Here is a 144,179-nt window from a genome sequence, read left to right as displayed (position 1 = left end):
AGTAAGGAAAGGATCCAGTTTCAGCTTTCTACTTATGGCTAGCCAATTTTCCCAGCACCATTTATTAAATAGGGAATCCTGTCCCCATTTCTTGTTTTTGTCAGGTTTGTCAAAGATCAGATGGCTGTAGATGTGTGGTATTATTTCTGAGGACTCTGTTCTGTTCCATTGGTCTATATCTCTGTTTTAGTACCAGTACCATGCTGTTTTGGTTACTGTAGCCTTGTAGTATAGTTTGAAGTCAGGTCGCGTGATGCCTCCAGCTTTGTCCTTTTGACTTAGGATTGTCTTGGCAATGCGGGCTCTTTTTTTGTTCCATATGAACTTTAAAGCAGTTTTTTCCAATTCTGTGAAGAAACTCATTGGTAGCTTGATGGGGATGGCATTGAATCTATAAATTACCTTGGGCAGTATGGCCATTTTCACGATATTGATTCTTCCTATCCATGAGCATGGTATGTTCTTCCATTTGTTTGTGTCCTCTTTTATTTCATTGAGCAGTGGTTTGTAGTTCTCCTTGAAGAGGTCCTTGACATCCCTTGTAAGTTGGATTCCTAGGTATTTTATTCTCTTTGAAGCAATTGTGAATGGAAGTTCATTCATGATTTGGCTCTCTGTTTGTCTGTTACTGGTGTATAAGAATGCTTGTGATTTTTGCACATTAATTTTGTATCCTGAGACTTTGCTGAAGTTGCTTATCAGCTTAAGGAGATTCTGGGCTGAGACAATGGGGTTTTCTAAATATACAATCATGTCATCTGCAAACAGGGACAATTTGACTTCTTCTTTTCCTAACTGAATACCCTTGATTTCTTTCTCTTGCCTGATTGCCCTAGCCAGAACTTCCAACACTATGTTGAATAGGAGTGGTGAGAGAGGGCATCCCTGTCTTGTGCCAGTTTTCAAAGGGAATTTTTTCAGTTTTTGCCCATTCAGTATGCTATTAGCTGAGGGTTTGTCATAAATAGCTGTTATTATTTTGAGGTACGTTCCATCAATACCGAATATATTGAGCGTTTTTAGCATGAAGGGCTGTTGAATTTTGTCAAAAGCCTTTTCTGCATCTATTGAGATAATCATGTGGTTCTTGTCTTTGGTTCTGTTTATATGCTGGATTACATTTATTGATTTGTGAATGTTGAACCAGCCTTGCATCCCAGGGATGAAGCCCACTTGATCATGGTGGATAAGCTTTTTGATGTGCTGCTGAATCCGGGTTGCCAGTATTTTATTGAGGATTTTTGCATCGATGTTCATCAGTGATATTGGTCTAAAATTCTCTTTTTTTGTTGTGTCTCTGCCAGGCTTTGGTATCAGGATGATGTTGGCCTCATAAAATGAGTTAGGGAGGATTCTCTCTTTTTTTATTGATTGGAATAGTTTCAGAAGGAATGATACCAGCTCCTCCTTGTACCTCTGGTAGAATTCAGCTGTGAATCCATCTGGTCCTGGACTTTTTTTGGTGGGTAGGCTATTGATTGTTGCCTCAATTTCAGAGCCTGCTATTGTTCTATTCAGGGATTCAACTTCTTCCTGGTTTAGTCTTGGGAGAGTGTAAGTGTCCAGGAAATTATCCATTTTTTCTAGATTTTCTAGTTTATTTGCGTAGACGTGTTTATAGTATTCTCTGATGGTAGTTTGTATTTCTATGGGGTCGGTGGTGATATCCCCTTTATCATTTTTTATTGCGTCTATTTGATTCCTCTTTCTTTTCTTCTTTATTAGTCTTGCTAGTAGTCTGTCAATTTTGTTGATCTTTTCAAAAAACCAACTCCTGGATTCCTTGATTTTTTGGAGGGTTTTTTGTGTCTCTATCTCCTTCAGTTCTGCTCTGATCTTAGTCATTTCTTGCCTTCTGCTAGCTTTTGAAAGTGTTTGCTCTTGCCTGTCTAGTTCTTTTAATTGTGATGTTAGAGTGTCAATTTTAGATCTTTCCTGCTTTCTCTTGTGGGCATTTAGTGCTATAAATTTCCCTCTACACACTGCTTTAAATGTGTCCCAGAGATTCTGGTATGTTGTATCTTTGTTCTCATTGATTTCAAAGAACATCTTTATTTCTGCTTTCATTTCGTTATGTACCCAGTAGTCATTCAGGAGCAGGTTGTTCAGTTTCCATGTAGTTGAGCGGTTTTGATTGAGTTTCTTAGTCCTGAGTTCTAGTTTGATTGCACTGTGATCTGAGAGACAGTTTGTTATAATTTCTGTTCTTTGACATTTGCTGAGGAGTGCTTTACTTCCAATTATGTGGTCAATTTTGGAATAAGTGCGATGTGGTGCTGAGAAGAATGTATATTCTGTTGATTTGGGGTGGAGAGTTCTATAGATGTCTATTAGGTCCGCTTGGTGCAGAGATGAGTTCAATTCCTGGATATCCTTGTTAACTTTCTGTCTTGTTGATCTGTCTAATGTTGACAGTGGAGTGTTGAAGTCTCCCATTATTATTGTATGGGAGTCTAAGTCTCTTTGTAAGTCTCTAAGGACTTGCTTTATGAATCTGGGTGCTCCTGTATTGGGTGCATATATATTTAGGAGAGTTAGCTCTTCCTGTTGAATTGATCCCTTTACCATTATGTAATGGCCTTCTTTGTCTCTTTTGATCTTTGATGGTTTAAAGTCTGTTTTATCAGAGACTAGTATTGCAACCCCTGCTTTTTTTTGTTCTCCATTTGCTTGGTAGATCTTCCTCCATCCCTTTATTTTGAGCCTATGTATGTCTTTCCATGTGAGATGGGTCTCCTGAATACAGCAGACTGATGGGTCTTGACTCTTTATCCAGTTTGGCAGTCTGTGTCTTTTAATTGGAGCATTTAGTCCATTAACATTTAAGGTTAATATTGTTATGTGTGAACTTGATCCTGCCATTATGATATTAACTGGTTATTTTGCTCGTTAGTTGATGCAGTTTCTTCCTAGCCTCGATGGTCTTTACATTTTGGCATGTTTTTGCAATGGCTGGTACCGGTTGTTCCTTTCCATGTTTAGGGCTTCCTTCAGGGTCTCTTGTAAGGCAGGCCTGGTGGTGACAAAATCTCTAAGCATTTGCTTATCTGTAAAGGATTTTATTTCTCCTTCACTTATGAAACTTAGTTTGGCTGGATATGAAATTCTGGGTTTAAAATACTTTTCTTTAAGAACGTTGAATATTGGGCCCCACTCTCTTCTGGCTTGTAGAGTTTCTGCCGAGAGATCTGCTGTTAGTCTGATGGGCTTCCCTTTGTCGGTAACCTGACCTTTCTCTCTGGCTGCCCTTAAGGTTTTTTCCTTCATTTCAACTTTGGTGAATCTGGCAATTATGTGTCTTGGAGTTGCTCTTCTGGAGGAGTATCTTTGTGGCGTTCTCTGTATTTCCTGAATTTGAATGTTGGCCTGCCCTACTAGGTTGGGGAAGTTCTCCTGGATGATATCCTGAAAAGTGTTTTCCAAGTTGGTTCCATTTTCCCCCTCACTTTCAGGCACCCCAATCAGACGTAGATTTGGTCTTTTTACATAATCCCATACTTCTTGCAGGCTTTGTTCATTTCTTTTTCTTCTTTTTTCTTTTGGTTTCTCTTCTCACTTCATTTCATTCATTTGATCCTCAATCGCTGATACTCTTTCTTCCAGTTGATCGAGTCAGTTACTGAAGCTTGTGCATTTGTCACGTATTTCTCGTGTCATGGTTTTCATCTCTGTCATATCGTTTATTACCTTCTCTGCATTAATTAGTCTAGCTGTCAATTCTTCCACTTTTTTTTCAAGATTTTTAGTTTCTTTGCACTGGGTACATAATTCCTCCTTTAGCTCTGAGAAGTTTGATGGACTGAAGCCTTCTTCTCTCATCTCGTCAAAGTCATTCTCTGACCAGCTTTCATCTGTTGCTGGCGATGGGCTGCGCTCCTTTGCAGGGGGAGATGCACTCTTATTTTTTGAATTTCCAGCTTTTCTACCCTGCTTTTCACCCATCTTTGTGGTTTTATCTGTCTCTGGTCTTTGATGATGGTGACGTACTGATGGGGTTTTGGTATAGGTGTCCTTCCTGTTTGATAGTTTTCCTTCTGACCGTCAGGACCCTCAGCTATAGGTCTGTTGGAGATTGCTTGAGGTCCACTCCAGACCCTGTTTGCCTGGGTATCAGCAGCAGAGGTTGCAGAAGATAGAATATTGCTGAACAGCGAGTGTACCTTTCTGATTCTTACTTTGGAAGCTTCCTCTCAGGGGTTTACTCCACCCTGTGAGGTGTGGGGTGTCAGACTGCCCCTAGTGGGGGATGTCTCCCAGTCAGGCTACTCAGGGGTCAGGGACCCACTTGAGCAGGCAGTCTGTCCGTTCTCAGATCTCAACATCCATGTTGGGAGATCCACTGCTCTCTTCTAAGCTGTCAGACAGAGTCGTTCGCGTCTGCACAGGCCTCTGCTGCTTCCCCTGTTGTTTTTTAGCTGTGCCCTGTCCCCAGAGGTCGAGTCTACAGGGACAGGCAGGTTTCCTTGAGTTGCTGTGAGTTCCACCCAGTTCGAGCTTCCCGGTGGCTTTGTTTACCTACTTAAGCCTCAGCAATGGCGGGCGCCCCTCCCCCAGCCTCGCTGCTGCCTTGCGGTTAGATCACTGCAGACTGCTGTGTTAGCAATGAAGGAAGCTCCGTGGGTGTGGGACCCTCCCGGCCAGGTGTGGGATATATTCTCCTGGTGTGCCAGTTTGCTTAAAGTGCAGTATTGGGGTGGGAGTTACCCGATTTTCCAGGTGTTGTGTGTCTCAGTTCCCCTGGCTAGGAAAAGGGATTCCCTTCCCCCTTGCGCTTCCTAGGTGAGGCGATGCCTCGCCCTGCTTCAGCTCTCACTGGTCTGGCTGCAGCAGCTGACCAGTTCCGATTGTCCGGCACTCCCCAGTGAGATGACCCCAGTACCTCAGTTGAAAATGCAGAAATCACCGGTCTTCTGTGTCGCTCACGCTGGGAGTCGGAGACTGGAGCTGTTCCTATTCCGCCATCTTGCTCCGCCCCCAATTTTCTTGTTTTAACTTCCCTACAAACTGATTGTGACCTGAAAGATAAGTGATCTTTGTGTCATGGATGTCTACAGACGTGTGATCAGAGTTTGTTATCAGTTAGTGTTGTCACTCTGAACTGTTTCTCAATTTTGAAGAAAGTCAAAGAAACAGCGTTTTAATCAGTTCATCCAAAATAAATAAATGTGAAATATCTGTAAGGAAAATTTGGTAGTGAAAATAGCTCACACACTCTCCATAACTATATTGAAAGGTGGTATGTATATTGACTAAACTAGCTGGGTTGCTTGGGTTCAAATTTAAACTCAGCCATTTACTGAGTGACATTGAGGCGGCTTCTTCAACTCCCCATGCTTTAATCTCCTCATCTGTAGATTTAAGGACACTGACTTCATACATTTGTTGTATTTAATACATATAAGTACATGGAAGAGTTTCCAGAACAAATAGGCACACAATAAATGTTATTTCTTATTGTTTATCAATGCAATCGTTAGCATCACTATAGTTACATTTGAACTCATTTTGGAGTGAACTCTGGAGTCCAGTGTTCTAGATTGAAAACCATTGCTCTAAACTCATAAACTTACAGAACTGAATTTTAATTTAGAAAAATAATTTAAATCAATAAAACAGGATTTATAAAATAGTATTCTCATTGTTTATTAAAGTTATAAAGTATTAGGCATTTAATATATGTGGTTAATTAAAAATTGTTTGCCCCATTTTATTTTGACTTTCTACACTGAGTTGACAGAGAAAAGTTAGGGTATGATCCTTATTTGCTTACAAATACACAGAAGATGACTTTTCCATCCAAGGTTGACCACAGACTGAAAGTTGAATTGTTCTTTTGATATTGATATTATTTTATCCAGAAGTCATTTTTATTCTTAATTTCTAGCAGTGTTGTTTTGCTTCTCTTTCCTCTTATTCCTCCTCTCATTCTTCTTATACTGATAGATATAAGTTAAATTTTTCTGTGCTATAGGCTGGGGATGCTACATTTGGACTGTGTATCTAAGTGCATGGAAGAGTAGAGATGTTTCTGAATTATTTATAGTCATCTATACTATATAAAATACTCTGAGTAAATAGGATTATGTATAAAGGGCACATAATCTATTATATTTTATAATATATTAAAATTATTCTAAATTATAGACTGCACCATGTGATATACATCCACAAAACATAATTCTAGTAACAAACACATTTAGTTTGTTGTTTCACTTGTGAGTGTTGGTTTTACCTGGGAAATTCTGCTTTAAAAGTAAAATAGGTCTTACCTAGTGAAGCGTCTTATCTAAATGTTGTTTGAAACCCTTTGTGTTCTGTAATAACATGACATAAAGCAATATGAATTTAAACAGTTGTTTGGCTTTTCTGAATTTAGTTCTGAACCATGTAGACATGTATTATCAAGCTTCAAAAGTTTACTTGACATCATATAATAGCATATCATTGGCATGAAATGTTTTATATATAAACTGCATCATTTTACATTTTATTTAAATGTGTAGGTTTGCCAAGGGCCACACTGTCACTTCCTTTTACTAAAATAGATTACCTTAAAAATTACTATCACAATACCATGCTTCAAGGTCCTATAGAAAGCTCTGGATTTAAAAAAGTTATATTCTGATACTTTCTTTCAGTGATAAAAGGAAAAGAAAAATCAGTCTCTCTTAAGCAAGGCACGTATATGGAATATCATAGGAATTCAAATTTTTAATTGAAAAATTATGATTATAGGAAATATTATTACAACAATTTTTAATTAATTCTTTTTTTATTATACTTTAAGTTCTGGAGTATATGTGCAGGATGTGCAGGTTTGTTACATAGGTATACACATGCCATGGTGGTTTGCTGCACCCATCAACCTGTCATCTACATTAGGTGTTTCTCCTAATGCTATCCCTCCCCTAGGCCCGTACCCCCGACAGGCCCCAGTGTGTGATGTTCCCCTTCCTGTGTCCATGTGTCCTCATTGTTCAGCTCCCACTTATGAGTGAGAACATGTGGTGTCTGGTTTTCTCTTCCTGTGTTAGTTGGCTGAGAATGATGGTTTCCAGTGTCATCCATGTCCCTGCAAAGGATATGAACTCATCCTTTTTTATGGCTACATAGTATTCCTTGGTGTACATGTGCCACATTTTCTTTATCTAGTCTATCATTGATGGGCATTGCCTAGTGGAGTTTCTAAAATTCATCTTTAAGGACTTTGTACTTTTTCTTCTTCACACATTTATAGAATTTTTTTTTAGTTTTTTGACATTGTTGATTAAAAAAACAAAATAAACATAAAAAAAGAATTACTAAGTAGTTATCAGTTGAGAAATGTTTAATTTTAATAGCAAAAATATTTTTATTCTTAAGTTTATGGCATGCAATTTTGTTCATAATAGTAGATTTATTTGGAAAACTCAGAATGTTTCCTTCTTTATTCTGTTACAGTGTTTTTTTCATTTACTTATAATTTGTTTCAGTTAAGGTCAAAGAAAATAGAAATCATATCATAAGGTAAATAGCAAATTGGTATAGATTATATAGGATGTCTCTGTATTGAAATTTATTTATGTGAACTTTAGAATTTTAGATTTATTGGGTTTTGATCATTGAATGTGACTTTTTTGTTTATAAAATGGTTGATCATTTATGCCGTAGTTAGAAATATATTTGTACATGTGACTTTTCCTGTATTTGAATCATATCAGAAAATCTTACATAGAAACTCCTTTATAAGAGTTCAACAAATCAGATTCTCAAAATTGATTGTTATTGTAATTGAATATTTCACTTAATTTTTCTGTACATATCTTGACAAGATGGTGCAGAGATGTAATAATTCATATTTGTTTTTTAAACTATACTTGAAAATACATAACAGGAATTTGTCAATTTCATCATCATATTATTTACAAATAACATATTCATAATTATTTGAAATTTGTCTAAAATAGCTAAATACTCATTTAGTTTAAGTCTCAAGGAGAAAAGAGCAATGAAAGTGAGACTCAAATATATTTTAAAGATGATGTGGTGATAGTGCCATAATAAACACCTGAAATAAAAGTACTCGTTTATATTTTGTATATCAGCTTATGTATTTTAATATTCCTGTTATCCTTACTCTTCCCCTCACCATTCAAACATCAGTAAGGGTCTTTGATGTCCACTGTCTCAAGTATACAATATTCAAAAGCACTCCTACTTTTAATTGTAGGAATAAAGGGTGCTTAAAGGAGAAAAGTGTTTAGTGAATTTTGTAATCTTATTTACGAGCATCAACAGCCCAAATGTGAGTGACTCAGAGCATAGGGTTTATGCCAGTGAGAGGGAATTGGTGATGAGTCTCAATAACACAAAGCATTGGATTGTGAAACAGACTCGAACGAGTAAGAAGTCTCACTCAATAACAAGTGTTGCTATCATGTTGAGAAGATGTAATCATGAGGTGTAGGTAAAACATGGAGAGATCCAGGGCCTTCAATGCAGTTACCCAGTTTACTTCTTGTCAGTCAGAATGTGCTCTGGCTCGGCTTAGCATGTGAGGCCTCTGTGTGACATTTGTGGCTGCATAAATGACACAGGAGATAACGTTTTTCTATGGCACACTGTCATAGCAAATTATTTCAGATGGTTGTATAGCTTATGTGACATCTTCTAGAGAGCTATTTGCTATAAATTCGTAGATTCCTGGTTCACTTAGTATAAACAATCCTAGACAAACTATGTATATTCTGCTAAAAACTTTTCATAGATAAGAACTCTCTAGGTAGATAATAGGGAGTTTCCCCATCTGCCTTGTCCTGCCACAAGGAAGTTTATGTATTGCAAACTTTGTGCTTAATTATTTTCTTTCTGGGAGACATTCCTGAAGATACATTCAGCTACAGGGCAGGAAAGAGACTGGAGGAAAGGTGCCTTCAGTTAATGGCTATTGGGTGTTTGGAAATAAATCCCAGGTTTGCCATATCTTTCAGCTTGGTCCAGGGAGAATGCATGACTCTGGAGATACCACAAGTTTGTAGGTATCTCAGTGCTGAATATACCATGGAATAATTTCCCCAGGGCACAGCCAGCAAGGTAACAAGAGTCTCTTGGAATATCAGAATCATGAATGATCAGTGGTTGCATGAAGGACTTAGTGGACCAGCTTGAGGGTAGTATCAGAACTTTGCACACCCAAGCTTGTTGAGGAAGAGATTTTAAAAGTTAGTGTATCTACAATAAAAATGGGAAAACAGGTGTGAAGACCAGTGATCTAGAAGAAGTCTCAATTCATAGGAAGAAGAGGTATATTGAATGTGGACTTGTCAGCTGAATGTCATGGCAGATTGGAGATATCAATAGCAGATGCAATAGAGGTAAAGGATGATACCTAGACGAGGAAAGATCAGGGAGCCTTGATGATGGCCAGTGATGGCAGCAGACATTACATGGACAAAACATCCTTGACCCAGTGTCAGGAAAACATGTGAGGCCACTTAGAATTTATATTATTTCAGGGATAGGAGAAGAAGGAGAGAGAGAGAGAGAAAACTCGGTTTGACTCATTTTTATCTTGGAAGAGGCTATATTACCTTGAGTTGGTAAGATAAATTCTTTCAGTTAAAAACGAATGTTGTAAACCAAATTGCATTCGGTTTTAGAAGTAAAAATTACATGCTTTGAAAGGCTGAATTCGTGACTGTGACATTCAAACATGCTGTTCCCTCTTTGCATACTTTTCATCCTTTGCTGAAGAACAAGTAAATAATAGAGGGAAACTGAGTAAGAAAACACTTCTGTTCTTATCAGTTGTGTTACCTTGATTATGTTGCTTAATCTCACTGACTTGTAGTTTTCTTATAAAGAATAACTATTCATACAGTTGCTGTCAAGAATAAATGTGATACTGGTAAAAATACCTAGCGTGTGGCCTGACACATGTAGATTTCCAATAAATGCTTGGAAAAGCATAATCTGAAGCAATTTAATGGAATAATATTACTTCTTACCATTTCATATGGTATTTAGCTTTTGCTTCCATACTAAGGCAAACGTTCTCTGACCCACTGAGATTTTCAAGTCACCATTTTTGTTCTTCGGTTTCTGGAGTCAAAACATCCCACCATTCAAACACAAATGATTTTGCAAACCTCAGTGGATGTCTTTTGAAAAGGAAGACACTGGTTGACTTTTGATTGCTGCTTTAAAAAATGCCCTGAGGAATGTCCTAAGTTTTCAACTGTTATTAGAAGTACAAGTTTCAGTTTTGAATTAGGGAGAAAACATACCAAGTACCCCAAAGTCTCTTTGTATTAGGGTAGTCCTAGATGTAAGCAATGGACCCTTGCAGATGCTGATCTGAAATAAGCCTTGCTATTCTAGAAGTAATCCTCTATAGCAGTCATCTTTATTTTTAAAACTCTGATATTTAATTATTTGAATTTATTATGAGACTTTTATAGACTCATTATAATTTACATGAAAGGAAAAGGTGAATGCATTTGTGATTTTTCATTTATTATTCATGTATTTATTCATTTTATTTTATAATATCAGTGGTTGCACTGATTTACAGGGATGTGTGCATTTTCAAGAGGCTCTGCTCACCTCAAATGTAATAAATCATACCTGCAAGCTATTTGGAAGCACTTCTTCTCTCATGTGATCTAGAATGTACAGGTAGAAAAGATGCAGCATTTCCTCAGGATATTTTTTAAAGCAGCAATCAAAAGTCAACCAGTGTCTTCCTTTACAAAAGATGTCCACTGAGGTTTGCAAATTCGTTTATGTTTGAATGGTGGAATGATAGGCATGAAACTAATTAGAGACCAAAGGCTACACTGCCGTTCTGTCTTCTTCTGGGTACAGCACACTCTAGGAGTTTTCTGACACAGAAGGTTGAGGGGGAACATATGGCTGAGAATCTCATTCTTCAAGTCAATCCAAAACAAAGCCCATAGTTTTTTGAATTTTAACAAAAAGCCTGAAGAAACAAGAGGAAGTTAAAAATATTCTAAACAGTACTTTTAGAACTCATCATGGCAGCAACCTTTAATAAAGTAATAAATGTTTTGATTGGGTTAATATTTTTAAATAATGAATTTGGACTTTAAATTTCACAATAGCATGTAAATTATTTGGAATTTATAATTGCAATAAAATCAAATGTGGTTGGTAAAATAATGATATGAAGAAGCAATCTGTCATTGTCTTCCCAAGACCCATGTTTTCTTTTAGGTAAAATGAAGACCTGATATTAAAAGATCTCTAATTTCCATTGCTGCTCACACATTTTCTGAAACTACTTCATCATTTTCTTTTGTTGTTGATTTTACTTCTGACTTTCTCAGCACTTAACATAGATGTTTGATAGCTTTATCTTTTATAACCATGCTTTTGAGACTACAGTCTTGTGACAATGTGGATTAAAATGAGACTCGTTTGGAGAAAAGTACTGTAAGAAAATGGACATTATATAAATAGTAAATTAAAAACCAAGTGTCATCACTTAGAACCTGGAACTCCAGGTGTTCAGTGAGAAACATGGTATCTCCTGTACGACATTAGGAACTTATTAGGAAATCAGTGACAAATTTTGCTCTTTTTTACATTTTTATGACGTTATTGAAGTCAGCAGAAACTTAATATGAGTAATAGGGTCAGAATATGACCTTTGCAATAGGTGTCATTGTTATCTGTAGCCCTGTTCTTATATCACTCTCAGAGAGTGTTTTGTCAAATTCAATTTCAAATCAGAAGCCAGTTGCTTTTGCACCTGTGGGCTGAAACAAGCAGAAACAGAGAGATTGCTGTGCAGGATGCATTTTCTGGCCTGGAGCCACTAATTACAGAGGCTGTGTTGGAGGAAGCTGAAATGCTTAGATGAAAAAATCTGAATGCTTAGATGAAAACTCCTCTTAAAAGGATTGCAAGGAACATTTTCATTTAAGAAAACAGTCGAATTTTAAATTAAAAACAAATTGGAGATGGCTGTGTAGTAGTTTAAAGCCAACTTAGGTGTTGTGTTGTATATTATTGACTCTGGAATCAGTCATGTTATGAAAGAGTAATACTTAAACTTGATTCTGTTTCTCTTTTCTTTAGAAATCTAGACATGAGAGAGATAATCTTCATTATGTTGACAACTGACATAAACTGGAATTAGAAATGAGAATACAGTTAAAATTTTTGTAGAAAGAATAGAAGAGACCTATATCCACAATGACCTGGAATATATTAACATTTTCCATCCATAGTAGATAGAGCCTCTCTTAAATTTCTTTTTAATTTGGATTAGTGTGGCCAGTTCACAAGAAATTTTCAAGTCTATCTAACATAATCAAAATAGATAAATAAACAAAACTGGATTTCATCTATCTGATAAATTTAAAGAAATTCAAGATGAAACTTATGGTTTTATGAGATAAAATGTGTTATTTATATAAAAAATGCTTAATGACATTTTAAGTTTGATTATTAATGTAATTCAACATAAGAAAGGATTTAGTCTCAATTCCACAGTTAATAAACTGCAAACATTTATAAACAGAAGAAAAAAACGCTAAATATTTAACAAAATGACAAATTAGAAAAAAAAAAAAGATTATGGGGGCCGGGCGCGGTGGCTCAAGCCTGTAATCCCAGCACTTTGGGAGGCCGAGACGGGCGGATCATGAGGTCAGGAGATCGAGACCATCCTGGCTAACACGGTGAAACCCCGTCTCTACTAAAAACTACAAAAAACTAGCCGGGCGACGTGGCGGCGCCTGTAGTCCCAGCTACTCGGGAGGCTGAGGCAGGAGAATGGCGTAAACCCAGGAGGCGGAGCTTGCAGTGAGCTGAGATCCGGCCACAGCACTCCAGCCTGGGTGACAGAGCGAGACTCCGTCTCAAAAAAAAAAAAAAGATTATGGGATTGTTTTTACCCTTCCAATAGCAAATAATGCTAGTTTAGGTTATACAAATGAAAAATTCACTTTATATAGTCTATTTGAATTTTTTAAAAGTATCTTTGGGATTCTACAAAGAACTGGAGTCCAAGATATTATATAACACAGATAGTTATTTTCTCAAGAAAATGACTTAGAAGACAAAGGGCAAGGACATAGTTATTTTGTACTAAGGAGGCATGCCGTCATTTTCATCAGTTTAAAAAGGTGTCAGGTTAGTTTTATGTTCGGTAAATGGTAAAACACTATAGATTTTTTAAGTTGTTAAATATTTAATAGCTATTGACGTTAGCTCCAGAAAACACCTTTGATTCAGAGATGGTATTCTAAGATACTGGTATACAGTGATGCAGTAGCCAAAAGAGCTAGTGCAATTTTTGAAAACAAACCAACAATGTTCTCAGAATTGTTTTTAAGACTATACAATGGATAGAGACAGGTATAAAATTTCAGGCTCAAAATGCTAAAAAATAGAAAAACTGGATAGAAATAAAATCTAGATACATAAATTCCTTAATGTTATGAATGAAGAACTTTTTTTTACAAAAAATTATCAAATGCTAGAGAAATGTACACATTTAAAATGTTATCAATAAAAAATGAACTTTTACTTGATATAGTCAACAATTTCATAAATCTAAAGGTTAATAATCATAGAGAATACAGTTTAATAAACAGAGTTAATGATTTTTGCCTTTAATCAAAGAGCCACATAGAACTTATTACAGAAGCTTTGACTAGTTGTCAAGGAGAACATCATATCCTTCCACAGGGTGGCTCTTAAGGCCCCAGAATGCAAATAAATATAAAATTCACTAGGGGCCTACATATAATAGTTTTTGTTTGGATCATCTGAAGAAGTTACTTCAATAAATAAAAATAAGTTCAATAGAATATGTTTTTATAATACATGTAGGGAGAAATAATTGAAATAAATATTAGACAAAAATGATTAGCTTTGTTAAGTATTAAAAACTACACTAAAATATTAGTGTTTATAATAAGCTAGTTTCAAAAGTAAAATATTTTTGTTAAAATTATTCATTCTATTTATGCATTTTAATATTTCTATATACAATTGGACAAATTTATATACCTTTATTATAGATGGATATTATTATCTATAAATATATGCTTTAGTTTTCAGAAAACTTCAAACGTTACCTAATCCATTCATATATGAACATGAACACCTGACTTTTGATTAGAAAGTTGTTATGGTTTGTCTGTGACCCCTTAAGAACCAAGGAGTGATGTAGAGTCATGCATTAGCTCTCTGTCTTTCCCTCATTTTAGAAAATGAATTATTTAGTAGCAACTTTGTGTATGTCATTAATATTAAATCTCTGTCAAAATTGTCCTGCAGAAACTCTAACGGGTCTGGGAAAATAGCTTTGGCATTAACAACGTTGCTAGTTTTTTACATTAAAAGTGTTGATTTTTTCTGACATACTACTTTGTATATTTATGTGGAGAGGGTGTGTGTTTGTGTGTGTTTGTGTGCATGTGTGTGTTTGGAGGGCAGAATAAAAATTAACTAAAAAGTGGGTAGACGTATATTATTCCATTAGAGATATGACATTATATTTTTGTGCATGCAAGTGTGAAAACTTTTGGAGTGCCAGAGGATGAATGGGTATGATTTGTTAAAGTTGGATATATTGATAGATGATATATTTTTCTATTACATAAATTGAAATGGAGAAATGCTAACCTATGAAGTACTAAAGGCAGTAATATAGTTGTTTAAAATGACATAGGAATGGAATAAAACATATGATGACTTGGGATGATATTTTTCTATTTTAATTTACAAAATTAGTTTAAAATAATTATTTAATATATATTAGATGTTGAATATGATTACGGCTGAAAGACAACTACTTTGATTATGGATGTCCTGTGTCCACACACAATAAAAAGTCTTGCATCCGTAGCTGCTAGTAAAAATTTTATTTTCTTCCAGATTTGTTGTTTTCATTCTTTAGCTCATAAAAAGAAAGTCTAAAAATTACTATTCTGAGTTTCTACTTGAGAATTTTTTGTCATTATGAGAAAAACCTTTTGATCTTAGTATTCTTACAGTTATGATCACACAATGTTTTCTTCTGCATTCTACTTAGTCAACCATAATAGTAGCATACTTAATCTTATTCAAAAAAACTGTAAAAATATTAAATTATTTGCAAGCATTACAGCTTTATTTAATTAAAATCTCATTTTACTCTTAGAATATTATAAGGAAATGTGAGGTGAAGGCAGTTTATAGAAATTCAGCATACTAAATGTTATCAGGGAGCAGGATCTAGTTCTTGATCTCATATCGTAACAAACTCACATTGACTGGGTTTCCATACTTTACTAATTACTATTCTCATGAAACAGTTTTTGTTCGGAACAAGATGTTAACCTGTATATTAGTTATGGCATTACACCCATTTGTGTGTCTCATTGCTGCATCATCTTTCACTTAGTCAAAATTTAGTGTATCTAATTTCTTCAAATGGTCATTGTGAAGTAAATAGAAGCCCTCAGTGTGAGGATATTTGGAGTGTGTAGATACTATGGAGGCTTTCTATCTGAAAAGAAACTCTGTTCTGATAGTCTTATACAAACAAACCAAAGCTCATTTAATTTGTAAAATAATAGACAACTGATAAAATTTATAATAGTAGTGGACGTTACAGTAATAGTTATCAAAATATCTTATATTTTTATTAATAGTTTAATATAAATATGTATATGTATGTCTTTACAGATATGAAGACTTTCATGATAATTAACTCAATGTTTATTGATGACCCAGGTGCTCAGAAGGGGAGAGGAACCCAGGAACTGGTGAGCTGGACTGAACACTGCCATGAAGTTAATTTCCGCTCTGAACTCTGATAGTCCTGGTCTAATTTCGTTTTCTCACTCACATTTTTATTTACCCAACATTAAAGGGGGAAATTTTCTCCCTTATTTTTCTGAGAGAATATGTAGCCTAAGAATCAGACTCTATAGCAAATGGGTCAAAAACCCAGAGGTCCATCTGAAGAGAAAACAAACAAACCAACCAACAACAAACAAGCAAACAAACCAAACCAACAAGCAAAAAAAAAAACTTGTGCGGTTGAAGTAACGGAATGAGGGATTCTGAAGGATAGGAAGCTGTAGAGTAGTTTATTATTTCTTAGGAAGAACTGTTAGGTTATGACAGAGTCCAGGGAGAGTGTGGTCATGGAAAAGGGTAAATAAGTAGAAAGGAAGTGAAGTTGACTGAAAACAAGTAACCAAGATGATGAGAGATGTTGAAGAGCTGTAGACATGAATACTGTAGACACCTAAGATGATGCCATGACGGAAAGAAGAAAGGACATAAGGAACAAGGATTTGAGTCTTAAGAGCCTCAAATGCCATGCTCAAGCAAGAATTATATTCAATGTCTCTCTTTCTTGTAGATGAACACAGACTGCATTAGATACCAACCCTGACTATTTAAGTTTGTAATTCAAGTGAAATAAATCAATTCTTCCTCTTAAAAAAAAAGAATTGGACTCTATAATATTGAAAATAATATTTACATAAAAGGAAGAGAGCAAAATAATTTAAATTATTTATTGAGGTAAAAATGAAGTAACATATTAAAGTTTCAACATAAAATGTTAATTATTTTCTTAAAAGCCTCAGTTACATTTCATGAAAAAGACATTGTAAAAAAAGAGAGTCTACATCAGGATTTTCCAAGTTAAAAAAAGCAACCATAAGACAAAAGCACTTTAGAGGCTTCAGTATGGAGAGAGGGATAATTTCTATAACGTCAACATGCAATTTAGATTGTAATTGCTTTGGCCGGGCGCGGTGGCTCAAGCCTGTAATCCCAGCACTTTGGGAGGCCGAGGCGGGCGGATCACGAGGTCAGGAGATCGAGACCATCCTGGCTAACACGGTGAAACCCCGTCTCTACTAAAAAATAGAAAAAACTAGCCGGGCGAGGTGGCGGGCGCCTGTAGTCCCAGCTACTCGGGAGGCTGAGGCAGGAGAATGGCGTGAACCGGGAGGCGGAGCTTGCAGTGAGCTGAGATCTGGCCAGTGCACTCCAGCTTGGGTGACAGAGCGAGACTCCGTCTCAAAAAAAAAAAAAAAAAAGATTGTAATTGCTTTGCACTTCAAACAATGTGAACAAGTCTGATAAGGAGAGGGAAATATATCCTACAGTTTTTTTCTTGATGTGATAACAATGTGTAAATATTTTTACTTTGCTTCATTTTTTTTCTGTTTAGACAAAATAAAAACCCCAAATTAATATGGTTTAAAGTGGTATGGGAACATAGTATTTTAGTTCAAATAAGAAATTCTGAGTTAATAATCTGATCCATTTTCTTACTCTCAGGTGACAAGTTAAAATAAAACCCCAAAGCCTATTCTATTTTTAGATACTTTAAGACTATTTTGAAATTAATGTAGTTTGAGGGTTACTTTTTACTCATGGTTATGAAAAAAAGCTAGCAAGTTCACCCTTGTCAGGTAAAATCAGGCAAGAGAGCCTGGTGAAATCCTGTTTTTATAATTATCTTACATTAAGTAATTATGGTTTGGGACGTAATTCTTTTCAATATTCATACCTCTTTAGAACTTGTAATGCTCAGTGCTTGCTTTGAAGTTAAGAAAGCTCTGGGTACAGTTAAGATGCCTAAAAAGTACTATGAAAGTGTTAAATCAGAACAAAATTGGTGATAAAAGGGAAAATAATAATAGAAAATATTCATTTTGTTTTGAAAGGTGCCCAGACAGTCATGTCAGGACAGCTAATATGCAATTGGTTTTGTATTCATGCTGTTCAACTACATGTGGGATCATGAAAAATTCCCAGTGGCTCTGTTACATTTCTCTCCTGTTATTGTTCTTATTTTAGAACTTTGATTTCACTTTAAAAAATGCATGAAATGCCCACCTCAGAGCAAACTATTTCACCTCATATGTCTTCTATTGAAATAGCTGCAATTTACAGGATCTGTAGATAAAGAGGTCAATTTGTTTTATATAATGTGCTGTTATTCAGGAAATACACTTGATTTTTAGATTCAGAACTTGAGGTTTCAAATATTTGCTGTTCACCTAATAGTGTGCCCTGGATATATAACTGTCACCTGTTCCTGGAGTCACTGCTGCCTTCTGGGTCCCTTGCTCATCATCTCTTGTATTCTCTTTTGCCCGTCTTCTCCCCGGAATGTGATCCTGTCACTCTTGCGTGTCACTCTTAACTACTAAGTGAATTGGAGGGAGTGCCTTCCTTGTTAACGTGGAGATTCACACACCCCATAGAGAGATGCTAAATATAGATTAGCACCTACATTACGCTTTCTTCTTGATATAGCAGAAGAATTAAAAGTTCACAAGAGAAAAGTTTCAAGAGAGAAACAAAATATGAATACTAGGCACTTGTCTGAAATGTTTTGTGTCTGGAATATTTGATATTTGCAATTTTGTTCTCTCTTCTCAGGGATCTCCCGTCACTGAGATGAAGATTCTATATGAATGTTTTGCTTGAATTAGCTAATACAATTATTTATTTACTAATTATTATTTTATGAAAATTTCAAAGTGATGTAAGTAATTAGCACAACAAATGTGAAGTATGCCGGTAGAGTGCACAACATTCTAACCATCTTAGCTGAAATTCTAGATCTTTCTATGTAGCTGAAATTCTAGACCTTTCTGTGTCTTAAGTTTGTTTGTTTAATGTTAATGTATTGGTAACTACTAAAAAGCCTAACTAGTAATTGTTAAATAGTTAGTGACTGGATTTGTTCATATACATTGATCACATTCTCTGAATGTTAAAAATTCCTACAGCTAAAGGAAAATCCAAGTAGCTATTCCACTATTATCCTATGGAAGGTGGGATGGACCCCTGATACCAAATTTGGTCTAGATGTTGAGGCTAATGACACTACACACACACACTACGAAGGTATGTAGAGCTGTGCTACTTTCCTAAGGAGGATTTCTGGTGAAGGCAGCACAGGCTCCCAAGCTGGTCTGACAGAAGGGAGAGGCCAGGGGTTTTGATTTTTATAGTGCTTTGTGGGTAGGCGAGGTGAAGTTTCCCAGGTTAAGTGGAGCCTTACATATTTGGAACTTTCTACTGGCACTAAAGGAGGGAACTCATCTGGCTTTCTTATGGTCTGCCCAGATATGGAGCAAGAGAGAACATGTAAGAGATGGGACCTAAAGCTGTCTGCAGTCAAACACCAAAAATGGAGTCAAACTCTAAAATGACCTTTCTAAAACCAGTCTCTTGATAATGTCTCTTATCTCTGCCTGCACTGACATCTTTAATTCTCTACCCTCTTAGTCTGCTTTATTTATTGATTTTCATGGTGCGGGTCACAACTGACCAATATACAAGTGAGCCTCGGTTCATTATTTGCCTCTTCCAGCTGAAACTGTAGTCTCCCCAAAGCAAAGGTTATGTCTGTTAGTTTACTGTTGTATCCTCAGCACCCAGATAGTACAGGAAGAAAAATAGGCACATGATAATTTTTTAAAAAATATCTCTCAGGTTTACTAGACTATAAGCCCCATGAAGGCAAGACTGTGCCAGTTTCAGCCATGGTTGATTCCAATGACTCAGAGAGATGCCTCACACCTCAGTAAATATTGGTGGAAAGAATTCATTCTTTCAGTTACTTTATTTTTTAGATTTGAATATTATTTTATTTATTTTTTTGTTAATTATACTTTTAGTTCTAGGGTACATGTGCACAACATACAGGTTTGTTACATATGTATACATGTGCCATGTTGGTGTGATGCACCCATTAACTCATCATTTACATTAGGTATAACTCCTAATGCTATCCCTCCCCCCTCCCAACACCCCACAACAGGCCCCAGTGTGTGATGTTCCCCTTTCTGTGTCCAAGTGTTCTCATTGTTCAATTCCCACCTATGAGTGAGAACATGCGGTGTTTGGTTTTCTGTTCTTGCAATAGTTTGCTGACAATGGTGGTTTCTAGCTGCATCCATGTCCCTACAAAGGACATGAACTCATCCTTTTTTATGGCTGCATAGTATTCTATGGTGTATATGTGCCACATTTTCTTAATCCAGTCTGTCATCGATGGACATTTGATTTGGTTCCAAGTCTTTGCTATTGTGAATAGTGCCTCAATCAACATACGTGTGCATGTGTCTTTATAGCAGCATGATTTATAATCCTTTGGGTATATTCCCAGTAATGGGATGGCTGGGTCAAATGATATTTCTAGTTCTAGATCCTTGAGGAATCACCACACTGTCTTCCACAATGGTTGAACTAGTTTACAGTCCCACCAACAGTGTAAAAGTATTCGTATTTCTCCACATCCTCTCCAGCACCTGTTGTTTCCTGACTTTTTAATGATTGCCATTCTAACTGGTGTGAGATGGTATCTCATTGTGGTTTTGATTTGCATTTCTCTGATGGCGAGTGATGATGAGCATTTTTTCATGTGTCTGTTGGCTGCATAAATGTCTTCTTTTGAGAAGTGTCTGTTCATATCCTTTGCCCACTTTTTGATGGGTTTGTTTGTTTTTGTCTTGTAAATTTGTTTGAGTTCTGTATAGGTTCTGGATATTAGCCCTTTGTCAGATGAGTAGATTGCAAACATTTTCTCCCATTTTGTAGGTTGTCTCTTCACTCTGATGGTAGTTCCTTTTGCTGTGCAGAAGTTCTTTAGTTTCATTAGATCCCATTTGTCAATTTTGGCTTTTGTTGCCATTGCTTTTGGTGTTTTAGACATGAAGTCTTTGCCCATGCCTATGTCCTGAATGGTGTTGTCTAAGTTTTCTTCTAGGGTTTTTATGGTATTAGGTCTAACATTTAAGTCTCTAATCCATCTTGAATTAATTTTTGTATAATGTGTAAGGAAGGGATCCAGTTTCAGCTTTCTACTTATGGCTAGCCAGTTTTCCCAGCACCATTTATTAAATAGGGAATCCTTTCCCCATTTCTTGTTTTTGTCAGGTTTGTCAAAGATCAGATGGTTGTAGATGTGTGGTATAAAACCACATGATTATCTCAATAGATGCAGAAAAGGCCTTTGACAAAATTCAACAGCCCTTCATGATAAAAACTCTCAATAAATTCGGTATTCGTGGAACATATCTCAAAAAAATAAGAGCTATTTATGACAAACCCACAGCCAATATCATACTGAATTGGCAAAAACTGGAAGCATTCCCCTTGAAAACTGGCACAAGACAGGGATGCGCTCTCTCACCACTCCTATTCAACATAGTGTTGCAAGTTCTGGTCAGGACAATCAGGCAAGAGAAAGAAATAAAGGGTATTCAATTAGGAAAAGAGGAAGTCAAATTGTCCCTGTTTGCAGATGACATGATTGTATATTTAGAAAACCCCATCGTCTCAGCCCCAAGTCTCCTTAAGCTGATAAGCAACCTCAGCAAAGTCTCAGGATACAAAATCAACGTGCAAAAGTCACTAGCACTCTTATACACCAATAACAGACAAACAGAGAGCCAAATCATGAGTGAACTCCCATTCACAATTGCTTCAAAGAGAATAAAATACCTAGGAATCCAACTTTCAAGGGATGTCAAGGACCTCTTCAAGGAGAATTACAAACCACTGCTCAATGAAAGAAAATAGGACACAAACAAACTGAAGAACCTTCCATGCTAATGGATAGGAAGAATCAATATCGTGAAAATGGCCATACTGCCCAAGGTAATTTATAGATTAAATGCCATCCCCATTAAGCTATCAATGACTTTCTTCACAGAATTGGAAAAAAAAACTGCTTTAAAGTTCATATGGAACCAAAAAAGAGCCCGCATTGCCAAGGCAGTCCTAAGCCAAAAGAACAAAGCTGGAGGCATCACACTACTTGACTTCAAACTATACTACAAGGCTACAGTAACCAAAACAGCATGTTACTGGTATCAAAACAGAAATATAGACCAATGGAACAGAATAGAGCCCTCAGAAATAATACCACATATCTTTCAGTTACTTTAATATAGCACTTTAGCATGGCTCTCCTGTATCTTTTCCTTTCAATGGAGACTAAGCTATCTTTAGGGAATTTTTGTATCATTTAAGTTCCAAAATACAGCAAGGACATGTTAACTCAATCTTGTTAATTTTTAATTAAATCCTGTTGATTTGTTTAAAAGTTTGTGCAGAGCAGCAGCTTTATCAGAAAAGTAAAAATTGGGAACTCACTTCCAATGACAAAATGATGCTAAAATTATAAACAGTTTAGGGGTATGTACACAGGACTATTCTTTTGTTCACAGGAAGCAACATGAAATGTCTTAATTCCTGAAAAACTAGGTGAATTTTCAATTTAAAATCAATTATATAAAACTACAGGACAGCACAATTGAAGTCAGGGAAAATCTAATAAATAATCTTCTGATACAATATGTGTTTTTATAAATAAACCCAAATCCCCCCAACATAAATGAATAAATGTATAGGTGGACATAGATAGAGAAATAGAGAGATAAAAACAAATAAATTAGATGTTGCCATGCTTCTTAGTCTAAGCCACATGAAAATACAAAAGTTATTGCCTTAGGACTAAACAATACTTTTTTGATTCATTAAATGTTCTGAGACTTCAGCTGGGTAATTTTAGTTCTTCCAGAACGTTCAGTTCACTCTGATTTTAGTAACTGTTATCACAAAAGTGTCTGATATTCTGCAACTGTGCAATTATTTGGCTCCAAGATTGACTGCAATGCTGTCCCAGCCTCAAAAAAGTGGCTTAGACAATACTTCCTGGTGTCCAAACCTTAGGTTTGCTTTCATCTGCCTGCTTTTTACTAGCAAAGAAGGTGGAGCGCTAGAGCTTTTTCGGAGTAGTCTGTTGCTCAGCAACTAGGCTTGTCCTCTTAGGAAACAGGTCAGGAAAAAGGAAGAGAGATGAGGGGTTGATTAAATGTTTGTCTGCCGTCTCTGATAAAGCAGATATCCTCTGAATGGAAATTGTTACAGACAGATATCTCCAACTCACAGGGAAACATATTGATCTCATTAGGCAAGGGGCTAATATCTATTTGCTAGAAATATTGTTTCACCATCACCTGGTGGGAAGTTTTAGTAGCTGTCAATATTATAGAATGGTAAGATAAATAGCATTATATTTGGTAAGGTCCAGAATTTTAGTATAGTATGACTATCATCTCAAGGTCAAAGAAAAATCATTCCAGAATGACAAGAAAGAATGTTTTATTTTATATAGTAGACACTATTTAGTCATTCAGGGACACTTTAAATGTCATAACAAAATCTAGGTTCTTTTTAATGACAAAAACTTATTGAAACATCTTTCTTATGTTTGTTACTTAAAAATACTGATTGATAGTATTTCTCAGGAAATATTCTAAATACAAAACTGCATTGCAGTATCATGAAAACCTCTAATTACAATTTTTGAGATAGGAAAATGCTTCTTTTAAATAAAATTTTCTTTTATATTGTTGGGAATCCAAAACCAATATCCCAAAGTATGGTGCTGTGGCCCGATGAGGACTTTGAGCTGAAGGACATTGGAAGGGTCTCAGAAGCGAAGTCTCTGATCCTTTCTTGCCTTTCTTTCTCCTGCTCTCCTTCCTTTCCCAAGGAAGGCCATAGAAACTGGAAAAATTACTCTCCTGCCCCCACCTTTCTGTGTAGGAGCTGGCCATAAAGAAATGATCTGACCTACCTTGTTTGCTGGTAGATTATAAGACCATCATTCCAGAAGGGTCTTGCCTTATACCTGGGAAGAAGAAATGCCACACAAAGAGGCCAAGAAGAATCTGAACAGAAGGCCTTGCTGCGTTTTCTGCCTCAGACTGTTACCTTTAGTTCATACCTTTTTGTCCAATCATATTTGCACATGGCTGTCCATTCTTCATCAAACCTAAGAGTAAAAATAGACAGTTTACCTTAAGTCTTTGGGTCTTCATTTCAGAAGTCTTCTGTGTCAGGAAAACATTTTGAATAAATACATTTGTTTTTCTTTTCTGTTGTTGATCCATCTTTTCTTACAGGAGTGTCAGCTGTGACCCCTATGATGGCTAAGGAAAGGTATCACACCTCTTTGCCCCTACAACACAACATATTCCATGATGTGAGCTTGTGTTAACTATATAGCATTTGGCAGATTTATAACCCTAAGGAATTAAAAGAACAACATACGTGAAAATAGAGACTGTGGAAAAAGGAAACTATGATTCTTTAAAAGCCCTCTCTTGATACTTCTCTTAAATCAAATTTTCTTTATGTGTACACACGCACACACACACACACACACACACATCTCAGCTGGCATAATTATACACACTAAAAATCAACATTTCTTTCTTATATTACTTGACTGGCACACTATTTAAAAGAGCCAATATGTTACTTCAGTTATTTTTCAGTTAAGTTCTTTTTAGTGCTGTTAGGAAAGTAGAGCTTATCAGTTTTCAGCTCAGGGTCAGAAATGAATATGAAGTTTTAGTCAAGCAAGATGAATAAGCTCTTGAGATATGCCATATAATGTTGTAATATAGTCAAGAATAATGTATTCTACACTTAAACATTGAGGAAGGTAGATCTTCTGTTGAGTTACGATAATAAAATAACAAAATAAAATAGAATGTAGGGGATAGTTAACGGAAGGTAGAGTTTCCTCACAGAGAATAGCAAAGGGTCTACCCAGGACACTTTGGGTATTTGTAAATATGTCTTGATAGTTCTGCCAGAATCTAAAACTAGGTCTATGCATCTCTTTGTTTACAATTCATTTATTCATTCATTTACTATTCAGCTTTTAAAAGGCTAACAAGAAATATGAATAAATTAATTTAGCAATGACTTACTGCTTTTAATCTTGTTTTCTCAGTACACAATCTATTGGCTTTGAGAATTGAAGACAGCTAAGCAATTTCAAAACAATAGAAAAATATGGAGTGAGATTCAGCCCTTTCATATTCATGATGAACTCAATATATTACAAACCCAAAAATCAACCTCTATTTTACTTTGTCTTCCATAAAATGGGGTTTTAACATCACCTTACATCTTTAATGAAGTATTGGAGTGCTATATGAGATCTTATTTTTGAAAATATTTTAGATCTTAGTTATAGCTAGTTATGTTATAATTAAGAATAATATTGTTCCTTGACCAAAAGTTAATAATTTTATTCTCTAGGTATCATTATATAATATACTCACATTTATATTTACATATATATTTTATGTATTTTGTAGTTTAGCTTAAGTAGTTATGATTTTTAATAATGGAAACATTTTTATCACAAACACATATTATGTGTGTTTGTTTGCATCTATTTGTCTGTCTATCTATCTATCTATCTGCCATGACCCTGTAGATTTATCTCAATTGGTTATAATTGTTATACTTCTGGTTAATATCTCTATCTCAATATTTATATCTAGAACTGGAACGGTTCCAGTCACATCATTTTTACTCCTACTTTTCAGGTCTCATGCTTGCAGTAAAACCCCTGAGAATCAGAGAGCAGAGGCATTCTATCTACTTCCAAGACCATTATATGAAGCCCTATATTATTGCTTAACTTTTAGCACTAAAATATAGAGAGGCCACATTCTATGTGAGGGTAGCATTCCTCATAATTTGCAAAATTAGGCTGATTTTCCATAGATATTTATATTTTAACATGATCTGGTTGAATTTAGCTGGGGAACAAAAATGACAAAAATATGTTTATATTATTTAGGCACAATGGACTTTTAAAAAAAAAAAAAACAAGACAAAGTCAGCTAACTTTTGCAGCAATTTTGAACCTAAGGAATCTCTTGCTTTATAAGTTTTGTTCACAACTGTAATAGACTAGCAGCGTATCAAACAATTTGCATTTAAACGTGATAATAAGGAAAAAGAGATTCTTTAAAATATAAAGCTCAGATCAAGAATAAATTGTACATGCAAATGTGCTGATTTATATGCAGAGGATGCATTCTAACAGTGGGGCAACTAAAGAAATTAAGGCTAACGCTTTTCCTGAGTGCCCAGTGATGTTGAATTACAATTGAATACCTATAGAAATGAGTGTGACATCCAAATGGTTACCAAATGAATATATTATGCTCTGTGATGTTTCACTGAATTCTAAATGAGTTCAGAATGATGACATACCAAGAGATGCTGAAGTACTTCAGACACACTCAGTCAAATGTGTGTGTGGTTAAATGAAACTCCATGGAATATTCCTTACATAAAATTAGTTTTTCCTATTCAGAGGTAAAGTAGAGCAATTTATTTTTTCCTTATAGTCTCATCACAAGTAGAAGTTTAATAAACTCCCTTTTGTTTTTAGAGAAACCTGCAATTTGAAAGTTACTTTGCAATGCTTTGGAACCATAATGCACTACACTTGTGATCTTGCCTTTAGTGTGCCCTATAGCATTAAGTATGGTACCTTCTCTGTTTAATATGAAAATAAGTATAAGTGAACTAATGGCAGGACACTATGCTACCAACAGGCCGTCTAGAGAACTGGGGAATTGGGGCATTTTTATTAGTTATATTATTATTATTATATTATTTTACCATGTTTATATAGGAAATACTAAATGCTGTTAATTATATTACAATAAAATACTTATATTCTAAGTTACTGCTCCTTTTTGAAAACACTGAATTTATGTTGAAAGAATTAATTTCAAGGAGTGAATTTAGAGTGGTCCCTCTGCAGATGATTTCTCTGAGGTGAGAGCTGTCCTCTAAGAATAGTTTGGAGGAGCAGCTGCCTAGACCAGAGGTTCCCAGAGAGTTATAACTCCCCCTGTTCAATTACTGAAGCAGAAGACGGGGCTGAGTCAGAGAAGAAAGCAGAGAGGAGCCTGGAATGGAATCTGTTTCTTGGGGCTCCTGGAGAGAAAGATAAGGACAAATTTAGCAGGCAGAAAAGGGCTCTTACGTTCCTCTCATGTCTTTCACCAAGGAATAAAATCCAATAATTCATACAATATTATAAATTCTGATTCTGCCAATTACTTGCTATGAAGTCTTAGTGAGATCGTATCACCTCTCTAAACTCTAGCTTTTCAAGCTGTAAAATGGGGTGAAGCTTAGATTGTTGGGCAATTGAAGATATAACAAAAATATTTGTAAAGCCAGTGGTATGAGTATTATTGAACCAATTAATGGTTGTTGTTACTCTTATTCAATTGGGTCTCCCAAAGATCCAGTACTCTAGGACTTGGCTGTCCAGACTTCCTCCATAGTACAAATGCCTTGAATTGCTGTTCTTCTCATGCTTGAACCCCTCCCATGCTCTTCCATGCCCCCATTTTATCCTACTCTCTATTTCATTTCCATGTGTTAGCCCGCTGAGATTCTTTCCATTCTTCCTACAATCAAGTCCTTTGCCTCAGAGTCTCTATGCTGGCTGTCTCTTGATCTTCAAATGGTCAAGCCCTTTTTGTGTTCCTTTTTTTTTAAAAAAAAAAAATATTGTTTTACTTTAGGTTCCGGGACATATGTGTAGAATGTGCAGGTTTGTTACATAGGCTGGCAAGGCTATGGAGAAAGAGGAACACTTTTACACTGTTGATGGGAATGTAAATCAGTTCAACCATTGTAGAAGGCAGTGTGGTGACTCCTCAAGCATCTAGAACCAGAAATACCATTTAACCAAGCAATCCCATTACTGGGTATATACCCAAAGGAGTATAAATTATTCTATTATAAAGATACATGCACAGGGATGTTTATTGGAGCATTATTTACAATAGCAAAGACATGGAACCAATCCAAATGCTCATCAATGATAGCCTGGATAAAGAAAATGTGGTACATATACACCATGGAATACTATACAGCCATAAAAAAGAATGAGATTATGTCCTTTGCAGGGACATAGATGAAGCTGGAAGTCTTCTTAGTTTAAATATCTTACCCTCTGCTAGATCTTCCCTGAGTAACCAATCTAATTATAAAATTATGAAAACATTTTCTACAAATCATCCTATTTTAATTGTCTTCTAGCAATGGTCATTTCTTAAATATTCTTGTTTGCTGCATTGATTGACTCTTTTTCCCTCCAATAGAAAGCAAGCTCCATGAAAGCAGGGCTTGGTTAATCTTGTTCACTTCTGTATCTGTTCTACCTACTATGGTGATGGAACATACAAGATACTCAGTACATATTTGTTGGGATGAATACATTTCTAATGTAATGTGGCTGTGATGTAAAATTTGCATTGTCTAAGTGTATGGAAAATTCTCTCCTCTGTGCAGACAGTAATCCGTTACCCATTTAGAGTAGGTATTTCAGTTTTCTTTATGATATTCTGAGGACATTTTGCTCTCAACTGGAAACTGAATGCTAACACTTTTCTCCTTTTGCTCCTCCTCCTCTTTCTTTTTCTTCATTTTCGCAGTGACCCATGACCAGATTTACTTTAGTATGTCATGAAACTCAGTTGAAATTTCTCCATTCACTGTTAGTGTAGAATATAAGTAGCTTGAGATTCCAGTCAACAAAGACTAAATTTTAAAATATGATGCTGTGACTTCAGGTTTCTGTGCAGGACTCTTAACAAAAGTATTGAGCTTCATGTCTGTCCACTGAACAAGGCAGCATCATTGAATAAAAAGAGAAATATCATTTTCAGCCGACCTTTAATGACCTCTCTCTTTTTAAGGGGACACGTGAAAGCTGTCCAGATAAATGACTTGGGCCCTTCACCAGTCATAGTCTTCAGAATGTGGTAGTGGAAATCTGCTAAAATCCTAAAACTGAATAAGGAGAGCTGTTTAACCGAAACAAGCATTTTATTTTATTCTCTGAATTTCAACTGATTGAATTCCAAGAACAACTGATTCAGATAATCATATATTATTAAATCTTCATATTGAGTAGAAATTAAAAAGTATCTGGTATTTGCTAATGAGAGAAAACAATATCCCCACTCTTTTTCCTTTTAATAAAAAGTTGGAGAGGCGCTGTATGAGTGGTCTGCCCTGAGAGCCTTCTTGCTCTCTCCATTCTGCTCTCAGCCTCCCTATGATTCTTTTTTTTTATTTTTTATTTATTTATTTATTTATTTATTTTTATTATTATACTTTAAGTTCTAGGGTACATGTGCATAACGTGCAGGTTTGTTACATATGTATACTTGTGCCATGTTGGTGTGCTGTACCCATCAACTCGTCAGCACCCATCAATTCGTCATTTATATCAGGTATAACTCCCAATGCAATCCCTCCCCCCTTCCCCCTCCCCATGATAGGCCCCAGTGTGTGATGTTCCCCTTCCCGAGTCCAAGTGATCTCATTGTTCAGTTCCCACCTATGAGTGAGAATATGTGGTGTTTGGTTTTCTGTTCTTGTGATAGTTTGCTAAGAATGATGGTTTCCAGCTGCATCCATGTCCCTACAAAGGATGCAAACTCATCCTTTTTTATGGCTGCATAGTATTCCATGGTGTATATGTGCCACATTTTCTTAATCCAGTCTGTCACAGATGGACATTTGGGTTGATTCCAAGTCTTTGCTATTGTGAATAGTGCTGCAATAAACATACGTGTGCGTGTATCTTTATAGCAGCATGATTTATAATCCTTTGGGTATATACCCAGTAGTGGGATGGCTGGGTCATATGGTACATCTAGTTCTAGATCCTTGAGGAATTGCCATACTGTTTTCCATAATGGTTGAACTAGTTTACAATCCCACCAACAGTGTAAAAGTGTTCCTATTTCTCCACATCCTCTCCAACACCTGTTGTTTCCTGACTTTTTAATGATTGCCATTCTAACTGGTGTGAGATGGTATCTCATTGTGGTTTTGATTTGCATTTCTCTGATGGCGAGTGATGATGAGCATTTTCAAGTTCACACATAACAATATTAGCCTTAAATGTAAATGGACTAATGCTCCAATTAAAAGACACAGACTGGCAAACTGGATAAAGAGTCAAGACCTATCAGTCTGCTGTATTCAGGAGACCCATCTCACATGCAGAGACATACATAGGCTCAAAATAAAGGGATGGAGGAAGATCTACCAAGCAAATGGAGAACAAAAATAAAGCAGGGGTTGCAATACTAGTCTCTGATAAAACAGACTTTAAACCATCAAAGATCAAAAGAGACAAGGCCATTACATAATGGTAAAGGGATCAATTCAACAGGAAGAGCTAACTATCCTAAATATATATGCACCCAATACAGGAGCACCCAGATTCATAAAGCAAGTCCTTAGAGACTTACAAAGAGACTTAGACTCACATACAATAATAATGGGAGACTTCAACACTCCACTGTCAACATTAGATCAATGAGACAGAAAGTTAACAAGCATATCCAGGAATTGAACTCATCTCTGCACCAAGCGGACCTAATAGACATCTATAGAACTCTCCACCCTAAATCAACAGAATATACATTCTTCTCAGCACCACATCGCACTTATTCCAAAATTGACCACATAATTGGAAGTAAAGCACTCCTCAGCAAATGTCAAAGAACAGAAATTATAACAAACTGTCTCTCAGATCACAGTGCAATCAAACTAGAACTCAGGACTAAGAAACTCAATCAAAACCGCTCAACTACATGGAAACTGAACAACCTGCTCCTGAATGACTACTGGGTATATAACAAAATGAAGGCAGAAATAAAGATGTTCTTTGAAACCAATGAGAACAAAGATACAATATACCAGAATCTCTGGGACACATTTAAAGCAGTGTGTAGAGGGAAATTTATAGCACTAAATGCCCACAAGAGAAAGCAGGAAAGATCTAAAATTGACACTCTAACATCACAATTAAAAGAACTAGAGAGGCAAGAGCAAACACATTCAAAAGCTAGCAGAAGGCAAGAAATAACTAAGATCAGAGCAGAACTGAAGGAGATAGAGACACAAAAAACCCTCTAAAAAATCAATGAATCCAGGAGTTGGTTTTTTGAAAAGACCAACAAAATTGACAGACTGCTAGCAAGACTAATAAAGAAGAAAAGAGAGAAGAATCAAATAGACGCAATAAAAAATGATAAAGGGGATATCACCACCGACCCCACAGAAATACAAACTACTATCAGAGAATACTATAAACACCTCTACGCAAATCAACTAGAAAATCTAGAAGAAATGGATAATTTCCTGGACACTTACACTCTTCCAAGACTAAACCAGGAAGAAGTTGAATCCCTAAATAGACCAATAGCAGGCTCTAAAATTGAGGCAATAATTAACAGCGTACCAACCAAAAAAAGTCCAGGACCAGATGGATTCACAACTGAATTCTACCAGAGGTACAAGGAGGAGCTGGTACCATTCCTTCTGAAACTATTCCAATCAATAGAAAAAGAAGGAATCCTCCCTAACTCATTTTATGAGGCCAACATCATCCTGATACCAAAGCCTGGCAGAGACACAACAAAAAAAGAGAATTTTAGACCAATATCCCTGATGAACATCGATGCAAAAATCCTCAATAAAATACTGGCAAACTGGATTCAGCAGCACATCAAAAAGCTTATCCACCATGATCAAGTGGGCTTCATCCCTGGGATGCAAGGCTGGTTCAACATTCGCAAATCAATAAACGTAACCCTATGATTCTTAAAGAGTTTCTCCTCCCAATGAATGATAGAAACTCTGTTCTTCTCTCCTGTGCTTTCTCTCCCCCGTGATGTTAAAATTCTGTTTTCTTTGGATGTGTTTCTTCCACTTCAGAGTGGAGGGATGTGAAAGCTTCCAAAATTATGGAATTAGGACATTTCTGCCATAATCTACCCCTGCTTCCACTAATAATTTTTTTTGGTTCTTGTGCTGACAGTTAAACCCCTAAGAAACAGAAAGCAGACATATTCTATCGTCTTCAAGAACTATTTTCTGACCTCTTGTATTATCTGTTCAGTGCCCATCACTACAATATAGAGATGACACAATATATGTGAAGAATGGCATTCCTCAAGACCCACCTGCTAAATAAATCACACCAAACAAGTTTAATAGTAGTAAATTAATTTTTTCATGTTAAAAAAATTAAGATTCAGAGGATACATGTAAGGTTTATTACCTGGGTATACTGTGTGATGTTGAAGTTTGCGCTTCTACGGATACCATCGTCCGAGTAGTGAACGTAACACCTGATAAATAGCTTTTCAACCCTTCATCCTTCTGTCCCTTCCTCCCCACTTTTTGAATTCCCAGTGTTTATTTTTCCCATCTTTGTGTCGGCATGGACCCAGTGTTTAGTACCCACTTATGAATGAGAACGTGTGCTATTTGGTTCTCTGTTTCATTGCTATTTCGCTTAGGATAATGTCCTGGAGCTGCACGTATGTTGGTACAAAGGCCGTGGTTTTATTCTTTCTGTAGCTGCATTGTATTCCATGGTGTATATGTACCACATTTTCTTATCCAATCTACCATTAATGGGTACCTGAGTTGATTCTGTGTCTTTGCTATTGTGAATAGCGCTCTGATAAACATACAAGTGCATGTGTCCTTTTGGTAGAACTATTTATTTTCCTTTGAGTATATGACCAGTAATGATATTGCTGGTAGAATAGTAATTCTATTTTTAGTTCTCTTAGAATCTCCAAACTGCTTTCTACAGTGACTGAACTAATTTATGTTCCCACCAACAGAATCTAAGTGGTCCTTCTTTTTCTCTGCAAGCTTGCCAACCTCTGTCATTTTTCTTAAATTTTTTATTAATAGCCATCCTGACTGGTGTGAGATGGTATCTCATTGTGGTTTTGATTTGCATTTCTCTGATCATTAGTGATGTTGAGCATTTGTGTTTTTGTATGTTTGTTGTCTGCTTGTATGCCTTCTTTTGAGAAGTTACTGTTCATATCCTTTGATGGGATTATTTTAAATGGGATAATTTGTGTTTTCATCTATTTTCTTACTAACTTCTTTAAGTGCTTTATAAATTGTGAACATTAGTCCTTTGTCAGATGCACAGTTTGCAAATATTTTCTCCCATTCTATAGGTTGTGTGTTTATTCTATTGATTGTTTCTTTTGGTAATATATTCTACTAAAATAAAAAAAAAAAAATAGTTGAACATGGTGGGCTGTGCCTGTAGTCCCAGCTACTCAGGAGGCCGAGGCAGAAGCTCCTGCTTAATTAGATTCCACTTTTTTTTTGGATTGTTTTTGTTGCATTTGCTTTTGAGGAGTTGATCATAAATTATTTGCCTAGGCCAATATTTGGAAGAGTATTTCCTAGATTTTCTTCTAGGGCATTATAGTTTGAGGTCTTACATTTAATTCTTTAATCCCTCTTGAGTTGATTTTTGTGTAAGGTGAGAGCTACGGGTCCAGTTTCACTCACTCTCCTTCATATGGTTAGCCAGTTTCCCACTACCATTTGTTGAATGGTGTTATTTTTGTCAACTTTGTTAAATGGTGTTGTTTATTTTTGTCAACTTTGTTAAAGATTAGTTGGTTGTATGTGTGTGGCTTTTTTTTCTTTTTCAGGGTTCTGTGTTCTGTTGCATTAATCTATGTGTCTGTCTATTTTTGTACCAGTGCCATGCTGTTGTGGTTAGTGTACCCTTGTAGTATAGCTTGAAGTTAGATAATGTGATGCCTCTGGCTTTATTCTTTTTACTTAAAGTTGCCTTGGCTATTTGGGGTCTTGTTTGGTTTTATATGAGTGTTAGAATAGTTTAGAAATCAGGAAGAGAACACAGACCAAATCTGGATCCCCAGATCCACTGAAACAAAGAGCAGGGATTTGTTAAGAGCTAGGGTGGAAGAAGGTAAAAGTCATCTGTGTTTGCTAATTGGCCTTACCAAGTGGAAAATAAAGTTTTCCTTATCTTTGTGATAGGAGGTAATTTAACGACTTGGAACAAGGTACCTACCAAAGTTATGCTCCTACCCTCCCATAGAGACTGGGAGGTGAAGGCGCTATCTTCTTTGATGATTACATTTCAAAGGGATGGCTCCCAGGTCCTTGAGAAAGACATTCCTGGGTTGTAAAACTGACAAGAGGCAGCCAGGCATGGTGGTTCACGCCTGTAATCCCAGCGTTTTGGGAGGCTGTAGGCGGGCAAATCACGAGGTCAGGAAATCAAGACCATCTTGGCCAAAATGGTGAAACCCCGTCTCTACTAAAATACAAAAAATAAAAAAATAAAAAAATAAATTATCCAGGCTTGGTATCATGCCCCTGTAGTTCCAGCTACCTGGGAGGCTGAGGCAGGGGAATCACATGAACCCAGGAGGCAGAGCTTGCTGTTAGCAGAGATCCTGCCACAGCACTGCAGCCTGGCCACAGAGCAAGACTCCGTTTCAATAATGAATAAATAAATAAATAAATAAATAACCTGACAAGAGACTTTTAAAAACATTACCTTCTCAAAGAGGCAGAGAAAGCACTTACAATTACAAGATGTTTTCCAAGTAAATGCTCTAAGAAAAGGGAAGTCAGGGTCTAGAGTCTAAAGTCAAGTAAAGCTGAGGGGAATGTTAAGGCCCTCTTGGTCAGACATAAAACTAATTTCTCTTAGGACCAGCTAAACTTAGGGGCACTTTATAATGAGAGATTGCTTCCTTTTTTTCCCATTTGCCCTGATGACATGTGGTCCTTTCGGCTAGCTTAAAGGTATGCCTGGCCTAATGGTACATTTATTTTCTCATCTTTGTCTCTAAAATGTCACAGAGTGTGCTTTCCTAAGTTAACAGCACAGTGAGTCATGCAGGCTTTTTGACCATCATCATGGTGTTTTTTTGTTTTTTTTTATATTAATTTGCATTCCAAAGGTATTGATTTTAATCATTTATTTTCCAGCACCAGCACTACCACTTGATGAATCCTTGCATGATATTATTAGAATTTTAAAGAAGATTTAAGTGACTTTATGTTAAAATACTAGCACAGTGGTAATCAAAATCAACTGTAGAAGTTCCTATGTGTGTAAATAACAGCTTGAATCACAAGATACTGTAAACGTTTAGAAGTGGAGATTTCTGTTTACCAACAAAAGTACTTCCTTCATTTTAACAGACTTTATAATTCATATGCCTGTCCACTCTGCAATTTTTTTCATTATTAACTGAATCATAAAATTATTTCACATTTGTATCATTTCAAACTTTCTCATGAAATTGGTTAACAATATTAATCAATACCAAATTGTGAGGCTAAACTTTAATTTGCAAATAGCAAATTTGCACCTTAGTTAGCAATGGCTACAATTTTAGCCAGGTAAATTTTCAAAGAACAGATGCTCTAATGGCTTCGGGTCGAGTACATGAATGCTTGACAACATGTACTCACAATAGTTTATAACATTTTATCTGAGTCATCTTTGCAAATATCAATGTGCCAATAATGATGATACATGGGCAATAGTTGGGGGGGACATTATTATCTTCATTTACCTGCCAAATGTGCAATCAAGATGTTCATCTTTTAGATAGTTGTGAAATCTTTTCTTTAATGATCAGTTATTTCCAATTTTGTGATGACTATTTTATTTCATAGGACATTTTAATTAAATTATTGAATGACAAAAATGAGGTATGATGTTACATTCTAATATTTAATGAAGGTCTGACATGACTTGAATGGTTCTTGTGTTATTGTTGAATTGACTGATCATGTCTCTTCAGCACAAGAGGTTACAGTTGATATACTTTTTACAATAGCAGTTATAGCAAAGAATGCAGGCATGGACTTCATAAAATATATATAAAGAAAATTAACAATGTCTGCTCTGCACCAAGTTTGGTGACAAAACAGTAGAGTTCTGAACTTATGACAACTATAAGGAACAATGCTTTTGTCAATAATAAGTATGCTATTTTATTCTTTTAGCTTCAGTTAAACATTTATGAAAGCTATGAAGTATATTGGCATTAAGTATATTTCCAAAATGAGTAGCAATAAAAGAAGATGAAAAACATCAACTGTTACCAAATTGTTTAATGTGTAGGAAGTTTTAGATCATGGCGAATATTTAATCTGAGTGTAGCCAAATTTTTTTGCCATTAGAAGTAGTTTATTCTTTGTAACTCCCTTTTACAACAAGGTTATTATTTAAAAACAAAGGATTTTATTATCTATCAGAAATACACAAGAATTTGCAGAAGTTCAGGTTAAGATCGGGTTAAGGTTAGCTATAGAAGGTGGCACTCCATATTTTGCTTTTTCCTGGTGATTTGGCATTAAAAAGGGCAATTAAGCAATGTCTAAATCTTACTCTTTCATGAATGAGGTATGTATTCAATGGGTTTCTCAAATTCAGATATGAAGCTCCCCATCCACCTCCTCCACACCTCTTCCCTTCCACTCTGTGTTCCGGAAATAACCTGGAAGAAACTCTGACTCTTCATGAGAAAATTTTAATTATTATTTTTTACACTATTTCCTTTAAAAAATGTAAGCACATTCTGAATTATCTGGATGATTATGTTGTAACTGAGTATATTTAGGCCTTTTGGAGCCCATATCTGTTTTATTGTTATTATTATTCATTTTGGACAGTAACTCTTAACATAAAATTTACCATCTTAACCATTTTTAAGAATACATATGCAGTGTTGACTATATGCATATTGGTGTGCAACACATCTCTTGAACCTTTTCATCCTGAAAAACTAAAAATCTATACCCATTGAAAAACTCCCCTCTGATGGTTGATTTTAGGCATCAGTTTTGCTGGATTAAGGGATACCCAGATAGCTGGTAAGGCATTAATTGTTCTCAGTGCTTTGATAGGAACTGAGCTCACCTTTTTTCTGCTGAAAGGCAGGCCCAGGTGATTTGGCTTTTGGTGAGTACGAGGGGCTGCCCCAGGTGTATCTATGAGAGTGTTTCTGGAGGAGATTGGCAATGAGGAAAACCTGTCCTCAATGTGGGCGGGCATGACCTGTCTGGGGTCCAGGATGGAACAAAAAGGTAGAGAAAGGGCAAACTCTTGCTCTCTTTTCCAGAGCCAGAATGCCCTCTCCTGCTCTTGGATTTTAGAACTCCTGACTCTGTTCTTTAGACTCTGGGACTCACAGCAGTGGCCCACTCAGGCCCTTGAGACTTTGGCCCCACACTAAGAGACCACTGGAATCTCTAGTTCTGTGGCCTTCAGACTTGGATTGAGCCACGCTACTGGCTTCCCTGTTTCTCCGGCTTGCAGACGGCTCCTCGTGGGACTTCCAGTTTCCATTATTGGGTGAGCCAATTCCTCTAATAAATCCCTTTTCATATATCTTTCTCTACATATATCTTATTCGTTCTGTCTTTCTGAAGAAGCCTGATTAAAACATCCCCCTTTCCACTTTCCTGCCAGCACCTCCCTGGCAAACACTGTCCTACTTTCTGTTTCCAAGAGTTTGACTATTTCAGATACTTCATGTAAGTAGAATCATACAGTAAAGTCATATGCCACATAACTATGTCTTAAGCAATGCCACACCGTGTAATCTTAAGAGACCATGTTTATATATATGCTATATATATATGCTCTCTCTCTCTCTTTATATATATGTGTAAACCATGTTCCCTTAAGATTATAATGGAGCTAAAAATGAATGCCTAGTGATGTCAAAGGTGTCATAATTTTACAGTACAATGCATTACTTATATGTTTGCGGTGATGCTGGTGTAAACAAACCTACTACACTACCAGTCACATAAAATTTTAGCACATATAATTAAATACAGTGAATAATACTGGATAAAATTAATAAATGACTATGTTACTGGCATGTATTTACTTCAATATACCTTTAATATTATTGTAGAATGTACTCCTTCTACATATAAAAATAGTTAACTGTAAAACAGCTGCAGACAGGTCCTTCAGGAGGTATTCCAGAACAAGGTACTGTGGTCATGGGAGATGATAGCTCCAGGCATGTTATTGCCCCAGAAGACCTTCTAGTGGGACAAGATGTGGAGGTGGAAGACAAGGATATTGATGATCTTGACCCTGTGTAGGCCTAGGCTAATGTATGTGTTTGTGTCTCAGTTTTTAACAAAAAGTTTAAATAAATAAATTCCAAAATTAAAAAAAACTTATAAAGATACACAGAAAGACAATGTTATTGTATCATTGTACAATGTGTTTGTGTTTAAGTGTAAGTGTTATTACAAAGGAGTCAAAAAGTTTTAAAAAATTGAAAAAGTTTACAAACTCCAAAGCTAAGGTAATCTGTTCTTATTGCAGGAAGAACACTATTTTAAAATAAATTTAGTGTAACCTAAATGTACAGTGATTATGAAGTCTACAGAGTGTACAGTAATATCCTAGGCCTTCACATTCACTTGCCAATCACTCATTGACTCACACAGAGCAGCTTCCAGTCCTGCAAACTTCATTCACGTTAAGTGCCCCACACAGGTGTACCATTTTAAATCTTTTTTACTGCATTTTTACTGTACTTTTCTATGTTTAGACACACAAATACTTACCATTGTGTTACATTTGCCTACAGTATTCAGTACAGTAACATGTTGTATGGGTTTGTGGCCTAGGAGCAATATGCTATGTCATTTTGCCTAGATGTGCACTAGGCTATACCAGTGTATTAGTGCATTTTCACACTGCTGATAAAGACATTCCTGAGACCGGGCAATTTAAAAAAGAAAGAGGTTTAATGGGCTCATAGTTCCATGTGACTGGGGAGGCCTTACAATCATGATGGAAGGTGAAAGGTACTTCTCACATGGCAGTAGACAAGAGAGTATGTAGGAAAACTTTTTTAAAAAAACACTGGATACCGTGAGACTTATTCACTATCATGAGAACAGCATGGGAAAGACCTGCCCCCACAGTTCAATTACCTCTTACCAGGTACCTCTCACAGCATATGGGAATTCACAATGAGATTTGGGTGGAGATGCCAAACCGTATCAACCACATATAATAAGTTTGTGTAAGTACTTTCATATTGTTTGCACAAAGATTATACTGCGTAATGACACATTTATCAGAACATATTTCCATTGGTATATGATGCATGGCTGTATTTTTTATGTGACTGGCTACCTCACTTCCTATCAGGATTTCTTGTTTTTAAAGGTTGAATAATATTCCATTTTATATATAAACCACATCTTCTCTATCTATTCCTTTGTTGATGGGCATTTAGGTTTCTTTTACTTCTGGGTTTTTGTAAATATTGCTACTATAATGCAATGAACATGGGTAACATGTAAATATCTGTTTGAGATCCCTTTTTCAATTGTTTTGGATACATGCCTAAAAGTGAAATTACTGGATCATATGGTAATGTTATTTTTAAGTTTTTGAGAAATGTTCATACTGTTTTAATAGGGGCTGCACCATTTTATATTCTCAACAAAATTGCACAGAGGTTTCAATTTCTCCATGTCCTCAGCAACACTTATTATTTTCTGTTTTGTTTTGTTTTGTTTTGTTTTGTTTGACAGTGACCATCCTAACAGTTGTGAGGTGATATCTCATTTTGTTTTGACTTGCACTTCTTTAACGTAAGGGAGCTTGAGCATCTTTTCACTTGTGTGTTTGCCATTTGTATTTTTATTTTAGGAGAAATGTCTATTTTTGTTCTTTGCCCATTTTTAGATTAGATTTTTTTTTCTGTTGCTGTTGAGTTGTAGGAATTTCTTCCATTTTTAAAGTTGCCTTTTCACTCTGTTGGTTGTTTCTCTTTGCTAAGCAGAAGATTTTTTGACATACTCATTTGTTTATTTTTGCTTTTGTTGCCATATCCAAGAAATAATTGCCAAATACAAAGTCGTGAGTTTTTTCTCTACTCTGTTTTCTCTTTGGAGTTTTATAATTTCAGGTCTTGTGTTTAGGTCTTTAATCTATTTTGAGTTCACTTTTGTATATGGTGTGAGGTTAGGGTCCAACTTCATTCTTTTGTGGATATCTGGTTTTCTCTACATGATTTGTTAAAGAGTCCCCTTCCCCCATTTTTTTTTTCCATCATAACTTTTGTGCAGCCTTCTCACCTTCATTGGAGATCATTCAACTATAAGCATCAGAGTTTATTTCTGGGATCTCTATTTGGTTGTATGGGTCTAATACCTTTCTTTATACCAGTACATACTGTTTTGATTACTATAGTTTTATAATACATTTTAAAATGAGGAATTATGAGGCCTCAAGCTTTTCTTTTGTTTCTCAAGATTGTTTTGTTATTCAGGGTCCTTTGGGATTCCATATGAATTTAATGATTTGTTTTTTATTTCTGCAAAATAATGCCATTGGGATTTTGACAGGGATTTCATTGAACAGATGGATTGCTTCAGTATAATTTTTTTACAGATATTAAGTCTTCTAATCCATGAACATGAAATGGCTTTCCATTTATTTGTGTCTTTAATTTTCCAGGAGTGTTTTTCAGTTTTCAGTGTACAAGTGTTTTGCTTCCTTGGTTAAGCTTATTACTAAGTATATTATTCTTTTTGATGCTATTATAAATGAAATTATTTCTTAATTTTCTTTTTGGATTATTTATTGTTAGTGTATAAAAACACATTAATTTTTGTGTATTGATTTTTTAATCTGACAACTTTATTGAATTATTTTATTAATCCTAACAATTTTCTGTTTGGGGGTGGAATTTTTTTCTAATATATATATAATGTGATCTGCAAACGGATAATTTTGCTTCTTCATTTTTTATTTACATGACTTTTCCTTCTTTTTCTTCCCTAATTGTTCTGATTAGGATTTCTAGCACTTGATGAGTAGAAGTGATGAGAGTGGGCATCCTTGCCTTGTTGCTGACCTTAGAGGAAAAGTTTTCAGTTTTCACTATGAGTGTGATGTTAGGCTGTTGGCTTTTGATATATGGCCTTTACTATGTTAAGGTGATTTCCTTCTGTTTCTTGTTTCATTAGTTTTCTTTTTCTTTTTTAATTACAAAAGGGTGCCAAATTTTGTCAAATGCTTTTTCTTCATCAATTGAGATTGCATGTGATTTTTACATTTCATTCTGTTAAAGTGTCGTATTACATTGACGGATTTTTATATGTTGCATCTTCCTTGCATTCCAGGAATAATTTCCACTTGGTCATGATACATAATCCTATTAATGGTGCTGTTGCTTTTGGTTTATTAGTATTTTACGGAAAATTTTTTGCATCAATATTCATCAGGGATTTTGGTGTGTAATTTTCTTGTAGTATCTTTGTCTGCTTTTGGTACTATGGTATTGCTGGCCTCATAAAATGAGTTCAGAAGTGTTTAATTTTAATTATCTTCACATTTTTGGAAGAGATTGACAAGAATTGGTGTTAATTTGCCTTTAAAAGTTTGGAGGAATTCTGCAGTGAAGCCACCTGATCCTCGGATTTTCTTCGTCGGGAGATTTTTGATTACTAATTCAATCTCATTAATTATAGGTCTTTTCAGCCTTTTTATTTCTTCATGATTCACTCTTGGCAGGTTGTACATTTCTAGGAGTTTACCCATTTCTTCTATGTTATCCAATTTGTTGGCATAAAATTGTTATTAGTATAATCATAGTAGTCTCTTATGAACTTTTTAAAATTTCTGTGACACCAGTTCTGACGTCTCCTCTTTCTGTTTTTGAGTCTTTTATCATTTGTCTTAGATTGGATAAGTGTTTTCTGATTTTATTAATCTTTTCACAAAAGAATTTGTTTTCCTTTTTCATCAGTGTTTGAAGTCAAGTGAAGTGAGACAGAAAAGAGTTCTTTGGGAAGCCCCCTGAAGAGCCAGAATATTGTAAACACACATTCCACTTTTCTCCATCCCTCCTAAGGAGGAAACCATGAACTGGCCACTTTCTCCCAATTACAGTGGACTTTATTGGCTTCTGTCCACAGTATTACAAGTCCTATAGTTCTCCCATGAGCCACTAGGCTCTCTTGTTGTCCGTGCTGCCTGTGCTTCTAAAGTATATGACTTTCCCATTGAGTTGGGCAAGACAGACACCAATCTCTTGGGCAGCTTTCTGAAAAGTCACAATGTTGGATATACTTTCCATTTTCTCTTTCCCTCCATAGAGAGATGATGGAAGTTGGGATTTTTCTCTCAACCATAAACTGTGCTGGCTTGGGGGACAGGTTGATACAGTTAAAATTAAGTTACTTTTCTTACCTATTTCAATGTGATTAGCCTTGTGTTTGAGCTTGCGTGGATATTACGACTTCTTAATGGGTTTCTGAAGTTCTTACAAAGGCTTTTCAGACTGTATATTGTTGTTAAGTCTTGTTTCTATAGGTTAACAAAGCTCAGGGTTTCCTATTCTGCCATCTTGCTGACTTCACCTTCCCATATCTGGTTTTGTACTTAAGATCAAAATGGTTCCAAGTAGAAGGTCTACAATCCCTTATCTGAAATCCCTAGGGCCAGATATTTTCCATAGCTTTAGAGTTGAGAAAGGTAACGCAGTACATACACTGAAAAGTATATAATTTCCCAAGGGAGGATGGGGAAGTCACTGAAATCAATAGAAACAAACTTGAATCAAATCAAATTTCTATAATAACATATGTGGCTATTCAAATAAGTGGGAAATAATGACGATAAATATACTTTTGTTAGATTGCATCAGGATTCTTTTTAATAAAAATGATTTGGATTTCAAATCATTTTGAGGTGGAGAGTGAGGATAAGCAATTGTGAACAAGTAGTTCTTTACTTTCATTGACAAATAAAGCAATAATACAGTGTCCTTAATATATAAATGATATGTACATGAAGTGGTGGTGGTAATGATTTAGTGGATGTGGTTATTAATTTATTGCCTCTAAGCTCCAAATTCACCCTTTTTATCTTATTTGTGAAAATGGACCTGAGCTTTTTAGATATTTTTCCTTTGGTAGCTGACTCTAAGGATTTGCAAATAAAGGGTGTACAGCAACTTCAGTGCCTGGATCATTGAGTACATGGCAGCTAGCAGTTTTCCCTTGATACCACATTAGGCAGTCCTGTAGCAGACTGTCTCTGGTCAAATGTCTTTCCATGAGTAGGTTTACCTGGCATTACAAAGAATTTGTTTCTGACAAGTTCTACTGGTACAGTACTACCGTGATTTCTGTGTCATAAAATGAGCCACAGTTCTAGGTTCTAAATGTCGTTCCTGTGGGAACCCTTCCTTAAGTGTTCTGTCTCAACTCTAGAGGTAATAGTTGCAACTTCTATTTGTTAATTTTGGATTTTTAAAATTCTCTTTACATCTAACTAGCAAATATGTTTTTACTCCAATCCAATGCAATAGTTGGTAATTCTTTATATTAAGTGTTTCCTGTTCAAATTGTTCAGTTTCTCTCTCCTGATCAGACACAGACTGATATAGTAGTCTCTTTATACAAATGTTTAACCATAATTCAAATAGAGAAAGCTAGTGGAAAAATAGGAATTATCTATGGAACATACTAAAACCAAAGGAAATAATACTGTAGCTGCCAAAAGCACATTCACATTCTGAATTGTAATTTGACAACAGCAAACTAACTTTTTTAAAATCATGATAAGTTAATGATGTTAAATTTACCTAATTTTAAGATAGTTAAAACTGGGTGGGGGGAAGGTTATTTAGTATTTTGGGAATTATGAAAAATAGGGATTTATTCAGGTAACATTAAAATGAAAATAATATATCAATATTGGTTATACACTCACATATTTTTCCAATTAAAATAGGTTTTTACCTGTTATGAGTTAAATTCTGTATCCTTCCAAATTGGTAAGTTGAAGTCCTAGCCCTCAGTACTTCAGGATGTGAACTTATTTGGAAATAGTGTTGTTGCAGATGTAACTAGTTAAGATGAAGTCATAAAAGTCGGAGGCCCCTAATGCAATATGACTTACGTTTTTATGAAAGGAGAGAATTCGGACACAAGCATGCATGCAGGTAGAACATTGTGCATGTGTGAAGATGGCCATTTACCAGTCAGAGAAAGTGGCCTGGAACAGAGTCTCTCTTCAGAGCACTCAGAGTCAACCCTGTCAATATCTTGATTTCAGACTTCTGGCCTCTAAAACTCTGAGACAATAAGTTTCTGTTGTTTAAGCCACCCAACCAGTCCTAGCACACTAATATAATATCTGATTAAGTTGTAAAAAAGATATAGTTTTATCCTTTTCTGCAAATTTGCTCAATATTCTTGAGGCTTTTATACACAATTAATTGCTTAGCTGAAAAAACTTTAAGGCATATCTGTTCATAAACTTCATTTTCTCTCCTAACTCTTCCAAGAATTTACTTGCAATATTATTTATTGAACTAACTAGAGCTTGAAAGTATCAATTTAAAATAATCTTTATGATGTCACTTTTTTTTTCCTGCCCCCTTTTCTCTGTTTACATGTTCATGTAACTTTAGAGAATAAAAAACCTTAGGACCAAATTGATCATCATATAGAAACTGTTAAGGTATATAATATAGAAATGTGATATATAATTAGACTGTAATGACACTTGAATCAAAAAGAATGTAAGGTAGAATGCATTGCATTCTTTGTAATCATAATTAGTATAGTATATGCATAATATGCCTTTCTCTTTTTGGTCTTTTCCTTTTATCATCCTTCCTACCTGTCAAGGCATTGATGCTTCTCTTTCTCTCTCACTTTTCTTTGGTATTACTCTCATGTAAATATATTTTTCCTGTCTCAATTGACTTACAATTTTTTTCTTGAAAGATGGTAATTATTTAATCACATTTTAGTAGTTATTTTGCCCATCATTTGTGTTCTTAGAGCTAAAGAAAATGGAAGTCAAGAAATCAGTAATACCAACAGATAGAAGAAAATTAGCCTGCGGATTCAATCTTTTCCTATAAATCATATTTGTTTGTTTCTATGACTAATGAATGCAGTATGGAAATTATTCACACTCCAGCAGCAACCTGGATAAAAACCCATTTTCAGAAGGCTTTGAATAAGAATAAAATTCAGCATTCATTTATTTTAAATGCAAATAGTGGAATCTGAGTAGGATAAGAGTGTCAGAGTGGAAGGGCGTGTTTTCAGGCATTGCAGAAAGCTGTCATGGTGACTAGGAGGCATAGCAACTTAATTATAAAAATAAATCTAAAAGAGTGAGTCAGGCACAGGTTTGCGATTTTACTCCTGTCAATGTTAGATGGAGACTATATCCTGAAAATCTGTTATCAGGATCCTGAGAAAAGCATTAGAAGAAGAACAGGATAACAGAAAACCATACTTTTACGAAGATAGAGATATAAAACATATTTATCTGCAGGTTATTTGAGATTCCAGCAACTATTTCTGGAACATTTTCTAAATTACAGTCAAGGAGTAATGTTTTAAGTATGAAACAAAGAAAATAATATGTACTGATTTGTATTATATCACATATCTTGGGTTTTATAATGATAATTTTACACTCATCTTTTCCCATGAGTATATTTTTCTCTGGCATTTCTCTTGATTATCATAAACTTAAATAAGTAGCAAAGACTAGGGCATACATATATTGAAATTCAGAGCAGAACATTAATTGGAAATCAATCCTAAATAATATGGCATCATTCTAAATGTAGAATATGTCCTCTTTCAGCTTGAGTATATTAGGGTAAAGTATCACTGAGATTAGTTTGAGAAGTGTAGGGTTGAAACCCTGCTCTGGGCAAAGAAGCCCCTGTAGCCACTGCTGTGAGTTCTGTAGGGGCCAGACCCCAAGGCCCTGGTGTGCAGCAATTAAGCTTAATTGGCTAGTTGGACTTCTTTGGGGGATTGTGGAGGAGCCTAATTAGCAGCAAGCAGTTGATTTTCCACCAAGGTGCTCTTTCCACTTCCTCCCACATTTAGACTTTGAACTGGATGAAAGTTTATAGGTGAATTTCCCCCCAATGGTATGAATTTTGATGTGGAATGATCAGGTAGGAGGTTCTCCATGATGGAAACATTCATTCTAATTCTATAACACATATACAGTTCCCACTGGGAATCTCATCTGGCGATTACCTGGAGAGTTTCATGTGTTTAGTTTGTGAAACGTGGTGTGGTTAGTTGTTTCCGTACTCATGAACCCACCCTTCTAGAGAACATGACCAAGGAAATAGGCAAGAGAGAGGCTACTTGATATATTTAAGGAACTGGTTACAGACATTTAGTCAAACTTTGATTTTTTTTTTTAAATTTAATTTCACATGGACCATGAAAGGATAACAAAATCAAGGTGCTTTTAAACATGTCAACCATGTTTGTAAGCACTTTTAGAGTTTGTGACCAACTTATATATAGTTTACAGAAAGCAAACAGACACTTCCAGCTTCAGTTTGTTGTGTTTTCTGCTTCCAGATTAGACATTACAGGAGTGTTTAAAATGTGTTTACTGCATATGAAACGCTGTCAAACTGCTTTGTGAAAGGAACGTTTCTTGCTCTGGAGGAGCTTATCACTCATGTAGAAAGAAGGTCAAAGAAATAGAATATTATGGTCAATAGAATTTTAGATGAACATTTTATTTAACATCTGGAAGCAGAAGTTTTCTTCCTTTCCAAGGCATTTCAATACCATATGCATTTATCTTTCTAAAAGAAAATTTTGATTTTGTTATTCTGTTGCTCAAACTCAACTCCTTCAAAGCTTGTTCCTTACCCTGTACACAGAATGTGAGATTTTTTTTGGAAAGATTTATCTGAACTCTCCATCCCTGCCTAAGAACTTGATATATTCTTCTTTGAACCTTGCCCTTTTCTTTTCATAGCAAATGTGTCCTGGGCTTGTTTAATTTTCTCCCTGTTACTCAACTGTACTTTACAAAGAAGCAGATATCCTACCTACTCTATGCATTTTGTATTCCTAGAAACGAACTCAGTGTGCCTCATATCAAGTATTCAATACAGATTTCCGGAGTATATGAATGTTAATACCGCCTACTGGTGGCACATCATCAGGCAAAAAAGCAAAACCAAAAAGAAAAGTTCTATTTCTCTTTTGTGTGGACACCTATAATCTTGATTTGTTATGTGTAGCTTGTAGAGAGGAGTGGTAGAATATCTAGGGACATCATATCTCCACATTCAGATTCAGCCATAGTAATCAGGAGACCAATGAATGCCAGCAGATAAGACTAAATCATTTTTTTTTTTTTTTTTTTTTTTTTTGAGACGGAGTCTCGCTCTGTCGCCCAGGCTGGAGTGCGGTGGCCCGGATCTATCTCAGCTCACTGCAAGCTCCGCCTCCCGGGTTCACGCCATTCTCCTGCCTCAGCCTCCCGAGCAGCTGGGACTACAGGCGCCCGCCACCTCACCCGGCTGGTTTTTTTTTTTGTATTTTTTAGTAGAGACGGGGTTTCACCGTGTTAGCCAGGATAGTCTAGATCTCCTGACCTCGTGATCCGCCCGTCTCGGCCTCCCAAAGTGCTGGGATTACAGGCTTGAGCCACCGCGCCACCGCGCCCGGCCAAGACTAAATCATTTATTTAAATGTGGAGCTTGTTGGACATCTCTCCTTTCTTTCCTCCATACCTTTGGAAGCAAAGAGTATGAGCAAAGAGTATGGAAACTCATCACAATGAGTTTCCCCCATTCCTTTTCATGCCCTATCACTCTGTCTGGTAGATTTTTAGGACCAGTTAAAGCATAACTTTTCCCTCATCTTTCATTAGAGGCTCTTCGTATTCCAACAAACACATAGGCACACACACCCAATCTTTCTTTCTCTCTCTCTCTTTTTTTTTTTTTTTTTTTTGAGACAGAGTCTTGCTCTGTCGCCCAGTCTGTAGTGCAGTGGTGCAACTTTGGCTCATTGCAGGCTCCATCTCCCGGATTCACACCATTCTCCTGCCTCAGCCTCCCAAGTAGCTGGGACTACAGGTGCCCACAACCACGCCTGGCTAATTTTTTTGTATTTTTAGTAGAGACGGAGTTTCACCGTGTTAACCAGGATGGTCTTGATCTTCTGACCTAGTGATTCACCTGCCTTGGCCTCCCAAAGTGCTGGGATTACAGGCCTTTCTTTCTCTCTTAAACTTCCCACTGCCTCACTTCATTGATACACATGTCCACAGGGCCTTCTATCAGTGAATCCCTGTAATAATTTCCCTATACTGTGATCAGTGAAAGTAATATTTTATTTAACCCATTGAAATAAATTTCTACCTCTTATTTACTTTTCTATCCATCACAGTTAGGAAACAACCTATTGGTTAGTTATTTCCAAGACTACTTAGTGGTTGAAAGGACCATTTAGATGACTGAGCAAATGGATGAATGGATGGATGGATATATGTAGAGACTGGGGCAGTAACTCTTTTTTCATTCATTGTCTGTCTACTTGGATTATTCTTACATTCCAACAACAGATTAGGTAGGTGAGAGTAAAAACTCTGCAGGAAGAAAATAATAGCAAAATAAGCAGCAAAATAAAATACACAAAAATCTTACTGCAGGTACTCATCCTCATTTTTAGGTGTTATGCATCAACATATCAATTTACTTAAGACATTTTTGCATTTTGTGGAGATTTTTGTTAGTGTTGGAGTACAGATAGCATCAATTTTAAAATTTTAACACCAAAAAATAAAACGAATTTTAATGCATTGTTTGATTATAGTTTTTCTTAAAACTTCTTACTGTAGTGTATTTAGTGCGTGCATAAATTATATCTGTGTACTGGATAGATTAGCAAATTGATAGGCAGCTGTCTTGTGCCACTCATAGAGGAAAAAGCGTTTAATTATTTTCAAAATGTGTATTAGAATTTTGTATTATCCTAAATATACACAAGATGATTTAAACAAAGGGAATTATGGCTTTGTTATACCACAGCAACGGGCTCTCAGGAATACAGCAACACAGTACATGAAGCTGACTTTCAAGTGGGCAACCTTGCTCATCTTCAATGTTGCATAACTATGATATGGAACCACAAGTAGTGTGATATAATTAAAACTATGTATGGTAAGTTTAGGATTTACAATGATGAGTTCTTGTTAGAAGACAGCAAACAGTAGATCTGAGAGCAGTAAAGTTTCAGTTGAGTCATTGCACTTGTGACACTTATTTTAAATGCAATCTGTTTAGCCCAAAGTATTACCAACTTTAGAAAATACATGCCTCTTTCACAGGGCATTTCTCTTAACCATTTGTAGGCAGCCTGTTGAAGAGCTTTCAAAGAGAAAAATCTCATCTCATACAAAATAATGTACTTTAATATATTTTCATTGAGAATATCTTCTCTAACAAAAGATGACTATTACCTTTTCTCTGTCGATTATTACCTCCTGCTCTTGGGGAATGGCTTCCTGCAAAGTCAAATGTGCCTCTATAGTCACAATTCACACAACAAAATGTCTGAGCATTCTCTCCATGTTCCTTGAAATAAGACTAGTTATTTTCTACTCTTTGGGTGGTCGTTAGGACACAGTCCTTTACAGGCTTCTCACATCTTTGCCCATTTTGCAAGCAGAGGCACTGTGTGCTTTGGTGTTGGTGCAATTTTTTGAGAATATTTGTATAGCAAATGGCCTTGGAAAGAGGCATAGTGTCTCTTTCCAGAGCAGAAGATAGGCATGTTTACTGCCCACTATAAAAGATTCAGGTCCTCTAAGCTTAGCTTTTCTCTTTTGAAATGCAAGCTGCAGAGTTTACAAGTGTCACCTGACCCTCCGAGCATCACCCTGTGGAAACTGGGACTGGAAGTTGCTGATGCTCTGGCTACTATTACTAGTAATACATATTACTAATAGTAATGTATGCTACTATTGCTGTGAACTATAACATCTTTTTTCCAGTTCTAGGAGTCTGTGCCTTCTGCTAGTATTCATGAAATTGTAGAAAGCTAACTTGTTAGCTTGAAAATAGGGTAATATATCATTCACATTAAGGAAGAATGGTAAGGTAAGATATATTAAGCACTGAGATGCAGAATTAATTATGCTTTGGTTTTAACACATACTTGTAACATATGTTCACTAGCGTCTGAGTTGTTACATGGAAGTTTAGAATTCTACTAGGAAGAAATGCTTCATTATAATATAGTATGTGCATTTATTCAGTGTTATAGCAAGAGTAAAATTATATTTACATAATGTATTGCATAGCTCTTGAAAGACAGTACACTGCCTCTTTTTGTCAAAAAGTTGGTACTTAGAATTCTAAGTTTAACATTTTAATCTTGAGAGGAAAATAATCTTAAATGTTTTGCATTAAAAAATTTTCAGATACTTCCTACATAAAGTTCTTCAATTATTTCATTTAATTTCATGTTCCTAAGAAATCATATTTTTCCTAAGCATGTATATGAAATGCTCATACTTAATAAAATATTTTCAATTCAAATATGATTATATATTAGAAGTTAGATCATTTATATATGTTTAATTAGTGCTATATTATTTCAAATTCATGAAATATTAATTATAAGTTTGAGATTATTCTTTTAAAACTGTTGTGAGGCCTAATTTGAACAACGATTTTAGATAATTCAAATACAGTTTTATAATGTATGCATTTCATAAAATAAAAAAATTAAATGCCTAAAGATTTAAATATCTTTTATTTCATATTATAGTTTTAATAAAGTAATTCAGCATAATCATATTGTTATTATATATTCAGAATTTTGAATTACCTGAGAAATGAAAATGCAGTGGGATATAATAGTATTCTTCTTATGCAAATTTAGTACATTTTAATGTTAATTTATAATAGTCAGTGTGATTATTATTATGTTAATAGTGAGAAATGTGTTTGAGATTAATGAGTTACGTGTATTTCATAGGTTTTCTTTTTTCAGTGCCCTACCTTTCATAGATTAACCTGGATGTGCTGTCAGGAACTGGCTATTTTCATTGTGGGAAAATGAAATTTTACTCTCAAGAATCAATATTTTAGTAGATTTTCCCCTTTTAAATATAATTTATTGTGCTTTTTTCTCCCTTGATTCATCTCTGGTTTTTGTTTCCACTACTCTTTTCATATTTACTTTCTTCATTTTCTTTTACTCTTCATTTCAGATTTCTTTGCTTTTTCCTTTTAGCTTTTTACTCTTAGATATTGGCTTCTTAAAGAACAGCTTCTGATTGCAACTACCCAACATAACAGTGAAAAACAATAGCAACCGGACTCCTTACTAAATATATATTTTTGTATAATGTAAAAGGAATAAGAACGTGAAATAAATTCTTTGAAAAGTATTTCACCAAAACTGTATGTTTGTGAATGTGCTTGTGTATGTGCATCAATGTGATTATGAGAAATGACAGAGTAAGCTGTTTAAAGTCAAACTCAAGTCCCAGCTATGCAGCTTGCTTTGGGACATTTAGCTACTTAACTCTTTTTTTCTCTCTGCTTTCTCATTTGTATAGTTAACAAATTATCCAAAATTTGAAAATAAGGCAAAGGAAAACTGCAATTTTTTTTCAGTGTCACAATATAACATTGTGCCACAGACTCACTCAGGGATTATTTTATTGCCTAGGGTAGGGGGTTGGCAAATTTTAACCCACAGGTGAAATCCAGCCCAAATCCCATGCTTGTTCATTCTTTGAGCTAAAAATAGATTTTGCATTTTTAAAAAGTTGTAAAAAAAAAAAAAGATAAAGAAAGACAAATATGTGACAGAGACTTGACGTAGCTCACAAATACTAAAATATTTACATATGAGCCTTTACAGAAAACATCTGTCTACCCCTGCTCTAAAGGAATGAAGCATTGTTTGATTTAACTGTGTACTACTGATCAAGATTCAGACTCAGTCAAGGTAGATGATAACTAGGAGTTTAATAAATTACAAATGATTTTTGTCTGCTGGTGAGGCAATGATTTCTGTCTGCTTAAAAAACAAAACAAACAAAACAAAACAAAACAAACAAAAATAACCCAGCCAGGCACCGTGGCTCATGCCTGTAATTCCAGCACTTTGGGAAGCTGAGGCAGGCGAAACAACTGAGGTCAGGAGTTCGAGACCAACCTGAACAACATGGCAAAAATCTGTCTCTTCTAAAAATACAAAAATTAACTGGGTGTGGTGGTGAGCACCTTTAGTCCCAGCTACTCGGTAGGTTGAGGTAGGAGAATCGCTTGAACCCAGGAGACAGAGGTTGCAGTGAGCCGAGATCTCGCCATTGCACTCCAGCCTGGGAGACAGGGAGAGACTCCATCTAAAAACAAAAAACAAAAACCAAGAAACAAAACCCTAAAGGACATAATGGTATTACTCCTTAAGACATCAACCATTTCCATATATCACTTTGTAATAATATTTCAGCATCTTTTAATTGGCTGTAAGTTCTTCAGTCTCATTCTCTTTTGAAAAAGCTTTACTATCTGCTGGTTCCCTCATTAATTAAGAAAATAATCTTATTGACATGTCTTTATTTTATATTTGTATATGAATCATCTTTCTAACTTTTAGATATTTAAACTTCAACAACAAATGGGCAGTCTGCCACTTTCGTATTTAACTATCAACTCTTTCAGGGTTTTAATACAACATGGTCTTAGACAGTAAGTGGACTTTATTTGCTCATCTTAAATATCAGTCTAGATGTTCTTTAACAGAACTCCAATTAATAACCTCTCAGGGTTATTCCATTCTCCTCAGATTTTTCAAAGACTATTTTTTAGACTAGTTTTAGGTTCACAGCAAAATTAAAAAGAAAGTACGGAGATTTCTTGCACCTGTCCTCACACATGCATCGCTTCCCCATTATCGACATCCCCAACAGAGTAGTATGTTTGTTACAGTTGATGAACCTATATTGGCACATCATTATCATCTAGAGTCTAGATTTTACATTATGATTCTCCATTTTTTTAATGATCATGTTTGTGGAATAGTGAATTCTTATTGCTAGAGCTCATCTGCTGATACCAGTAGAGTTGTAGGTTTATCAACAACAGTTATGTTTCTCTTTTTCCTCAAGCTTCTTTATGCAAATTTTAATTATTGTTATTGCATGACAATTAAATAATATGCAATGAGATGAAATCAGTGCAGGGGGAGATTTAATTCAATGAAGTTGAAATTTAATGCTTTGCTATGGCTTTGTTAAAGACATAACAAAAGTGAATTGCTAAATAATTGCTATGCAATTAAGTGTGGGTGAAGCAATAGCAAGAGATTGGTGTGTTTGGCTGTGACCAGGCCTCTACTTGGAAGCATCTAATTTTGAAAACACACGTGTTGCATATAAAGCAAAAGTTTGCCTATCAAATGGATAGTTTTGGAAACATAAAATAAATCATGCTATTTTGCCTCTATTTTTCATTGTTCAAACAATATCAAAATGGAAATATCAATACAGATAAATCTGTACAAATAAAATGGAAACATGGAAGATCTGCTGAATCTTCACAGCTTCTCCTATTGACATGAAATTTTTTCCTATTTATCAAAGGATATTTATTTAAAGAAAGAAACAATTTTAGAAACATTTCAAAATAAATGTTTTTTAAATAAAATTTGTTCGCATTTCATAAATAGGTTCCAGTGATGAATGAGACATAAATAATTGAGTAGACAATGTTGCTGATTGGGGTTAATTAGTTTAAAAGCCCATTCCCAGGGAGATTCTTCTCTCCTTAATCAACCCAAAGATCCAGGGTGCATTTAGTGAGGCATTCAGAAGACATGGGGGAGCAGGTGTACCTTTTGCTCTAAATAGCTGAACTCTTCTCCTTTCTCAAGTAAAGAATTCAGGCAACTACTGTAAGATTCTGAGCACTGACTCCACAACTAGACTGGGGTTTCATATGCTTTTTGCATGCTTTGCTCATAAGAAGAATTCTCCTTCTCTTTGCATTTTTTCACACATCAATTTACAGTTTCTCTTTGTGAAGTCCCTATTGACTCTGGTTTAACTAGTCCCTGTCTTTACAATTATACATTGATATATAGTGATATGAATTACCAATATTTATATCCACGTACACTATCCTGCAATTAACATTTATGCTGTAGTTTAGTTGTATATTTTACGTGAAAATAGAATTACTTCTCTTTTGTGAAAATACGTTGAACTGTGAGCTGTTACCCAAATGCTGTCTTTTTAGCTTACTGTGCACTTTTGAAAGACTTTTAAAAATCTTTTTGTGCCTTTCCACATTGCCTACTTCAGAGGTGTTAATTCAATGAGAAATTCTTAGAACTCAACTAGTCAGATAATAGTTATTGAGTGCTTAGGCATTTATAGTCATAGTCCTTCAAACTTGAGTTAAGAAATGTCCATTCACATGTCAGGGCTAATGACTGCATTTTAATCGTGGAAAAGAAGTATGTTTTACTTATATTTAGCATCTTTTTTCAAAGTTATTGATTTAGAAAATAGATCTTCTGATTTGATTAATGCTGCTTTCATTTCCTTTTTGAAATGGAGATATTATGAAACACAACTTGTGTAGACTTAAAAATAGCCAGGTGATATATGCCATTAACATTTTCAAAAAACAAAAATTTAAACAGAAACAGAGTTCATTAAGTAAATATATGTGTATATTCATATATACATGTAACCTTAGATTTTTCAACAAAGTTCTACATTTACTTTAAGGTACTATATTATAATACTATTTAATTTCCACTAGTTTCTACCACTTAAAAGCCATTTTCCCAGATGTAGTTTCTGTATTATTTAGTTTAAAACACAGGCAAGGCTCATGGATTGAAATTTCAATCAATCTTTAACATTCTAGTGTTAGGGTTTATTTACTCTTTTAAAAGACTGCTTCTAGGTTAAAAACAAACAAACCAACCTGTGAAGGAATCTAGAGAATCACTGGACAGCAAACAATAATTTAAAAGAAAATTTTTAGCGGGTCAATCATAACTCCAACAGTTTAAATCTCTCTTACAGTGTTCTTGGTCTTTTACATGGATTAGGTTATGTTGTCATAAAAGATTAATATTCAGATATTAAACATTACTTTGAGTGATTAATAATAAATATATTTTTTCTGCCAAATAATAGGCATTTTCTTTGTCTTTTCCTCATAATATGTAAGAAAAAACTTATAATTTTGAATTCATGATTATATCTTTGGGGTAAACATGATGCATTTGAAACGTGCAATAAAAACAACAATTTACAGGTATCATGATCAAAATATTTACTTCTTTAAACCTAAAACTGACACTATAAAAATAAGATATTTCAATTAAAATCTATAAGAAGTAAATGCAAGAATATTTAATATATCCAAGTTAAAAAAACATTTAACTTTTTTCTTATTAGTTTTTAAAAAGAGCCAGCTATTTATTATATTTTATCTCTAGGCCATCATTGTTTAGAAAATTAATGATCTCAATATTACAGCTTATTTTCCTAAATGCACAAAAGAAATAAATGTATTAGAACAAAGAACTCAAATCATATTCATAAGGAATTAATTGCTTTAAAATCCTTATTTGTGAAAACAGAAATAAATGAAATTATGTTTTATGTGAAACTTCCAGGAATAATTAAACAATCATCACCCAAGGAAACAATGTGTATGGAATAAAGCAATTTTTGTTTCTTAGAAATATTCATAGCTGAATGTGTTCTAGATATAACACAAATCATAAATACTCAGTGGCTACCCAATAAACTGATTAAACTTCATTGGAGATATATATATATATATATATTCTTTTCCAGATATCTAGCCCTGTTTTTGCTTCTTAAAAGAAAAAGAAAGGCTAATGTGATTTCTTTAAAAAAATGCATTTTTAAGTAAATGTTATTTTCCCACTTTCTGTTATATTTGGAAGCATACTATGTTCATTTATTAGTATTAATTATACATAGACATTATATATTTCAACACAATCTATAAGTAGTATTTATACAGAACATACAAAAATTTCTCCAAAATGGCATAGCCGAGGTAAATAAGCTATCACTTAATATTCATTCCTGATCATTGCCCATTAAAATGCAGTGGCAAATCTGACAACACAATAAGAGGAAACTAGACTGTGTGACTCTTTATTCATATAATAATTGATTACTGCTATGACAACATCCCACCTTTTTCACAGTTATGAAATGAGTTCACTTTAAATTAATTGGCATCACCATGAAATAAATTACCTGGCCGTGTGGTTGGGAAGCAAATCAGGCCCACATTTGATATAATTGGGGTGAAACTGTTATGTAGGGATTTTGTGAGTGAAAACTAAGATATAATTTTTACATAGGAAATAAATATAGAGAGTAGCAATACTGAGACCAAATTGTCTGGTTTTGTTTTTAAGGAGAATTTTCTGTTTTTAGAATACATTTCTTAAGTTTTCTCATAATTATTTATTTATGTTAGGCATAGCCTACATGATTGGGAATATTGGCTAATTATCTTCCATATAGACAAAGAAAAGAAAGTTCAATCGAAATTTCAAGTCCAGGATAATGAATCTAAACTTTTCTTGAAATTTCAGGAAAGAAATTTAGATCATTTTCCAAAATTATGGCCCAGAATGCTACTATGGTATAAAAGGCCAGGTTGATACTAAGCTTCATTAGAAAGGATATTGCAAAAGAAACTGAAAACACTTTTTTCTCTTCTTTTACTATATTAATATGTGTTTTCATCAACAATATCCTGAGTACACATAGTTGCTATACCACACAGAATTTTAAAAACTGTACAGCAAAGTAACTAAAACTATGAAAGTGGTTAGAATGAATTCTACATATAGACAGACTGAAGAAAACCTCCCAAAATAAAAGCAAATTTCGGAAGGGAAAGTTGGAGACTAGATTATGTTTGTAATGCCCTGAAGATTTTAGATTTTTACAATATAGTATTAGAAAAAAATTTGTTGATTATATCTTGAGGCAGAAATAGATCCTTTCTAGGCAAATGTAAGAAACTATATTTAAAAGAATCACTATTGATGGAATTATTAATACTTGAAATACAAATAAATTCAAAAGGATTTTAGATAAATTCATGGATTGTAGTTCCATAATTCATTGTTAAAAAGGTAAGATCATCTTAGAAATATATCATTTTACTTCTTTAGGTCTGACTAGTGGAGGACAAGCAGAAATTTCATTAAAACACATTCTGTGGAAACTTTCAGAAGGTGGAAAGCACTGTGCTTGGAAAAATCTTAGAGGGTCATTTCAATTTAAATATCTTGTAATCATATTAATGTTTTACTGCTTACCTTAGTTTTTAATGTTAGCACCTCATTTCTTAAAGTTGATGGAAACATTTTTAGGAAATGACATTAAACAATCATTGAATATTTAATTACGTGTTTAAGGAATGTTAATGTTGTTATTCATTTCTTGCAAATTAATCCTTTTTTACTTAAAATTTCATCCATAAAATTACTTATCAATGGTAACTGATGAAATAAAATAACATATGGCATGAAAGAGACCACGTGTGTAAGATGTACATCTGATATTTTATTCAAAATCCTCACTAATAAGTATTCAAAAACCTGCAATTGTTTTCTTTTATTTAATCAGAATACCTAGAATTGTCACTTAGGGTGGGAGTGAGTTGAGGAGGTAGGTGTTGTTATTGAGGGTCTTTGGCTGGGATTCTATTAGAGGTCATTTAACATCCAATTTCCAACAAACCATTTTGACACCAGCCGTACTTTTTTAGGTACTATCAAGCACCTACGGTTTCTAAGTAGTGAAAGTTTGATTTGTGTCTTCTTTCACATCATTAGAGAAAACTTGAGAGGCAATCATTAAACATAAAGTTTTGCTCTATGGTAACGAGAAAGAAGTTGCAAACTGACTGTAAAGAGAAAATTGAAATACCTGATGAAAGGGATCATGTCTGGGTATTTGAGGATTAGTTGGAATTTAGATTCCAGACCTCAGAACAGTTCTAAATTGGAGAGAGGACTACACTCTTCTGTCAGAGCAGGGAGCCCACGTGGGAAAAGCACTGCTCTGACCAGCTTGGTCACTTACCAGCCTTGTGATCTGAGGAAATAACTGAGATTTTTTTCTTTTCACATCTAAAAGTGGGAATGTGCTTTTAATTTCTAAGATTCCTTTTATCCTCAAAAGTCTATCTCTGAGAATAATTTTAAAGTTTCCCATTTAAATAGAGAGTAAATTAAGGTTGGAATCTCTAGAATAAATGTTAAAATGTGTAGCTGTTTTCCACTAAGTGCACCTTAAGGCACATTGAATGCTTCACAGCCAATTTCTATTTATGTCTTCTTTTAAAGTATTTGCAAATGTACAGGGAATATTCCATTTGCATATGTTTAAATGTTTATTTTTCATGACGAAGGGGAGACAAAATTTTGTGTATCAAATGAGTAGTTTGTGAAAACATAAAATAAGCCATGCTATTTTTCCTCCATTTTTTAATGTTCAAACAATCTAAAAGTAGAAATACCAATACAGATAAATAAATCTGTGCAAAGAAAATGGAAACATGGGAGATCTGTTGAATCCTTACAGCTTCTCGTATTGAAATGAAATTATTCATATTTATCACACGATATTTACATATAGAATTAAACAATTTTAGGAACATCTCAAAATAAATGCATTTAAAAAATTGTTTGGGTTTTATAAGCAAGTATCAGTGCTGAAGGAGTGAATAGATACTTCCCCACAATAGAGCAGATAATGTTGCAAATTTTTAAATTTTATGACTTGCTATATATTTCATCTTATAAGGATTTATCCATGCTCCTTAGTCTTCCACTTTCTTTTACATTTCTGTTAATATAAGAAAATCAGTATTCCCCACCCTTGAGGCCTTTTTCATACATAACTCATCACATTTCATATGTGATGCCATTGAATTGAGCCAAGTGATGTATTTTGAAAAACTGTGGTCCATGGTGCATTCAAGACATACATATAAATGTGTATACATTCCTGTGATTTAAAAAAAAAATAATTTGAGAGGCATAGCAGTTTCCATAACCACCACACTATTAGAAATAGTTGGAAAGAAATTGTAGGAAAAAAGTTAAATATGTTAAATGAAGGCTTGTATTTTGGTTCAAAAATTCTCTTTTTACAAAAGTGAGTTTTTTTGAATAAAGCAATGGTATTTAAAATTGTGTATATGATGCTCAAAAGTCTGTCCTGCCATGTGAAGATATGTACAATTTCTTACATTATAATGTAATAAGAGTAATCAGTTTTGGTTTAAGACTATATTGTATCTCCATAAACTTTCTTTGTAATCCCCCTGTAGGAGATTAAGTAGCTGGTAAAGCAAATACGTTCTAAACAAATGAGTTAGAAATTCAGGCTTGATGTATAAAACGTTATTCGTCTGTTTGGGTAAAAAATGTTTTCTAAATCCTAAAAACAAAGGACAATGCATTGTGCTTGTATATTTAAAATATTGTGGCCCTGAAGTACAGTGACTAATTAGTTAACTTTTACCTTCCTCACAAAAAAGGGAGCCATTTTTTATGATTTGGAACCTGTTGGCTATTTACCAGTTTTTTATAAACCTCTGACTTTAGAAATCGAGGGAAAGAATCCTTGGCCATGAGGGAATAGATTAATTTCTGAGCCTCATCAAAGCATTTGAGTGTTGGTTCAGCAATATTCTTTGAGATGAGGTCTCTGGTGCTGAAGTCAATGTTAATCTGTGGAAAATAAGGTTGCATATCATTGGATTAGTTTAATCAAAGAATGTATAGTTTATACATACATATTATTTGAAATTCTTTCTAAACACAAAGCTAATTCGATGCAAAACAGCAGAAAGGTCATGTATTCATTTTCTAGAATGCAGAATACATGCTTAGTTTAATTATTTTTCCTTGCTTGAGAAGGGTAGCATTGACAGGAAACAGGGGTAAAACCTTATTTTGAGATCTATTTTTTAAAAAGGCAAAGTTTAAAAAAGCAAGTAAGACATTTGACAACTTTACATTTTTTCACCTACCTTTTGTTTTCTAATACTTTGACCTGAATACATAAAATGCCATTTTCATAGACAGAACTATTACTAGAATTTATTAGGTTTGATTACACCAACTCATTTCCATTCTCCATATTTTCCTTTGTTCCTTACAACACTGCTTTTCTTTCTAATTTGTGTTTCTTTTTGTTTGATAAATGGATCAAATAACATCCCCTCTTCACTGATTCCCATTTCTCCCAAGGAACATATATCTACATATAATCTACCTGTTTCTTTACCATTACCACACATAGGCATTTCCAGCGAGGTCTAATGAACATCTATTGTATTCTATTATATTGAAACACACCATTCACCTGAAAATATGTAAAATGCTCCAAACCTTCTTGTGGAGATACTAAGATCCCCACATATTCCAGGATCTATTCTGAGAAGCAGAAAAGTTTATATCCAGATTATCTAACTTAAACTGAAAATAGTTATGAAATTCAAGAGTTTTTTTTTTTTTTTTCTTTCTTTTTTTTCTTTTGCTCTTATCACCCGGGCTGGAGTACGATGACACAATCTCGGCTCACTGCAACCTTTACCTTCTGAATTCATGAGATTCTCCTGCCTCAGCCTCCCTAGTAGCTGAGATTACAGGTGTGCTCCACCAGCCCTGGCTAATTTTTGTATTATTAGTAGAGATGGGGTTTCATCATGTTGGCCAGGCTGGTCTTGAACTCCTGACCTCAGATGACCTGCCTGCCTCGGCCTCCCAAAGTGCTGGGACTATAGGGATGAGCCACCGTACCCAGCCTCAGAAGAGATTCTAATCTTAAAATTAAAAGCTCGCCATAGGCGGGTTCTGTATCTGTCTTATTTTTCATTCTGTTTTCTAGCACTTAGCAGAATACCTACCCATAATAGTCAATCGATAAATATTTGTTAAATGGAATTTAAATGTCCCTTGGCAAAATTCAGGAGATGGTAAAAATGTTAGAATTTTGGATTCTGGAACTATAAATGACAATTTATGGTGAATTAAATTGAGGTTAAACAATGGGCATAGACACCTGCAATCAAATTACTCCTCAGCTACTTACTTGCTGTTTGTATGAGTGAAGTGTTTTCTGTAATTTTCTTTCATCTTCAATTTCCGTAGTGTAAAAGAGAATACTAATAGCACCTATCTTAAAATGTTTTAAGGGTTAAATGATATAAGAATACCAAAGTATTTTAATATTATTATTCTAGGAAGAAAATAATAAAGAAAAAAAGTAATTTGAAAAGAATCATCAAAAGGCCACTATTTGCTCATAGATCTTTCCTTTCCTTTGGGTCTTCAGCTACTCAGTGATCCCAGAATATACCTCCACTTTTCTTCCTTTGATTACCTTCTTGAGTCCCTCATCAAACAAGTGCCAAAATAATCTTAAAGGCCTGAAAACCTGGAATCAGTTGCCCGTTTATCATACAGGAAGATACTGCAGGGCAGTGAAACACTTGGGGATCCTTTCTAGTCTGTCCTCTAACACTTACGGCTTTGGTGACCTTGGGAGAGTTACCTTAATATTTCTGAGTTTCTGCTTCTTCAGTTTTAAGCTATTGATAGTTTTTGACCCAGTGATATAAGAATTAAAGCGGGACGATCCATATATTTATTATTTCACAAAACAATTACGAGTGTCTGCTATGTACAAGATGCTGCTGTATTTGGGGAAACAAAATCAACAACTAAATAAATGGTGGTGTTTTCGATTTAAAGTTGAAAGATAAGAAGAAGATGGTGCTCTAAGAATCTGGGGAAAAACACTTAGAGTAGAAAAATAAACAAATAAACACAGAGTCCATAATGCAAGAAAAAAATTATTAGGTTCTAAAGAGCCACTACACTTGGATAGCTGGACTGTAGGGTGTAAGCAAGGAATTTTTGTTATAAAGTTGTAAGAGGAGATCCAGGTCAGGTCTTGTAGAGCTTGTGTGCTATGTTCAGGACTTCTTATTTTCCTACTAGAAGCAATAGAAAGCTACTGAAAGGTTTTGTGCCGGGAAGTGGAATGATTACTTATATAATGAACGTATATAGTGTCCCATAGTGGGAACCAATAGTGGCTATTATCAAGATCTTGTAGCAGTTTTTAAACATCTATTATAGTCTGTTTCATAAACTTACCTGGTGTGGGAAAATATATGTAGCCTGTTTCCTCAATTAACTATATTGTTAAGTCTTTAACAGCATCATCTGTGATTTATTTAACTTTGTATCTCCCCTAGTCGTTAAGTAGGGGAACCTAACCTGTTCAGACACTCATCAAGGGAGTTTTTTACTGACAGCATGGCCAAGGTGTGCCTGCCAAACAGTGCTAACTTATTATTGTTGTTGTTGTTGTTGTTGTAACTGAACACCTATAATAATTCCTCATTTCCTATTTGAAAAGTCCAAAGCCATGACTTTGGCATTCATGGCCTTTACAATGTGATACCTACTTATATATTTCTTCTCTTCTATGTGTGCCCTGTATTCCCATCAAGCTAGACAATTCCACTTACATTTCTTGTATATTCTTACTTTTAAACTTTTCTCATAATATCTCAATCTAACTGAAAGTCACGCCTTTTATCCTAAGTCTTTCACAAGTCTTTTTGTCTTTAAGGCTAAATTTAACACCTAACATTGAAGTTTACGTGTGGATTTTTTTTTTCTTTCTGATCTGTCAAGGGATTTTGCATTGCTTAGATGATATTTACATTTTGAACATCCTTTCTTATGCCTCGCACACTATAAGGACTCAATAAATACATGTATAAGCAAGTGAAAAAATAGTTCCATATTTGTTCAAAATCATGTTTAAATTTTAGAGAGAACTGTTCAATTTCAACATAATAATGCCAATTAATATTATTTTTGAAATATATTAACCTTGTACTTCTGACTTATCCTTGTCATTTTTCTGATTTGCCTATTTTCCTACCAAGGAACTGCCAGCATCAGCAATTGGTAGCTAAGTAATGAAAAGGTATGCTGTTCTCAGGAGATAATCAGTAGTCTTATAAAGCTGTGTCTTGGCAGTTCAGCTTAATGTCAGTGACAAAACATCACACCCACATGTTTGTGTAAATGTAATTATATTTCTTAAAGTTGTTCAAGCTAACGTAGAAATTGTCTCTGACACCTCTCTTTTCTCTGATCACTTATCTTGTGTGTTTGTGTGTGTGTACATGCACATATGCATATAAATTCTTTCTTTTATTTTCTAATTTCGCAATGGTCTTTTTAACCATTTTAGGGAAAATAACCAACATTTTCCCTAAGTTATGGAATTTGTAATTTGTCTGATACCTCTTTTTACAGTATCTTTCCCTCCTGAACACAATAAATAATATTACTAAATCAGTTTTACCAGAATATAACTTTCATCATATAAAAATTCAGCTGAAAACCCATTATTTTCTACAACAGAAAACTTAAACATCTCACTGTGGCATTTGAGGTTCTTCACACCCTGACTTTAATATATTGTTCTGAAATCAACTTCTACTTTTTCCTATTGATATACGTAAATTGGACTACTTTCTGTTCCCAAAGTGAATATTTTACCTAAAACTTTTGTTTACACTGTTTCACCATCTAAAATTGCTTTTGCCCCCATAATTATATCCTGTACAGATTGTCTTCCAGTTTTATCATTTACCTTAAGTTGAATATCCTCTGAGAAGTCTTCCTTGTTCACAGAAAGTCACTATAATTTTCTTTTTATTATATTCAGTTTTGGTTTTAAAATCTCCAGAAAATTGGCCAGGCATGGTGGTTCACACCTGTAATCTCGGCACTTTGGGAGGCTGAGGCAGGTGGATCACCTGAGGCCAGGAGTCAAAGACTAGCCAGGTCCGACATGATGGAACCCCATCTATACTAAAAATACAAAAATTAGCCAGGTGTGGTGGCGGGTGTCTGTAATCCCAGTTACTTGGGAGGCTGAGGCAGAAGAATCACTTGAACCCAGGAATTGGAGGTTGCAGTCAGCCGAGATCATGCCACTGCGCTCCAGCCTAGGTGACAGAGCAAGACTCTGTCAAAAAAAAAAAAAAAAAAAAAAAAATCAGAATTGATTTTTTAAACAGATTTGAATACAAAAGCTTCTGATAATGTTAAGTATTCAATGTGATTATCAGAGAAAGATTTGTCACTACAGATGAATTCAATAGTCCATGACATGGAAATAAGCTGTCTTCTATTTACTATCTTTTCTCTATTTCTTTTACTAATTTTATATTATCCACAGATCTTTTAAAAATATAAGCAGAGCATATATATTCCCCAAATTCTGCCTCAAGTCTTTTCTTTCTAGACTTTTTCCTTATTTCCTTAGTGACTTTGTCTTTTCCCATGGCAAAATATTTTGAACAATACCATCAACTCTAAAATAATCATAAGAATACTTCAAGATGATTATTTTAACTGTAAATAATGTTATTTTAATTAAACATTAGTACTGATGTGCTAAGTTTTCATATGGCCACTTCATGCTAAATATCACATACCCATATAAGATGGATAATATTATCCTTTTATGGTGGTGTTGGGGGAAAAGTCGTAACATATTTTGGAAAGCTATCTATTTTATTTTTAGTAATTTTTTCAATTTATTTAATTGGAGTATTTATGGATTAGATGCTTAGAAACTGTGCTAGGATTTGAAGATAAAAGATGATTAAGGTAAAAAGTCAATCAAGAAGACAGATTTTGAAACAGTAACCCAAACAAAAAAATTGCTTCCCTAAGGAAAAACTTTCTGAAGGAAATGAAATTTTAAGCTGATTTTTCAAGTAGTATCATGACTGTGAAATATTAAAGAGGAAACTTGCACATGGAATGGTAAACTGGAAGAAGCCCTGTGGGCTTTGAGAAGAAAGGTAAATCACAAAAGGCATAAAGGTGCCAAATCATGTAGGACATTGTAGGTCTTGTTAAGGACTTCTTTACTTATTCTGAGGCCAATGAGGAAAATTTTATGTATGGGACTAATGTAACCACATTTTTGAAAGAGCACCGCTGGCTCCCATGTGGTGTAATAGCTGGCTGTGGGTGAAGGAAAGAAAAATTAGGATACCACGCCAGAAGGTCAGGTGGACAATTGGTGGTGAATTAGGTTTGGTAATGTCACAGAGAATAAGGGGAAGTGCATAGATTTCAAAGCTATTCAGAAAGTAGAATGAATGGGACTTGTGATTGAATAGCTATGAGCTAGCGCAAGGGAGAACATCTTTTTAAGAATAGCTGGATATTAGAAATAATCTAAAGAAAGAGATGATAGAAAATGCTGATGGATTTAATATATGTATATGAGAAAGAAAAGAACCGAGGGATGACTACAAATTATTTAGCCAGAATAGTGGAAGAACAGAGTTATTATTAACAGAGATAGAGAGAACTTGGGTTGAAGAAAGCTTCGAGCATGAAATCAGGACTCAGATTTAAATTTGTTAAGTTTGAGATTCCCTTTTAAAGCCAGAGAACTGGAAGAGATCATCAGGAGAGTAAGTATAAGCAGAAAATAGATGAGGAGTGTCTCTTATTATAATACATGTTGGATTATGAGTAGAAACAGGAAAAGAAATGGTGAAAGAGCAGTCAGTAGGGGAGAAAGATATCCAGTCCTAGAAGCCAATTTAAGATATTTTCTTTAAGAGGGAATCGTATATTTTGTTAAATACCCCTAGAAGTCAATTATGGTGATGTATGGAACTATGCCATCCAGAGTGCCTTATCTTTTCTTTTCAACTCCCTTGACATTTTAGTAAGATAGATATACATATCTTACTAAATAATATATGTAACTTACTATGTGTATATATATATATAGAGAGAGAGAGTTATATATACAGTTATATATAACTGTGTCTCTCTATATAACTCTGAAATATTAAAGAGGAGACTTGCACATGGAATGGTAAACTGAAATATATATATATATATAATATATATATATATACTCATGCATATAACTACACACACACACACACACACACACACGTGTTTCTTCCTTCTTCCTTTAATAGAGTCACACCTTGGGACATGTCTGTGAAATGCACTCCCAACCCAAATTGGCACTCCTCTCAAATGTGATTTTTGGCTGTATTCTACCGGAAGATACTTGGATACCTTTCTATCTCTAAAAGTAAGGTACAGGAAATATTGAGTTTGAAGTATACTAAAGGTGGGACTCCATCAGGAGGTGACTCTCTAGAAACTCATACTTGGCAGTTGCATGTTGAAGGTACTCCTAAGCCGCTTGGAAGCTCCAGAGAAGCTTAGATTTTGGTAAGCATGTCAAACTAGGAACTGCAGAGCATGGGCTGAATATTTTATCAATTAATGAAATAAACAGTGCCGTATTTATTTTATTTACTGATATAAATAGCTAATTGTATTTTGTTTGTATGGATACCCTTTGGTTTCAATGACTTTCAATATTATGTTTGTGAAACATAATATTTTATTTGCTTATTTTTCAAAAGGTCATACATTATCTTAGATTTCTGAAACCACTACACTGCCAATCTTAGAAAACAAGACACAGGATTGTGGTTCTTAGAAAATGACAGCTGAGATGTCATCACAACCGTTTAGAGGCTTTTAAATCCTGTCAGTTTTGAAAAGGTCTTGACACAGCTGACATTGACAACAATCCACTGCATTAAAATGAATGACTGCTTTATGAATGATGTTTCAGGTAGTTGTGTAAAAACAATTTTATTATGAAGACCCAGGATGTTTTAATACGCATGTGATTTTTGTTAACCGAAAGTGACGCAAACCAAATTTATTTTCTCTACACCAGCAGACTTAAATTCTTTTGGCTTTCAACAAATGACTTTAGCAGAAAGAATACATTTTAAATTGTACCTGTTGGCTCTCTTGTGACCCTAATCTGTGCTTTATGTATTTTTACATAATTTGAATGAAAAGTTTTCAACTGTGCTCTCACATTCAAATTAGATAGCCTTTCCTCATTTAGAATGTATAGTGTAGCAGGAGACTGTCATTATGCAAAGGGTGTGTGCATGCATAAGTAAAACGCCTTACAAAAATGGAGCCGACAGCATCTTAGACCTCATTCACAACAGAGCTTAAAAATTACTATTCAAATTAAGGCCATCTATAATCGTGTTTTTGGTTACATAATTCTTTTAATCACCACTAACACCTCAAGTATTACTTCATTTTGGCATCATTAAAAGCAAATGAATATCCTAAAATGTATTCTCAAAGGTGGCGATTAAAGTTGAATATAACCAAGTTTGTAACATCTAGAAGGAATTCATCCCTGCACAAGACTGTATCCTTTTGTTGTCATTGGCTTTGGAGGCAGAAATAGATGATACAAGGTGGGAGGTAAGATTAACACCTTAAATTGGGAAAGAGAAATAAGAGAAATATAATTCAAAACCATCTTGATTAATTAGACAAGTAGTCAAAACAAAGATAGAGCTGAATAGAAACCAGATGCTTCTCTGATTTCTGTGGTGATAAAGGAGATGACACATATGAAATCATAACGTGTACAGATGGCTAAAAATAGATACACAAAAGCCGCAGCTATGCTGGAGCAGCTGAAAGGGAATCAGATTGACCTGTTCCCTTCACCAATTCCAACATGCTAAACTAATGTCAATTTAAGTGTCACAGAGACATAAAAGTTTAAAGAACACCTGAGCCTTTTGTTTTTGAATTGAAATGCAGAAATTATTTTTTGAAGCACAGAATGATTCTGCAGATTATTAGAAGAAATACTTCGGACACTTTTTTCCTTCTAATGTCATATTTGAATCTAGGCTTCATAATCTAAGAAGTTACACAAATTAGAATATGAGAAGAGAAACAAAACTTTTGATAGGAAGATATATTGTATGTGACTAGATAATTTTATGCTTCTGCCTTTAGCATAAACCTTCAAGTATCCCAGGCTATGCCATAAACACTTAAAATGAGTGGTAGATCTAGGGGAAGAAATTTGAAACTTAAAAGTGTGGGCCGAAGACCTCCCTCTCCATGGATCTTAATGACTGCAGGGCTCATCATTTTATCTCTAAGCCTCAGTTTTTCACCTTAAAATGTGAATGAATGTAATACTCCCCTAAGAAAGTGAACATGATGACCAAATGAGATAATCTATGTAAAATATCTGTACAGATATGATTTCTTTAGATCTCCTTTTCTCTTTCTCTCTCCCTCCCTCTTTCTGTTTCCTTTCTTTTGAATGAGATCTCTACTAGAAGGAATGAATAGAAGTGTGGAAATCATTGGGATCCAGAAGGTGCGGTTGCCTCAATTTATACTTGAACACACACAATACTAGGCTTCTTTCACTGCTGGACCAGTCTTCTAGGCACTGGCTAGTCCTTTGCTTGGCTCCTTTGCTTGGCTCTTCTTCCTTTTCCTCGCGTATCCTTCTCTCTTCCCATGTTGTCTTGTTTCCCTGTACAGTCAAATTTCTGGTCAAATCTTTCCAGTTACTTCTTCGAAATACATTCCCTGATCCTCTAGACTTGGATTTTCCTGTTGCAAACTACCATCTCACCTTATATTTCCTTGTTAGGACACTCATGGAAGTTTATTGTAATCATTATTTTTTATCTGGTGTCTTCCTACCAGAATATGGGGAAGGATCTACTCAGGGACCATGGCTGTCTTTTTCTTAGTAGCACCAGCATAATGCTTAGCAGATACTAGGTATTCAAGTATTGATTAATGAACAAAAACCTAGAAAATTAACAAATAAGCAAGCACATTATATACAGAGATGATTCTGTAGTTGGGGGAGCACTGTTGGCTAACAGTCACTAATACAGCATAAATAAGCTGCTCAGAATAACATCAACATATAGAGGAAGTGGCATTTAAAAATACAAAGAAAAAATACGAATATAAAATGCAGAATACAAATTGGCATCACAGTAATAGGATAAAATGCTTCTAGATGCCTATTTTCCTGGGCTTTTCTCTGCCAACAACTCATATATCTGTTTCTTCCCTTAAGACTCAGTTTAAAACTATCCTTATTTATAATGAAGGCCTTATCTCAATATGCTGCTGTCTCACTGGTATTTAATCATCATATCCTTCCAGGTAGCATAGAAATAATTTCATCTTTGTTTTACAGTTAATCATTTGTTGCTTTGCCATTTTCTCTAGTTCTATACACTTTATTTTTTTAACCCAACTATATTGAAAGGTTCTTTAGAATCAAGCTAAGGTTTCTACTTATTTTATTTTCTTACATTTCCTTATCAAGAGCTACCTAGCACAGCAATACATTGTGTCATACTTATGTGTTTGTTATCTGTTTTCCTGCCTAAACTGAGCTTCCCTTCCATGGAGGGATTTTATCTTGTAAAGATGTGACTAGGCACAGAATAAAAAACATTTATTGATGTGAAAGATAATGTGACTCAATAAGCAACATTGTGCTACATCAAAAATAAAAGTAAGAAGCCAAACACAAATATTAAAAAGTGTCTTGCACAGACCCGTGAAGATGTGTTCTCCTTTGTGACTAATTTCTTCTTTGTTTTATGAGATACAGTGTCCTCACATTTGGGAAATACATTTAAGAAATAAACATTTTGTCCTGTTTTTTGACTTAAAAGACTACCAATGTGTTTTTTCCTGGATTGTTGAGAGTGTGAAATTGAATTTATATAATTTTTAAACATTATACCATGATATGATTTGATACTATTTTCTAATTTCATAGAATGACAATCAACATTAAAAATTTCACTTTGACATATTTTTCATCCTCTATGACTTTCTTTACAATATAGAGGAATGATGACATAAATATAATATATATTTAAAATATGTTAATTTCTTAGCTGGATATGAAAATACTAATTTTTAAAGATTGTTTTCTCAAAGTTAGTAATATTTTCTTGAAAATTCAATAATAATCTGAAATTAGTGATCCAAGCTGAAGCAAAAATAAGTACAAGTTTAAGAATTTTTTTCTTTGCCACTCACACATTATTAATATGTACAAAGTAGAGATAGTTTAAAAATATATATTGTTTCTCTAATAATTTTCTTATTTTCAAGTCACTTAGTCAAATACTTGGGTCATGATTTTGTTTTTCTGCTGTATTTTCTCTGGAAGCCATCTGGGTTCAATTATTCAACGAGCAACTCTTCTTTTTTTTTTTTTTTTTTTTTTTTTTTAAATTATTTATTTATTTATTTATTTATTTATTTATTTTTATTATACTTTGAGTTCTAGGGTACATGTGCATGACGTTTATATCATGTATAACTCCCCAATGCAATCCCTCCCTCCTCCCCCCTCCCCATGATAGGCCCCAGTGTGTGATGTTCCCCTTCCCGAGTCCAAGTGATCTCATTATTCAGTTCCCACCTATGAGTGAGAACATGCGGTGTTTGGTTTTCTCTTCTTGTGATAGTTTGCTAAGAATGATGGTTTCCAGCTGCATCCATGTCCCTACAAAGGACGCAAACTCATCCTTTTTGATGGCTGCATAGTATTCCATGGTGTATATGTGCCACATTTTCTTAATCCAGTCTGTCACAGATGGACATTTGGGTTGATTCCAAGTCTTTGCTATTGTGAATAGTGCCGCAATAAACAAACGTGTGCATGTGTCTTTGTAGTAGAGTAATTTATAATCCTTTGGGTATATACCCAGTAGTGGGATGGCTGGGTCATATGGTACATCTAGTTCTAGATCCTTGAGGAATCGCCATACTGTTTTCCATAATGGTTGAACTAGTTTACAATCCCACCAACAGTGTAAAAGTGTTCCTATTTCTCCACATCCTCTCCAACACCTGTTGTTTCCTGACTTCTTAATGATTGCCATTCTAACTGGTGTGAGATGGTATCTCATTGTGGTTTTGATTTGCATTTCTCTGATGGCCAGTGATGATGAGCATTTTTTCATGTGTCTGTTGGCTGTATGGATGTCTTCTTTTGAGAAATGTCTGTTCATATCCTTTCCCCACTTTTTGATGGGGTTGTTTGTTTTTTTCTTGTATATTTGTTTGAGTTCTTGGTAGATTCTGGATATTAGCCCTTTGTCAGATGAGTAGGTTGCAAAAATTTTTTCCCATTCTGTAGGTTGCCTGTTCACTCTGATGGTAGTTTCTTTTGCTGTGCAAAAGCTCTTTAGTTTAATTAGATCCCATGTGTCAATTTTTGCTTTTGCTGCCGTTGCTTTTGGTGTTTTAGACATGAAGTCCTTGCCCATGCCTATGTCCTGAATGGTACTACCTAGATTTTCTTCTAGGGTTTTTATGGTATTAGGTCTAACATTTAAGTCTCTAATCCATCTTGAATTAATTTTCGTATAAGGGGTAAGGAAAGGATCCAGTTTCAGCTTTCTACTTATGGCTAGCCAATTTTCCCAGCACCATTTATTAAATAGGGAATCCTTTCCCCATTTCTTGTTTCTCTCAGGTTTGTCAAAGACAGAGATATAGACCAATGGAACAGAACAGAGTCCTCAGAAATAATACCACACATCTACAGCCATCTGATCTTTGAGCAACTCTTCTTATTTGGACCTGGCAATTTGCAAGCCCATTTTTATAATATGTATTCACATTTACACTTCTCTCAAGTATTAACATTGCTTATCTACATATGTTCTTAGAAATATGCTAAGGTTTGTTTCAATAGTTAGTTTCAATAGCACTTATCATGACTTGTTTAAGAAAGAAAGGAATTAACATTCCTTAAAAACTGTTCTGCATGATGTAAACCCTAGATACACTATCTTATGTCTTATGTATCAGTCTCATTTTTCGATGTAAATGTATTATTATGCTTTTTCAGATGAGGAAATTGAGCAGAGAGATAAATAGCTTATGACAAAATTATGCAAGTGAGGGATCAGGATTTGAACCCAGGTCTAGATAGCTCCAAACTTTAGTTTTTCTGCTACATCATACTAATACCTTATTAATTTGGGAACGAGAGAGAAGGTAACACTTTAAAGCAGAAGACATAAAATCTCATTCTTGATTTAATTTTCCACTTGTGCAAATCATATTTTCCATCTGTCTCAAATATGTCACTGAGTCTTGTCAAGTCTGCCTACCCAATATATCTAGAATACTTCCCATCATTTCTTTATCTCTACTGCCACCTACCTATCCAACTTCATCCCCAACTTCTCTCCTCACATTAGCAATATCAAAATGCCTGCAATTTCTGGAAAATGCTAGGGAGCTTTATACATTGGTGCTCTCAGTGCTGAAATAGTGTTTCTTCATTCGTTCTTTTCATAAAATATAACTCATTTTTCATGTGTGAACCAACTGCAAATCTAACTTTAACTCTCCAGGTAGATTAAATTAACTCTTTCCTATCGTGCTAATAATGAACTTTAAATGAAGTTTTATTATTATATCACCTATTGTGCATTTGACTAGTTTTATTACATGTCAGTCTCTCTCTTCTTTTACTCTGTAACTTCACTGTGGGAACAGATACTCAAAAAATCAGTTTAATGAATAAACATACTAATAGTATCACTATATTTAACACATAACTGATGAACTAAAGAGAAATACCTTGAAGGTTGCAATTGGTATAATATATAACAAGCAAACTCCCTTTAGTAATTTGAATAGGAAACAACTAATAATAACTGATAGGAAACAGAATAAGTATTTCATATATATGTGTGTGTGTGTATATATCAACATAGGGTATGTATATTTATACTTGCATATTTTCAATTAATTTGGTAATATAACATTTTTAGAGATACTTCAAGGAAAGACTATAATTTATTACTTGAAAAGCAGCCATCAATTTAATTATATTTTGTTTTATCAAAATTAATTAGATGGACAATCTATAAAAAGCTGTGAAGTTTTATATCTCAAAATAATAGCTATACTATTTAGTTAAATTATTACAATATAAATTAATTTTGGAAGAAAAGGTTAGGAAAATAAATAAAACTATTTTATCAAAATTGATGGTTTATGATATATTATAACCTTAAATTCAGCTATAATTAAAAGATGACGTTTTGTGTTAGAAGATTTTTCACACACAATGTTTCAAAATATTATTCTAAAGCAACTACTGTTAATTAGATGAATTCATAATGTAGGAAAAAATATGTCTTTCAGACCAATATAACGATAGGATATCTTTAGGGTTAATTTCAAAGCAAAATGACACATCAATCAACCTGAAAAATCTTACATGCAACATTTTCAGTTTTCCAGAATTATTTATTGATTCTTAGATGATGACTTGGAAATAAATGTTGAAATAGCTCCACAGGAGTTCAAGTTCTTTTTCCACCCCCATGAATTCCAGGCCATACTTCCAACGGTTCACGTGACTATTAATGTTACACTAGACTAATATATGCTGCAGTAATTAATATCTATCTAAAACTTGAACTACTAGTAATATGGTAACAAACTTTGTCTCATATTTTCTGAAAGTGTTTGCATAGTCTATCTTTTTTCCTTTGAGTACAACCATCCTCTCTTACCATGAATCCTCATTTTGGATCAGCATATATAGCAACTGTCACTTATACAGATGTCAACATTTCACCTCTGTAGGAAAGATGACTAGTAATAGTAATTTGTTGGGTACTAGTAGTTTAATGGAGCTTCCTGCTTGTAGGTTACTTATACATTAACACTCTTTGTTTATGTAATATATTCAGCAATAAATCCAAAGCAGTTTACAAATGTCAATTGCTTAAATTTTACAGTTAAAATTTTAAAAGGATTCGAACATGATTATGGTTTTGGCTCTGGAAATTAAACTGTAAATGAGATATTCCACACATAAAACTCTTTTGGGGGCTATTATCAGAGTCATTGCAGGATTCTCCCCAAGTCTCTTTCTAGTTTCCTGATCTTTAAGCAGCACAGGTGAGTCCTGATCACTTGATACAGAACCTTACATCTTTGGCTCAATTTTACCATCAAAGAAATAAAGGCAAGCAACGTATCAATTTGTTTCAATTAATCCCCACACATTAATTTGTTTTTACATATTCAAGAATGCTATCCATATTGACTTTGTCTAATTCCTAGTTTAGCAAAAGAAAAACAAGAAACTACACTGGAAATTCAACAGCATTTTGAAGTAGGATTTATATTGGGTTGACTTTAGCGCTGTTTGAGATATTAGACATTATTTTTCAAGGGCCTAAGTATTGTTCCAAAGAGACAGAAATATTAGTCATACCTAGCCCATAATAAGTGTTGAAAAATACTTACTGAATCAATGAAAAAAAAGAGAATCATCTTAAGGAACTTCTCTTGGAAGCTACTGACATTTTCTATTTAAACACATAGCGAGAAGTTGGTTATCCTTTAGATGGATTTAAGGTCTTCTAATTGGGAGCAGATCTGTTACCGGACAACTCTTCACTGTTCTGAAGTAGTTCACTCACCTCTTTAGGTGCATCAGCTTCAATGAATTCAGAATAAATCATCCTGGCTTTGGAAGCAATTTTTTCTGCATTTTTCGTTTTCTTAAAGTCTTCACAGGCAAGCCAGAACTCGACATTTTCTTCACTAAACTCTGATTTTAGAAATGTTCGAAAAGCATCTAGACCAGCTATGAAATATATGAGAAAGAGTTTTGTATAATAGCATACAGAGTAGTAATATGACCAAAATGAGTACATTGCATAGTATGAGCATTTGCTGGATATTCAGTGGCAAATATTGATCGTTCCACCTAAATGTAATGTATGTTTTAGTTGCTAACTGTAGAAAATTTTATTTTGGATCAGTAATTGTTAACATATATATATACACATACACACATATATATACACAAAACATATATATATATATATATATAATATATATATATATATATATATATATGTGTGTGTGTGTATTTGTTTCTACAATTAGCTTCATTAACAAAGAAAACCTGTACTTTTTTCTTTCTGTATTTGAGAAATCTGGAATTTATGTTTAGGAGATCTTGATGGTAGTTACTTCACAGGAAGCCCCACGGATTTTGCTTTTAAGATGTATTGCACTAAGCTCAGGTCAAATTAATGATATTATGCTAAATTCAAGGTAAGAATACCTTTGTTGCTATGAGTAGGTACAGAAACAAAGTATGATGCTAAAGTGTTAAATTGTATTGGTTTGGGCTTAAAGCAAAGGAGGAAGCGCTAGCTTTTATTAGTTTTGGGTAAATACATAGGCCAACTCAGTCTCAAAACCAAGAAAGTAACTGGCAACATATTTGATGTGAGTGCTTCCCCCTTTATGTGGCAACAAGCAACTTTAATTCCATAAGGTAAATACAAATACGTAGGGTTTTTCTCCAATGTTGCTTTAAGCAAAACATTGATGCTTCCCATTCTCCCTTGTATTACCTGTTTATGGTGTTCCTCCTCCTCCCAGGAATTATCCTTAGCATGTACTTCTCCAGAAACTTTAGATCAGGAACTGCAAATGGACTCACTTATTCACAGGTATGTTTACTTTGGCTTGATTATGATATGCTCTTTTAAATGCAATTAACAATAGGCAGGGCTTTCAGTCTGTGATTTCCATGAGTCTCACCTCTTCCCCTTATCTTACTTTCAGTCAAATTTACCCTTATATCCCTTGCTCCTAAATATATTTGATATTGTGACCACTTGTTTAGACCCTTCCTTCTCTATTCTCCTCATCAAAATGGGCCAGGAAACATTCTTCTTTGGTATACCTAGAGCTTATGTGAGAAGGTAAGTGCCTCTGGTTAGACAACAGGTCAGAAAGATCATCGTCACATTCCCACTGTGGACAAAATTAAACCAATACATTTAGGTCATGTTATTCAGTGTCACAGTTTGCACCCTTTTGCTGGCTGTCTCTATTTTGAGAATGTATATCTCTCTGAGGAGTAAAACATGTCAGCACTTTTGCCACTCAGAGAAATTTGCCTTCCAAAACGTTGGTGGTTTACTCCTCCACCTGCCAGGGAGGCCCCCTTTGCATGTGCTCCAAGCAGCTGCTCCTTTCCTGCAGGCGGAGAGAGTTAATCCTTCAAGTTCCAAAGTACAGAAGGAATAAGTTTATGGAAAAGCAGGGGATAGGCCAAATTCGTTACAGAAATAGAAAACAATGAGAAAAGTGAATGAAAAGAGGCTTAAGTTCGTTGTTCATGGGTTGCTGCCTGCAGAATGTAAAAGTGAAGTTTATAAAGATAGAAAAGGACTTTCTGGAGCAGAATTAAAGTGTCTAAAAATACTGTATTAAAATAGATTTAACAGATTTTTTAATAGTTATTTGAAATAAGTTTGAAATAACAAGTCATTGCAAAAGGTTATCAGGTACCAATTAAAATTCTTGGTTGAAATACTGGAGAGTGTGGATGCAGTTAATATATGAGCACTATATAAAAATTCAATTAACGTCACGTTCCTTGCATTTAAAAATACATTCAAGAAGTTTCTGTGACACCAATTTAGATTATAAAAATCCTCTTAGTAACACTCAAGTAAAATTTTTCTTGAATTCAGTTCAAACAATGATGAAATTTCAGAGATCTAAACAGAATTTATGCTAAGATGTATTTTTTTATAGAGAATAAAGTGTTCTTTAATAATACAGAAAGAGAGAATATTGTCGATTCATGGCTGGCAATATTTTATATGTGCATCATCAAGGCATATGGAGCTTCTCCCTAGGAGGGTTTTCTAAATGCATCCCAGAGAGATGGGATGTTAGAGATCAAGATACAATTATTATTTTCCCTTGCTCTCCACTTTTAATGACGGGCTACTCTCAACTAAAAATTAATATCTTTCCTCTTCCCATAGCTTGATTCAGGACCCAGTGGAACAAAAGAAACAACTTAAACAACTAAATCTGGGGCTAGTTATCTCTGTCTTGAACATGATATTTTGTTGATTTACTCTCCTATACATACAGTTTGAATGTTCAAAAGATGCCAAATGATTTTAAAGTAATATGCTACATAAAATTAAACTTACTATCTGAGGGCACTCTCCACAGAAAGGAATGCTTACTGGCTAGTATCAACAAAGGGCATTAAATGGAATATGTCAGCATTATGGGGTGAAAACTAGGCTAATGCCTATGCTTAGTACATGCAAAGTATGTCCGCAAATCAACAAAAACAACTAGGTAATTTGGTGAGTCCTTTAGCTGTTTAAAGCATTAAAAAGCATTCATACTTTGCCATTTCTCTGGTATTATAAAAAGCAAAAACGAAACAACTGTTCAGATGTATATATGACCTTTCCATTTCATGTGGGAATGAAATATAAAATTGCAGAAGGTATGCAGAAGAACGAGTTTGCCTTCATCTCACCCTTCCTGCCTCTCCTCTATAGTAGTACTGTTGTATGGACTTCCACTAGTCTGGAGCCTTCTGGGTCACAACACACAGAGATGATTCAGTAAGCCCTTTAGCAAACTTGATCTATCCCATTGGTTATACACTTAAGGAGAAAGAAAATACACCATTTAACACTTAATAAACTGCAGTTCCATAATCTCATCTCTTCAATATATGCTCTTAGGTGGATTCTGGAAGTTCTGTGGATTCTTTGATGTTTATACTTTAAAAATTAGTCACTTAGAAATAATATGTTTATAGTATCTAAATTCATCTAAGTCAATCTAACTTTATACATAAATAAGCAGCTGTGAAGAATTTATTCAGGTTTATTGTATTTTACGTTTTTCTAATATTCTAATTTTTATTCTTTATGAATTTAAAATAAAATGCCGTTTGATTTATACAAATAATACTATATTATAAACATTTTCCCTTTATGTTTCACAGTGCCATTTTTCCCGTTTCAGATGAGATAGAACTGCAGATTATTTGTAACACAAACAGAAGTTATACCTTTGTAAATGATTATTTTGTATATAAGGTGTGTTGACTAAGATATTTTATTAAAGACTAGGATATTTTATTTATAATTGGCCAAAATTACCTTACTGAACCATTCTATCCATTATAAATATATATTCACACATATACATATTAATACAAACATATATATTTAAATATGTTTTCATATTCACTGAACGTGAGAATAACACAGTTGATATAAAGTACTTTAAAATACCTTTGTTTTGGCCAACAGTACATATGAAACAAGTGATTTATTTAAATTTTCAACTTTTTCAACGGTTTGTATATTTCTTTCAACTTATACCAAAGGCAGTCATGATGTACATCAAATTATAGTGAGCCAACTGGGCGCAGTGGCTCATGCCTGTAATCCTAGCACTTTGGGAGGTCAAGGCAGGCAGATCATCTGAGGTCAGAAGTTCGAGACCAGCCTAGCCAACATGGCAAACTCCCATCTCTATTAAAAGTACAAATATTAGCTGGGTGTTATGGCATGCTCCCGTAGTCCCAGCTACTTGGGAGATTGAGGCAGGAGAATCCCTTGAACCCGGGAGGCAGAGATTGCAGTGAGCAGAGATCACAGCACTATACTCTACACTCTAGTCTGGGTGTTAAAGCAAGACTCTGTCTCAAAAAAAAAAAAAATGTGTGTGTGTGTGTGTGTGTGTGTCTATATATATATATATATAGCGAGTCTAGGTCTGGCACTGTGACTCACACCTGAATTGAATCCCAGCACTTTGGGATGGCGAGGTGGGTGGATCACCTGCGGCCAGGAGTTTGATACCAGCCTGGTCAATGTGGTGAAACCCTGTCTCTACTAAAAATACAAAAATTAACTGAGTATGATGGTGCATATCTGTAATCTCAGCTACTCAAGAGGCTGAGACAGGAGAATCGCTTGAACCTGGAAGGTGGAGTTTGCAGTGAACCGAGATTATGCCGCTGCACTCCAGCCTGATTGACAGAGTCAGACTCTATATTAAAATAAAATGTAAAAAAAGAAAAGTTAAAGTGAGTCTAAGGAAATGGAAAACTTCACTTTCTAGTTTGAATTTTCCTTTTGTTTTAATGTACAGAATTCCTATAAACTTATTTTAGGCCCAACTTGATTCCATTTAGATTTTGGATTTTTATGAATTTATGATCATTAAGAATTTTATACTTCATTGATTAAACTCATACTTTATGATATGTTACCAACTTTCAGAATTTAATTATTTATATTTAATGATTGTATTTTTAAGCCTATTATTAGTTAGATCTTACCTTGGTTGGCTAAAAGTGTGTCCATATTTTCAGACCATGTCATTGCTTCCGTAGTTTGTGACCTGTAGAAACAGCATCTAACCTTGACAATAGCATTGTGATCTTTCTCTTCTCTAACCAATAGTAATATTTGAGTTATGTGTATTTTGAATTACATCATTCAAATGAACTTCATGCTGCTAATCAAATAGTCAAATGCCAAAAAGTTATATAGTGCTATTTACAGTATATAGCTATAGTGACATAAATTGGGATGTAATTGGACATCAGCAAATTATTAATCTAGCTGACAGTGTTAATAATATTTGAAAATTCTTAAATTCTAATAAAGGCATAAGAGATATTGGTTCTGTGGATCAATGGTGAATTTCTTTTCAACTATATTATTTGTTAATTTATGTGACATTACTCGAGTCAAAATTTATATTAGCAAAGGTGATGAATCAACTACTTTCTAAGTTTTTATAGTGTAAAGATTATCTATTTCATAATTATGCATCTCAAAAAAGTTCAAAAAAGTTTTAAGAATTTCTAGTATGTGATGAACTTGAAAACATTTTGTTCATAATATTTCAAAAAGTCTTTACCTACTCTGAGGCAGCCTTTATTTCTCTTTAGACTGGTATACTTCTAGTTCTGAGCTGATTTATTTAAATCTAGGAATCTGTCAAGATAGAGTCATATTTTTTCCAAAGCAGTCAAAAAAGTTATAGAATCAAGTTTTCTGAAGACGGTTACTTTTGGGGATATGATGTAGAAATAATAAATCAGATTTAAGATGTAAATTTTCTGAGATGCAAATATACATTATTCCTCTTAATAAACAAAGATCCTGATGAAATAAGCCCCTATTGATAGAAAGCATCTGCTGCCCAGAAATAAAACCACATTGGATTACGTAGCTGCGATGTGCAAATGACTTAGTTATGGAAAGAGAGGGTCCAATTTAAAGTCTGTATTGAAATTATCAATAATAAAATAGAGAAAAATTCATATATCACAATTCTTATAAAACTTTTGTATTTGCATGGCAAGATGACGAATCTTAAATATACTAGTGTGAAATGATTCCTTTGCTTTTGTATTACTTCTTGTAATTTGCTGCAGTTTTTATAGTTTTTCCTCTACTGATGCAGTTGTAGTTGCATTCAGTTAATAATGGTCATCCTCACTGAGGATACATAGAGAGGGCAATATAGCTAAGAATTCATTTTACTATTTTTCATTACTCACATTTCCAATCTCTAATTTCCTTCTCCTGTTGTAGGCGGCTGACTTTCCTTTCTTCCTGACTTACTAAATCTTGGGGACACAGATTACCTGTGAAACCATTTGGAAATAGTGTTTTTTTTTTTTTTCATTCAAATGGACACAAAAGTTGGATTGTTCAGTTTCTGTCTTTCATAAATGGAGGATGAGACACAATCCTAAATTTAATTTTACGTTGAAGAGATTTTGTGTACTCTATAAGCTGTTACTCAAACAAGCTTATGTTATATTTCATGTAACTCAAATATTAGATCTTGTAGGAATTCTAAAGTTATATGGTCACTTAAAATACATATGCTTAAAAATATTCCTGTTTGTATACTAAAATTTGGTTGTAAGCAGGGTATTCAAATTAAAGATACTTAGACCTGTGGAACATATGCTAATGAATAGGAAAGAAAGGAGCCTGGCCATGCAGAATGCCCATTTTGAATGAGGAACAGGCATCCAGGAAAAAAAAAAAAACAGTGAAAAATAAAATCTAGACAAATTCATTCAAAGATGAACATTTATATTCCCATTAGTATGTAAGTTATATGATGACAGGACTAAATGTTATTTTCTAGCACCAAGAACAGTGTGCCTGGTCTATGAAATATTAAACATATTAACAAACAATGGATGACCAAACCCCATATATTGACACATATTAAAGCCTTCAATAGAAGATGGTAAATGTCCTCCTAGATGCTGATAAATTACAATGATAAAAAGTATTGAAAGTTATAGCTAAATTGTATTAGCTTTAAAGACATAGGGTGTTCTGGGCAAGAGAAGACAAAAAATAATGTGAAAACATCACTGGATCATCATGGATCTCACTCTCAACTCTGAGGTATGTGAGGTTGGAGAGAATGACCGACATACATTCTAGAAGGCAGTGTCTTTTAAGGACAGACAGATTTTACTTAAGCCAAAAGCAAAAAGGCATATTCTATGAAGATCTTTTTGGATATAAAGGAGTATTTATAGAATGAAGATGTTTACATAAATAATAGCTGTTTGTACTGTCTTCATTAGTGTAGAGAAACAGTAAAAGAAAGAAAGCAAAGTGTGGGAGATGGTGTAGAACCAAGGATAAAAGAAAAATTCCTAATGTTTTGAATTACAGAGAGATGCTAAAATGTTACAGATATTTGATAGATATAGACGTGGAATACTATAGATAATAGAACTAGGGATATGGGCATATCCTAGTATTAAGGTTCACAAAATGCTGACATTGTCTTAAAGAGAAGAAATGGCCCATCAGCTCTGAAGGAGTACCTCTGGTGGTATGTAACAATGCCTGGAATGCCCTCGGTTCATTCCTTATAGCCTATTTCTTATCCAGAAGGTTACATTTTGACTATCTGAGATGTTGAAAGAGTTGGAGGTAACACAGCATTTACTTTTCAGAAATTAGGTGAAATGTAACTATTTTAAGGAGTAATGCTTGTTTGTTGCCAGTTAAATTAGTAAAATTTGGGGTCTCTTGTAATTCTGTGGAAGAGCAAATAGGTGGTATCTATGAATAAACTGAAATGCAATATTTATAATAGCACTAAAATGCACAACTATGTATTGGATGTTTACAATGTATACCACATTGTGCTAAGCATATCATATACTTTACTTCATTTAATCTTGAAAATAATAGTCTGTTTTATTCCAATATTACCAATGAGTAAAGAGGCTCAGAGATGCAAATAAGTAGTGCAATATTCCACAGACAATAATGGCCAGAGTTAGAATTGAAACACAAGTGTGTCTGCTTTAACCCAGATTATTTCATACTTCTTAAATGGATGAATTAATACATGTATGTTTGTACTTAATTCATGTTTTATAACATTTATAATAACTATCTGAAAAGTGATTTTTTTCTGCAATAGAGATTTATCATACTTCATAGAAATATATTTCCTCTAAATAATAGTTAAATTGTGGTAACTGGCTGCTCAATTGAAAGTTTACATGAAACAGAGATTCTTAAAGCTTGTACACTATCAAATAAAAATAGGGCATTTCTTATGGTAGATGGGAGTAAGAAATATTTTCTGTCTTTTAAAAATGTAACTATATAAATGTTAAGAAAGAAATCTGTTGAATAAAAGTTGGAGGAAAAAGAGGGTGGTTGATTTTAAACTCTACTGACTTGGTTGACTTTTACTTGATATGTGCTATCTGAAAAAATGGACAATGGCCACCCCCTCATTTCTTTATTTCTTCCTTTTATTGAATTTTAACAGAAGTTTTGTCTGGCTCTTTTCATTTCTGTGTATATTTCCTGTAAAATTGTGATGCATAATCAGAGTAAGGTTTTGTTTGTGTATGATTTGCCATGAAAAGTCACTGTGTATCTGAAGCCAAAATTACACTTAGTATTTCATGGGGTTTTGGCTGATTTCCTTTCTATTTTCTTCATTAAGCAAGTGCCATCAAGGCCAGCAGTACCCATATTATATGTCCAGAGAAGAGCCAGGCCAGATGGGAACTGCGTGAAAGCTACCAGTTATCTTGCTAATTGTGCCAGCTAGAACCAGTTGTATTGCATTAAAAAATGTGGAATCCAACAACTTAGCTGTTCACACTCAATTAGCAGTGTGCTGGAGAATGGAAAATTCAAGCAAGGAGTCCATGTGCTCCAGGAAGTGACAGCTGCTTCCTTACCCAGCCCTTAATATCCATGTAAAAATTTTCAATAAACGTTGTGATAATAATTTTTGCAAGGATCATGTATATGTTATGTTTCTAATTCATCTCATAATTTTTTTAAAAATTACATAAAGAAAGCTCAATGGTCTATCTCCACTTTGTAACCTTACTTTAGCCCACATAAAGAATAAATTGCAAAAGTAAACCATAAATTCTTGACGTTTTCGAAAAGAAGAAATCAATAGAGAAAGGAGAAAAAATCAGGAAGAAAGATGACAATTAGTGTATATATCATAAATGAAGGAAATAAAACATCGAGACTAAAGAAGACTCAAGTGTTTCATTTGTACATCTTCGGAGATAAAAATAGCTGGAAACGGCAACTCACTTCACTGGCATTTTTCGTTCCACTGTCTGTCACAGATGATGCCGAGTTGCTCTTTCTGACTGATCTTCAAGCTGAAGGTAATGTGACAGCAGGAACATTACAATTAGTACGCAAATACCTATCCCCTGGGTTACAAATTGGCATTCTTTAAATCCTGCTCTTCTCAGCTTTTTTCTTTTTGTTATTAACTTTTCATTGGTCAAAACACTTAAACTTCTAAGTAATAAATAACTCTGAATAAATGTGACATTTCTCTGAGTCTGTGGCATAATTGAAATAAATTCCATCTGAAAGTTTGTTTTCTGAAGTTCATATTCGTCTGCTTATAAGACAACTATTGTTCACAGGAGGTTAAATCAATATATATTAAGATATACATATTTGAAATATATATATAATTAATATTCACCTTTGAGTCTTTAATCTACCTGAAAGATCATTTTGTTTTCCTTTGTTCTTTGATTTTCAGAAAATCTGAGGAAGACTCTACATTTAATATACTTATCTTAAAAACTATGTATGTTTAAGCAATTTTATTCATGAACTAAAATGTTCTAATATAAGACATTGCAGTTTTCTTTGAAATTTATGCAGGTTTTATGGCTTAATAACGTGTATTTCTCTCTTTTAACCATGGATGTCATGTCATTTTATGCCAATATTTATGCAACGCAATGTTTAATGTAATAAGGCTGATATATTTATCAAAACAAAGACCATATATTGGCAATTTTAATTATAGTCAGAGTTTTATAACTTCATGCTTTGTCAAGCTTTTGTCTCAATGTAATACAGTTTTTTGGTAGTAAAATTCAACTGGTATGTGTTTATGACCCTCAATGTCAATTAAAGACTATTGAAAGATTGACAGTTTTTAAAGTGGGAGAAAGGAGTCAGAAGAAGGTAGAAAATGTTCTTCTCTTTGACTTAGCATGGAAGTACCCTAGTTGGTCTGTAGAAATGGTTAGTATGAGTGGCTCTGGACTAATGAAACTGAGAGAAGTAGAAGAAATGACCTAAAAAGTCAGTGTATCATTAAGAAGGGAAATCATCAATTAGCTCAATCCCTTTTGTTAATTCAAGCTCCATTAAGTAATGTTCTTATGATAAGCAAAAACTGAATCATTAAACATATTTTGACTTTTTGTTTTGCTCAGGGGGGATAATGAAGTATTAATTTTATAATATATCCTTGAAAATAGTACAGTTTGGAAAATACACTGTCTAAATATAAAGACCCTCTTGGTAAAACAAAAACATGCACAGTCTTTAAGAACTAGTAGCCAGGGATAGGCTTACTTTACATTAAAATGTTAAAACAAGGGGGCGGAGCAAGATGGCCGAATAGGAACAGCTCCAGTCTCCAACTCCCAGCAGGAGCGACACAGAAGACTGGTGATTTCTGCATTTTCAACTGAGGTACTGGGGTCATCTCTCTAGGGGGTGCCGGACAATCGGTGCTGGTCAGCTGCTGCAGCCTGACCAGCGTGAGCTGAAGCAGGGCGAGGCATCGCCTCACCTGGAAGCGCAAGGGGGAAGGGAATCCCTTTTCCTAGCCAGGGGAACTGAGACACACAACACCTGGAAAATCGGGTAACTCCCACCCCAATACTGCGCTTTAAGGAAACAGGCACACCAGGAGAATATATCCCACACCTGGCCGGGAGGGTCCCACGCCCACGGAGCCTCCCTCACTGCTAACACAGCCGTCTGCGGCGATCTATCCGCAAGGCAGCAGCGAGGCTGGGGGAGGGGCGCCTGCCATTGCTGAGGCTTAAGTAGGTAAACAAAGCTGCTGGGAAGCTCGAACTGGGTGGAGCTCACAGCAGCTCAAGGAAGCCTGCCTGTCTCTGTAGACTCTACCTCTGCGGACAGCGCACAGCTGCAGTCCAATAGGGGAAAGAGCAGGGACCGGTGCAGACGTGAACGACTCTGTCTGACAGCTTTGGGGAGAGCCGTGGATCTCCTAACGCGGAGGTTGAGATCTGAGAACGGACAGACTGCCTGCTCAGGTGGGTCCCTGACCCCTGAGTAGCCTAGCTGGGAGACATCCCCCACTAGGGGCATTCTGACACCCCACACCTCACAGGGTGGAGTCACCCCTGAGAGGAAACTTCCAAAGAAAGAATCAGACAGGTACACTCGCTGTTCGGCAATATTCTATCTTCGGCAACCTCTGCTGCTGATACCCAGGCAAACAGGGTCTGGAGTGGACCTCAAGCAATCTCCAACAGACCAACGACAGTCCTTCTGACTGTCAGACGGAAAACTATCAAACAGGAAGGACACCTATACCAAAACCCCATCAGTACGCCACCATCATCAAAGACCAGAGGCAGATAAAACCACAAAGATGGGGAAGAAGCAGGGCAGAAAAGCTGGAAATTCAAAAAATAAGAGCGCATCTCCCCCTGCAAAGGAGCGCAGCCCATCGCCAGCAATGGATCAAAGCTGGTCAGAGAATGACTTTGACGAGATGAGAGAAGAAGGCTTCAGTCCATCAAACGTCTCAGAGCTAAAGGAGGAATTACGTACCCAGCGCAAAGAAACTAAAAATCTTGAAAAAAAAGTGGAAGAATTGACAGCTAGACTAATTAATGCAGAGAAGATCATAAACGAAATGACAGAGATGAAAACCATGACACGAGAAATACGTGACAAATGCACAAGCATCAGTAACTGACTCGATCAACTGGAAGAAAGAGTATCAGCGATGAGGATCAAATGAATGAAATGAAGCGAGAAGAGAAAACCAAAAGAAAAAAGAAGCAAAAGAAATGAACAAAGCCTGCAAGAAGTATGGGATTATGTAAAAAGACCAAATCTACGTCTGATTGGGGTGCCTGAAAGTGAGGGGGAAAATGGAACCAAGTTGGAAAACACTCTTCAGGATATCATCCAGGAGAACTTCCCCAACCTAGTAGGGCAGGCCAACATTCAAATTCAGGAAATACAGAGAACGCCACAAAGATACTCCTCCAGAAGAGCAACTCCAAGACACATAATTGCCAGATTCACCAAAGTTGAAATGAAGGAAAAAATCTTAAGGGCAGCCAGAGAGAAAGGTCGGGTTACCCACAAAGGGAAGCCATCAGAATAACAGCAGACCTCTCGGCAGAAACTCTACAAGCCAGAAGAGAGTGGGGGCCAATATTCAACGTTCTTAAAGAAAAGAATTTTCAACCCAGAATTTCATATCCAGCCAAACTAAGTTTCATCAGTGAAGGAGAAATAAAATCCTTTACAGATAAGCAAATGCTTAGAGATTTTGTCACCACCAGGCCTGCCTTACAAGAGACCCTGAAGGAAGCCCTAAACATGGAAAGGAACAACTGGTACCAGCCATTGCAAAAACATGCCAAAATGTAAAGACCATCGAGGCTAGGAAGAAACTGCATCAACTAACAAGCAAAATAACCAGTTAATATCATAATGACAGGATCAAGTTCACACATAACAATATTAACCTTAAATGTCAATGGACTAAATGCTCCAATTAAAAGACACAGACTGGCAAACTGGATAAAGAGTCAAGACCCATCAGTCTGCTGTATTCAGGAGACTCATCTCACATGCGGAGACATACATAGGCTCAAAATAAAGGGATGGAGGAAGATCTACCAAGCAAATGGAGAACAAAAAAAAGCAGGGGTTGCAATACTAGTCTCTGATAAAACAGACTTTAAACCATCAAAGATCAAAAGAGACAAAGAAGGCCATTACATAATGGTAAAGGGATCAATTCAACAGGAAGAGCTAACTGTCCTAAATATATATGCACCCAATACAGGAGCACCCAGATTCATAAAGCAAGTCCTTAGAGACCTACAAGAGACTTAGACTCCCATACAATAATAATGGGAGATTCAACACTCCACTGTCAACATTAGACAGATCAACGAGACAGAAAGTTAACAAGGATACCCAGGAATTGAACTCATCTCTGCACCAAGCGGACCTAATAGACATCTATAGAACTCTCCACCCCAAATCAACAGAATATACATTCTTCTCAGCACCACATCGCACTTATTCCAAAATTGACCACATAATTGGAAGTAAAGCACTCCTCAGCAAATGTAAAAGAACAGAAATTATAACAAACTGTCTCTCAGACCACAGTGCAATCAAACTAGAACTCAGGACTAAGAAACTCAATCAAAACCGCTCAACTACATGGAAACTGAACAACCTGCTCCTGAATGACTACTGGGTACATAACGAAATGAAAGCAGAAATAAAGATGTTCTTTGAAACCAATGAGAACAAAGATACAACATACCAGAATCTCTGGGACACATTTAAAGCAGTGTGTAGAGGGAAATTTATAGCACTAAATGCCCACAAGAGAAAGCAGGAGAGATCTAAAATTGACACTCTAACATCACAATTAAAAGAACTAGAGAGGCAAGAGCAAACACATTCAAAAGCTAGCAGAAGGCAAGAAATAACTAAGATCAGAGCAGAACTGAAGGAGATAGAGACACAAAAAACCCTCCAAAAAATCAAGGAATCCAGGAGTTGGTTTTTTGAAAAGATCAACAAAATTGACAGACCGCTAGCTAGACTAATAAAGAAGAAAAGAGAGAAGAATCAAATAGAGGCAATAAAAAATGATAAAGGGGATATCACCACCGACCCCACAGAAATACAAACAACCATCAGAGAATACTATAAATGCCTCTACGCAAATCATCTAGAAAATCTAGAAGAAATAGATAATTTCCTGGACACTTACACTCTCCCAAGACTAAACCAGGAAGAAGTTGAATCCCTGAATAGACCAATAGCAGGCTCTGAAATTGAGGCAACAATTAATAGCCTACCCACGAAAAAAAGTCCAGGACCAGATGGATTCACAGCTGAATTCTACCAGACGTACAAGGAGGAGCTGGTACCATTCCTTTTGAAACTATTCCAATCAATAGAAAAAGAGGGAATCCTCCCTAACTCATTTTATGAGGCCAACATCATCCTGATACCAAAGCCTGGCAGAGACACAACAAAAAAAGAGAATTTTAGACCAATATCCCTGATGAACATCGATGCAAAAATCCTCAATAAAATACTGGCAAACCGGATTCAGCAGCACATCAAAAAGCTTATCCACCATGATCAAGTGGGCTTCATCCCTGGGATGCAAGCCTGGTTCAACATTCGCAAATCAATAAACGTAATCCAGCATATAAATAGAACCAAAGACAAGAACCACATGATTATCTCAATAGATGCAGAAAAGTCTTTTGACAAAATTCAACAGCCCTTTATGCTATAAACGCTCAATAAATTCGGTATTGATGGAACGTACCTCCAAATAATAAGAGCTATTTATGACAAACCCACAGCTAATAGCATAGTGAATGGGCAAAAACTGGAAAAATTCCCTTTGAAAACTGGCACAAGACAGGGATGCCCTCTCTCACCACTCCTATTCAACATAGTGTTGGAAGTTCTGGCTAGGGCAATCAGGCAAGAGAAAGAAATCAAGGGTATCCAGTTAGGAAAAGAAGAAGTCAAATTGTCCCTGTTTGCAGATGACATGATTGTATATTTAGAAAACCCCATCGTCTCAGCCCAAAATCTCCTTAAGCTGATAAGCAACTTCAGCAAAGTCTCAGGATACAAAATTAATGTGCAAAAATCACAAGCATTCTTATACACCAGTAACAGACAAGCAGAGAGCCAAATCAGGAATGAACTTCCATTCACAATTGCTTCAAAGAGAATAAAATACCTAGGAATCCAGCTTACAAGGGATGTCAAGGACCTCTTCAAGGAGAACTACAAACCACTGCTCAGTGAAATCAAAGAGGACACAAACAAATGGAAGAACATACCATGCTCATGGATAGGAAGAATCAATATCGTGAAAATGGCCATACTGCCCAAGGTATTTATAGATTCAATGCCATCCCCATCAAGCTACCAATGAGTTTCTTCACAGAATTGGAAAAAACGGCTTTAAAGTTCATATGGAACCAAAAAAGAGCCCGCATTGCCAAGACAATCCTAAGTCAAAAGGACAAAGCTGGAGGCGTCACACTACCTGACTTCAAACTATACTACAAGGCTACAGTAACCAAAACAGCATGGTACTGGTACCACAACAGAGATATAGACCAATGGAACAGAACAGAGTCCTCAGAAATAATACCACACATCTACAGCCATCTGATCTTTGACAAACCTGAGAGAAACAAGAAATGGGGACAGGATTCCCTATTTAATAAATGGTGCTGGGAAAATTGGCTAGCCATAAGTAGAAAGCTGAAACTGGATCCTTCCTTACCCCTTATACGAAAATTAATTCAAGATGGATTAGAGACTTAAATGTTAGACCTAATATCATAAAAACCCTAGAAGAAAATCTAGGTAGTACCATTCAGGACATAGGCATGGGCAAGGACTTCATGTCTAAAACACCAAAAGCAACGGCAGCAAAAGCAAAAATTGACACATGGGATCTAATTAAACTAAAGAGCTTTTGCACAGCAAAAGAGACTACCATCAGAGTGAACAGGCAACCTACAGAATGGGAGAAAATTTTTGCAACCTACTCATCTGACAAAGGGCTAATATCCAGAATCTACAAAGAACTCAAACAAATATACAAGAAAAAAACAAACAACCCCATCAAAAAGTGGGCAAAGGATATGAACAGACATTTCTCAAAAGAAGACATCCATACAGCCAACAGACACATGAAAAAATGCTCATCAACACTCACCATCAGAGAAATGCAAATCAAAACCAGAATGAGATACCATCTCACACCAGTTAGAACGGCAATCATTAAAAAATCAGGAAACAACAGGTGTTGGAGAGGATGTGGAGAAATAGGAACACTTCTACACTGTTGGTGGGATTGTAAACTAGTTCAACCATTATGGAAAACAGTATGGCAATTCCTCAAGGATCTAGAACTAGATGTACCATATGACCCAGCCATCCCACTACTGGGTATATACCCAAAGGATTATAAATATTCTACTACAAAGACACATGCACACGTATGTTTATTGCAGCACTATTCACAATAGCAAAGACTTGGAATCAACCCAAATGTCCATCTGTGACAGACTGGATTAAGAAAATGTGGCACATATACACCATGGAATACTATGCAGCCATCAAAAAGGATGAGTTTGCGTCCTTTGTAGGGACATGGATGCAGCTGGAAACCATCATTCTTAGCAAACTATCACAAGAAGAGAAAACCAAACACCGCATGTTCTCACTCATAGGTGGGAACTGAACAATGAGATCACTTGGACTCGGGAAGGGGAACATCACACACTGGGGCCTATCATGGGGAGCGGGGAGGAGGGAGGGATTGCATTGGGGAGTTATACATGATATAAACGTCATGCACATGTACCCTAGAACTTAAAGTATAATAAAAATAAAAATAAAAAATAAAATAAAATAAAATAAAATGTTAAAAATTTAAATTTCTATTTTGAGTTTAGTGCAATTGCAAGCATACTTTTTCTCATAAATCCTTCCACAAATCACAATTATTACTTGTTTAATGTGCACTTTCCATTCCTTTCAATCTTCTTTTCATAGTTTAAAAAAAAAACTAAGAATTGGATTTTATGTATCAAAATGAAGCCTCATAATACAATGAGCAGGTGAGGAAATAAGCTTTCTTATTAGGTGGAATGATGCTTTATAGCATTCAATGTATCTTGACAAAAGATTGCCATATAGATTCTGTTGGGACATCTAAATACCATCAGCTTTTAGTCCAATGGGTTTAGGCTCCATTCTCAGAACTTATGCCCAGTGTGATAAGCTAAGTATACAACCCTCCCTGAAAAGATGCCTGTGTCCTAATGCCTGGAACACGTGAATTTAGTGCCTTATGTGACAAAAGAGAAGTTGATTATCCTAGATTATCCTGGTGCACTGGGTGTAATTATAAGGGACCTTTTTAGAGGGGAGAAAGGAGGGTTAATGTCTAGTAGTCGGATATTTCAGGATGAAAACAAGATGTTGGAGTGATGTGAGAAAGGGTTAAGAGCCAAGGAACGTAGGTGGCCTCTAGAAGCTGAGAAAGGCAGAGAAGGAGATAGTCTCCTTAAAGCCTCCAGAAGCAGCCAGCCATGCCAATACCTTGATTTTAACTCAGTGAGACTGATTTTGGACTTCTGGTCCTGATATGGGTTGGCTGTGTCCCCACCCAAATCTCATCTTGAATTGTAGCTCCCATAATTCTCAGGTATTGTGGGAGGTACCTGGTGGGACATAACTGAATCATGGGGGCGGTTTCCCCCACACTGTTCTTGTGGTAGTGAATAAGTCTCATGAGATCTAATAATTTCATACGGGGTTTACCCTTTTAGTTGGCTCTTTCTCCCTTGTCTGCCACCATGTAAGATGTGCCTTTCAGCAGCTGTGATTGTGAGGCCTCCCCAGCCAGGTGGAACTGTGAGTCCATGAAACCTCTTTTTCTTTATAAATTACCCAGTCTCAGGTATGTCTTTATCAGCAGCATGAGAACAGACTAATACAGGTCCCCTGAACTCTGAGATAATAAATGTATGTTGTTTAAGCAACTAAGTTGGTGGCAGTTTTTTTACAACAGCAATAGAAAATGAATACATCTAGGGAACTCCCCTCTTCAAAACCCTCCTTAAAAGAAAGGAGGTCAATAATAAAATAGGTATAAATTTTGAGTCAAGAGTAACAAGTTCATATGCAAATGTGGATTCTTCATCCTGGACAATAACCTTGAACTTTCTGAATCTCTTTGCTACTGATAGTATTGATAATACCTATCTCACAAAGTTATTGTGTGAAACTGAAAGAAAATATAGGAAGCCAACGCATCTTACATAGGATTATTTATATATGCTTATTTATTTTGTTTCTTTTCTCCTCACTTGACATTCACAAAACCGTGGTTAAGATAATAATATGGGAGATCTTATGGACAATACTGTCATGCAATCAATGGGAATTTCTGTGGAAAGATATGAGATTTATTCTGCAATATTTTAAAATACTTGTACAAGAAATCATAGATAGGTGCTGTAAGAATTCAAAACTTTAATCAGACAGTATAAAATTGATCATTCTGGATAATTAACATGATGAGAGTATGTGTGGAATAATTGGAAGACTGAGAGGCAGATAGGAAAGTTAAAGATCATGTTTAACTCTATAATATATATGATATATATAAACATATATCATATAAATATATAAATTTTATTTGTCAATTACAAAATTAATTAACTAGTTTAAAAAGTAAAGGGGAATTAGTAGAATCATGGAAGGTATTTCTTTTTATTTTCAGTTTATGGGTTAAGTTCATGGCACAAATTATACCCATAAACCACTGTAGAGCTATAATATTTTTGGAAACTGGACTCTGCAGTCAACTTTCTAGTTTAAAAAGTAACATAGTTTTTTTCTCCTTGAAATTGCAAAACAAAGTTTAAGAACATTTTTAAAAAGTATAGTATACTGTTCCAAACATGAGAGAACAAGGATGGCTATAGATGGACGGAACAGTAAACATCAGTGTTATTATGTCTGAGCAGAGGAGATGGGGTTAAGAGGGTCAAAGGAACCGATTTCAAATCTGGTACTTGAAAGAATGGTGATTCTACTCATGATCATGGCAATCCATTAAAAAAAACAGGGTTAGGAAAATCAATACATTAAAAAAAGTTTAGAGATATGTAGAACGTTTAGACACGGTTTAGACACAGACAAGCTTAGAGATATGTGGAATGTTTGACAGGGTTTTCCTGTCAGAGGTCATGGTAATTTTATAGGCATATTCAAAGACAATATACAGCATTTAAATCTACATGAAACCCCTCTATTAACCTAAGAAACTACTGCTATTTATACTTCATTAAAGGTAGGATAAAAAAATTAATAAGAATTTAATTCTGGTACTTGCATAATTTAAGCAAAAGGATCATATTTTATCTTGATACAAGTGCTAAACAATATTCTTTAAAAAAAAAAAAAACATGCTGATTTGATTGTATGACATCCAAGTGAGAATGTCATGAAAGATTTGTGGAAAAAAACACCGTAACAGTTAAAATAATTGAGCATTTTAACCAATAATAGTTAAAATGCTTCAGACATATGTGTCAGAAACTTTCTGAGCATTATCTCCTTGGTTATTATTCAATGAGATAGTCAATGTTTTATTCATATTTTAAATATGAGGAAACTAAAACTCAAAGAGGCTAAATAACTTGCCTAGGCTTGTATAATAGAAAGGGGAAGGGCTGGAGCAAGATTGAGTGGGGGCAATTTGGTATTTAAGTTGTAGTGATAGTTAAATGTTAGATTTAGTTTAACAGGTGAAATGACAGAGAAAAATGGAACTGAGAACTGAGGGCTTAAATGTTCATTTATTCAATAAATATTTAAATACTTTAGTGACTGGTGAATGTAGAGTAACACTTGTATTTTAGGAATAGAAAAGGGAAATGAACTAGGGATGAAGATTTAACACAATAAGCCAGAGAAAAGCTAAGGGTACAGAGTGGCATGGAATTTCCTTTAAAAACACTGTTCACAGCCTTTTGGGAAGAAGAAAGAATGATCAAGAGGTCAGATGACAAAGACAGGTTAAGGAGAATGATGAGTGATAAAATACTGTGAAATTTGTTAAGATGGTCTCTTGCACAGGTCACAGCAAAGGAGATCAACAAGAATGAGATTAGATGAGAAGGACAGTTCACCACAAAATCACACTGATTGTTATTTGCCCATATTATATTTCTATTCAAATTATAATAGGAAAGGAAAGATTAATTTTTTTTTTTTACAATTGTCTTCTTAGATTTATATAATAGGGTTATATAAGTGGTTTATTTTAGGACTAAATAATTTAAAAGTTAATTTTCTTTTTATAAACAAATGGGAAAAGAAAATTATACTTTCTTGATTCTGCTTTGCCTCAAGTTACTGCTATATGAGGTTCAATTTATAAAGCAATGAGCCTGAGTTGTGTATGGTTCATCAATTATTTCTGAGAGCAGTTCTAATGGAGAAGTTAGAAATGTTTTGAGCAATGGCAATACCACTGAAATGTGTCTGATCTCCCAAAGTGGCTGCTTGGAAATATAACGCTCAGTTGGACGTATAGTTCTTAGTATGCTTGTTGATAAATTGGTCGCATTACTTGCTAGTCACACTTCGTGACTGTATGTCCTAAATGTATTTTCTTTGTGTTTTCTTAGAACATGTACTGGCATTGATAGTTAAAGAAATATCTGCCTTAGTAAAATATTTAGAAGTTCAAGATTTCTGATGTAAGTAAAAATGTCTTTTCTTATGTTTTAAAAGTGAATAACATTTTTTCACTTTACTGAATTCATATACCTCAATGAATTAATTAAAATTCTAGCATGATAGATATAAAAGTATTGTATAAATTTAAAAGTCAGCTTTTTGGGAGGTAGAGAACGTTTAAATCCACACTGTAATCTCATAGTCGTCATCATATTTGTTATCATTTGCTCTGTTGCAATTTTCCTTTACTGTAGCTGAATATTTTTAGAACACAAAGATAAATAATCATTTAATTGACCCTTTCCCCTGTGTTTTACATTTCTGTGTTGCCATTGTGTATACGTAGCATCTGTTAAACTATTCTTCTGAGCTAACCTTTCCTGTCTTTACTGTCTGGTGAAGACCTCAGTATTCAATGCAAAAATATGCAAGGCAGAGTAGCAGTCATGGGAGATATTAATAAAGCTAAGTAATATAATTTTAAAAACAGTATTTTAACTGAAATCTATGTACATCCTTAGCCAAATTTTTATTAACTTTTTAATAAAAAAATTAATAAGAAATTAGCTCAATGGAATACCATAGTCTGGGTAGTACAATTCTATTAAGTAATACCACAATCTGGGTAGCAGAATGTTGACATACTGAGAGGAACGATTCTTTATAAATTCTAGCATTTTAAAAATGTACAATATTTGAGATGGTACTAAGATTCTCTTAATATTTTGGGGCACTGATGCCTAATAAAAAATGGAAGAAACACAAATTTAAGCTATATGTATCTACTACATCCAAATATATTTTAAGTATAGCATACAAGATCATTGACTATTTTATAAGGAAAAGGCTCAATATCTTTTATTGTATATTCCCAGAATAAATTGTCAAAGCCATGATATAAATTAAAGTTTATTTAATTATGTTATTGCAACTATATCCAAATTTCAACTATGGATAACTTGTACCATCCTATTTATTAACTATTCTGAATAGAAAAGAAAAAAACAAATAAAATTCTCACCAAGACAATCACATTTTTTTCCCCTCAACGCATAACAAGATTATTTTTATTTATTTTCTTCATGACCAAGTATCTCCTCCTGCATGGTCAGTTTGCTTTCATATCTTATTTTTTTTTAACCCTTAACTTGTAAAATTCATTTTTTTTTTAAATGGAGAAGGAAAAATGACAATTAAAAATATTCACTCTTTGTTGCAAGTATTATAAAATACCTAGCTTGATTCTTAGGGATATTCAACCATTCATTTTTTTTGACAGGTTAAATGGGTTTCTCTTAATATGTAGATTATTGCTGAAATAACTCTCTTTTAAATAGTATAAAGAAGGCAGGAAATCATCTAATATGTGCATTGCCAGGAATCAGACAGTAACCACGTCTTCTATTGAATTTATCATTCTTAGACTACTTGAGCCTTTATTTTATTTTATTTTATTTATTTTTCAAACGGGTTTTCACTCTTGCCCAGACTGGAGTGCAATAGTGCAATCTCAGCTCACTGCAACCTCTGCCTCCCGGGTTCGAGCGATTCTCTGGCCTTAGTCTCTCAAGTAGCTGGGATTACAGGCATCTGCCATAATGCACAGCTAATTTTTTGTATTTTATTTATTTATTTATTTATTTTGAGGCAGAGTCTCACTCTGTTGCCCAGGCTGGAGTGCTGTGGCGAGATCTCAGCTCACTGCAAGCTCTGCCTCCTGGGTTCACGCCATTCTCCTGCCTCAGCCTCCTGAGTAGCTGGGACTACAGGCGCCTGCCACCACGCCCAGGTAATTTTTTTTGTATTATTAGTAGAGACGGAGTTTCACCATGTTGGTCAGACTGGTCTCGATCTCCTGACCTCAGGTGATCCACCCGCCTTGGCCTCTCAAAGAGCTGGGATTACAGGCGTGAGCCACCGTGCCTGGTCTGAGCCTTTTAATCTTCTGATGAATGGTGCTTTAGTCTTGACTTATAGACTGGCTACAGGAAATTCAGAAACGTCATACATGTATTAATTTTCAATTAAGTGAGTTTTAGACAATATGCTTTACACGGAGAACATTACACAAGTTGTTAATCTGGATGCTATTACAACAAATATACTTTGTTCAACAGCAACTAAAAAAAATTATTTTTGTTGATTTCCCGCTGCTTACCTAGAAGTCTAAAATCCTGGCCTGGTAGTATGTAAACTGTTTTTCTAAAACACAGGTGTTTGTGTTTTTGTTTTCCCTCTCAGACACACTGACTGCCTGGTATTCCCTGAAAGTTCCACTGTTTTGTAACTATTTCTGATCATGAAATTTCTTCTACTTGGAATTCTCTACCCAGTTTTTGTCTTCTTTAACTTCTCAAGGCATAGTTTAAAAATTATCCCTTCTTAGAAGCCTTTGGTGTTCTCCAAAGAACCAGCCTATCAATAACCTTCAGTTGGTAGCATTGTGATGTTACTGATTATATATTTTCTACTGCAATATCCAGTGTTCTGGTCTTTTTTCTTATCCAAGGTACAGATACAGTCTTGTACATCTCACAACATATGGCATGGTGCCTAGCACTCTATGAATGTCCGGTGAATATTTGCAAAATGAATAAATGAAATGGGTAGGTAGAAAAACAATATGTAAAACTAAGGAACATACTAAAAAAAATGAGTAACCAAAAATGAGGAAGAGGTTCTTTAGTAAAATTATTGACAGTGATCTCTATTAGTAAGCTGCTATCATGTGCAACACACTGCATACTAGCTTTAAAGAGAATATCTAATTTCATTCTTATAAAAATTCTAAGATTCTCATTATATATGTGAGAAAATAAGCTCAGATAATCATTTCCTTCTTCCCAAAAGTTACTTAGTTTTAGTGGTGGAGAAAGGATTCAAACAGGTTTAACTGATTCCAAAATCTATGTTCTTTCACAATTTAAAAATTCAAATTATGTTCATCCTTTGCTGCAACAAAAGAACAAAAGTAGCAAGCTTTATCCTGATGACCCATGAAATGATTTTTTTTTTAGGGAAGCTAAGCTCTGTGAGGATAATACAATGAACAGGTTTATTCAGGATCATACCTTAATACTGTTATTTGTAGGTCCAGATATGGTGATAAATATTTAATTAGAAGAGTATATGAAATACATGTTAAAAAGAGGATTTGTGCAAACTCATTAGGCAGTCTTTCAAGCTTTGTAATGACATAAGTGGCAAGTGGATTATGGTTTAGTTTAAAAGACTTGTCAACCCAATCTTGTTGGGGGAAGGGAAAGAAAGTGGAGAAAGAGAAAAAGAGAGATGGAACACATATTCTTTTGCAGATTTAACAAATGATTTCACGTTATTCTGTGGGATTGTTCTCTCAGCAGCTAAATATACACACTCATAAATACCACATATTTCCTACTGTCTGTTTAAACTTTTGCAACTCATTCTTTATTTTCAATAGCTCTTCTCTCTTCAGCATCTGTGTTTTTTTTCTTTTTGTCCCAAATTTCTTACATATATTACAACACGGTTCAGAGGCCTCTTTTTAATTTTATCAAGTTTTTAAGCTAGAATTAGAAGCAATGTCCAGTGACCTTCCATGATATAACTTTAAAAGTATACTGTACTCATTGTCCTATGAAAAGATCTAATTCTTCCTGAAATAGAATTCAATATAGAATCCCAATATAGAATAGAATAGAATAGAATAGAACAGAATAGAATTCAATTCTAAAACAAAAATGGAAGAATGTTAACAGAAAATACTTCATAAACTGTATTTGATCTTGACTGTAATAGTATATAACTATTTATTATCTCTTCTTTAAAGGTGATAACCTAAAGTGAGCATTAAGATTTTTTACTCATAGTTACATGACAAGTACACTTTTTAAATTAATAATTGCTGGATATGGAATTGAAGCTCAGGTATCTTTAAATCCAAATATATTTTCTACTACACTTACATTGAAAAGTTCACTGTCTAGAAATGTAGCCTAGGTTTGCAAAGGCATGCAGACCCAAAGGCAATGCTATGTATACATCTTTTTATAATCATGATGTCCTTAGAGAGCCATATGTTAAACTTTTTCCAAAGGATTAATAATTTTGAATTAAATTTTAAGTCATACAATATGTTTTGTTTTACTGTTTTCAGCTTTTAATTTTGACATAATTATATATTCACAGGAAGATGTAAAGACAGAACAGAGAAGTTTCAGACCCTTTGCGCAGTCTATCCCAGTGGTTGGCATGGTTTGCATCTTATATAATTATAGTACAGTAACAAATCAGTAGTTGACACTGGGGTGTATGTGTTTGTCCTTTGTCATTTTATCACGTGTAAATTGACATAACCACCAATGAAGTCAACACACAGAACTATCCCATTACCTCAAAGATCTCCCTCATGTTATGCCCTTATAGTACCTTCTCTGTATCATCCCTAACCCCTGGAAACCATTCATCTCTCTCTTTTTTTTTTTTTTTTGTCATTTTGAGAATATTATAAAAATACGATCATACCACACATGTCCTTTTGAGATGGGCTCTTTTCAATCAGCATAATGTTCTTGTGATTAATCTGCATCATTTCCCATGTGAATAGCCCTTGCCTTTTTATTGCTGAGTAGTATTTCATAGTATGTGTATATCACTGTTAATTTAATCATTCACTGCTTAAGGACACTTTGCTTGTTTAGGGGTTTTGATCTATGACACATAGAGCTGCTATGACTAGTGTAGGTATTTGTATAGACATATATTTTATTTATCTGGATTAAATGTGGAGGATTACAATTGATGTGTCCTATGGTAAGTGTGTGTTTGTATGTGTGTTTGTGTGTATATGTGTGTGTGTGTGTGTGTATTTAAGAAACTGCCAAACTATTTTCAGAGAGACTATCACTTTATATGCTACCTGCAGTGTATGACAGGTGCACTGTTTCTACATCCTAATGAAATTTTTGTTTTGTCATTAAAGACATTTTTATCTGTTCTAATAGATAGGCAATGATAACTCATTTTGGTCTTAATTTTAATTCCCTAACAGCTCTTGATGTTGACCCTTTTCTTCATGTGACATTTGCCATCTATATGTTCTCTTCAGTGAAGTGCTTCTTGTATTTTACCTTTTTTACTAATGGTTAGTTATTATTATTTTTAACTGTTGAGGTTTTATTTTTTTATTTAAAATTATTTTTTAGAGACATTTGGGTAGGGGGAGAGTATCTTGCTCTGTCACCCAGGCTGGAATACAGTGGCATGACTGTAGCTCACTGACTGCAGACTTGAACTGCTGGGCTCAATCCATCTTCCTGCCTCAGCCGCCGGGGTAGCTAGGACTATAGGCGTGAGGCACAGGCTCCATGTCTGGCTAAATCATTAAGTTTTGAGAATTATTTATGTATAGTAGACATGATCACTTTATTAGATACGCAGCTTGCAAATATTACTTCCTAGTATGTTGTTTTCCTTTTCATTCTCTTAGCAGGCTTTTTCGTAGAACAAAGGTTTTTAATTTTGGTAAAGTTCAATTTATTGTTATTTCTTTTATTAATAGTGCTTTTGATGTCATGTCTAATGACTCTTCCCCAGGTCCTAGATACCAAATACTTTCTCCTGTTATACTCTAACCATTTTAGAGTTACATTTAAATCTATGATTCATTTAAAACTATTTTTTTAAATATAAGGTGTGAAGTTTAGAACAAGATTTATTTATTTATTTATTTTTTCGCCTATTGGTATTCAATTGACAGTTTGGCAGGGATTAAATTTTAGGCTGAAAAACATTTCCCTTTATAATTTTGATGGTGTTGCTTCATTGCCCTTTTCTATCAAATCTTACTGATTACTGATCCATATAATTCTCATTTCTTTGCATTTGTATTCCTGGTGTTATGAAATATTTTGATTCTGTTTCTTTACATGGTTCTTTTTTCATTCACTAGGTTGATTTATCTTTTAAATATGGAGCTTTATGTTCTTCAGATCTGGGAATTTCTCTTTCATTATTTTAATAAATAATTTTCTCTTTTCAATTCTGTTTTCTTTTTCTGTACCTTATGCTTATCAGTTAGATCATAAACATCCTGAATTTTACTTCTTTATTAGTAATTTCTACCATGGTAAACCCTCAGTCTGTCTAAGATTCTACTTCATTTTCCCCGTTGTATTTTTTTTGCATCAAATAATTTCCCCAAAACTGAAAAGGATTTCTTTTTATTTAAGACCATTCTCTAAATATCTTAATTATTGTGGATATATGCAATGTTCATTCATTTAACATTACTTTTAAATGTTCTCAAGGGAAAAGAGATAAATACATTTTCAATCTTCTAACAAAAGTAGAGACCCTTGTATCTAAATTTTGAAAAAATATTTAAAGTAGTAAATATTTCAAAATGTTATTTTTCTAACTCATGATTTTCATACTCTTCTAGTATTTTATCAAATACCTGTACCTTAATTTTTAAGTTACTCTCATTGTGCCACTCATTAGGTTTTTAAGTATGTCAAAGTTTTTGAATAATATGTTTTAAAGTCAGTTTAAATTACACACAGTCTTATTTATTTATTTATTTATTTATTTATTATTTATTTATTTAGAGATGGAGTCTTGCTCTGTCACCAGGCTGGAGTGCAATGGCACGATCTGGGCTTACTGCAACCTCCGCCTCCCAGGTTCAGTCGATTTCCCTGCCTCAGCCTCCCTAGTAGCGGGGACTACAGGCATGTGCCACCACGCCCAGCTAATTTTTTGTGTTTTAGTAGAGATGGGATTTCACCATGTTGGCCAGGTTGGTCTCGATCTTCTGACCTCATGATCTCTTCACCTGCGACTCCCAAAGTGCTGAGATTACAGGTGTGAGCCACCACACCCAGCCACAGTCATGTTTATTTAAAACATAATTTTTTTTTTCGGATCACTTACAACTTTTTGATCCAGAAACAAGGAAGAAAATAAATTCCACAAGATTTTCATGGCTACATACAGCCAGACATTAACAAGAATGTAGAGCTATTATTTATTCAGGGCTTCATGTGTTCTATTATAGTCTTTCTTAAAGTAGTCTAGTTGAGTAGAACCAGAACATATACATCAACCATAGGTTTGAGTTATTACCATATACACAAACACTGATACAATCTACTACATCATAATCACCTAATTATCACCAAAATACATCTCAGTGCCACATTCCCAACTATTGCACAGATACACTTGGTTACCCCTCAGCTCATCAAACTCAAAGTGTCTAAAACTTAATTCATTTTCCATTGTCTATCATTCAATCTTTATTTTTTTGTTTTGACTTAACTATACTTGTAGTCACTGAATTAAAGTCTTCAGAGTTATCATTAACATAACTTCACATGAAGATAATGGCTTGTCACGTCTCATTCAGGTATCTCTCACATTTATCTGTAACTCTCCAACTCCAGCAACATTCCTTGTCCACGCCCTCACTTCTTAGTGATTAATGCACCTCTTAACTAATTGTACTGTCTCCAGATTCTTCTCCTTCCAATCCATCCTACGTATCTTAAAAGAGTCTTAATGAAAAACATAAGATCTCATTATTTTTTGCCCTAGGATCTTATATGCCTCCGTCGTTTACCAAATTGTGTGGAAACCTTTTAAGATGACTTTCAACATCTGCCAAAATCTGGTTTCAACCTGATTTTCTAGATTTTATTTCAAAGTTTATTGGGTCAAAGTAGCTTCTACTTTAGGAAAATTCTTCCCCTCCCCCCCACACCCTTTTTGAATTCTGAACCATTTTATATCTCTGTCCGTATTTTAAACTCCCTCTGAAATTGACTTAACCTCACCATCTTTAGTTGTCTAAATTCTACCCATGGATTTCAAAGCTTTGCTTGCATGATTTCCCATCTCTGATCCACAGAACTGGAAACGATGCCTTGCTCCTCTGAACTTTCATAACACCTATTATATGCTTTATCACTTTCTATCTTGTGTACTTCTGGTGTGTGACCATGTCTTGTTTCTCTTTTTAGACTTTTTATTGCATAAGGGTAAGTTAAATATTTATTCAGCTTTAAATTATTCTCAATGCCTAGCATATTACCTTGTATATAATAACAATGCCAGTTGATATATAATATTAACAACAATGTTGGATATAGAAATATAAAATGTTTAAAAATTTATATTTTTCTTCCTCCCTCAACCTTTAGGAAGCTCTTTACCACATGATTTTAGCTTACTATAAACACGTATACAAGATGAAATTTATCACTGAATCAGAGTTCTTCTGTTTAAATCAATAAGCTTGTATACCTAATCCTGCTTATAATGTGGAAAAGGCAAAGAATGTCTGTTCTGTGTGTGTAGGTTTTTGGGGTTTGGAGCATGATTCTTTTTTTTTTTTTTTACTTTTCCCTGCCTATGCTGACCTTCTTTTCTCATCTGTACTGTTGCCTGAGGCAGTAAGATTATAGCACAAAGATCTGACTACAGTTTTATGTTAATTGCATGACACACCTCATTTGAGAATCATCTCTCTTCTTCATAGAATCTGTGAAACTGCCTTATTACTTTAATTCCTTTGTTACAGATATTCTTTTAAGTTAGAGTAATAGGTCATTATATGTTTTTATTTTTCTTATGTAAGTCACAATTTACATAGATGCCCCTTTTAATAATAAGCAGATAAATTAAAAGACACTTCCATATTTTCTTTTCAAAAATAGAATCAGAAATAGTCAAATCGGAATAAGAAATAGAAAAAAAAATGTAGCTTTGGTAGTTAATCTCAGAGAAACAGCCTAGAGAAGCAAAATTAACAACGGAATGAAGTATACCTCTGCTCATAATGAAACTAACATATATCCAAGGGAAAAAAATGAATAGGTAATTGAATTTTATGCTCATACTAGTGGGATCAGTTCTATATATTTTAGATACTCAGTATCACTGAATTCACTGAGGTGTTATCAATTTATTTCCAGGTAAACCTGACAATATCAGACACTAAAGTCTGTGTAATATCTGTTAATATTAAATGTGTGATTTATTGTATCGAAAGACTTATAACCTACATCATTATGAGTGATACTAACTTCCCTGATTCTCTTCTTGTCATTTAAAAAGAAAAAAAAATGCTCATGGAATTGTAAAGTTGATCTATGGGAAATAATTTTAAATTGTATAACATTTTAAAGGAGTAAGTTAATTGAATTTAATCATATTTACAATGTGAATGTATTAGACTTCAGTATCAAGCTTTAATATTTCTATATCAATAAATATGATTCTTGAACATAATAGCTATCACCTGCAAATAATTTGTTGATTTATTTAATCAATCCTCTATTAAACTTAAAGGTTATTTCCCCTTATCCACTATTGTAATACTGTGATAGATATCCTAGTGTACATATATTTTATACATATGTAGTTATATCAATGTAAATTCTTAGAGATGAGATTTCTAGATCAAATGTTATGCACAATGTATATTTTGATAATTATTTCCAAACTTCCCATTAGACACACTTTACCAATTTGCTTTTGTAAGTCCTATTTCTCTAAACTTTTCCAACAGTGAGTTTTTATCATTTAAAATAAAAGTCTTTGCCATTTTGATTAAAGAAAGTAATATAAAGGCCTAGCATAGTTGATGGCCTGTTTTGTAAGATTCTTATCTGAAGCTTGGAAACATTTAACTTAGAAAAACATAATAAACCATAAGGACAAATTATTAATTCAATTACTAACATTAATTCAACTACTAAGCACTTAACAAATAATCAGCAATTTTCAGGTAACCATCTGTGTTTAATTTTTATCTCTAATTCTTATACCTCTTATCCTGTAAATTGAGCTAATATATTTTACATATCAAATTAGTATTAATTCCAATAGTCTTGTATCATACGTCTGTCCCTGGCCGCCCTCAGAGCCGTGCCCAGCCTGGCATGCATATGTGATGGTTAAGGATACAGTTAAAGAGTCAATCACGTGTGTCCACAATAGAGACACACGCAGTCTTGTATGCCTTCTTTTTAAAAGTTGAGAATATAGTATTCATTTTGCCTATGGGATATTGTTCACATTGCCAATTACATGGATTTTACTTATCAAAGTAAAGACAACCTTATTGGTTTCCACTTTGATCAGACAATATGACTTAAAAATAATAAGTATTTCATGAGAAATTATAACTCTTCAGTTGCTATAGAAGTCAGAGTATTTTTTGCCATGTTAATTCATTCCTCATGTCATCATTTTGTGCATATAACAGGGGATATAACTGTCTTTCTTTATTTACTAAATGCTCAGTTTGTTACTTACTAGAACTTTGCTTTCCAGATGGCAAATTCTTCTAAGAATGTTTTTTTCTGGTTGGGAGCAGTTGCTCAAGCCTGTAATCCCAGAACTTTGGGAGGCCGAGGTGGGCGGATCACATGAGATCAGGAGCTTGAGACTAGCCTGGCCAACATGGTGAAGCCTGGTCTCTACTAAAAATACAAAAATTAGCTGGTGTGGTGGCACATGCCTGTAATCCCAGCTACTCGGGAGTCTGAGGAGAAGAATTGCTTGAACCCAGGAGGTGAAGGTTGCAGTGAGCCAAGATTGTGACATTGCACTCCAGCCTGGGCAACAAGAGCGAAACTCCATCTCAAAAAAAAAAAATAAATAATAAAATAAAATAAAATAAAATAAATAAATAAATAATAAAAATAAATGCTTATTAAAATGTAATAATTTTAAATCTTATAGACTTTTGGGATTTAGCATTATTACTAGTTTTTTACTTTCTGGATTTCTTGCATGATTTGCGTATTTTATAATCTGCTTGTTGCTAGAATATTTTGTTGTCACTTCTTTTTCTGATGCTTTTTCAGAGGCTATTATCATTGTCCTGAACTCTGCACATTTTATACTGCATTTATTTTCTTTTTCCTCATTGCTCTTTGCCACTCGGTAACATCCATATCCACCTCTTTATTAAGATCACATGCTGTTTGGGTAATTCGTATAACTTCTTAGGTCAGTTAAATGTTTAACAAGTTCTCTGTTACTCGATGCGCATTGAAAGAGTTTATGTGCTTCTAGACATTCTATTATTATTTTTGAAGGAAATGGCTGACTTCTCTGAGACTCATTGAAAAATCATTTTATTAGAACATAAAGCTGATTCGTCTACTATTCTTGACAATACTCTAAAACAGGATAAAAGAGCCCTAGAACCTGTGTATATTAGAACTTTTGGGAGAGCTCTTTTGAGTACACTGTCTCTAATATTAGAATTATGCAGGTCTGTACATTAATTTATTGGCATTCTTTACCTGCTATGAACAGGTGTTTAGTACAATTTATATCCTTGTACTATCATTTAAGGCACATAAAGATACTACTTCCAAAGTTTCAGAAGAATAGTATGTTTGAAAACAGTTGTGTATATTGTAAATACAAACTGAGTTAATACATATTGCATATAAAATATTTTTTATTTTGACAGGACTCTATCATTGTGTGCATTTTTGTACTCTAAAACTGAGAAAATTGTATTTCACTCTGCATATTCAATTTCTTGAATTTTACTCATCAGAATAAAGACAACTTTCTTGGCTTTTATGTTGATTAGGCAATATGACAAACATAATGAGTACACACGTAAGTACTTTTAAGTTTATAAAATTATTTTTCTTATGTCATTCAAAGTTGTTAAAAATAACTTTGAGGTAAATATTATTAACCATATTTTTTTAGGTGTGCAATTTGTCTTAAGTCATAAAATTAGCAAGCTGTAGAGTTAAAATTTGAACACATTTTGTTTAGCCGTTTTTAGAGAGTCTAATTTGGCTTCTTTCTTTCTCTATCCAGTTCAGAAACGCTGAATACAACACCATTGTTTATATGACAATGGCTTAATGTATTTTAAAATAACTTCTATGTAATTAGGTGGTATAACATCAAAAGAAACATCATTATTTTAAAGTTATGTCAAACTTTTTCACAAATCTAGTACCACAAAGGTTACCTAGATTTGTTAGTCCTTAGCGACAACAGTCCCTGCATATTCCTTATACTTAAGTTGTAATATTTGCAGGACCCATAGCTTTCATGTATCAATTATGAGTCATAGAAGAGCCATATTTTATCTTAATAATGTGAATAATTAAAATAATTCCTATAGAGTACAACTTCTGTTTTGCAAGGTAACATATAGAGATCCATATTCTTTCTGAAGGATCGGTCTCCAGTTAATCAAATAAAAATTCTTGTTAGTATCACAAGAATTTAAAATTAGAAAAGCTCACAAACTGCATCTGACAAAGGTCTAATGCCCAGAATCTATAAGGAACTTAAATAATTCAACAAGAAAAAAAAATGCCATTACAAATTTGGCAAAGGACATGAGCAGAGACTTCTCAAAAGAAAACATGCAGCCAACAAGCATATAAAAAATGCCCAACATCACTAATCATTAGAGAAATGCAAATCAAACCACTATGAGATACCATCTCACACTGGTCAGAATGGCTATTATTAAAAAGTCAAAAAGTAACAGATGTTGACAAAGTGACAGAGAAAAAGGAACACTTATACATGGTGGGAATGTAAATTAGTTCAGCTTCTGTGTCATGCAGTTTGGAGATTTCTCAAAGAACTTAAAATAGAACTACCATTTGACCCATCCCATGACTAGATATTTACCCAAAGGCATATATATTGTTCTACCAAAAAGATATATGCACCCATATGTTCACCGTAGTACTATTCACAATAGTAAAGATGTGTACTCAACCAAGATGCCCATCAACTGGGTAAACATAATGTGCTTCATGTATACCGTAGAAAACTCCACAGCTATAAAACAAAAACCAAATCATGTCCTTTGCAGCAACGTGGACGCAGCTGGAGGTCATTATCCTAAGCAAATTAATTCAGAGACAGAAAGCTAAATGCCTCCTGTTCTTAGTTATAAGTGGGAGCTAAACATTGTGTCCATGTGGACACAAAGATGGGAAAAATAGACACTACCTATTGGGTACTATGCTCACTACCTGAGTGATGAAATCATTTGTACACCAAATCCCAGCATAACGTAATAACCTAAAATAAAAGTTGAAAAACAAAACCAAAATGAGATATTCAAGACAGATCATCCTCATTCCCAAGGATAGTGGAAATTAAAAACCAAGAGAAGAGGCCAAGATTTAACTATGTTATCACCAAATGGATTTTTATAGCTTAAAGAGTATCACCATTCCTACCTTCTCTTAGACTCACCAATTTCCTATTTTTCAATTAAGCTTCTGAATGATTACCATGTAACTAAGACATTTGTTAGCCTGGAATGGACTTTGTGGGCTTGCCTTTGATGGATTCAATGTAAAATTTTTTAACATAGAAGTTAGAAAGGATAAGTGGTGTTTAATAAATATGAATAAAGCAAATGTATTTTTTTCTATGGATGGAGATTTTTTAATGCCAAAATTTTAGAATTATGTGCGTGTGTGTGTGCGTGTATCATACACACATTCCTCTGTGAATACTTTTGGTGTTTTATGTGCAGATTTCCAAGTGCAACGTAATCTTTATTTCATTTTTTTCCAATGTGAAATTCACATTGAAATAAAATACTATTCCTAAGGGAACAAGAAGTCGTGTTCTTGATACTCAGCTCAGTTCTACAACTACTGCTATATGAAATTGTTGTTAAGTTCAACTGCCAATGCCTTATCTTGCTGTGAAACAGATCTCTTTCAATAGAAAAATCTGAACAAGGAAAATTTATATGTAAATGTAAATCAGTATTCAAACTGAAGTGAAAATTCTCCTAATGAGAAAATTGTTTAAATATCTTGTAGAATTGGTCATTCTAGAGCTTCATTAATGTAATTTCAACCAAAATATAACTAAAGATATTGTTAGTAACAAGACCCATTGATCCTTTAATATTAAAGAGAACTCTTTATGCTGTTTTTATGAAGTTATGACTGTAGAGAAATAAACGTGTCTGTGGAAACAGTTAATAACAATTACATGTGTATTATTTCTATCTATATTTAGCTATTTATTTGCTCTTCTTTATTAACTATGATATTTCTTAGGGATGAACAATGAAACATGATGTAAACATTTACATAAGGCAAAATTCATTTTTTAACAGTTTTTTTTCCTTACAAACAAGTTTTTTGAATACATTTCTTAGCATAATACTTGAACCTGTCTAAGGAATAGCCTGATTTATAATCTCTGGGCTGTGCATTTATATGACTTGGAACTTCAGTTTTTTTTTCTTTTCTGAACCTATGCATTCTACTTAGATCATCTTAATAACTTTTTGAATTATTTCAGGAAATTTATCCACATCACTTTCAGGCTGATGGTTGTTCAGTCTTCACCTGCAGCTCAACCCTTCTTCTGAGCTTCTTATCATTTCCATTGCCACTTAAAATCTCCATAAGTGTCTAAGCATCTATATGCTCACCATCTTTGCCCTCTATCCACATATCTCCTTCTAAAACTTTTTTTACCAGTCATTTTTCAATCATCTACTCAGTGACACAGGCAAATCTGGGAGTCATTTTTTATTCTTCCCTCACTCTTGCCATTATCTATTTTCTTCATGTTATATATTTTCTTCATATTTCCTGATTTATTCATTTTAGTTTTTCTTTACTTTCACTAGTCTGTCACAACTTTTGCCTAACATTCCTGCAACAGAGCCTTAAGTGCTCATCTGGCAGCTTCTCTTTCCTTTCTAAAGGCCATACTCCATAATGCAACAGGATTCATCTCTCTGAAAAGCAAATCTGAGGTTATGTAGTTGCCTGAGCAGATGCCATGCAAATAAATGGAATTTCCTTCACAGCCAAACTTTATGCAAAGGCAGAAAGAGGCAACTGTGTTTCTGGGGTAAAATGAGGAGTGACTACAGTTTCTTCATCTCAAACTTCTCTTGTTGCAAATCTAACACTGTATCTGCAATTTCCATCTTCCTCATCCTTTGTGTCAATACATTGAAGTCTCTTTTAAAAACACCACACTTATTTTTTTAAATAAACTATTTTGGAATAGTTTTAGTCTTACAGACAAGTTGCAAAGATGATATAAAATCCAGATAGATGCTTCCTCCATTTCCTCCACCCCCTTAATATTTTACATTATCGTGGCAGTTTTTTAAAAACAGAAATCAACAGTGGTATATTACTGATATTTAAACTCTGAAATTTATTCAGATTTCATCTGGTTTCCCACTGATTTCCTCTTTCTACTTCAGAATCCAATCCAGAATATCAGGGAATTTAAATAATGCTGGTTTTGACAGAGAAAACTTTTTGCAGTTACTAGAATCTTAGTGTAAGTCAGTTTAAGACACCCTTTTAGAAGGGTGAACAAATAGGACAACAGGCAGTGAAATTTGGGGAGATGGTGTCAGGGTGTTTGAGTGGTGTGCTGTGGCGTGGGATCCTGGCTGGAGGTGGCTGGCATTAGTGGAAGAACTTGGGAAACCAGGTAATGCCATGAGGAGACTTGATTTAGAAGATACAAATTAAGGGGGCTGTTAGAAACAAACATTTCAGTTGTAAGTATGTTTGAGAATGTTTATTGATTACATAGAAATGGATAAAATCATGAGTCCAACCTCAAAATGGGAAAATAATTGTGGAAGTAAATGAAAGCATATGTGCCATTGATTAGAACTGTGAATTTGTCAATTTCTTCCTAAGAGAGCCTTCCTGTGGCATTTGATGGGCCTGTTGGTCTGGGAGTTTGAAAAAATATTCTGAGGTTTGGAACAATTAATTTGATTGATTAGGTAGATCCTTTCCATGATAGGGTTTTTATTCTGCAGATACAAAATTTATAATGAACTTTAGATATTTGAATGTCATGCTTCTATATTCAAATAAATCTTCTCAAGTTCTAAAGGAACTGAATATACCTTTCTTGTGCAGTCATGTATATTCCTGAGGGGAAAGATTGGGTAGTTGTCAATTTCCCTGGAAGTTATCAGCTGCAGTCCCCTGCAAGGGGCAGGATATTAGATTAGCCGTTCCATTTTTAATTTCCTGGGAACATATTGTGCGTTTACAAAGATATTATAAGAAAAATCTGCATCAAATTACTTTTTACAAATGAGACTTGCAGAAGATTTACTTGCTATAATCTCTGTGTGTGTGTGTTGGGGGAAATTGTGGGTTTGTGTTTGTAGTTTTAGCTGTTTTTTATTTTTTGGTCATAGTTTTCAATTCTAATATAAGGAGCTACTCAAAATGGAAGATTTATTTTAAGTATTGAAAATAAAAACATACTCCAAAAGCATGTTCTCTTCAGATCAGGGCTCTTTTTAGTACATCAAAGTGTGAGTATCTCAGGTTCATGAGAAAATAATTTGATTTATACTAATTGTACATCCATATGGTACATCTTTTAACTTATGCTCATATTATATATTAATATACAAATGATTCATATAAAAGTATAAGTGGCATTAAAATAAAATCAATAAGAATTAGCTCCTTTTTATGAAGTGTCAATACGTTTTTAATTTATTTACTTTTGTAGTGTTTGGTACCTAGAGTTATAATCAGAAAACAGCAAGGATCAGGATGATTTTAAATTAGAGTTAGATTTCATCAATATGCCTGGGGATTAGAAAATCCCCAAGTTATAAAACTTTCCACCAATTCCAATGAAAATTCAGCTCTAATGTCAAATCATTTTAAGTTTATTAGGCACTTGTCATAACACTAATTACAAATTAGATCATTTTATATTCTCGAGATTGAGAAAAGTAATTAAATTGGTGGTTTCATTAGTTGATGGACAGTTTTAAAGAGTTTATTTCTTCTGGAAAATCAAGGTGTATTATTCTTTCAGTTTCTAAAGAAGTGCTTATTAGAAAAAATGGGTTGGATAGAAATCTAAATCTAACAGAAAAGGGTAATTTTGTCATGAATATTGACTTAATTTTATTAATAGCTTTTAATATACATGTTTTAAAGATATGAAGTCTTAGCTTTAGAATTTAAATATTAGGATATTTCTTCATTAAACTGAAAATTCACATTCAAAGTAGATATTTAATTGGATGGATTAAAAATATAGAGTCATGATAATATTACCTGTTATACAGTCAATCCTTTAAAATATGCTAATTGCAAGGTTTATAAATGACATGGGGAGTCAAAGTTTTATAAACCCTCAAGCATTATAATTAGTCTTTGGAATCTTTTTTTGTTATTGCTGTCCAGACATAGAAATGTACAAATATTTAATTTAAGGTCAGCCAAGCTGAAAAAATTTAAAAATAGTTTTAGTCAATTACCTAATTCTAAATTTGCTTTGTTTATTCTCATGTTATTTCTTTTTCTCTCTTTTTTCTGAAACTACTAATGTAGGAAGTTAAATTAATACTATAGTAAATCATAAAAGTCATGTTCAATCAAGGTTTTAGCTTTAGCTTTAGCCCTACTTTAGATTGAATGTGTTTTCTTACCAGGAAATTCTGGAGAGGTTATTACAACACACCCTCACACGTACACATACACGTTCCTTTACATTTTACATGGTCTGTGCTAGAGGATTAGCATTTATTGAGTTTCTACTATATGAGGTGCTCTGATTCTCAACCTCCCATGCCACATTGTGATGTTGAACATCTCTGTGCATATATTCTGGTAAAATGTGTGTTGCAATTTTTATGCAAATATTTTAATTTAAACAAATGTCATTGTGTGATATATTTCATTTTGCTTCTTTTTAACTTTTATTTTAAGTTCAGTGGTACAAGTGCAGGTTTGTTAGATAGGTAAACTTATGTCATGGGCGTTTGTTGAACAGATTATTTCACCCAGATATTAAGCATTAGTTATTTTTCCTGACCCTCGTCCTCCTCCCACCCTCGATCCTCTGAAAGCCCCAGTGTGTGTTGTTACCCTTCTGTTTCATAATGTCTTTCATCTGGTATTGTGGTTTTAAAAAGATCTATCTATATTGCTGTGTGACCTTTGCTTCTAATTGCTATAATATACTTCACTGTGTGGACTCATCATCTTTTCCCTTTACGCAAAGGCTTCTGACTTCCAGCAACCACAGGTAAAACACAGTTGAGTATCTCTCTTCAGCTCCCCTTTGTCACCATTTTTAGATGAAGAAACAGAGGTATGGAGGGTTGAATAATCTTATCAGAATTGCACCACTAGGATTAGAACCAGTCTAATGGCAGGCAAATAGAGGAAAGAGAAGCATCAATTATTAAACATCTATTGTAGCAGAAGTTTTATGTCAAAAAATCAATTTTATCCATTTAAGTGCCTTATGTAGTAGCTAAAATGACTCAAAAAAATCAGAAAAGTAACCTGAATAATCATAATTGATAACTGGCACATTCAGAAGTTTACTTAATACTGGTCATCCCTTAAAGCTCTTCTTGGTTTTTAATTAACCAGTGTCTCGTTTCGATGAATGTATTATTTTAAAAAAATATGGAGGTAAGGTTGCTTGATTACTCAGGTATTTCTCTCATTTTGGGAAATTGCATACATAGCCTTAGCAAAGAGCATGTAAAATTGTTCCCAAATACCAATTTTTATTTGCTTGTTTGTTTTCTTATTTTTGGGTAATCTACAGCAGCAGAAGAAAAGCGTGTGTATATATATACATATACACACACACACACACTCACACACATTGATTGGAGGATTAATTTTCCTAGAAAACAAACATTTTGAAACAACTGATATAAAAAATTTGGAAGGGATTCTCATGTTAAAAGCTTATTGGATTATTTTTTGGATTTTTAGAGAAAGGGTTCTGTTCTGTCACTCAGTGTGGAGTGCAGTGGTGCAATCATAGCTCACTGCAGCCTTGAACTCCTGCGCTCAAGTGACCCTTCTGTCCTCAGCCTCCCAAGTAGCTAGGATTAGAAGTGTGGACCACCACACCACACCAGGCTAATTTTTAAATTATTTTTATAGAGATCAGGGTGGAGAGGGGACCTTGGTAATTTGCCTAGGCTGGTCTTGAATTTCTAGCCTCAAGCATTCCTCTCATTCTAGCCTCCCCAAATGCTAGAACTACAGGCATGAGCCACCATATCCACTCTTGAACTCTTAAAATAGATTTTACTCTGTCCTTCATTTTGTTTATTGATTTGCAGGTGGACATCATGACTACATAAAATTATTTCCATTTTTCATTTCTATCTAAGTAAAAATTACCAGCTGGTTTTTATGGCGATAATGACATGGATCAGTAATAGTTCTTGGAAATGTTATTTTTCAAAAAATTGTTGAATAAAAAGTTTTTTTATTCTTTCAATAGATATTATTTTCCTCCAAGCTTGAACAGTGATGAGTATGATAATTGATCAATATCACTTTAAGTACTAGAATGGCTCCTGAATGATAAAACCCATCAGTAAAGACAGACTAAGCCAACATTAAGAAGTAAATGATATCTGACCTAGGAATTTCTCCTTTAGACACGACATTCTCCCTGTTTTTCTGCTAGAAGACAAATCTTGGGTGAGGACAACATTGCAGAGGGGCCTGAACAGAGAGTTGAGCTCAGTATAAAACTTCTGACAGATTTTGCTGTTCTGGGAGGGACAGAGTCTAGCCCCAAGGAGGGGGAATGTTAGAGGCAGTCTGATGGGGTGAGAGCCTGTGATGTCCTTCAAATCAAACCAGAGGAGATTGCTTTACTTCTTTCCCAATTGCTCAGAGGCAATTAGCAGAAGTAATTAATAGTGTTACTTCGAGAATGCTGTGGCTGCTTGATTTATTTTCAAATCAAATAGAAAATTGTAGTGTCCCCTTAACAAATTCGCAGGTGTACTTGACATTTCTAAGTTTAATGACTAGGTTTTTTTAGAAAATGCAATATTTTGACATTGTCTAAAAATAACAGGATATTGATTTCTTAAAAAGGCAATTAATTGTATGATGAATATATTAATATTTATTAATATTTTAGACTATAATTTTAGAAAGCAGGAGAAAGGGTTGCCAGCATTTGGTGTCATAAGTTTTAGGGCATGGTACAAACCACTGATATGTTATACATATACTATAATACATGTAGTAGTAAATGTCAAAACAAGGTAATACCATTTCATCTTGAGTTGTGAATGCACATTTTGACTAAAAATTTTATGAAATTACAAATTAAAATTATCTAAACTAATTTTAAAGAACTTATTATCAGTTATAAGTTAATAGGACTTAGGGTGGTATGAAGATGCATTTTTCAAAATTATTTTAAAAATTAAATTTGAAGAATAGTGAAAGTACTAACTGAAATATATCTTTAAAACTTTAAACATTGTTAAAGTAGTGCTTTTATCCTATCAAGTTCTACTCAAGTCATTGAATCATATATAAGTAAAGACATAAAAATAGTAATATTATATTTAATGTGTTTTGTATGCTGTGTATACAAAACATCTTTCTTACATTTTCTTTATTTATATAATTCATTAGTTTCAGGTATGGTAATTGGCCACCTGCTAACTGTGTGTCCTTGAGAAAGATGTTATTATTACTTGTTCTAGTTGCTTTTCTAAAAGGATATAAGGAAAGTATGAAATAGATTTTTTTTTACATTTCTCCTAGCTGTAAAATTCTATGGGTTCTATAATCCTATGTCTTGTCTTTTTTTCTCCCCTCCCGTGGAGTCTGATATCCTTTGTTCATCTTTTTTACAAATTTGAATCAGACTAGTTGGCAAAGTGTCAGTTCTCTGACAGTCTGTGATAATATATTATTTTGCGCAAATGTTACCAAATGAATAGCTAGTAAAATTTTTTCTTTTTATGATTCCAAACTCACTCAGTTTGATGAATAGGATCTAATATTTGGCATTTTTATCTCTAAATGTCATCAATTTAATCTTTGTAACAAGTTCATTTATATAATAAACTTTAAATCTCTTTATACTCACACAAATGCAATGCAGGAGAAATCACTGTCCTTGCTCCCTTGATTCCTTCTTTGTTGACAGGATAGATGACAGAATCTGCGCTTTCAAATGAATTGTTTTTCAAGTGGTAACTTTTCTATATAAACATACTCCCTACCATATATTTTTCTTTTCTACACAATCTTCATATAACCACATTATTTTTGAGGTTAAGTTTAATATCTAAACACCATTGAATCCATTCCATAATCAAGATATTTAGATTGTAGTTAGTTTTAATTTGAAGAATTTCTGTGGTGTTTCTATCAAATGTATAATAAATTTAACAGTAACTCCGACTATCTGAGTCTCTTTTTTTAATGACCTGGTATCTATTCATGTCAGTGTCCTAAAATCTTCAAATTGTGAAGTCACATCCATGTGGTATGGAAATTATTTTTTTCAGTCAAAAATATGTAAATCTTTACTTTGCAATTGTACTCTGATAAAGTAGCTCAGTTTGAGGGACAAAAATAAAACAAGCCTTTATTTTTCTTCTGAAGGCAGTATTTGCATGACTTTCATATGGTATATATGTTTGCATAGGAAATTTGTCTTTAGTTTCACATCTGCCTGGATTATAGCCTTTAATTCAATGATTCAAAGCTTATCTGGAAGACACTTAAAATACTTGAAAGCTACATACTATTATTTTATGATTTCAGCTACTCAAGACATAACTTTTAATGTATAAACAACATCTTTATCAAGTCAGGCAAATAGTGAAGGGAAATTATCAAACTATGGTCTTGTTTTTAAAGGAATGGGCCTAAAATTGGACAGATATACTTGAAGTGGTGAAAGAGGAAAATATTATACAACCATTTCATCTGTCCAGATTATTTGAGCCTTTCCTGTATCAATGAAACATCAGCTGTTGCGGTGAGATCATCTTTAATGCCCATCCTATTTTATGATCTAGATGCATTAATGATTAATTTATTGAATATTATTTGTTTTCTATGCTGTAACGCTGGCATATCAAAAACTTCAATAGATTGTCACATTTTAGCTCTTGACCTTTGGGTTTTATTGCAAATAATTAACTCTTTACTACTCACATACTCTCAAATGTATTAATATGATTTAAGTATTATTGCAGGAAGAAATATATTGTTTTACTAAGTAGTTTATTTGACATTTTACTAAACTCTCTTAAATATATGTTATGTATGTAGTATTTGAAATGTGATACATCTATAAAGGAAAGTATTTAGCATAATTGTTAGCTTTAACCAAACAATTTTGAAAGTTAGGTTATTTTCTTTTTGTCTCAGTGTCTGTATACTTAATGTCCCTCATGTGCTACACACAGTGACTGAAGAAAAGTAAGCTTTATGAGAAGAAACATTCACATATAAATTTTGATCAGTTTCTCAGAATTAATAAATCCAAGGGAAATGCTGATACTGTGTAATAAATTCGGCTATATATAACAGACTAGCTTTCACTAATACAGATCTGTGCCTCCTAATGATGTTATAGTCAATAATGAACCACATAGATGATGATGATCCTTTAAGATTATGATACTTTCCAATCTTACTATGCCTTTCCTATGTTTACATATGTTTAGATATGTAAGTACTTCTTGTGTTAAATTGCCTAGAGTATTCAGGACAGTAACATGGTATACAGGCTTACAGCCTAGGAACAATAGGCCATATTGCCTAGATGTGTAGTAGGTTATTGCCACTTAGGTTTGTAAGTTAATTCCATGATGTTCATACATTGAAATCACCTAATGACATATTTCTCAGAACGTATCCCTTTTGTTAATTGATAGATGACTGTGTAAGTATGCCAGTTCATTAAACAAAACTAAACAAAAACAAAATGGGTCACTAGATAGCTCGGGGAAAAAAATAGAAAACACATTATGTATAGAATAATAGCTGTTACCTCTTACATTCTCTGTAATGATTTTGAAATGCATATTGGATGTAATGAGTTATTTTAATTCTGATTAGAGGTAACAACTTACTTTTAAGTCTGATTTTTTTTTAAACCTATGAGTAGCGGTAGTCTCATCCAAGTAAACATATTTTATACTACTTTTCTGAACCAGTTCAAATCTAAAGCTAAGTTACCAATGTTTTTAAAGGCAACTGGTAAATTCTGAGAGAAAGTAATATTGCAGGTTTTTTTTTTTTTTTTTTTTAACTCTCAATTTATGGTAATTGTTTAGAGAAAATGTAGAATGATAAATAGGGATGTGCTTTGGCTATTTTAGTCAAAGTCTGAGTTCTGCTACATTCTTGTGCAGGATACTTAACCTTTAAAAACCTTTATTTTTCTATGGATAATATGTAGAAAATAGGATTGGGTTCTTATACCTATAACATTAAGAATTAAATGATACCATCTAAGCATTTATCAAAGTGACCACTAGATGGTAAACATTAACACATGTTGGCTATTACTGCTAAGGAAACTATTTTAATACTTAAATTTCATATGATCATAAAAATAAAATTTAGAATATGATTTTTAATCATTATTGAAAAAAGAAAATACATTTAAAAGGAACACAATCTCTTCTCAGCCTTTTGGCTAAGGCCAAGTGTAAAAGGGACACAAATGTAGTTTAGAGCAAATTTAAGTGATGTGGTTAAAAAAAGGAGGAATTCACAGTATGATAATCAGGTCAGATTATTTCACTATCACGAAGAAGAAGAGAAGTTACAGAGAGAAGTAGGAAGACTTTAGTGACCTAATGCCTACTAGGTAGTCTATGGCAAAGTTTTGAAATAGAAATGGTGAATTCTGAGCACAGGGTTAGAAAGAAAGGTCACCTGAATGTTAGAATTATGCATATTTTTACAGATGCAGGATTCTAAAAATGTGATTTACAGAGTTTATAGGAAAGGCAGTCAAGGAAGAAAGAGCTAAAGATACAGATTGAGGTTTCAACTGAGGTATAGTTTAGCCAGGGCTATGGGTGTTGTGAGAGAAATTTTAAGGATGAATGTGGTAATATATATGAAACACTCTCTGTTCCCTGGAAGAAAGGTTCTATAAAAACGTAACATATTGCTGATTCTTAGAATGAATGGTGAAGGTTGAAAGATTTTCAGATGTAGGGAAAGGGCACATTCACAATCCAGTGAGAGGCAAAGGATATTGGAAATGGAAGGTCAGAAACAAGAAAGGAAAAATAAAATTTGAATGTTTCTTACAAGACTACACACACATGCACACATACACTACAGTTTTAAACAGAATTATTTTCATTGGAAATACTCTGTAAAATAAGTTTATTGATTTCCAAGATAGCTGCACTTAGAACTGAATAAGCACATAAAGTGAATATAGTGGTCAGAGAGAAGAAAGAATGAATTTGGATTAATTGTCTACGGAAACAATATCATAAAAGAAAAGGTATAATAAAAGAGAAAAGAGAAAAAAGTAAAGAGAGAGGTTTTTGAATAAAAAATATTTTGCCAAAAAGTTCAAGAAAATGTTTTGAAGGATAGAATTTAGAACTGTTCTAAGAAGTTCTGTATATGGTAGATAAAGCAATAGCTTGCCAGAAGACATATGGCCAATTTTAGATATATAAAAAGAGTGGGAGGAAATACAAGGAAATTAGAGTGTGCCACCCAGAGTGTCTCATGTGGGGCTGCTGATTGTATGTCCGGATCTCATAATTGATGCAGAGGTGGCTATCAGTTAACTTAGCCAACAGATACTTTTGAAATAAATCAATTCTCCAAATTACAAACAGTATTGAAATATGTTATCATTGAAGGTCTACACCTCCTTAGTGATTTAAATCTGGATACAGTATTGATGCTCTAATTAGAATACCGTACTGTATTTTTTATTTTTTTATTTTTATTTTTTTATTTTTGAGACGGAGTCTCGCTCTGTCGCCCAGGCTGGAGTGCTGTGGCCGGATCTCAGCTCACTGCAAGCTCCGCCTCCCGGGTTCACGCCATTCTCCTGCCTCAGCCTCCCGGGTAGCTGGGACTACAGGCGCCGCCACGTCGCCCGGCTGGTTTTTTGTAGTTTTTAGTAGAGACGGGGTTTCACCATGTTAGCCAGGATGGTCTCGATCTCCTGATCTCGTGATCCGCCCGTCTCGGCCTCCCAAAGTACTGGGATTACAGGCTTGAGCCACCGCGCCCGGCCTTATTTTTTCTAAGTAGTCTTATCAATTAGAATTTTATAGTTAAATGGGGATCTAATAATTAATGTCTTATGACTTGAAGAGCCTTTGGAAAACACATTTATCAAATGCTCATGGGAAACAATTCAATTCTATAGTGTTATGATAAATTGAAATCATGTGTTTTGTATCTAAAATATACTTAAAAAGATAATGGACTTTTCCATTTGTAACACCCATGACCATAAAAATCTTATGAAAAAGTAATTCAATGTCTCTGAGTTCAGAATGTTACAAGATTCTTTTATTATATTAACTTATCACATATGTAAGTGCAAAAAAGTAAAGAATAATCTCAGGCTTTCCCATTATAGTTTTTCTGTACTTGCAGAGAGGAAGTAACTTTGGCTTTGCTAACAGATTATTTCTTTTCCCCTTCTTTTTCTTCCATTCCCCCCTTCCATTCACTCATCAAACCTGTTTGATTCCACTTTCAAAATATAATCATGTCTTTACTCACTCACCTCTATCTTCATTATATTGATTTAAGCCTAAACTGCCTCTTCCCTGGATTACTACAGTTGTTTCTGAGCTACCTCTGTGCTTTCTGGGTTTTAGTCCTGTAGTGTTTTCTCAGTGTGGCCACTTGAGGGATACTTGTAAAATGCAAGTCAGATCATATCACTCATCCACTCACACCTTCCCCTGGCTTTCCATCTTGCGCAGAGTTAAAGCCATGTTGGCTGGGCACAAGCTCACACCTGTAATCCCAGCACTTTGGGAGGCCAAGGTAGGCGGATCACTTGAGGTCAGGAGTTTGAGACCAGCCTGGCCAACATGGTGAAACCATGTCTCTACTAAAAATACAAAAAAGTAGCCAAGTGTAGTGGCAGGCACTTGTAATCCCAGCCACCAGCTACTCAGGCAGGAGAATCACTTGAACCTGTGAGGTGGAGGTTGCAGTGACCGGAGATCGTGCCACTGCATTCCAACCTGGTCAAGAGTGAGACTCCATCTGAAAAAAAAAAAAAAAAAAAAAAAAGAAAAAAGCCATGTCCTGGAGTGGCCTGAACATCCCTACAGAATGTGTCCCTATCCACCTCTCTGATACGGTTTCCCATTACACAACTTTTTGCTTGCTCCACTCTCGGCATATCCGTCTCCTTGCTGCCTTCCTACTTGTCCAAGCACCCTTATTCCTAAACGTCTTTACACCTGCTTTTCCTTCTTTCTGAGTATTCCTTCCCAAGCTAGCTAGTCCCATGGCTTACTAGCACACCTGATTTACTTAAATGGCAAATGAAGGCTTCTCTGACTGGTACACTTAACATGGTTAACATACTGTAGCTTCTCCTTCCTAATTGTTTTTTTCTCCTTCCCCATTTTATTTTCTCCATAACATATAATAGCACTTACTACCAACTGGTGTACTGTAGCATTTATTTTATTTTTCTGTTTATTTTCTCTTTTACTGCTTGACTACTTGAATGGAAAACTCCAGGTAAGCTTAGATTTTTGTTTTTTACTTTTTTATCATAGCACCTAAAACAGTTTATAGCATGTAGAGATTCTTAAAAATATTTATTAAGTGTATAAATGAAGTATGTTATCCCCAGAAGCTGGCTAATGTAATGGCACCTTGATAATTCATTATTGTCTTGAAGTGTTAAAATACTGGAGAAAGGTCACTAGATAAAAGGTCAAGGAAGCAGTACTCAGTGGGAGAGGGAAGTTAGGGAGAAAGGATGGCATAAGGGGAATGAAAAGTCTATGGATGTCCATGAAAAAATGAAACTATGCCTGCATCAAAATATCTCATGTATTCCATAAATATATACATCTACTATGTTCCCACAAAAATTTTTAAAAATCTTATCTGCTTTCATAAGTTAATAAAACCTTGCCTGCGTATTTTTGCCAATAGATGTCAGTGGTTGACCATATGAGTGAAATTATTGCAGATACACTTGTTTTATGCCACTCTTAAAAGGCTAGTCTTTAAGGAGTATCTCATTTCTTAAATGATCCTTTTTATTATTTTACCTTGAGAAGTAATATATATTATGACATGATAGAGTTGACAAGACAAAATGTTAATAGATTCCCTAATATACTGAAACTATTGAAATTTAAGGGCCATAGGAAGTATTTAAATGAAAATGACTTTTTAAAATGGTTGCTTTGTTTATATAGATTTATGTATATTCCTCCAGCCATTCAATTTTCAAAGTGAAAAAGAAATTGTTCGTACATATAGTGTTTTATTCACATCCATGCTTGCTATGGAGACTTTTATCCAGGTTTCAATCAATTTAGTTTAATCCAGTACAATTCTCAAGGCAGTTTGAAAAGAGTTTTATTTTTTAAGTTATAAATGGTAATTGAGTAGTCATCATCTTTTATCTGTTAGGAATGATTGTGAACATTGCTTTTAATGTAAATATTCTTATTTCAAAGTCCTAAGTACCTCCAATGAGATACAATTGTTTTCCATTTTTTGTTCTACTAGTTAATATTTTTTCTCAATGTTTATTTCCTTAATTATATCTTTCAGAAATTAATGTTAAAAATAAACAGTGTATGTTATATTTACATGGATTTATAGTTTCAAAAATATCTGTCAATGGGTCTTTAAGAATTTCAAGAATGATGTGCTTCTCTTCTTTGGTCAGTGGGAAATTCACAAACCTCTGAGATATTTAAAAAATTCTCCTAATCATGATTATTTTTTTTAGAAAAACTGCTGTTACTATGTTGAACAAAATAATGAGGCAAAATACTTTGATAAGGGTTTTATTGAACAGACGTAAAAGATGTGCCATCATTTATTAATTAATTCAACATATATTTATTGAGCTCCTAGAGCTCAATAAATCCTAGAGATCAGAAACTTAACATGTCTTCTCTTTTTACTATGGCTATCTGTTGCCATGTAAAGAAGGTTTTTTTCTCTTTTTCTATGTATAAAATAATGGAAAAAAATTAATTCAGCTGCGCATGGTGATCCCAGCACTTTGGGAGGCCAAAGTGAGAGGATTGCATTGACCCAGGAGTTTGAGATTAGCCTGTGCAGCAAAGTGAAATACCATCCTACAAAAATTTAAAAATTAACCCAGTGTGGTGGCATGCACCTGTAGTCCCAGCTACTCACTATTTCAAGTGAAATAGTGGAAGTTTCACTTGAGCCTGAGAGATTGAGCTTGCAATAAGCCGTGGTCTCATCACTGCACTCCAGCCTGGGCAACAGAGAAAGACTCTGTCTTAAATAAATAAATAAAACTCACTGGGTGAAAGGATGTACAAGACACAGAGTTGGAGAAAATATTTGCAGTACTTAATCTGACAGAAGTTGTGCATGCATCACATATAGGGAACTCTTACAAATTAAGAATAAGGTATACAACCCCACTATTACAACGGGGGGAAAAGACAAGCACATTTCATCACAGAATATACTAAATAGTCATTAAACATATGAAAAATGCTCACCAATATTGGTCATTAGAGAAATAAAAATGAAATCATTGTATATCCACCATAATGTCTAAAATTTAAAAACAAGACTGTGGAGCAACAGGAACCCTTACACAGATTTGATGGATGTGTGCATTGTTCCAACCATCTTGGAAAACTGACTGGAAGCATCTTTTAAAGCTGAACATCTGCAAACCTTATGACCTGGTAATTTCTTTCCTAGGTATCTATCCAAAACAACTGTATACATGTGTATACCGAAGATATGCATCAGAATTTCATCAACAGTGTTATTTGTAAAAACGCTATACTAGACACAATCCAAGTGTTCATTTGTGAAAGAAAGAATAAATACATTGTGGAATATTCATACAAAGAATACAGCAATGAAAAAGAATGACCTCTTGCTACATGCAACAACATGAATCCATTACAGATTGTATTGAGGCCGAGTGCAGGGTGGCTGATGCCTGTAATCCCAGCACTTTGGGAGGCAAATCCTGGAGGATTGCTTGAGGCCAGGAGTTCGACACCAGTCTGGCCAATATGATGAAACATCATCTCTCCAAAAAAAAAATTAGCTGGGCATGGTGGTGCATGCCTGTAGTCCCAGCTACTCTGGAGGCTGAAGCAGGAGAATCACTTGAACCCACGAGGTGGAGGTTTCAGTGAGTCATGATGGCATCACTTCCCTCCATCCTGAGAGACAGAGTAACACTCTGTCAAAATATATATACAAAAAAAACAAAAAAACAAAAAAAAACAACTAGTCACAAGTAAATATTATAATTTAATTTTATTTATATAAAGTTCAAAAACAGTCAAAACTGATCTATGGAGGCAGAAATAATACCTTTAGGAGAGGTATTGACTGAAGGAAGTCATGAGGGAGGCTTCTAGAAAGATGGTAATTTTTTCTTCCTTGATCTTGATGGTTTTACACAGGAATGTGCACTTTATAAAGTTATCGCAATTTGTCTACCTTTCTGTATATGTGCTATACTTCAGTAAATATTTACTTGGAAATTGAACTGATTACTCTTTTCATAATTGTTAATAGAATAACATTCATACATTTTCTATCACTTCATAAAACACTTGACTATTCCAGGTAAAAGATTCCTTGAGACTCTTTGCAAGTTAGGCAGAAGGCTTTCCTCATTCACTCATTTACATTTTTAACCAGTGTCTACATTGTATTAAGTGGGTGAAAGAACAGGATTGTGGTGATGAAGGCAGAAGTGAGATTATTCTATTCGAGATGCTGCACTAAACAAAGCCATTTAAAGCACAAAATGAGCTCTAAAATTTTTGAAAGAACATTATGAGATAAACATAGTGGAATACAGTTTTTATTTGTTTGTTTTGTTTTTTAAATGATATACTAAGGCATATTAGGATAAGGATCACACTTTTTACTAGCTCTTAATTCTGGGGAAATCTTACTCTAATTTTTTCTCTTTTTTAAAAAACATAAGGGTCATTAAACAATATAATGCCTGTGTTTGTACCATATACATATACATGTAACCTGTACCATATGCATATACAACCAAACAAATCAAATCAAGAAACATGTTACCTATGTGTTTCAATGCTTCCTGGTGATAATTCTTTATATTCCATTTCTTGTAGGTATCTGAATCCTATCATGAAAACAACTGAAATAGCCAAATTCCCTGGAAAGAAATATTTCTCTGGTTGAAAATATATCACTCCCTGTTTCTTGTCACACGAAATATTACTTAATTCCACAAAAACTTACTGATTGCTTATATTTTGTGTAATAAGTGCACAACATAGCATTGAATAATAATAGAAATATATAGAAATTATGAGGAAAACACTTTAAAGTGAGATTTTTATTGTTCTTTTTTCCTTGCTTATTTTGTTCTGACATTCACTTTATGACACACATGGCTATGTGGACTACATTCAGTTCATCTTCTCCCAGTTTTTTTTTTTTTTTTTTTTTTAGTATATCATTTGTTTAAGTTCTATGGCTAAAATAATGTGGGGGAAATAAGTACACAGTTTAAGCTTAGACACAAATCACGTCTTCTCTTTTTCATTTGTTTTTCCAACTTGAGTGAATGTAAATCATTTCCTTCACCTGTAGTCTGTAGACCTTCAGGAAATGAGCTTCAACCTGTTCCTTCTCAGCTATGATCACCTGTGAGGAGCTTAAATATTTCTGATAAGGCTTTCTCATCATTGTTGATAAGACCATAGCTAAATATACATAGAATTTATGTGTTATATATACTGAAAAACTTAAGTGCTCCTTTCAAAATTTTCAATATTATAGTCTGGAAACATTATATTATCTAGAAGAATGTACTGAGTTGATGACTATACAGAAGAAAAAAGATGAATACTGAAAAATCTTTTCAGACTTGAAATTGTTATTGTGATTGGGATTTGAGAGACTGAACTTGTATACATTCCCTTAGTTTTCTGCACTTGAAAGCTGAAAATACAATTATAATGGCGTTAGGTTTTGTTTATTATGATATATAATGACATAAATGCAAGAAACATGATTTTATATATATAGTACTTATCATATAGGTGTATATGCAAATCGTACACATAAAGTTTATGTGCAATTGCATATGTATAGTATACATACATTATATGTATATAAACTAGATAAATAGATGTGCTTTTGATACTTGAACAATGCAGGTGTTAGGAGTGCTGATCACTTGCATAGTCAAAAATTCATATATAACTCTGACTCCCCAAAACTTTAGCTACCAAGACCCTACTTTTGACTGAAAGCTTACCAATAACATAAACAGTTGATTGACACATATTTTATATGTTACATGTACTGTATAATGTATTATTATAATAAATAAGAGAAAAGAAAATGTTATTAAGAAAATCATAAGGAAGAGAAATTATATTTTAAGAAGATAAAATATATATTAAATGGAAATGAATAGTCATAAAGGTCTTCATCCTCATGGTTGTCACGCTGAGTAGGCTGAGTCGGAGGATGAAGAGTATAGGTTGGTTTTGCGGTCTCAGGGGTGGCAGAGATGGAAGAGGTAGAGAAGGTGGGAAGGCAGGAGAAGCAGGCACATTCAGTGTAATTTTTATTGAAAAAAATCTAGGTATAAGTGGATCCATGCAGTTCAAACTCATTTTACTCAAGAATTAACTGCATATGTATCATGTATGTATACTATACATATATAAACTTGTCTATTGTACACATTTGTGAATATTTATATGGAAATAGTAAAATTGTTAGGAAAACTAATATTTTACTTTGAAATTTCATTTTCTTTTTCTCTGGGTTTATGTGATGTTTCTCTTGAGGTTTCTTACAAGGTAAAGGAAAAAATAACTGTTTAAAACCGAAATATTTCTCTTATATTTAGCCTAGGGCAACCTCCTGAAAATTGATAAACTTGAATTTTGACAGAAGGAAAGTGAAGATAATTTAATGGTCAAGACCTTGTCTTAGAAAATATTGCTGGAGCTCTTTGAAGTTTGAGTTGATGAGTTTCTCATTGGCAAAGGCAACTGAAAGACCAAATTTAAAAAATCACTCTTGGAAAAAATAAAATTTAGAGACAGGATCTCTCTTTGTCACCTAGGCTGGAGTGCAGTGGTAAAAACATAGCTCACTACAACCTTGGACTCTTAGGCTCAAGCAATCTCCCACCTCATTTCCTGAGTGGCTAGGGCTACAGGTGCATGCCACCATGCTTGGATAATTTTTAATTTTTTTTTTTTTTTTATAGAGACAGAGTCTTGCTATGTTACCCAGGCTGGTCTTGAATTTTTGGCCTCAAGTGATCATAGCACGTTGGCCTCCCAATGAGAAAAGATACTCTAAAAGCTAGTGAAGGCAGAAGTTATAAAATAATAAGTAGGTTAAAAATATTACTCTTCAGTTTGGAAAACTGAAGATTTCTTCAAGAACTTAAAACAGAACTACTCTTCAACCCAGCAATCCCGTTACTGGGCATATACCCAAAGGAAAATAAGTTGTTCTACCAAAAAGACACATGCCCTGTTATGTTTATTGCAGTACCATTCACAATAGCAAAAACATAGAATCAACCTACATGACCATAAATAGTGAATTGGATAAAGAAAATATGGTACATATACACCACGGAATACTACACAGGCAAATAAAGAACAAAATCATGTCCTTTACAGCAACATGGATGTAGCAGAAAGCTATTATCCCAAGCAAATTAATGTAGACACAAAAAAACCAAAACTGCATGTTCTCACTTATAGGTGGTAACTAACCATTGGGTACACATAGGCATAAAGATGGGAACAACAGGCACCACAGACTTCCAGTAGGAGGAGGAAGAGAGGAGAATAAAAGGTGAAAAACTACCTATTGGGGTCTAGGATCACTACCAGGTTGCCAGGATCAATCATATTCCAAACTTCAGCATCACGTAATATACCCACATAACAAACCTGCATATGCACTCCCTGAATGTAAAATAAAAACAGCTTTTTTTTTTTTTTTAAAGTACTGCCTTTTTTTTTCTAAATCATGGGCCACCTTCTACAGGAAACTCCCACCACCTTCAGGGGCTTTATCCATTAAAATGGCTGAGTTTGGAAGAAAGATTTGGAACCTTCCTTATAGTTCCAAAGCAAAGCTATACATTCCAACAAATGCAAGTATCAGCAATTTAAAATAAACAAATGCATTCTACAGGATGTTCTAATTATCACTGCTAAAAAAGCCAAAACACATGAAAAAAACAATATAAATCTCACACAAAACCACTCTACTCTGCTCATGAAGAACTCACAGTCTAAAGGGGCAGACCATAAGAAATCTAGCAAGAATGCAAGTGAATTTAAAAACAAAGCTTGAAGGTATATCGTTGCCTTTCATACTTTTCTCTCACTTGCAACAACTTACCTAAGAAATACAGCTTTATCATTTAATTCCAGTGAAAACTTGGGCAAGCTGAATTTTTGTTCCTTCGATTGTTAAATAGGAAAAATAATTAGCTAATTTGTCAAGATTTGGTGACATATGCGAAACTCCTAATATCGCGTGCAAAGCCTCTGTATCTGCACATTGTTCGAAATTCCTAGTTCCCTGCCTTATCTAACCTTACTATTTTAAACAAATTATAGTCTGTTTATTAAAAGAGGACAATAAAGAGGTCAAAGATAATAATGCAGGATCATGGGAGACATAAGAACAATAATATAGGATTCTTAATTTTGTCACAGAAAACTGTTCCATACTTCTGGATTTTTGACTCAGTATCTCATAGCTATCTGGAAATGCATGCCACTGTTCACAAGGAATGATATTCAGAAATTTCTCAGAAGTAATTCTGAGATCCCAGGGAAATGAGTCAGAGCGTAACACTAATGGACTGTAAGCCAGATGCATTATAATAATTTCTAAAGAATGGTGACTTTATATTTTGTTTTAAAGAGGTTGAACATATATTAACAACAGCAACAACAAAAAATATAACTTCCAGGTACAAAACTTTTGTCCTTGAACTTCACTGGAGAACTTCAGTACTTCAAATAAAATGTGTGATGACTTATTATATGTATGTTTCCACTAAAGGATAGATTCTTAGAAACTTCCAGATAATGTCAATTCAGTTAATATCAATGTTTAACACTGATAGAAGTAGTATCTTTCTAATAGATCATTAAGAGATTATTAAATTAGATTAAGATAAAATAAGAAAAAAGATTTGACTTTCCAATTATATTCTTTAGCTTACATACATTTCGCCTGATTGTAACAGTATTAATGATACAGGCGATTACCCAAAGGGACTGTGATTTTCACACTTAAAATATTTAGCAGTAGCTTTAAAAAATAAAGTCAGATTATTGGTTTATTTATTTATTTATTTTTATTATACTTTAAGTTCTAGGGTACATGTGCATAACGTTTATATCATGTATAACTCCCCAATGCAATCCCTCCCTCCTCCCCCCTCCCCCTGATAGGCCCCAGTGTGTGATGTTCCCCTTCCCGAGTCCAAGTGATCTCATTGTTCAGTTCCCACCTATGAGTGAGAACATGCCGTGTCTGGTTTTCTGTTCTTGTGATAGTTTGCTAAGAATGATGGTTTCCAGCTGCATCCATGTCCCTACAAAGGACGCAAACTCATCCTTTTTTATGGCTGCATAGTATTCCATGGTGTATATGTGCCACATTTTCTTAATCCAGTCTGTCACAGATGGACATTTGGGTTGATTCCAAGTCTTTGCTATTGTGAATAGTGCCGCAATAAACATACGTGTGCATGTGTCTTTGTAGTAGAGTAATTTATAATCCTTTGGGTATATACCCAGTAGTGGGATGGCTGGGTCATATGGTACATCTAGTTCTAGATCCTTGAGGAATCGCCATACTGTTTTCCATAATGGTTGAACTAGTTTACAATCCCACCAACAGTGTAAAAGTGTTCCTATTTCTCCACATCCTCTCCAACATCTATTGTTTCCTGACTTCTTAATGATTGCCATTCTAACTGGTGTGAGATGGTATCTCATTGTGGTTTTGATTTGCATTTCTCTGATGGCGAGTGATGAGGAGCATTTTTTCATGTGTCTGTTGGCTGTATGGATGTCTTCTTTTGAGAAATGTCTGTTCATATCCTTTGCCCACTTTTTGATGGGGTTGTTTGTTTTTTTCTTGTATATTTGTTTGAGTTCTTTGTAGATTCTGGATATTAGCCCTTTGTCAGATGAGTAGGTTGCAAAAATTTTCTCCCATTCTGTAGGTTGCCTGTTCACTCTGATGGTAGTTTCTTTTGCTGTGCAAAAGCTCTTTAGTTTAATTAGATCCCATGTGTCAATTTTTGCTTTTGCTGCCGTTGCTTTTGGTGTTTTAGACATGAAGTCCTTGCCCATGCCTATGTCCTGAATGGTACTACCTAGATTTTCTTCTAGAGTTTTTATGGTATTAGGTCTAACATTTAAGTCTCTAATCCATCTTGAATTAATTTTTGTATAAGGGGTAAGGAAAGGATCCAGTTTCAGCTTTCTACTTATGGCTAGCCAATTTTCCCAGCACCATTTATTAAATAGGGAATCCTTTCCCCATTTCTTGTTTCTCTCAGGTTTGTCAAAGATCAGATGGCTGTAGATGTGTGGTATTATTTCTGAGGACTCTGTTCTGTTCCATTGGTCTATTTCTCTGTTGTGGTACCAGTACCATGCTGTTTTGGTTACTGTAGCCTTGTAGTATAGTTTGAAGTCAGGTAGCGTGACGCCTCCAGCTTTGTCCTTTTGACCTAGGATTGTCTTGGCAATGCGGGCTCTTTTTTGGTTCCATATGAACTTTAAAGCCGTTTTTTCCAATTCTGTGAAGAAAGTCATTGGTAGCTTGATGGGGATGGCATTGAATCTATAAATAACCTTGGGCAGTATGGCCATTTTCAAGATATTGATTCTTCCTATCCATGAGCATGGTATGTTCTTCCATTTGTTTGTGTCCTCTTTGATTTCACTGAGCAGTGGTTTGTAGTTCTCCTTGAAGAGGTCCTTTACATCCCTTGTAAGCTGGATTCCTAGGTATTTTATTCTCTTTGAAGCAATTGTGAATGGAAGTTCATTCCTGATTTGGCTCTCTGCTTGTCTGTTACTGGTGTATAAGAATGCTTGTGATTTTTGCACATTAATTTTGTATCCTGAGACTTTGCTGAAGTTGCTTATCAGCTTAAGGAGATTTTGGGCTGAGACGATGGGGTTTTCTAAATATACAATCATGTCATCTGCAAACAGGGACAATTTGACTTCTTCTTTTCCTAACTGGATACCCTTGATTTCTTTCTCTTGCCTGATTGCCCTAGCCAGAACTTCCAACACTATGTTGAATAGGAGTGGTGAGAGAGGGCATCCCTGTCTTGTGCCAGTTTTCAAAGGGAATTTTTCAGTTTTTGCCCATTCACTATGCTATTAGCTGTGGGTTTGTCATAAATAGCTCTTATTATTTGGAGGTACGTTCCATCAATACCGAATTTATTGAGCATTTATAGCATAAAGGGCTGTTGAATTTTGTCAAAAGCCTTTTCTGCATCTATTGAGATAATCATGTGGTTCTTGTCTTTGGTTCTATTTATATGCTGGATTACGTTTATTGATTTGCGAATGTTGAACCAGCCTTGCATCCCAGGGATGAAGCCCACTTGATCATGGTGGATAAGCTTTTTGATGTGCTGCTGAATCCGGTTTGCCAGTATTTTATTGAGAATTTTTGCATCGATGTTCATCAGGGATATTGGTCTAAAATTCTCTTTTTTTGTTGTGTCTCTGCCAGGCTTTGGTATCAGGATGATATTGGCCTCATAAAATGAGTTAGGGAGGATTCCCTCTTTTTCTATTGATTGGAATAGTTTCAGAAGGAATGGTACCAGCTCCTCCTTGTACCTCTGGTAGAATTCAGCTGTGAATCCATCTGGTCCTGGACTTTTTTTCGTGGGTAGGCTATTAATTGTTGCCTCAATTTCAGAGCCTGTTATTGGTCTATTCAGGGATTCAACTTCTTCCTGGTTTAGTCTTGGGAGAGTGTAAGTGTCCAGGAAATTATCCATTTTTTCTAGATTTTCTAGTTGATTTGCATAGAGGCATTTATAGTATTCTCTGATGGTTGTTTGTATTTCTGTGGGGTCGGTGGTGATATCACCTTTATCATTTTTTATTGCGTCTATTTGGTTCCTCTCTCTTTTCTTCTTTATTAGTCTTGCTAGCAGTCTGTCAATTTTGTTGATCTTTTCAAAAAACCAACTCCTGGATTCATTGATTTTTTGGAGGGTTTTTTGTGACTCTATCTCCTTCAGTGCTGCTCTGATCTGAGTTATTTCTTGCCTTCTGCTAGCTTTTGAATGTGTTTGCTCTTGCCTCTCTAGTTCTTTTAATTGTGATGTTAAAGTGTCAGTTTTAGATCTTTCCTGCTTTCTCTTGTGGGCATTTAGTGCTATAAATTTCCCTCTACACACTGTTTTAAATGTGTCCCAGAGATTCTGGTATGTTGTATCTTTGTTCTCATTGGTTTCAAAGAACATCTTTATTTCTGCTTTCATTTCGTTATGTACCCAGTAGTCATTCAGGAGCAGGTTGTTCAGTTTCCATGTAGTTGAGCGGTTTTGATTGAGTTTCTTAATCCTGAGTTCTAGTTTGATTGCACTGTGGTCTGAGAGACAGTTTGTTATAATTCTGTTCTTGTACATTTGCTGAGGAGTGCTTTACTTCCAATTATGTGGTCAATTTTGGAATAAGTGCGATATGGTGCTGAGAAGAATGTATATTCTGTTGATTTGGGGTGGAGAGTTCTATAGATGTCTATTAGGTCCGATTGGTGCAGAGATGAGTTCAATTCCTGGATATCCTTGTTAACTTTCTGTCTCGTTGATCTGTCTAATGTTGACAGTGGAGTGTTGAAATCTCCCATTATTATTGTATGGGAGTCTAAGTCTCTTTGTAGGTCTCTAAGGACTTGCTTTATGAATCTGGGTGCTCCCGTATTGGGTGCATATATATTTAGGAGAGTTAGCTCTTCCTGTTGAATTGATCCCTTTACCATTATGTAATGGCCTTCTTTGTCTCTTTTGATCTTTGATGGTTTAAAGTCTGTTTTATCAGAGACTAGGATTGCAACCCCTGCTTTTTTTTGTTCTCCATTTACTTGGTAGATCTTCCTCCATCCCTTTATTTTGAGCCTATGTATGTCTCTGCATGTGAGATGGGTCTCCTGAATACAGCAGACTGATGGGTCTTGACTCTTTATCCAGTTTGCCAGTCTGTGTCTTTTAATTGGAGCATTTAGTCCATTTACATTTAAGGTTAATATTGTTATGTGTGAACTTGATCCTGTCATTATGATATTAACTGGTTATTTTGCTCGTTAGTTGATGCAGTTTCTTCCTAGCCTCGATGGTCTTTACATTTTGGCATGTTTTTGCAATGGCTGGTACCGGTTGTTCCTTTCCATGTTTAGGGCTTCCTTCAGGGTCTCTTGTAAGGCAGGCCTGGTGGTGACAAAATCTCTAAGCATTTGCTTATCTGTAAAGGATTTTATTTCTCCTTCACTGATGAAACTTAGTTTGGCTGGATATGAAATTCTGGGTTGAAAATTCTTTTCTTTAAGAACGTTGAATATTGGCCCCCACTCTCTTCTGGCTTGTAGAGTTTCTGCCGAGAGATCTGCTGTTATTCTGATGGGCTTCCCTTGTGGGTAACCCGACCTTTCTCTCTGGCTGCCCTTAAGATTTTTTCCTTCATTTCAACTTTGGTGAATCTGGCAATTATGTGTCTTGGAGTTGCTCTTCTGGAGGAGTATCTTTGTGGCGTTCTCTGTATTTCCTGAATTTGAATGTTGGCCTGCCCTACTAGGTTGGGGAAGTTCTCCTGGATGATATCCTGAAGAGTGTTTTCCAACTAGGTTCCATTTTCCCCCTCACTTTCGGGCACCCCAATCAGACGTAGATTTGGTCTTTTTACATAATCCCATACTTCTTGCAGGCTTTGTTCATTTCTTTTTCTTCTTTTTTCTTTTGGTTTCTCTTCTCGCTTCATTTCATTCATTTGATCCTCAATCGCTGATACTCTTTCTTCCAGTTGATCGAGTCGGTTACTGAAGCTTGTGCATTTGTCACGTATTTCTCGTGTCATGGTTTTCATCTCTGTCATTTCGTTTATGATCTTCTCTGCATTAATTAGTCTAGCTGTCAATTCTTCCACTCTTTTTTCAAGATTTTTAGTTTCTTTGTGCTGGGTACGTAATTCCTCCTTTAGCTCTGAGAAGTTTGATGGGCTGAAGCCTTCTTCTCTCATCTCGTCAAAGTCATTCTCTGACCAGCTTTGGTCCGTTGTTGGCGATGGGCTGCGTTCCTTTGCAGGAGGAGATGTGCTCTTATTTTTTGAATTTCCAGCTTTTCTGCCCTGCTTCTTCCCCATCTTTGTGGTTTTATCTGTCTCTGGTCTTTGATGACGGTGACGTACTGATGGGGTTTTGGTGTAGGTGTCCTTCCTGTTTGATAGTTTTCCATCTGACAGTCAGAAGGACTGTCTGTTGGTCTGTTGGAAATTGCTTGAGGTCCACTCCAGACCCTGTTTGCCTGGGTATCAGCAGCAGAGGTTGCCGAAGATAGAATATTCCTGAACAGCGAGTGTACCTGTCTGATTCTTCCTTTGGAAGTTTCCTCTCAGGGATGACTCCACCCTGTGAGGTGTGGGGTGTCAGACTGCCCCTAGTGGGGGATGTCTCCCAGCTAGGCTACTCAGGGGTCAGGGACCCACCTGAGCAGGCAGTCTGTCCGTTCTCGGATCTCAACCTCCGTGTTGGGAGATCCACGGCTCTCCCCAAAGCTGTCAGACAGAGTCGTTCACCTCTGCACCGGCCCCCGCTGCTTTCCCTATTCAGATTATTGGTTTATTAAACCCAATGTTTATCTCTGACACTGGTACTAATGAAATAATTTTGAAAATTAGTATTCTTTCTAAGTTAGCCATAGCATCCTCAAAAAGCTGACTACATTTCTCCCAAATATCTTAATGTACCTTTAATATAGTATGTTACAAACATATTATCTATTATTATGTAGAGATCATAATAGAATCTATTTTTTTTCTCAGTTTGGAAATAAAATATACCATCAATTTTTCCCTCCTTCATGTAAAGTACTTCTTTTATCTTTTCCATTTTTCTCCCTTTTTAGATTTTAAGGTGCATCTCTATTTCTTGTACTTCAGTTATTTAGTTTAAGATGTTTTATTTTGAGGATAATATTATATTTCTCGTTGCTCATGGTATTATAATTTTTTTGGCCAGAAGACCATACTGCACTAATATATTCAGAGAGTATTCACAGTGAGTTCTACTTCTTTTAACCTAGTAAAAATCAATAGTGTTGGAGTCCATCATTATATAACTACTAATTGGATAGTTTATCTCTCAAATTCCCAATGCATTTATTTTTACCATCTAAAGAGCTTTGCTCTGTATTCCTATAGCTCAGTCTGTTTTTCAGATGTCAATTTGTGTAGCAGAATCTGCAAATTATCTTGCGGCAACCACTACCCCTTTCTTTCCTTAATTAATGGAATCCCTGAGTTTTAGCTAAGCAGATTTTCCAGCTATTCTTGCAACTAGGTGCAACCATGTGACCAGGATTTTGCCAAGAATAACAAATTGAAGTGATGGTCATGAATTCTAGATTGTAATTTTATGAGAAAATTGCTTGCCCTCCAGTTTCTATCTTCTTATTGGCTATACTGTGGATGGGACAAGGGTGAGGAACAAGCAAAAGGTTAACCAGATTCCAGGATGACGTGGTGAAGCAAAATACTGCACTGGCATGTGAAAGTAAGTGAACTTCTGAGTTGGTTGAGCCATTAAATTTTGTAATATCTTTGTAAGTGTAGCTTAGCCTAATAACTGATTAATAAATCGAAATTCCATTGGAAACTCGTCTAGATAACGTGTAAGTGCCACAGGTACCCACATTCTTGATAATTTTCTTTTTTTTTTCTTTTTATTATTATACTTTAAGTTCTAGGGTACATGTGCACAATGGGCAGGTTTGTTACACATGTATACATGTGCCATGTTGGTGAGCTGTATCTTCAGATTTATCTTTAGTCTTTTCCTCTCCCTCTAAAAATAGTTAATAACCACTCACCGAAAGACAACAGAGGGCACACTACTGAAATATGTCTTATGGGATCACTTAATTCCTTTTAGGAAGAAGGTATTTAAACAAATAAACCAAACCACTCTAATGTTTTAAGAAAATCTACACAGACCAATTTTTTTTTATTTTGCTGCTGTTCCGTAGGGGTTCTTGAATCTAGAGTGTGAAAGAATAATGAAAACGAGATCGATTTACAAAATGCAAGCAAGTAAAAAATGACATAATATTTTTACATATAAAATTTTGAAAGGTATAATAATATTAGTCTGAGTAGGGAAGGGGCTTGAAATAATTTTAACTTTTATCTGGAAAGAAGAAACATTAATATTTTCAAATTTTCATCATGTTTTGTTGGAAGATTTTCAACAGTATCAAAAACTAAAGTGCACGTGTGGAAACCGACATCCTTTGTCACAGTTTATTTTCACACATCGGAACACTAATTTCTTTCAATTCTGTGCTCTAGTATAATGTCACATCCTGCAGTTCTCTTTTTTGCACCCTAAGGTGTGGTCCTATGAAAGTATTTTGTTCCAAAAATACACTATCTTTCTTTCTTTCTTTCTTTCTTCAGATTTTTCAGATGTTGTGCCTTCAAACTGCAACAATTTTTTTTCTGCCATCGTTTTAATTACCAACTTTGCATTATCATTCAGTCTAAATAAGCCTTCCTGACCATTTATCATGTCTTTTCCTGTTTTCCTGTTCTCCCAAAGTCTGGAATTATGTTAATCTCATATGTGGTGCCAAAAATGAAAAAAGAGTGTCTGTTTATGTTAGAATATTATGACAATTAGTTCTATTTTAAAAAAGCTATTATGATGCTTTTATTTCTAACATAATATGATTTTATTTCTGTCACAATTAAAATATAAATGACAACTTCTTGTGATTACTTTCCTTCTTTTTTCCTTCCATTTTTTCTTCTAGACTGTGTATCTATGTAGAACACGGTTCCATTTTGGACACTGTGAAAGATTTAAAATTGAATCTGCAAAATTACTATCCTCAGTAATTTTCTAATTCTATGCAGAATAAGAAGTGTAAAAGAACTACATTAGGCTGGGCATAGTGGCTCTCATCTGTAATAAAAGCAACTTTGGGAGGCTGAGCTGGGAGGATTGCTTGAAGCTAGGAGTTCGAGATCAGGATGGGCAATATAGTGAGACCTTGTCTCTACAAACAATTTAAAATAAAGCCAGGCACAGTGGCATGCCCCTTTAGTCCTAGTTACTTGGGAGGCTGCAGCAGGTGGATCACTTCAGCCCATGAGTTCCAGGTTGCAATGAGCTCTAATCATGCCACCGCATTTCAGTCTAGGTGTCATAGCGAGATCCTGTCTCAAAACAAAACAAACAACAACAACAACAACAACACACACACACACACACTCCACAAAACTTAACTGCAAAAAGAAAGCTGGAAGTGGTGTATTTCATAATCAAGTAACTGTGGAAGTTCCGAGGAGGAATCTCATTGAGTCAGGGAAAGCATCATCAAACAGGTGACATTTGAGATGGGTCTTAAAACATAGTAGTAAATTGGCTAAGAGAGGAAGGTCACAAGATTATGAATAGTGAATCCTATGAGCAAATGTATGGAATTTTACAGCTCTGGAGAAATTCTGAAAGTTAGGTTGTCCAATCGCTCCTTAAATGCAAGCCTGCAATTGTACATTTTTCTTTGAACAATGGAAAATTGATCAAGGTTTCGGAATAGAGATATGACTTGAGGATAGCTGTATTTCATAAAAATATGGCAGCTGTATATAAAATGGATCAGAGATGATACAGACATGGCAGAAAGCAAGTGAAGATACCTATTACAGTAGCCTATGAGTAAATCTGAATTAGGATAGTGGATTTAGGAATAAGGTAATTAGTAGATACAGAAATATAATTCAGGAAAATGTTAGCATATTACTTGTGGGAAAGGAAAAGGGGGAGTCATAGATGAGTCTGACATTTTAAACATTTATTGCTTAGAAAAGTAATTTATATAAGAACATGATTCTCCAATATAAGAATGAATAAAGTACAGACTATAAGGTATGAAAAGTTGAAAATTGAAAGCATGGCTTCTTGGGGATACAAAAGAAATATAAAGACATTTGTAGATATAGAAAAACTTTCAAAAGAACAAAAATAACATGAGAAGATATTCCTGGAAAATATCTTAGGTGGTTTAATTTTCCAGGTTATGAGAATAACATCAGTCCTTGACAAGGTTGTGAAATGAGCAGATAATGCCTTTATTTTGTCACTTGCCCTCTCTTGGACCAGATATTTAGTATGGGATTCATATTGAAGAGGCTTAGAAAGGTTGCCCCTGTTCTCTGGCCTCTGTTTTCTCACCTCTGTGCTGTTGATAGTCTCTGACCTGTCTATATCAATTCTTCAAGATCTCTTTCTCAATATTTCAAGGTAAAATTAGATAACCAGTTGAGCCAACTTGCATTAATGTTAATAGTAGAAGACTGGATATTTTCTTTTCTCCTTCCATAAAATATTTCTGTTTAGCCATTTGGGTGCTATAATTCTGCATTTATTGTTTATTCATTATAAGGACTGTATCATAGTAGTTTTAGAACAGATAAAAAAAACACAGATACAAGAAAAGGATATGGGGTGGTTGTGTTTGTAGTACCTCGATCCTCTAATTTCGACTGTTTGTCTTTGCAGTTTACCAAGGGGTAGTCTATTTGGGCTGGATTAAAAGGATTGAAATTACTGAATTTATTTAATCTGTAAATTTGTTACATGCATTTGACAAAAATATTGAGTGACATTATATGCAGAAAACAATACAATGTGTCTCTCATATGGCATTTGGGAGACTTCATGACAGTTTCCTCATAATTAAAATAGCAATAATATACTCACACTATTTAGCTTCTGAAGTTGTTATATGATTCTAATGAAAATAGTGTGCTTTGTGAATTATAGAGTGCTATAAAATGTATAGTATTATTGTTTGTTGTTATATATACTTAGAATATAGTTGTACATGAAGATTCTAGCATATTTTTTTTCTGGTATGACCTTTAATATGCTCAATTTCAGAATCTCACTCTTTGTTTACTGATGACTACTGAAGGTGTTACTGAATGATGTTAACTCCCAAGTCCCATGCTACAAACTAGCTATTTGATGAGTTATCCTTATTATCATAAAACAAAAAGTAATAGGAGTTAAAAGCAAACCAGAGTCCAAAAATTCCATGTGATATAATATACAGCTGCTATTTAACTGAAAAAGCCCAAAATACAGATGCTAATTGGACTCTATATGAATTATTAAAATAAAGGTAATGAATATTCAGATATGTTGCAATCACTAGTTCAGTAAACTATTGTTGAGAGAACCTCTAAATCCTAAATGAGTAAAAATATAAAAGCTTAAAATTATTTCAAAACATTCCAGATTTCTTTCTATCTCAGTGCTAACACTAAAAATAAGTTAATACGTTTTTATATTTCTTCATGTGTGTGTATGAGTGTGTGTGTGTGTGTGTGTTAGGAATTTTGTTTTGAGGTACATCTCTAGTCAAAAAATAAATGACATAAGTTACATGTAATGTATTACACTAGACTCAGGTTTTGTATACTCTTATTTTTCTTTATAGACTTTCATAGCCAAAGAAATATTTATCTCCTCACATGGTATCTCTAGGCACTGTGATTAATAGTCTAGAAATCAAACAGTGTAGGTATATAGCAGGGCCTATACTAGGGTAAAGGGAGTGAGGTACTCTCAGATATAAATGTGCACATTAAACCCCTCAGTAATCAAGATAGATAATGTTTAAATGTGATATTTAAAAAATTAAAATCAGTGCAAAAATCAATGATGAATAAAATTTCACATCTTATGTAAAAACAGGATGAGAATGACTAAATTTTACTTTTGTCTCAGGCTGTATCATGGCTCAGCACAGCAACATTGTACAGATATTTTCTAATGTCTAAGGCTATACATTAAATTCTATCTTTTCAAAATTGGTTCCAAGGTCAATACTCAGAGAGAGTACACATTTATTCTCTAAACTGATCAAATATTTCAATATATTTTTCGGTTATCTGTTTTAACTTTAAAATTTCTGTCCTTTGCAGGGAGATGGATAGAGCTGGAGGCCATTATTACTAGCAAACTAATGCAGGAACAGAAAACCAAATACTTTATGTTTTCACTTAGAAGTGGGAGCTAAATGATGAGAACACATGGACACAGAGGGGAACAACAGACACTGGGGCCTACTTGAAGGTGGAGGATGGGAGAAGGGAGAGAATCAGAAAATAACTATTGGGTACTAGGATTAAATACCTGGGTGACAAAATAATCTGTACAACAAATCTCCATGACATGAGTTTACCTATATAATGAATCTGCTCATCTACCCCTGAACCTAAAATGTAAATAAATCAGTACAAATTATATGCAGATGTATAATAGTATCTTCGGTATTTTGGTGGGTTTTGTACGTGAAATGTGGTCAATAAGAGAAAGTTTCCAATCAGCTAAGCTGCATATTTTTCACCACTGGAAGTAACAATAATATTTGCGTGTGTGTGTGTGTGTGTGTGTGTGTGTGTGTGTGTGTATGCACTGTTGATGGAGCCCAAATTACATTTTATGACTTAAAACGTAATATATATTTTTAAATAAATATAACTTCAGAAACATGTTTGTTTATACCAACATAAAAATCAAGAGATTTTTCTAAAGTATAGGTATAAAAATGATAGGAAAATATTTGTATCATACCAAGAATGTGGACCTAATAGTCAAAGATATGTATGCACTCATGATGATAATTAAAAAAAAATTAGTTGATTCTTGGTTGGCTTTCATTTGGCTCAAGTTTGGAAATGAATATCAATAATTTATGTTTTGTATCATTCCATGAAATGTCATCATCAAAATATCAGAATTCCCCCACAAATTATTATTTATTAATTGTATTTACATAGGTCAAATTTTTTTCTCAGGAATTCAGGTATGAATTTGCTTTCTGCCTCGTGACAGAAATTTGAAGAAGAAATGCAGCTTAGCTACAATCAGTGAAGGGGGTGATATGGAATCTGAATTTGGAGTCACAGAAATCTGGGTGTGAATAAAACTTTCTAGTCGTGTGAATAGAAAAGTATCTTACATTCTCCAAGGTTGATATCAGGTTTTACATATTTATTTTCTCTAAATTAATTTATATTTATTAATATGAACCTCAGTCCACTAGGCTATTAAATAGTTTAATATCATTCATATTTATGTTCTGTCAACATATTCCTACACTCACCACTAGTGGAAGAAATCAGGAGGCCTTAAATTAAATAACATCGTTGGGTGAAAGGTAAATCCTCCGATAATTTGAGTATTAATAAATTTAGTATCTTACACAAGAAAACAGTAGGTCGGTAGGTTGGTAGTTAGACATGCTGTAGCTCTTAAGGAAAATGACAGAATATTGACCTTAAATAATATTTGTGTTGGTGATGAAAGGTAAGAGTTAGAGTAAAAGGAAAGGAGGGTATTATGAGATGGCGGTGGTGGTAGCAGGCAATGAGTAAGTTACAGACTATCTTTACAGTAAAAAAAGATAAATTAAAATTAAAATTTTAAGTAAAGGAGAAACCACTGTTTTTCTTCTTGACTTAAAGGAGAAACAGTATTGAAAGGTAAGTATTGAAAGATACCAGTAAAGAGTTTTCACAAAGACCAAAATTGGGGCATGCTGTATTATTTGATTTTTGTTTGTTTTCTGCTTGGCCATGAGCAGAAAAAGGAGGAAAAAAAAAAAAAAGTTCTCTGGCAAGTTGCGCAGAAGTTAACCAAAGGCTAATTTAAAGCTGTTTTTTAATGTGCGGTTGTGTCATTTTGTCATTTTACTGTGCCCTATGTAAAATGCTATACTAAAGCATATTACTGTTTTGTTGTGTAACTAGCAGGTTGAAAGGAAGCTTATTGGAGAACCAAACTAATCAGTAATTGATTATCAGAAGATACAGGCAATTAATTGAAAATCTTTTCTTTTTGTTCCCTACCCTGACCCTGGAAAAGTATTTCCTGTCTCAAAATTTTATTAAGAAGTATGCAACATTTCTATAGATGTTGCGATCAGGAAATATTCATTAGATATACTTAACTACTTTAATCATTTTAAAACCATTTTCTCATGGTCAAGTATGCAGAATAGGATTATAAAGGCAAGCTTTCGGCCTTACCCACATCTTACGGTGATTTCCTTGAATTTCAGTTAGGGGGCATAAATATTTCAAATCCTCTCAATAAAGAAACAGCAAAAGAATCAGAATCAACTATGACAGACAAGATTCTAAAACAAAATCTGACCATACTACTTTTAACTTAGAATCTTTTAGTGGATTTTCATTTTCCAGGAGATAATGCCTGTATCTTTTTTCTGGTCCTCTGTGACCAGTCTTCAATTTATTCCTCTTCCACCTTATTCTCCCATTGTGCTCCTTCTCCCACCTAATACACTAATTGTAATGACCTACCTATTCATGACAATCTGTTTCCTTGTAAATTTTGGTATGGCTGTGTGGGAATCCTAAAATGTCTGGCTTGAATTTGCACACATTGGGAGAAAATTTGCATTTGTGTCTGTCAGAGATTCTAGAGTCTGTTGAATCAACTTGACTGTGTACATTTGAATTGCTGACCCTTGGTAGGGTAGACCTGTGGCTAAAATCTTCAGGAACTTTTTCCACTCACACATTTTTTTTTTTTTCCTGCATCAGTGTCTTGTCTAGCCCACCCTTTCACTGAGTGAGTAGACTTCAATTGTCTCAAATTTATGTAGAGATCTAATTCCACTTCCCACCAAAATCTTTGTCTCTTGTTATTGAACTGACCTTAAAAAATTAGCCTCCTGTGGCCGGGCGCAGCGGCTCACGCCTCGTAATCCCAGCATTTTGGGAGGCTGAGGCGGGCGGATCACCTGAGGTCAGGATTTCGAGACCAGCCTGAACAACATCAAGAAACCCTATCTCTACTAAAAATACAAAATTAGCCGGATGTGGTGGTACATGCTTGTAATCCCAGCTACTTGGGAGACTGAGGCAGGAGAATCGCCTGAACCCGGCAGGTGGAGGTTGCAGTGAGCGGAGATGGCGCCATTGCACTCCAACCTGGGCAACAAGAGTGAAAATCCATCTCAGGAAAAAAAAAAAAAAAAAAAAAAAAAAAAAAAAAAAATTAGCCTCCCAGTTTCCAAGATTGGCAAAGCTTCATGTAACCTTGGAGTTCTCACCCGCCCCTCTTTTCTTCCAAGCTCAGTTAGGTATTCATTGAAAAGAATGTTTGTTATATTTGGCCAGAAGCTATGTGTCTTCAAAAAAGCAATTTTGTTCTTTTTGTCTTCAGAATATATTATCTGGCATATTTCCAAGATTGAAAACCACAAACTTATACAAGAGAATTAAGGGTGAATAACTCTTCTCCCAGCAATTGAATATATTCTAGATTGATGCCACTTTTATATGTTAAAAAATATGTTTAGTGCATGTTACTTAAAAGCACCTTTTTAAAAAAGCATGAATTTGTCATGCTCTAGTTCAGTCCCGTCCAATAGAATTTTCTACAATGATAAAAATGCTCTATATATCTATGCTGTTCAATATGGTAACCGTTTGACATATGTGACTACTGAGTATTTAAAATGTGGCTGGCATGCCTCAATTTTTAAAGCTCAATTAATTTCAATTTCAATAGTTACATGTGGCTGCTGCTACTATATTGGACGGTGCAGCAAGTGAAACAAATGGTTTTAATTTTACCGCATGTAGCAGAGTAAGAAAAATATAAGCAAAACTACTGAAACAAAAACAGTAGAGCTATGGAGCTGTAGTGAGGTGAGAAGCTTTAAGTAAACCAGCACAATTGCTAAAATGAAAAATTGATGACAGAGCTGCTTCCAGTGGTTTTCAAATGTTAATGTGGTCAGAAACCTAAGTGTCCATCAACAGAGGAATGGATATAGAACATGTGGCACCAATACACAATGGAGTACTATTCAGCCATAATAAAGAATGAGATTCTGTCATTTGCAACAACATGGATAGAACTGGAGGTCATTATGTTCAACGAAATAAGCCAGGCTCAGAAAGACAAACATTACATGTTCTCGCTTATTTGTGGGATCTAAAAATCAAGACAAGTGAACTCATGGAGATAGAGAATAGAAGAATGATTACCAGGGGCTGGGAAGGGTAGTAGGGGAGGCAAGGAAGGTGGGGATGGTTAATTCGTACAAAAAATAGTCAGACAGGGCCGGGCGCGATGGCTCAAGCCTGTAATCCCAGCACTTTGGGAGGCCGAGACGGGCGGATCACGAGGTCAGGAAATCGAGACCATCCTGGCTAACACAGTGAAACCCCGTCTCTACTAAAAAAAATACAAAAAACTAGCCGGGCGAGGTGGCGGGCGCCTGTAGTCCCAGCTACTCGGGAGGCTGAGGCAGGAGAATGGCGTAAACCCGGGAGGCGGAGCTTGCAGTGAGCCGAGATTGCGCCACTGCACTCCAGCCTGGGCAACAGAGCCAGACTCCCTCTCAACCAAAAAAAAAAAAAAAAAAAAGTCAGAAAGAATAAAACCTAGTATTTGATAC

The 144,179-nt window shown here is 34.7% G+C and overlaps 1 protein-coding gene across 1 annotated transcript; it reads right to left on the bottom strand.

Annotated features, from left to right (window-relative positions):
- Positions 1-58,006: 58,006 nt before the first annotated feature.
- Positions 58,007-115,391, bottom strand: RGS21 (regulator of G protein signaling 21). Its single transcript, XM_033197163.1, has 5 exons — positions 115,281-115,391; positions 83,097-83,167; positions 78,803-78,879; positions 74,085-74,251; positions 58,007-59,370 (listed from the first exon to the last, which is right to left on the bottom strand). Exons 2-5 carry the CDS (start codon positions 83,105-83,107, stop codon positions 59,167-59,169), a joined length of 459 nt encoding a protein of 152 aa, XP_033053054.1. The 5' UTR covers positions 83,108-83,167; positions 115,281-115,391; the 3' UTR covers positions 58,007-59,166.
- Between the last annotated feature and the right edge of the window lie 28,788 nt (positions 115,392-144,179).

The sequence above is a fragment of the Trachypithecus francoisi genome, unplaced genomic scaffold, assembly GCF_009764315.1.
Source record: "Trachypithecus francoisi isolate TF-2019V2 unplaced genomic scaffold, Tfra_2.0 Lachesis_group5, whole genome shotgun sequence".
NCBI lineage: Eukaryota > Metazoa > Chordata > Mammalia > Primates > Cercopithecidae > Trachypithecus > Trachypithecus francoisi.
This window is presented reverse-complemented; position numbering and strand designations above follow the sequence as displayed.

What these genes read in the sequence shown, in the direction of transcription:
- RGS21 (XM_033197163.1), bottom strand. An exon ending in CACACTTTTAGCCAACCAAG is followed by an intron (nt 74,252 to 78,802) that starts GTAAGATCTAAC and finishes TATATTTCATAG; the next exon opens with CTGGTCTAGATGCTTTTCGA. An exon ending in AAGCTGATGCACCTAAAGAG is followed by an intron (nt 59,371 to 74,084) that starts GTGAGTGAACTA and finishes TATTTTCCACAG; the next exon opens with ATTAACATTGACTTCAGCAC.